Consider the following 132,483-nt stretch of genomic DNA (forward strand, 5'->3'; position numbering starts at 1 on the left):
TCAGATATTGTGTTCTTGGTTGTTTAAAATAATTCAGATTTATCATCATTTTTTATCTGTATCAGCTGTATTTGATTTAGATAATGACTTCCTTCCATAACAAAAGGATAGTTATACAAGGTATGTAGTCACCTGAAAGATTGAAATTTCTTTATAAACCGGTCTGGAAGATCTCCAAATACTGTACCATACTGTACAATATACCGTGTAAGAGTAATGCTGTTTGGTTTTACAGCATTCTGATTTTTTTTTTTAGTTCAGGTAGACCTTGGTAGACCTTCAGTTAATTTAATACTGTATGTGTTAATATACACCACCTTTAAAGACAGCTCCACAGCCAAAACATTGTGTTTCCTTTCTTTTCAGCATGGAATAAACCTTTTACTTGTTCCTTTATAGGGAAAGCTTAGACATAACCTTGCTTTCAATCACATTCCTGTTGCATTTTCATATAATTCAGCAAACAGATGTCATTGTATATATCAGCCTCCTGGTCATGGTAGGCCTTTTGCACTTTTGCAGTCTACTCAAAAGTAGGGCCAATAGTTCAGCCAACTGGGCCAATGGCCTTTGTTCTTTTTCTGCAGTCCTTTCAAAAGATAAATATTCCTCTGCGTCCTCAGTGGTAGCCTTTTGCTGTAAAGAAAGGCTAGCCCAGATGTGACATGGGTTCTCCATTGCTCTCACAGCTAGTCCATCAATTCCTGAAGCAACAGTCTGCAACTCTAGCTCCAAACACTGGCTGGCGCATTTCTGCTCTTCTCTGAGGTGGTTCTCCTACTTTCCTCCTACTACTCCATTGCTTTAAAACATTCTTCTCCATCTCTCTTTCAATTACTTTTACACCCGGGATTTTAACAGCACTGCGTGCATCCTCCACCACGCATGACACGGCCGTGACCCTGAATTGGATGAAGTGGTTAAAAAATGGATGGATAGAAAAAGGCTTCTTAGCTGAAACAGTGTATTTTTTTTTATTTTGCATAGATTTAACCTTTGCCTGTTCTTTTGCAGCTCACACTCAGCTCAGCACCTCATTTTCCATATACAATATATATATATATCCACATTATATAAAGCAATGTACATATAGCCAATACAACCAAAGAGTTTGATAGAATAAAAGCAGATTGACCATGTCAGTCACCAGATTGAAATCCAGTTGAGCATGCACCTTACTTGCTGAAGAAAATGACATCATCAGAATACACCAAGAATAAACAATAACTCAAGTGGCTTTAGCAAGGATCTCATATCGGTATGCCAAGAGTTTGGTGAGCTCAATGGGTCACAGGCTTCATGCAATCCTCAGATGGATTTACAAGCAAATACTTACACTTCAAATACTTACAAATACACAGGTGGATGCTGCACATTGGTGGTGGTAGAGGTGGAGTCCCCATTACCTGTAAAGCGATTTGAATGGACTGTCCAGAAAAGCGCTATATAAGTGTAAGCAATTATTATTATTATTATTATTATTATTATTATTATTATTATTATTACTATTACTATTACTTCTAATCTAAAATGATGGTCATTCATATCAATTATAACTTACACTAAGAATATTTGAGGAGATAAGTATGTTTGATCACTTCCCAATAATATTTTGACACCAAAAGAAAGACAATTAGGGTAGTTTTGTGCTATTATTTTATTGCTTTGTGGAAAATGCTATAAGAGAAGCATCTGTGCATAGAACTGGTCTCGGTGCAAACATGTTTTCTGTATACTTATTTGTTTTGTATTATCATCTTTGCATCTTTAAAATATTGCTGGGATATGATAGAAATTTATGTTATTACATAATAATTATGCTTTTAAATGTGTGGTACAGTATGTACTGTACGTTGTTTCTCTTTGCTTCTGAAGTTATAGTCACAACTTGACCTTCAGAAGATTGGAGACCTACAGTATGGTTTGTATGTGTAAATCAAACATTATCTAGTGGAAAAAGAAATATACAGTAAGCCGATCGTTACAGTGGAAAAAAAACAGTTTGTTGTTTTAACTTAGGTTTGAGGTCATACAAAGCTGTCTTTTTCAAAAAGCTGTTCTTCCTGAGCTTTCAGAAGTGAAACCCAATAAATTAACAACTCAGACAAGGCAAACACTGTTAAAAGACATAGTTCTTAAAATTCCAGCACCTTAGTAGATGGACAAGAGCAATGCTCTGCAGTTTTAAATAGAGTTTGTGTTTCTGATGGGGCTATCTGGTTTTCTAACAATTATCAGAAGGATGCTTATTCCAGGTAATCCTAACCCAGAAGCGCAGAGGACTGCAAAGTGGGGTGACATCCCGGATAGGAATGCCATTATCACACAGACAATATAGGGGCACCAGGCAAACTACACTCCACATCTTTGGAAGGCAAGAGGAAGCCAGAGCACCTTGAGAAAAACCACAGAGAACATCCACTTATTCACTGCAGACAAGGAACCTGAGCCAGCAAGGTGCCTACATTATGCATAAAATATGCTTAAAATCTACACTGCTTATATATGTACTTGCAATATACTGTATGTACTTGCAATTATATTAGTATTTACTATTGTTTTATCTTTTATTGTGAAATTTACAGTTTCCAATATTGTCTTACAAAATGTTTTGCTACTATTACTTTATTTTATTATATTATACATTTATTGCTTTATATATTTATTATATACTCATAACTATATCTATTGTTTCCATTTACATAAGCTTCACGTTTATAAGCACTGCAAGTTGCCTTGAATAATTGCATGCATCTGATAAGCAAATAAATAACATCCCAAATTTTATTTTACCTTTTGTGGTGAGAGGAAAATGATAAAAGCTTTTAGCACTTATGATAAAGCCCTTGTATTAGTATTCGGGATTACTGTTTTCCATTTCCAAAAGTGTTATAGCATGTACATCAGTGTCCCTCTTCAGTTCAAAAAGAAATCAATGAACCATATACATGAAATATAAACTATCAAGTGACCTTGAGAGCTGTATCTATCATAAATTCCAAAATTTGCACACGGGGTAACAGAGGTTTTCAGTGTAGTGTAACGACATATATATTTTTTTACATTCCATTCCAATCCAAGTTTCCTTCCCTGTTTTATAAACTCAGTTTCTGAACACCTAGCTGAAAACCCACACAGAATCAGAGAATGTACTGTCCATGTTAGAATATATCGAGCTTTATACTCACTATTTGTACTGACAAATTTTGACATTTTTGTACAAACTCTTGTCACAAGGAACCTTTGGTAATTAAAAGACAAAATGGCTCATACAACTCCTCTCCCCTCAATTTAATTTACTTTTTCTGAATGTTCAAGTTCATTGTAACAGGATGTACTGAATTTGTAAATTTTTAAAGTGCTTCTGAGAATCTGTGAATTATATACTGTAGGTAAACAACAGAGCCTATGACATTTAAGAAGTCAGTGGAAATTATGATATAGCTGATAAAGAAACACTCAAAAGATGATAATAGGAAAAGCAACAATGTACCTTCAAATCACATTTTCATTGTTGTGTGTTTGAACAAGAACCACATAATCAAAATTTTCTGTTTACTGATTCCATTAATAATGAGTTTGTCATGTACTGCTATACTGTTTGGAGAAGTCAGTTTCAGAATATCCATAGATCCCTGATATTTGCATTGTTTGTATGCATGGAGTTTATAAAGAAAATTCAGGAAAGGACAATGACCAGGTTCAGCCAGCCTCAGCTGTCCTAAACCGCAGGCATTAACTTTTCCCCTCTGCAGCTGCCCCTTGGTCACCCCTCACTCTGCAGGGGGTCCCGGCCTCCTCGTCCTCTGGCCAGGGGCTGACTCTCTGCCAAGAGGGTTAAGCCAAAATTTACTATAGCTGAAACACTCAATGAACATTCTCAATACACTTAATTATTGGTTGTTGTTACTCCTAGTGAAAAAGCCCAGTTTGAGAACTATACACTTTAAGACTTGTAGATGTGTTTAACTGATAGTATTTATGTTACAGACTATACCTGTTCCAACATCAAAATATGTTAAATGTACTAAAATCAGTAGCCCCAGGAATTGTCAGTCAAAATGATGTCTCCAACCTAGCGGTTTGATTATGTCCACACAACAAGCTGATTCTCAGTAGTTCTTCATTAACAAATTATGACTATGAATTTCAGCAGAAGACATCATTGGCATGCTTTGACAACTTTCTCAAACATGGGCTACCTGATAAGCAAAACAATGCTGTTCCAAAATCAAATTTGGTGTTGGCTGCTTCTCCCTGGAGAAAGATAAGAATACAATACCTGTATTCATGCTTCTTTTGAGATCGCTGCCTGTAACAAAATGTATTTTCCTGTGACTTTAAACAGGTGTCGAGAGACTCAGTCTTGTCTGACAACTGCAGAAGCTTGGATATGCCATGTTCACTGAAATTGCTATAAAAAGCTTTATGTACTATCTGTATTCATTTGACTTCATAAAACATCAGTAAAATATTCCATTAAAAATTGTCTTTCACTTTGTTGGCTAACATAATACAGCCCCCAAGTTAAATCTGATGTGCACACTGTACTATTTGTGTATTTAAAAAAGGCAAATTTATTAAACACGATCCTGTGATAGTCTGAGATAAACAGACATCCAGTTATCTGAGTTACATTAATGTAAAATGTGAAAGATAATACCCTTAAAAATAATTATTCACTTTTTGTAGAATATGATAATTGTTTCATGAAGGTCACAGACAGCTCAGCTTGGGCCTGTGATGCTGAGTACTTTCAATGCATTTACAGTTTGTTACAGCGCGGCTAGCTGATACCGACAGCCTAGAAACCCAAATTCAGGGTATTGGTCATCTCCGGGGACAGGTGGGCACAGCCTCAGTAGTCTAGCTCGGGAAACCCTGAAGATAGCCGAGGAGAAGATGAAGGGATATGTCTGTGTGGAAGTCGAACGCAGGCAAACGCAGTCTTCAGGTCTGGGGCTGGCTGGACACCACGTCGCAGTGGGGGAAGGCGGTTGTGGAATCAGAGACACTTATCCGGTGTTGAACAGGACGCTGCCGAAGTCAGGTTTCGGGAGTCTTCGGACAGGGAATGATGCAGGTCTGTACTGAGAGGGCACTGCTGTTTTTCAGAAAGCAGCTCACTGACAGCACCGCATCAGGGGCTTAGCAGGGTGAAGCCTGACATGCTTAACTTTCAACTTTATATTGCGTTCAACAGAGCCAGTTCCAGATCCTCCTGGGCCAGAGGCTGTTGTACTCTATTTTTATACAATTCTGAAATACTGCAGCTTCTATCACTTGGGGATGTGCACGGCTCTGCCTAATTGGTCAAGAAACAACTTGGCATGGGTGTGGCTGCAGGCTCCCATGAGCACCAGTCCCAGACTCTTTCTAAGAACTTTAGAACAGGCTGGGTGTTTTTGTGTGCTCCCTGCTTCTGTTTAGATGGCTCCTCTTATGAGACTTACTACTAAAGTATCTCTATGGGGAAATTAGAAAGTAAAATTTAAATTAAATTATCTTGCCTTTTTCCAACCACAAGTGGACTAAGACCAAGCCAGCCAATTACCTATGCTGAAATATTTAATTTTTTGATTGATGGTATGATTGCCTTACAATATTCTCAAATGTTTTCTATTAATTCTTAAAAGAGGGAACTCCTGTCCCACGGGCTGGGAAAGATTCCCATGAGTTTATACACAGAAGCACTGGAATGCATAAAGGAGGAAATGTTAATCAATTGGAACAATTAGTGCACCCAGTGAAATTCCCAGGAACACCAAAGACATTTATCAGTAGCTTGTTATAGGAGATCCACAAAGAGGAAGCTTTCCTCTAGACCTTCTGCAACAAATACAACAAGAGCCATCATGGAAGAATAAGCTTGACACAGATGATATCCCAAATGTACTGTATGTAGAGCAGAAACACAAAATACTGTACACTTAAGTCTCCAAAGCTGGCTATTCCAATTGGAAGAGAAACCTGATGATCCTAAGTGCTACTGCTGTGTCAACGGACAAAATCCCACATAGCGCAGTGCGCTATGGAAAGCATTAATAAAATCTTTGATGTGAAATACATCTATGAATGGGTTAACACTTTCACAAAATTAACTGTTGTCAGAGATCCGGTAGACTGCCCCGTGTCAGCTTTTAATGAAAAATGTAAACATCAAAACAGCTATTATCATACTGTCTTTGGGAAGCCAATCATTAGGAAATACCAAATAAATGCTTCATTGGAGTCATTAAACATAACAGCAGGATGACTTTCAATGAATTTGTGCGTTGTCTGTTTAATCTTCAGCATCGTGTAGGAATGAATATTCACTGGGAAACAGTGAACAAACTATAAGGCTTCCCTTGCCTTATACATTATAATTTCAATGGGAAATTTGAAACCTTAGAAGAAGATGCCAACTGCTTAAGACTAATTGATGCTCCCATGGGTCTGAAGTCCCAGCTTTTAAAGATAGAAATTCAGCAGATGAAAGGACCTAATCATTAGTAGTTAACCACTATAACATGAAGTTATCCCCTACAGAAAGGCAGTGGGTTTATGGCTTACAATTTAAATCTTTGCATTATTTAATGTTTTGCTATATTAAATTGCAGGCATAATTTGAAATAGTTTAGTTTTTCCCAGTTGCTTATGCACTGTGTCCAAATGCACACAGAGACTGATATGATCTCGACACAAAATTCCCAGAACAATGCACCAGCTCTGCAGAACTGAACACACATTCTACGTTCAACTCAATTTGCAATTCAGGTGGACTCATGTTGCAAGACACGTCACACAATCCTCAATGTATAAGCACAATAGTCATTGTAAGAACACTTGGGCCATTAGTACTAATATGTGAATCACCTGGTAACACTCAAAGTGACAATGAACAGTCTTCACCTAAACAAAAACAATCAGTTAAATATTTTCACTCAGTTCTCCAATATAAAAAGGTCGCAGAAGTGATCATCTTACGATGCGTAGTTCTGGACCCTATGCAGGCGGTATAATCCGGAAGTGGAGAAGGACAACAGGGAGGAGACGACGAGGATCAGGGCAGGTTGACAAACGGGGGCGTGACAACGGTGAACTGGTGCTCGCGGGGCGTGGCCATGGCAAAGTCCAAGGGAGTCCAAGGGGAAATCCGGGGCAAAGTCCAGGGTCCAAATCCAGTAGATCCATCCGTGACGCAAACAAGACACAGAACGGGATCCGGTACAACAAAACGGAACAAAACGGAACGGGATCCGGTACAGGGACTTGAAATAAAAACAAGATCATGAGTCCAGGCGTTTTTGAACCCCGAACTCAGCAGGGTCAGGATGCCGATAGGAGGCCAATGCCCTCAAGCTGGGGATGTAGGGCGACTTGGTGGTAGGCGGGCCTCCAGGCATCCGTCTTCCAGTGCAGAGCCCAGAATAGAGTGAGTGTCTGACTTTTAAGGAGTAGCTGGGTTGGAGGCAGGTGCACATGATCAACTAAAATCAACTAAAATGTGAAACCCTTAAGAGGAGGGATTACGATCGTGACAGGTCAGTACAGAAAACAATGGAGCAACAAAAAGCACGTAGAGCAAGAGGTAGGGAAAGAAATAAAAATGTATGAATCTCCGTACAGTAGTGTGCACTTGTCTTGCACAGAGGTGTAGGGGAGTAGTGTTACAGTATACACTACTGTAAGAGAAATGCACAATATCCTCATCACTGTGGCTATATGATTATATCTTTATTCAGAGAATGTTGGAACTTGAAGCACATGCTGCCCCAAATGAGTTTGTCTATGTCGATGAGGCAGGATTCAATCTGTCTAGAAGGTGACAATGGGGAAGAAAAATCACAGGACAGAGAGCAATGGTGGAGGTCCCAGGCCAAAGGGGTGGAAACGTCACCCTTTGTGCTGCAATCAGTCACTAGGGGATTATCCATCGGCATGCAAGTCTTGGGCCTTACAATTCAACACATCTGCTGGCATCCCTTGATGCGCTGCATGACCGATTGCTCCAACTCAGGGGCCCAGACAACACTTACATGTATTTTGTCATCTGGGACAGTGTAAGCTTCCACCGTGCAGTGGTGAACATTCATTACAGTGATTTTTTTTCCAGATGGTTTTGTTCAATTTATTGCGCTCCTACATGCATTTCCCCTCTTGATCAGAGAATTTACTTTTTTGACACACTGTGTTTTATTGTTGCTTTGTGAGAGTTACACATACAGTATGACAGTCGTGTGTGCCATTCAGACCTGAAAGTTTGGTTTTGAGGGCTGTGTATCTAGTTTTTCAGCCTTTGTGTGTTTTTTCCCTGGGTGTGTTACATTTTGAAGATGTGGTATTTTGTATTGGCGACAGTGTCAATGATTTTGTGATATTGGTGAATAGTTCTGAGAACTACAGTACATGCAAGCAATTGAGAAAAACTGTAACAGGAAATCTTAAGAGAAATGAAGAATATTGTAGGATTGCTGGAGAAAGGCTCCAATGAAAGCGTAATGGAACAATAAAACATAATGGAGTAATTAACATAATAACTCTAAGTTAATTTTAGATTGTTGTAGTTTTCACACACTCTGAATTATCTAACTGAACATTTGTTTTGTGAGCGAGGAACTTTGGAAGCTCTAATTTCTGAAAACTAGAATAACACGTCACTCATTCCCCAACCATGCTGAAAAAAAGAAGAAAGAAAACACAACGTTTCGGCCGTGAAGCACACCTCACACCTGAAGAAGGCTCCATGGCCAAAACGTTGTGTTTTCCTTCTTCTTTGTTTCAGCATGGAATAAACCTACAGTATTACTTGTTCCTTTGCAGCCCACGTATGCTGACGCAGCTACCCACCTGAACTATTTAGTCAACCATGTCTGACAGTGATCAAAACAGCATGAGAGCACACCAACTTTGTAACTAGTTTGTCCAACTCAGGGTCGCAGGGGAGCCAGAGCCTGTCCCGGCAAGCAACGGATGCAAGGCAGGGTACACCCTGGAGGGGACGCCAGGCCACACCATGGTAGACCCAGACACATCCACAATCCCAGGGCCAGTTTTCCCAGAAGCCAGTTAACCTACCAGTATGATATTGGACTGTGGGAGGACACTGGTGCACCTGGAGGAAACCCTTGCAAACACAGAAAGAATATACAAACTCCACACAGATAGCAGCCTAGGAATTTAACCCAGGAGCTCAATACTGTGCACCTGCTGAGAGCACATCACGTAAGTATTCCCCTATTGTCCATTTTAGACAAGGTTGACCTCATACTGCCTGATTTTGTCATCCCAGTGACAATGTTTCCAGTAAGAGGACAAACAGTTATGGTCATGTGACAGCTGTTGTGCACACAGGCGAGCAGACAACTGTATAGGGCAGTCGTTTCCAAAACTGCTCCTGAGACACCCCTATCTCTACTGGATTTAGTTCTAGCTGTGTTCAGTATTATGGGCTAACTGATATAGAACATAACATCTCAAATTTTAATTTTATTAAAAATGGTATTAGGATCTGAAGGGGACACTCACTCCAAGGGTTTTCATATTTTATGCATCTCAGCTCTTCACACCTACGGGCAACACGAGACTGTGATGTACTGTCCCACCTCACTGCTGATGGAATTATTTCAGCATCACCACAAGGGTTCCAGTTTTTTCTCTATTTGACTTTCTCCGCCTCTAAACTCAGGCCGCTCTCATGGTCGTTTGTAATAAATAGAGAATCAGATAAGCTGGATGTCAGTCCTGTTTGGGATAGCTGTGACAACTCTGGGGCAAGCCTTCCTTCATAAACCTAGCACACCAGTACTATTTTTATTTAACCAAAACTGTAGGATTACACATGACCATCATGATGGCTCCTGTCACAGGTTTACTCATGCACCCAGCACCACATTTACTGTAGAGTGTCCTGTGATGAGGTTTTTTTTTAGGTAAATGTGAATAGGGTGTTTTAATAGTAAATTTGTTGCAGCTGTGCCTCTGAGGCTTCCACTACTCCTTCTGAGTGAGAATTCACTTTTTTTCTCTGCTGAGAAAGTTATTTTCAATTGTGAGGAATGTTCTTTTTTGGACTGATTCCAAAAAATCTATTTTATGAAGTTGACTGTCCACTCTTCAAAACTTAATTAGTCTGTTGTCCCCATTTAAATTTGTTTTATTTCTTGTATTTCATTGTTAATTGCTCAACATTGTTTGGAAAGGTATTTTAAAAATTCTTAAATCGAGAATCCAAAACAAGATAAATCCAGTTAGACAGCTCAGCCCGGTTCTTTGTGTCCAATACTAATGACTCTGTGAGTAAAGATGTACAAACCCCAGACGCCTGCACGTAATATTCTGCCTTTATCTGTATCTACATTTTTTTTAGTCAGATAAAATTTTTTTCAAGGATTTTTATCAAGATTGTTTGAACTCCGTATATACCTCCTTTCAATCCTAGAGATTTGAGTGGTTTAACCTACTTCTGTACAGTATGTCATAACGTTTTGACAAATAATAGCCTTAACTCTTCTCATGGTCACACTTTTTTTTTTTGAGATGTGGTGACAGAACACAGCACAATCTGTTATGTACTGCATGTTACCTTAGTAAATTATTGCAAATGCTTACTTGTACATTACTTCCAGAAAATTCAAACTCGACACTTTTCTTCTGGCCTTTATCTTAACGTCAACTCAAAATTCAGTCAGTACATCGAAAACCCTTCATGAAACTAAACCACTTGACCATTCCATACGATGTCATATCTACAGCGGCCCTGAACTGAAATATTAGAATCTTTTACAACAAAATACAAATAAAATATGTCAGAGAGCAAACCATAAAGGCCTTCTATGAACACAAGGAAACTTGACGAGTAAGAACAACAGGGCTATGCATTACTTCTGAAAATCTTAATCCTTCAAGAAACATTGCTCATACTAATTGTATTATTGGCTACATGGTTGTCTTTTCGAGTACTTATGCTGTATTTAATAATGAAGTTGCCTAAATAAATCGCTCTGTTGAACGGGAATTACTTGTGTGAAAAAGGCATTACCTCATTACTGCTATTATTATTATTATTATTATTATTATTATTATTATTATTATTATTATTATTATTATTAATAATAATAATAATAAATATTTTGGGCTTTGGGCTACCCATTATGTCAACATCTTTTTCAGTATGTACCTAGCTCCCTGTTAACTTCCAAGCTTTCTGACGGAACTATATATATAAAAAAAAACAGCTGTATTTAAGAGACGAATAAGCGACATCGAGACAGATCGGGTAAGAAGTGTAACTATTAAGAAGTGTGCTTTTACTGTATATATTATATATTTGTTTAAAATCGGTAAATAAAATGTATTTAGTAGTGCAAGCATGCTATTTTTGTTGAATTGGTCCTCACTGATTTTTTTTAAACTTTACTACAGTACATACAGTATTTATAATGACCATTTATCGTCTGATTTGAATATACATATTTATTTCTGTATACTTCTTGATTGCTTTGTGTAGAATTTTACAGATTATATTGACGTCTAGTTTTATGTTTATTTACAAACGTATGAAATCAATGTTTTCTCTGCCAATACTGTACATACAGTACCTACAGTCACTTGGCAGCTGTGCCTTGCAAACTAAGGCTGTATGGATGGTGCTTGTTTCTCCAGCGTGACTCGGTTCAGCTCGTCAGGATGTAACACTTGCATGAGTTTTTAGACATTGAATTAACTTCAGTATCTAAATATTATCAGGTATTCATTTGTAGTTCCGACTTTTTACATACAACGGTTTCTTACATGTAATGTTCGGCGTTTTAGGAAATCACACGAATTTATGTTACTAACAGCTTTATTTAAAACATTAACCTGTGCTATGCAGGAAGACGTAATTTCGATCATTTCACAGCCCAGATGTTTCCTCTAATTAAGACGTGGTCACTGACTTTACCTCCTAAACAAAAATAATATCGATACAAGACGTGGCCTTAAGTGTACAGTATGTAATCGACACGCGTTAATCTCTAGTACAGCGGGTTTTAAATCTCCTTTACGCATTTCTAAGATAGCATACTCAAAAGGGAGGGACTTACAAGTTTTGCAGACTCCTACAGGTTTAGCTGTTTGTTTGTATCCTTGGGGGGAGATGCAGGTCCCTTCGCATGCATAATAAAACTTCCCTTGTGCTCACAGAAGACGCAATGTGTGGTTCATCTTCAAACCACAGAGCCACCTCCTGCACAGCATTTAAAACACTGTCTAAACTTCAACCATCGACAGCCTGCCTGTAAGTAGAGGATTAAAAATAATTTTATAATGTCCATTATAATTTTCCCTCTGCTTTGTTATTTGTGTACGAATGGGTTAATCGCGTCTAAAATAATTTTTTATCTAGATTAGTGATAATGTCGTTGATAAATTAATGGTCTATCGTTAATGTACTTTAACATGCGATTATTTTGGCAACTGACAGTTAAATTATTCCACCATCACGGATAAAGGATATGAAAGGATCTTATGCGCAAGTAATTTTGGAAAAAAGCAAAGCACGTTGTTGTTCATGGTAAGTTCAGCGATATACATTACTGTATATTGAAGTTAGACTGTCAAAAACTGTTTTTACTCAAAAAGTATTGAACTCTTTTGTTTTAAGTAGTTTCGTACAAATGATTGGTACTGTACATAAAACGAATTGAAGTAAAAACACCTGTGCTACTTCGTGCTGTTGAGCTCTGGTGAAGAGTGGTTTGATTGATCGATTGGATATTCATAGTTAAATAGAGGAAGGTTATGTTGAATTCCGTGGAAGAAAAGACTACAAACTAATGAAATGAGCAATATACAGTGGTAATAAAGAAGTTAATTTCACATTTAACCCAGGAAGTCAATCAAGCAAAAGTTCTCATTTACAGCAACAATGTGATGAGCACCTACTGTATTTATAAAGCAGAACATTGTGAGAGAAGAGCTTTCTTCAGGCATGTAACTGTAACAATAATTACCAGTAGTCTTCAGTAGTTAAAAGTTATACATGAGATCTGAACCCACAGCCTGGGGCAAACACCAGAACACTAACTACTGCTCCCTTAAGACTAATCAAAATCTCTTGTCCATTTATTTTCTGGGCTGTTTTAGACTTGTCAGCCTTCTACAAGGATATGAGTTTCTTATAGAGTTTACCTCTCCTTTCAGCAAAGTGACATACTGTACAGTATAACAACATATAGATGCAAATATTTAAAATTATGTAGCACTGAAAATAGAGCAGAAACCACTGAAAAAGCATGCCATGTTTTTGCTTCCAGCTGCTTATTGCAGTTGCTGTGAAATACATTCACTTTATTGAACACATCTCATATAACTTGTGTTTTTATTGCATTTAGGCATACATATCTGTTCATTTACATGTAGCTACCATTATGTACAGTTTAAATATTGTACCACTTTCACTTTTTTACATATTCTGTTTAGTTTTTCTGATATCATTTAATAAAAACATATTTCAAAAGCTTAAGAGACTGTCCTTCTTCAGTCTCTCATTGCAGTTGATTCACTCCCAGTCCTTTGTAGTGGTTGCTGGCTCCAGTGTGATTTGGAATGGTGCGTGTGATGTGCCAAGTCACTGACATAGCACTGATTTACAGAATAAAAAGAGCATTAAACTGAGCATAAAAGGCGCCCCAGTTCCACTTCAGCCGCTGATATTGTGGAGGCAGGAGGCTGAGACTGGATGTAATGGTGCGAGTTACTGAATTATCACAGCAATGTTCTTCAGGGGTTATTAGTCGATGATCATATTCTGCAGAGGTTAAAATGGAAAGCTGATTCAGCAAGCAAGTTACTTGAGGTTAATCCATACCAAAGAGTAAAAAGAAAGAAGAAAGACTGCAACATTTCAGTTGTGCAGCCTTCTTCAGATACAGTAGGTATCACACTTTCCAAAGTGTGTATCATAGACTTCAAGGGTCCAAGTGGTTGTGTATCACTTTCTATATGTTAAGGGTATATTATTAAGGGTTATTATCGAAGAATCACCAGTTGTATGCCTCAATTTATCAGGTAAAATATTGTAGTCTCTCCCATGTTACCTAGGGAAAACTTTCTCATTAACTTTAACTTTTTAAATTAAAAAACTTTTTAAATTGAAATTAACTTTTGATTTAAAATTAAATTTGTATTAAAATTCTACTATGTACAGTTCCTATTGTATACATTGTATTACAAAAAAGACAATCAGGCATATGTTGTGTTTTTTTATATTTTGTCAAGAACCTTCTATCATGACTATCACTGACTATCCGTCAACATACTGACACATTTCTAAAAACATTATATTAAAATGAACTCCATCCAACTTTGATATCCCCAAAAAGGAGCTGCTTTAAGCTTTGTTAAGTTCAGGTCTTTCCCAGAGGGGGTTTTGACTTTTTCAGCTCCTCCAGGCTGAGTGTCTGCTCAAGTGCAAATGGCTGCTTGTGACCTTCAGTTTCACTCACGTCGTAAATCATCAGCTGGGGACTGTGATGGCTAATAAAATATTACTGTCCTTATGTTGCCTTACCCATTTTTTACCAAAATGTCCTGTGACTGTTCAGCTCTAACAAAGACATCAATACCAGAGGATGGAAATAGTCCTAAAGCAGAAAAAACTCCCATGTTTCAAAGATGGGAAGATGCGTTAAATATCCTGCTGGAGAGAATAGATAATAAGCTCACCCAGTGAGACTAAGCTTCACCCAGCCTTGGTCTTCTTGCATCCTCTTCCTGACAGGGCAACAACCATCCCATTTGCCTTTACCATTTTGATGGATACATAAGTTGAAAGTAGGATGTTCGTACTATGGACTTTTACAGTATAGTCATCACCAGAGTGGAGGTCAATAACCTATTGTCTTGAGTTCTTCAGCCAGTTTCTGACTTTCCACATGAAGGCATCTGTGTGCAGCTTCCTTTAACTCTGGGTGACAATCAGCATGATTTTCTGAAGTTTCTAGAAAACTCCAGAGAGTTTTTACAGCATTCTTTTAATATAACAACAGCCTATAATTTAATGGTATGAATATAGTTGGAGGCAAGTGAGTATACACACAGTATGCTACTGTACATGTATAACAGAAACATGGAACATGTGTCTCCAACAAGTGTTCTCATCCATTTTCCTCCTGTTGCCATGTTACAGGATATCTTCTGAAATAATATTTACCCCTCATTTTAATGCCTTAACTAACTCAGTTATTTTTATTTCTAATATTATAAACTGCTCTGAGTTACCATTGCCATTGGGCTGATAGATTCCCCATACCTGGCTCCTCCTGCCCCTGAGAGTCACAAGACAGAAAACAGCTTGTGCACTTGCAGCTTCACCGCTAGAGTACATCTATGTACAGTAGTATTAACGACATTATTTCAACTCATTTTTCATTATTGTTATATACTAATTTGTAACAGAGTTTAGAAAATAACCGTGACTAATGCATTATGCTTTTGCTCAATAAGAATGAAGGTACTTTAAAAAGATTTTCAAAATGTCATCTTTGTCAATGTACGTAAGTGTTTAAAATATCACAAAGCTCTGTGTGATTACACAAATGATCTACTCTGTACACAATTTCCTGTATGGTGATATTTTCCTTTAGGAGGTGCTCACCATTGTGTGGCCGTGAACACATCATGGCGGCATTCAAAGGAATTTGGACCCAGTCGTTCTGGAGAGCTGTTTCTGGGGAGTTCTTGGCGACACTGATTTTTGTCCTCCTCTGTCTTGGGTCCACGATAAACTGGAGCGCAAAAGAGAAGCAAATACCAGCAGATCTGGTGCTCATCTCCCTGTGTTTCGGACTCAGCATTGCAACCATGGTGCAATGCTTCGGACACATCAGCGGTGCGCACATTAATCCGGCTGTGACTGCTGCCATGGTCTGCACCAAGAAGCTCAGCCTAGCCAAGGCTGTCTTTTATGTGATAGCCCAGTGCCTTGGAGCCATTGTCGGGGCTGGAATCCTCTACCTTGTGACCCCTAGTGATGTTAGAGGCACCCTGGGTGTAACTGCGGTAAGTTTAAACAATTTCGCGGATGAGAGATCTTTATTTTCTTCAGCAGTGGGCTGTACGTGTGGGCCAGTGAAAGTGGGAAACAGTGGCAGGTTAGGAACACCAGGAAGCTCCTAAATGAGAGAAGGCCATTCATTAGAAAGCCAGTAGGTCACTGATCTGAGGATGTCATGCAGTTTCCTGAAAGAAGACAAGTCCATCAGCTTCACAAACACACACGGCTGGGAAGCATGTTCCAGATCCCCAGAAGAATAAAAGTGATGTTAGCTTCCAACTAAGTTTGCGTTTATTTCAGTGAGTAAAAAAGGCAGATGTGGGCTTGTCTGAGAATGATGTCCTGCACAACAAGAAGGGACCAAGGCTGTTTCAGAGACGGAAATCTGCCGTATCTGGTAGTGAGAGTGGGAGCAGGGAAACGTTGGAGTAAAAACATACAGTATTATCTCTTCCCCTTTTGGTATTTCAGTTGGCAAGACCCATTGTTTTAATAAATCTTTTGTCTTATCATTTGTCTATGACAAAGTCAGAACAAACTTAAAAGACTTTAGATATGTGTTTACATGCTCTTGTCTTTCATATGACACAGGGGGACAAAATAAACCAGTAAAAAGATTTTTTCTTTTGATTCAGCTGAAAAAAGCTATAAACTTAACAGTTTGCACTTAACTTATGTTCAGACTGGAAAGGGTTGTATCCTGTTCTCACTAGCTCTGTGTTTTTAACAGGTCAGTCCCAAGATCTCTGTTGGCCATGCACTGGTGGTTGAGCTGTTCATTACCTTTGAGCTGGTTTTCACTGTCTTTGCCACTTGCGATTCCAAACGCAGGGACCTCAAGGGCTCGGCAGCTTTGGCAATAGGCTTCGCCGTCACAATCGGACACCTTTTTGCTGTAAGTTTCAGGAAATTGATTTCAAGAATAGAATCTTTTTGTTTTGTTCTGTTACACTTTCCACTTTGTACTTCCATTCCACTTATTCCGCCCTTGCATCTCTTTTATTCTTGGCCCTACAGAAAGGCAGAAGGAAACGAAGGGAGCAGTTCAATGTGGCGCATATACAAATGGAATCATGGGGACCACATTCCCATGATCAGCAACAGTGGTCTTGGAACAACGTCTTGCAGAGTTGCTCCATGCCCTTCTGTGCTGCAGACCAAAAGTGATATACACCATGCTCAGAATGATGTAGCTCCCTCTGGTGTGTACTGTTGTTATGCCTGGGAACACATTCCCAATGGTGCCATTTGCATATGCACCTAAACTCACTGCCCCATGTTGCACAGTTGTCATGATACAGTTGCTAGATTGCCAAATGTGCTCACCTAGTAGTTTTCTAAGCAGGCCTGTAGGTTATTAGTCTTGTTTTTACATGCCAAGCATCTGTTCAAGATATAGTGAGCAGAAGCACTGCAAAGCTGTTGCTTTTGGCCAGATCCTGTGACAAAACTAACAAGGAGGGAGAATATGTAAACCTAAAACTACATGTGGTGGAAATATCTCTTATAATTTTGTTAAACATTAATTCAAGCCAGATGTAAAATTTAAAGTGAATTAAATGTCGTATTATATATGGAGTGAATAGCTGTTTGTGTAACACCAGAGAAATCTATAGAGGGGTAGTAAAGAAACATAAATTTGTTAAGGTAAACAAAGTAGAACAGGTGTCATTGTCAAAGAGTATAATTTAAGGATCATTACTTATCTCAATAAATTAATTTTTCAGTGGTGTACAAAGATTTTGTCTTTGTTGACTGAAATATGAGACTACTGAAGAGTCATTATTAAATAAGTAGTACTATATGTACAGTGTCTAGAAAGGTTTGCGACCTCCCAATATGAATATGGGAATTAGAGTTTCTTACTTTGACGCCTTTGTACAATCGAAACCAGACTTTTCTTAAACAAGAGTTTATATTTACCCCTTCGGTGTTTTTAAGATAGAATGGTGTATGAACTAGAAAAAGCTGAATAATTAAGAAGCAGTGTCAACAAGTCAACAAGGGCAGTAAATAGTTTCTGAACATATTTGTCAAAAAGTGTTGGCTTGTGTTTTTTTTACCATACAGTTTAATGGAAACGTATATTTCAACAATTACAATAGATTTCAGTGGACCTCAGAAAAACAGGGGTTGATGCTCATCAGTCTGGAAAGGATTACAAAACAATTTCTAAACATTTGGGACTCCTTCCACCCAGTGTCAGACAGTTGGAAAATATTCAAGACCACAGTGACTCTGCCGAGGACCAGTTATCCTGCCAAGATCAAGTCACAAAGAACCCCAGAGTAACACCTAAGGATCTGCAGGACACTATGTCTGTTGCTAATATCAGTGTTCACACCTAAACCATCTGGAAAACACTGAATAGGAATGATTTTAGTGGGAGAATCGTGGCAGGAAGAAACCATTGCTCTCTGAAAAGAACATTGTAGCTTGCCTTAAGTTTGCCAAAGAGCAACTGGATGTTCCACAGGACTGCTGGAAGAATATTCTTTGCAAGTTTAATTTTTGGACACAAAGAGAAATATTTTATACGGTGAAAACCAAACCAAAATCTTTATCTTTTAGGGATGCAAGGAGTCACAGAGCAGCCCAGTGAAGATTTGAGATTAGTTTATTCTGTGAGGAAAACAGCCATTTACAGGGAGCACTAGGAGAAGACACACACAAGGTGCATTTCCCACAGTGTCCCAAATTACAGCAGCGTTTATAGTAGAGTCCAGCTATGGTCACCCTAATTTATTACCATACTGTAAATGATGGTGTATGAGTGACCATTCCACTAATGGCCCAGTGGCTATTCCTGATGATATTGTCCCTGCCTTTCATCTATTCCTAGGATGTTATGTACAACCACAGGCTGTTTGAAAATTCACTCCAGCCAGGTCAGGAGTAATGACCCCAGTCAAGAGTCACATTTCCACAATCTTAACCCCATTGAAATGCTATTGCAAAACCTGAAGTGAGCTGTTCATGCAAGGAACCCTCAAACTTTACAGACTCTAAATAGTTCTGCGAAGAAGAATTGTCCAAAATTCACAAAAGCTGATACGAGAGATTAATGAACAGTTACAGGAAACATATACTGTAGCTGAAGTAAATTCTGCCCAAGGAGGTGCACCTAGTTACTGGCTCTAGGAATTCACATACTCTATTCAGATAATGCTATTTGATGTTGGATCATTTTGTTCATTATTATTCTTCATTCATTGTTCTGTAATAAACGAGCATTGATTAATCAATTTGGTTCTAATGGATATCGTTTTCAGATAAATTATACAGGAGCAAGTATGAACCCCGCCCGCTCGTTTGGGCCTGCTGTTATTACAGGACTGTGGGAAGACCACTGGGTAAGACTTTCCTAAATATATTATTGCAAATCATATGGCCACAGTGTGATCTTGTCTCTGTGTGTAAAGTACAATAGAATTCAGTTTGAAATGTCATGATAAAGCCGATACTAAAATACCAACCTGGTTCCAATATACAGGCACAGCAAAAGGCAGGGAAGCAGACACCACCACGCACACACTCACACCAGGGCCAGCTTTCCCAGAAGCCAGTTAACCCACCAGCACGTCTCTGGACTGTGGGAGGAAACCAGAGCACCTGGTCAAAAACCCACATAAACAAGGGGAGAACATATAAACCACGTGCAGTAAGCACCCCTGGTTCAGAACCCAGCACTGTGAGAAACAATGCTGACCACTGACCACTGCGCCAGCTAGTCAGGCTGTAGTATAGCTCTAATCTGAGTGTGATTGTGGTGTTCCAATAAGCAAAAATGTCAAAGAGCTCTTTTTATGTGACAGATGTTTCATTTTGTCAACTGTCATACTCATGTCTGTAGAAGACACTGTAGTATGGTGGTGTCCATTCCTGGTCCTGAGGGGCTGCAGTCCAGCAGGTATTGTGTGTTTAAGTCAAGGTTGTGTGGAACTGAGCAGTGAAGAGCTGAACTGCAGCTCCTGGACTGGGACTGGAACCCCTGCAGTAGACAATATTTTCTCAGTAAACTAGAAAGCAGTAACTTGTGAAGCTCTTTGAAAATGTGATGCTGAAGAAACCCTCATCCTTGCAGATAAGAAAAAAGAAAAGCTGTTATTATTTCCCTGTTGATCCCTTCCAACACACAGTGGTTTTATCTCTTGAAACTATTTTATCTCAAATACTCCACATCATTCCATATATTGAAATAGCCAAACTCTTTGATTGAGACTTCTCAGAAAAAGTTAACTGTTTGAAGATGGCTTAACAGTTTTCATCATATACTGTAACGTTTAAACTCAATTAACAATTTCACAATCCACACTGTATCAGTTCAGTTAGATCCTTAAGTGTTGCAAAATATTGCTTCTGATAATCATCAATTACATATTACAGAACTGGTTGCAGCAAAACTATATAATGGTGTAGAATGATTGCAGCATGCATAGCACAGGCCTACAAAAATAATGGATAACAACTGGGTTTATTTGAAACTTGAAGTTTAATTTAACGTAAGGTTATTTTTAAGCACCTTCGTAGCTAATGAGTTGCTTCAATAAAAAGATATTACTATAAGATGGTGAAGGTATGGTTTTTAAATAGTGGATTGTATCTCCGTAGTACCAGTTTGGCTGTATTTTCAGCAGGAGAATAACATGCTTTCTCTGCTGTAGGTGTACTGGGTCGGCCCAGTCTTGGGTGGCATCATTGCAGGTGCTCTGTACGAGTACCTGTACTGCCCAGACCCGGATATGAAGAAACGCTTGAAAGAGGCCTTCTCTAAGGGCTCTTACTCCTCTGGGAAATACAAGGAGGTAGAAGATTGCAGGAGCCAGGGGGAAATAGAAGACCTGGCGATTAAACCAGGTACCGTCCATGTCATCGATGTGGACAGGGATGAGAAGAAAGACCCCACCAGTGAGGTGCTGTCCTCTGTATGACTAGCAAGGAGCCCTGGAAAAGGAGACAAATCTCTAAAACTCTGTCAGTACTTTGTTTCCACCCTCAAAGAAACAGATCTCTTGTGAAAAGAAAAAAAAACCTTCCCTGCTATGAAAGGTAACACTGGCAAACTGTGGATGCATTGTATTAGCATTCTTAAGAGCCAACCACTGTGGCAGTTCATTTGCAATTAAAGGTTTTTGAATCACCTCCGGGAGGGTGGCAAATTGCTTTGGTCAATGTTCATTTCACTTCAGTCTCATTTCCAATATGATCTCTTAATACGACAATAAAACATTACTTATTTTAGGTTTGTTACGTTTCCATGTGCGAGATACCTGACTTTAACATTAATCTAAGACAATCGTAGCATATAGCCTTGTAGTGGATCTGTAGCTTTGCTTCAGATTTCAGAAACTCAGGGTTTTCTCCTTTCTTAGTGCTTATCTTGGCATAGTTGTTCTGTGTTGTAATGAGATGTTATATGCTGTACAGTCTATCACTAAATATTTCTTGGCTACCTAGTGGCACAATATTAAGCATTTTGCCGAATCTCCAGATGTAAAGTGCTAGGCAGGTACCTGTCAGCTGTAACACTGTTCAAAATGCAGCTCTTGAGATTAGCACTATTCCATGTTTAGTAACCCACTGAAATTGCTAAATGTAATGCAAACTTTTATCAGATGAATGGAATGAGAAAAAACATTCATAAATTATAATGAAGTTAGTGCTGCCTGTCAACATTAATTGAATCTAAGACCTTTTATAGTGCATAAGCACTTGCACTTTTCAAGCTGCTTTTTACAGAAAGTTTGTGATATTTTGTATTTTTTGTGTATTTTTGTGTATCTGTATACTTTACATTTCAGTTCATAAAACACATGCAGACTCCTTTAATGTCATTTCACAAATGTTTTGCTTAACCTTTGGTTAAATGGATTAATTTCCTAATCTTTTAACTGAATAATTCCTAGTACGCAGGACTGAAATGGGTTCCAGTGGTATTTCTTCATGCGTGCCCAAATACTCCTGTTGTAGTTTCAGAACAGCATCAGAATGTTTTTCATTTATTCAGCCAAGTCAACTAATACTAAAGCAATTGTCCCTCAATTTCTACAACCTATGTCTTAAAAAATCAAATATTGCTTTATTAAACAGTAAAATAGTTTAATATTTATCATTTTCAATAACCATAAGATTACAAGATAGAAAGTTAAATATGTATTATTTAAAGAGAAGATTAATTCTATTACAAAAGAGAACAACCCAGTCAAAGTCTAGATGAGACGATTATTCACAGATTTTGTCATCTGGCTCTTTTTACTATCAATAGATCAGCAGACGGTGATGTCACAGTTAATCACTTCAGTTAATCACTCATTTTAGAGAAAAACAATCTTAGACGAATTTTGAAACTCACCCATTTGACCCTCAACCCATAGGGAGACTTAAAAAAAACTGATTTTTTGCATATTTTCTATGGCTCAAAGTGGGGCTTTTAAGATAGTGGAACCTATTAAAACCTGTTAAAGTGTGTATTTTCATTTTGGTATCATTCTTGGTATCTGTGGATTTTTATAAAAAAGTGATGTAAAACAAACATAAATACTTTCAAAATCTGTAGAACAATGATTGTCCATGTGGTCCCAGTGAGGCAGCCTTATTAATCCCTGCAGGAAATAGTATATTTTTCATACAGACCACACAGCTCTTTCAAGTTAATACAATTTATGGAAAAAATAATGAAATTGTTATTTTCTTTATTCTTTTAGGAATTAAAAGAAGTAATATACACTGTATATTGTTCTCTGTCATGTCAGTGTACATATGTATTGTCATCATTTTATGTCTGTTTTATATCCATTTTATCCTGTCATTGGAACTCCATGTATGGCAGTTGTGACACTAATAAACAGTGATAGAACTCGTGTGTTGTTGTACGTTTGCAATGGTTGCAGCTCATGAAAGCAGACAGCGGTCTGAGGTTCGAGTACAGAACCCATGTGCAGGTCGAGACGAGCAGCCTACTGTAGCAAGCTGTGGGAAACAGGCAAACAGAGTCAGAGTCAGGGTCCAAGGACAGAGCAGGCTTGTAGCCAGGCAGCAGAAGGATTTAGCGACAACATAAACACAGTCCAGGGAAGCACCACAAGGACGTAATGGGGCTCACAGCCATGGAATAACAGTACAAAGCACCCAGGGCAAATCCAGGAGATCCAGAGTTTTTAAACAGAGGTTCAGGGAGGAGGTAAGACTTTAGCTTCTCCCGTATACACACTCTTAAATTCTTGCTTTCTGAGTGACCTTTTGCACATTTTTCTCGCACTCAGCATTCGCTCTTCCCAGAGACAGACCTCACTTCCCAATTCTACATCTCTGAATTTTATCCTTTATCATCCCTGCGCCTCCCACAGGCTCAGGGCTAGGCTCCCAGCCCACCATATCTCAGACTTTCCTAGCACAGCCAGATGATACCTCATTTCAGCTTGTTATCTGTAGCTTTGGTATTGCTATGACACACATACAGTGTAAACACCCAGACCTATTCAGCCAAAGCTGGCCAGTCGCTGTTTTCTTCTGTTGAAGGCATTTAAGAGCATTTGAGCAAATTGCAGGGGTAGAGAACTCTGGTCCTGGAGTTTATTTCTCATTTTCATTCCATCTCAGCTTAATAACTTCATTGAACTGACTACTGCAGGTGGATAAAAAGTCACAACAGCTTTGTTTTCCAAGGTTTAATCAGGTGCTAACAGAAATCCCTCTAGACCTTGCAGGAACTCTGTACATTCCTGTAAGAAACATATAAGATAATGCTATTATCTTAATCATTCAAGCGTCCCATCATGTCTTGAAAGAAGACAGTGTGCCATCTTTAACATCATGGATGGTATGAAACATTTTGCCATTTGCACAAAAACCATGCTGTAAAAAAGTGCCTGCTTGCATTCTCTCATTCATGTTTCACTGTTGTTTCAGAAAAGGTTCACTGAGTTGACTTGAATAGGAGAGAAGGCTGTGTGGATTTGCATTGTCCTGCTGTAAAATGAACACTTCAGTACAATCTGTTAGATAAAGGACCTTTGTTTATGTATCACCGATCAGTTAGGTTATTCTCATCCTGCACTGAAGGCGTTGTATTAAAAAACACCTCCACTGCCCTGCCAACCTACTGTTGTACCCTTGAGCAAAGAACTTAAATCATATTTCTCCAGTGAAATATCCTGCTGTATAAATGGGTATCCTTCAGGTTATCATTATAAATGAGTATTTCTTCTCAAATTAAATATCTAGAATAAAAGGCAGTCTGAACAATTCAACAGCCAGCGTAAGGCTAGCCACACTGTCACCACACATTGTCTTCTGTGATGACTGTCATATTTACTGGTGAATACAGAAATCCACCACTCTCTTTGACATAATCTCAGATTAAACAGATGATGTGTCAGTGTCGTCTGTCAGCTGTCAACACCTCTGAATGGCCTCAAAGCATGCATTTCATTTTCACGCACATGGTAAGGTACAAGTGTTCTGCTGATGCACGGGTTGGTTCACCCTGCAACCATTCTGAAGACGGGTGGGTGTGACGGTCCTGGGCTAGTGTGACCCTGCTGTCCAGGACATGTCACATCCCTCACTGCTGATAACAGCCAGGTGATCTGTTTCATTTAAGTAGGGCACAGTTTTTACTCTTGTGTTAATCAAAACCATCTTTTTGAATGGATCCATAGAGAATTTTAATCAATTTATTTTGGAAAATTTAATTCAATGTAAATACCCAATACTGAGCACCAGGCATTTGATGAAATGTCATGATGTGAGCCGAGTATTCTGTTAGATACATACAAATAAGTTCTGGATCCCAAGATTTAATTTAAACAGATTAGTTTTATTGCACGCACACAATAAAACCGAAGTATTGTTTGAAATACCGGTACAAAACTTCCAGTTTATATAGCCCTTTTCAGGCGCTTCTGACATAGCTCGTTACCATGGTAAACGAGTATACTTTATTTAAAGTTGTATTGTACATTATAAATATATTGCACAAATCCCTAGCATATATTGCACAAAAAACAGTTGTAAAAAGGAAAAAAACAGATGTAAGCAGAGTTTTATATTTAGTCCAAAAACAGGTCAATGTTGCCCCTGCCCAGACACACAGTGGTAGAGTCTTATAGCAGAAGGCAAGAATTACATTCTGTAGCACTCCCTGTCGCACAGGGACTGGGACTGTTGTCCCAAGACACAACAGTACTCGATCATCAACATCACTGTATGATCACTAAATAAAATGTAACTATCTTTATACAGTAAATGTAAAAAATGGGTTACTGATATAAAATCTAGAATGTTGCATTTTAATTTTACATCAGTATACTATCTCAGGAGATAAAACTACATGTATTTAGTTTAGGATGTTGGTAGATATACAGTATGTAGCATTTCATTGCAACCTCAACAAGTTTTTAAAAACTGTTGTATCAGATTTAAACACTGCAGAAAGACTTTTAAAGTTTGTGGCTTGAGATGAATTCTGGGAGATTCTAAAATGTTCTCAGAGGCCCTAAGCTTCTCAGACCATCACAATTCAGAATGTGTGCATGTTTTTCTCTGCATTCATTATCCATCATATCTCTGTTTTCTGTTGTGTTCTTTTGTTTTTTGGCATTTTTATGTCAATTTGCACAGTATATTAAATTTCAAGTTTCACATTTATTATCATGAGTAACTGAGTACAATGAAATTACTTGATATCCGCTTGGTGTATATACTTGTTTTTCACTATTCATGGAGAGTTAAGGACCATAACTCCAACAAATAAGGAGCACCGGGTGTATACAAATGAGATATGCACAACATACCCTAAACATTTCAGAAACTGAACTTTTTACTCCCCACCTTTTGCTGTTTTCAAAGTGATATTCTATGTCAAATACTTTGGAATGTGTGGTGAAAAAAAACAGGATCACATTGTTACTGTCACGATTGTAGTCCCTCCTCCTTAAGGGCGCTCCGGCTCTTTCACTTTGGATTTAATTCTGTGCACCTGACCCCTGTTCCCAGCCCACCTTAAAAGCCAGGCGCTGATGTTCATCCGGGCTTTGCATCTGATTTCATATCGTGCGAGTCCGGGACCTGGAAGCGCCTGGTCCTGTTAAGGTTTTAATCTCTGTTCCTGTTCCCTGTCCGCCGGCTCCGCCCCGGTTTATGTTTTTAATTCCTTGTTGGATTGATCACCTGGCTATGGATTTATTCTTGTGTTTCTGGATTGCCTCTGTGGATTACTTTTGGATCTTTGCCTCGGCCACACCTCTCCCGTGCACCATCGCACTTTGGACACGCCCCCCTGTTTTCATCCCCGTATTCCTGCATGATCTTTTTCCTAGTGTTTCCTCATGATTCTGGATTGTGTCGTCCGCATAGGGTCTGGAAAGAACTGTTCGTTACAGTTACGGAAACAAAGAGGTAAAGAAACTTCCTGACTCCACAATCTGCCCCCTCATTTCTTTTGACTTAACAGTGAATGTTATGAGTAACACTGAATATTAGCATGAACTCCATACATGCAAATACATTTATATTATAAATAAATCGGGTGTTATGAAAGACTCTTGCAGTATACATTTTACTTAATTTGGGGGATTATGCATCTATTCTAAAGCTTTCTAAGAGTACTGTAACTGCTGTTAAAAACTGACAAATCAAGTATCTTGAGCCGTTAGGACACAGTTTGGAGGATGTAAAAATCGCTTCAGTAATGTCTTGCTAAGCAGGTTGTGGCCAAGTATGTAAAGACCAAAATCTTCAAGTACAAGCAATATTTTCAGCTGTACAGGAAGCCAGTGAAGAGAGGCCTGCAGAGAGTCAATGTGCTGCTTTGTTTCTGCTTTTGTGCACTAGTCGGGAGGAGATTTACAGTGTATTAATGAAATCTTCCAAACACATTTTCTTTTGTTCTTGAGAGCTATACATACTGATTTCTAATCCCATGCAGTGAAGTGCTTTTTACAAATGTGTGTGTATAACAGACTTCAGTGCTGATATGGAACATAGAGAATAGTTCACAGAAACTTTATAATATTTATAATTTATTTTTTATATTCTATCTTTACAAAAACATGGGAAATACTTGGTTAGATGCATGAATAATTCATTTAATAAATATGATTTTAATACTAAAACTAGTTTCTTGTTCTACTCGAATGAAGTGAAAAGATAATCGAACCAGAAGGGACATTTTTCTATAGCGGTGTTAGAGCAGCAGGATTTTGGCTAGCACTGTAAATTATGTCAAAAGTATTTGTTAAACCAGAAAACCGTTATTGTTGGTACCTGCATGAAAATGTAACATAAAATAAAATCTGGATGGTTCAGGTGTTGACTTCTTATCAATGTTTACAGTACTGTTGGAATTGATGAAGGGATTGTCTTTTGGGAAGTGATATTGTAGACTTAAATTCAGACATTTCAGTAGTTTTTTTTTTTACTTTCAGAAATCAAAAGTGTATTCCTTTTAAGAATTAGAACTGTTTTTTGGTTTGAATTATCGAAAAGTGAGTTGTCCAAACTGTCTCGCCTTAGCAGTCTGTTTTTTAATGTGAGTTATATACAGGACAATGGCACCACCCACTGGAAATTATTAAATGAAAATGGAAAGCCAAAACCCTTGAATTGTAGAGTTTACACATCAATAAGGTTTTACATTACTTCAGAAAAATGTTAACAGATGAGGACAATTCAGTCCATCTAGCTTGTTTAGTTTCTAGTACCTCATTGATTCAAGGAACTCATCCTTCCTTTTTTCGAAAGAAGCTTTATGAAAGAACCATCAACATTATGGATAATTACTGTAGCTTGCTCCAGAATCCAATAACAAAAAAGGCAGAAGTGTCTCCTTCTTGGCAGTTTTCAATACATATCTCTGCAGGCTCCACATGTTTCTCCAATTGTGTTTACTTCATCAATGTCTTTGAGGATTTTAAATGCTTATATTGACCCTTGAAGTCAGGAAATTCCTTTATTCTGGAGTATATATCATGTTGCTTATCTGGACTGACTCCGAAGCGGCGATGTGTTCGAAATATGCTGGCCAAAACACAATATCCCAAACGTGGCCTTACTAGTGCATATAGATCAAAGGGTCTATAACAAGGGGGGGTCCCTCCATAACCTTTTATATGAGTGGGAGTCTTTAAAGAAGATCTTCATCGCTGTGCATGTCTGGAATGTGTGTTCAAGTACACCCTTTATGACCTGAGGTCTTTATATTCTCCTTAATTCACACTGCATCTGAAGCCTCCATGTCCCATTTACATCACAAGGACCAAAACTACCATACTGTATGTTGCTGTATGTTTGCTTTGTCATAGAGCTACAATTCTGACCTGCTGAGGACTTGACTCTAATCAAGCATGCTGAGCATCAATGAGCTAAAATGGACATCAATGAGCTAAAAAGACTCAACAAGAGGTCAATGATACCTGAAAGGATATACAATATAAATTGTATAAAATTTATATAAAATCAAAGTACAAAACAGAAATAGATTGCTGGCAAGGTGCTGCTTCCTCACAGCTCTAGGGCCCTGTATTGAATTCTGACCTCTCGTTCCGTGTGCCTGGGAGGAGCATTCGTGCTTTCTAGTGGGTTTTCACAAGGTGCTTCCAGTTTTTACCCCCTTACTCCGATGTGCTATCTAGGTTTGATTTGCCCCTTTCTGCATGGACCCAGAATGGACTGACTTCCTGTCCACTAGCCCTGCTTTGCGCCCTATGTTGTCAGGACAGTTTATTTCTACATTCGGGGTCTCTTTTTATAAAAACTATTTCTAAAGTTCAGCATACTCAAATTTGCAAGTGACATCAAAAAAGGGGAAAAAACACATACAATCCTTAATATAATCAGAGAACCAATCAGGTTTCTTTGTCACTTTGTTGCACAATAATACAAATAGCTCTGTTTCCAGAAAGGATCTTAAACTACACATCAATCTACACTATTCCAGTCAAATCTCAGTGTTATTTTCTCAGTGGGCATTTACAGGGACTCTTGTCACAGGGTCTACGTGATAGCTACCAGAGAAATACACTGTATACTGTTAATGCAGTGAATATGATATCAATTAAATTAAGTTCAGGAGTTGGGTTAGATCCTAATGAATGTGATGGAGGGGAGAAATATGTGCAAAGCATTTCACCTGACTGGACTAGCTCAGGGAATGCCAGCAGAGCCACGAGGGTAAGCTATTATGAGGATCGAGCCAGGGAGCTGCTCCAAGGGTGGAGGTGAGGAGGCAGGAGGGGTGCAAGAGAGAAAGGTGAAAGGAAGTCCCAGGTCGAGACTTCAATAAATACTGTAGGTAAGCAGAAGTGCGGCTGGCTTTGCGAAATTGGGATTGAACCTTTCTCCCACACTTCTGTTATTGAACACCATAAGGAAATCACAGCCAAAGGTCATAAATATTGCTATTCTAATAATTTTTTCCCATTGTGCCAGATTTTAAGATCAAACTCTTTAATTATAGGGAAAGAAATATTATCATGTATTTTTTTTTCTCTTAAGGGCCTGGAAATTTATCAAAATCTAAAGTTTAATGTCTAGTACTTTGATAAAGGATCTAACTGCTGGTTTTAAATGGCTGATTGTCTGCGTATAATAGATTGTACAACCTGCATATTTATATAAAATTTTAATGATCAGTTCAGGAGAATGCAATGTCTAGGGGAAAAAATGATGATAAAGGCTTTTCACAAATAAGTGCTTAACACTAATCATAGACTAAATGTCTATTTGAATACGTTTAGTGTTGCTTGCAGCTAACAATGTTTTAGAGATTGGAACATGCATGAATTCATTAATCATACAGAAAAGGCTTTTAAAATGAATAATTGTCTCAGAGCACATTTTACTTTAAGGAAAAGATTACAGATGGGCTTTATGTTATGTTCCTTTTAAAATACACCTTATCACTCTAAAATGAGAAAAACAATCAAAATATGTTAGCTTTAGTCTAAAGAGCTGCAACTGGAAACAGCTTTGCTTTGTGAATGTACAGTAAGTAGCTCTTTGAATCTTTCAGTAATAGAAATGTGTGTTGATGGTTTCATGCAGTGTGCAGGAGGGGTAGTAACAACCTTGAAAACTGTGATTATGCTAGAATCAGACATAGCAGCAACACAGACGTTTGCACAATAGAAAAAAAGAGTCATTATATTGTTATAGAACTTCTTACAGTACTGGGGAAAAAGCCAAAATAAGAGACAAACTGGTCTAATGCTGCTGATTTTTTTTAACAAGAAACACAAAACTAGAAAATTAGAGAGACATATTTTTGTGCTTTATTCCAGAGAAAGAGTGTGCTTTATTTCCAGGTCAAAATTTATAAGACAGTACCAGTATTTGTTCAGGCAAAGTTAGTGGTGAGATGGCTCTTTTCAAACACTTACAAGATGACACAGGTTCCTTGATACTGTTTGTGCATTCTGACATTTTAACTTGGAGGAATCTATAATGCCTGTCCATGTACTTTCCTCAATTTGTTTTCCATTCGTTAAGGATTTACAAACACAGGTTCGGAGTATTTTTTTGCCTAACAGATGTCAGAAGTGTTGGTCAGTACTCTAGTGGCTCATTCGGGGACTACTAGTAGCTGAGTAATCCCTATCTATTGCAGTTTGCAAAAACACATTGCTATTGATAGTGTATTTATTTATCACATAAAACACCTTATACAAATATTTAATCTGTTTATCATTCATACTGACCTTGTTAATTGTATTTTTCAAGGATAACACCCAAACTAAACTTTTTTTAGTTTAAACTTGATTTTTCTCTCTGTGCAATAATTGTGGCATTGTCTCCTAACTTTGGATAGTAATCAAATAGTTCATCTTTAATTAAGGAGTCTTGGAAAAGTATAAATTACTCATTTTAATGTGTGTGAACATCACAGTGCAGTGGACACAGATACAGTAAAATATAATTCTGTACAAGTGAGTAGATTATTCAGAACCACTGGTGTTCTTACACACTGGTCAATGGAAAAAATGTCTCTCATTCCTTGCTTGTAAGCAAATACAGAAAAAAAGTAAATGCATTGTAAATTCTAAAAGATAATGCATGAAGTATGAAAAGCTGAAATTAGGCTAATGAGATTATAGTTATTATTATTGTGGGAATTTTAAATAAAAAGGAATTGCATTTACAATTGACAGCCATATAATTCAGAAGTAGAACAGAGCACAAAGTCACACTTAGTGAAGTAATAAAAAGACATAATGACACATGCAACCTAGCACATTAAACAAAGTTCATACTCTGAAGCAAACAGCAGTTCTCAGGGAGAAAAAGAGCAAAGATTTAAGCATCCAAATTCAGCAGTGTTTAGAATGCAAAAATCTATAATTATTGTATTTTACCTAAAGACACTTGTACTTTTTTTTTCCATAATTCCTAAAGTTTTTTTTTTCTAAAAGCATACACCTTTAACTAAGAAAGAAGTGCAACATTTATTCTTAACCTTGTGTATGTCTATTGTTCTCTTCATTCGTTCAAACTCTATTAACTATAGTTCAGTCTTAGGGTATATGAAATCAATCCACATTAGAAGAATGAATGCTCAGCTCTTTTGTTACTGTAGTTAGGAATTAGGAGACTATTACCTTTCTTTGGTATTTTTGAAAATCTATTCACCAAGTCCAATCCTAGAGGGCAGAAGTTCAGCAGGTTTTATAGTTCTCATTAATCATCAGCAGCACCGGACATTTATATTTGCTCAATTATGGATTGATTGGACCATTTTAACCCTCCTCAAAAACCCTCCTATGGACTGGCTGTAAGTGTTTTTAACCTATAAAACCTGTAGGACTGTTGTTGTGGGGCATGTAGCTTGGGCAGCCCTACCATTCAAGCAAGAATGAAGAGGTGGAATGTGAGTTTGCGGAATGAAAGCATGTACTGTACAATACACTGTACATACAATAGCTAAATGTAATTGTATGAGATGTTATGTCAAGCAGCACAGTATTAATATTTTTCCTTTTTGAAATACGTCTTGGTTAACATTTATATTAATTTATATATCTAAATGTTTTAGTGCTGTAGCTCCATATTTTTACATATGTTGCAAGATGGTGAAAACCAGGCCAAGTGGTTTAGTCAGTAAGTGAAATAATTATTCACAACCCCCAACTTGCAAGGGATTTCTAGCAATATTGTTGAGCGGTTGGTATAATTGGAATTAATTCTTTATTCTCTGGCACACTTGGTTAAACAACAAGACATACAACACATAAGTTACTCTATGTACAGTATTTACAAACAAGGTGTTTTAGAGGCCTAACATTCTGGTTACCCAGAAAACCCCAGACTGCTACTAAGCATTAAACTCTTAATGCCTACAGAGGCCACATAAGAGATGAGCTGCCTTCTAACTAAATGCAATGCAGCCTACAGTTAAGTCTCTCTCTCTCTCTCTCTGCACCCTGGATGCAACAAAATAAATGGGAGCCTATATCCCTTTCCATAAAAATGCATTCTAAAAAGGAAAAAGGTTTCTTGGGTAAAATAAATCTCAGTTTGAAACCAAGTTCCCTAAAAACACAGAATAGCAAGCTCTCTCTAGCAAGATTCAAATACTTATCTCCCGTCAGGTTTGGTTTGGATGATCATAAAGTAGGGGCTCTCATCTGGCACAAGCTTCAAGTCCCAACTCCTCTGGATTATTGTCTCTCCTCTCTCTCCTCTGCTTCTTATTTCTTCTCCTTCCTCTTTTTTCTCTGTGCTCTTAATGTGATCTTATATTGTTTATTTCTGTACTGCTCCTTGACAATCATTAACCCACAACTTACCTAGGTATACTAAGGTATAATATTAATAATTAATAATTGCTTACACTTATATAGCGCTTTTCTGGACACTCCTCTCAAAGCGCTTTACAGGTAATGGGGACTCCCCTCCACCACCACCAATATGCAGCATCCACCTGTTTGTATCCCCCAGACCTCAGCAAACAACATCTCAGCTTTGAAGGTAGAAGTGTTTACAAAGCCAAGTGTCACAAACTTTATCTGAAATCCAAGAGACACTTCTTAGTAACCTTAAGCTGTAAAAATATTATTGATACAGGTGTCTTTGTGGCTTATTGCCTGTAAAATCCTAAAAGATATGTATATGTATCATATGTATAGAACAGATGATTGTACAGAAAATCTTTAATACAAATGGAATTGCAATCCACTGTATCAGTGGTACACATTTGATATAGTGGCAAGTACAGCAGCTTGAACTATAGGAAGAAATGGTGTGGTTGTGAGAGTCCATAAAAAAAGTTTAGCAGGAACAGAACTTAACGTGAGCTTCATGTCTGGGAAGTTACTGATCCTACCTACAGTATGCTGGCATTTCAGTGTCAGATAAGGCTCACCTGAAGACCTGAGTGATTTTCTTTTCAAGTACACTACAGAAAGAATTGCATGGTTCCTGGTCTTTTTCCCCACAGAGACAGAACAATACAGTGTGGCTTCCTTGGTGACTTTAGCATGTGATGTACAAAACAAAAAGATTTAGTAAAAAATTAAATATCACATTCTACATTACGCTGTATTGGTAAATAAGAATAATATAAAATCCAGTGCCCTTTTGAAACAAAGACAACACAATGAATGAAGTATGGTATAAAAAAAGATCAAAACAGAACTGCAAGTATACACCCTCGAGCATTACTTCATGCATGCTATTAACAACAGGAACTGAAGAGAGAAAATGGGAATCTCAGCTCAGAGTTAGAACGTCATGATTGTTCACTTGTGAGCATCAGCTCCGTAGAATGTAGTGTGTGTATAATTGTCATTTTACAAGCGATGCTGTAAGGATTAAAAACCATTACGGCCGTAGGGAATGTGTAGATTTTTCTGCTTATTCTAAAACAAAAAAATAGCTTCAGGCTTGTGTATTATGAGAAGCCTTTTAACTGAACAAGAAAAGAGTTTCTTCTGCATTCCTGTACCAATATATTTCTAGATTGTACTATTATTTCCATTTCACTAGTTTGGTGAAATTCTAGTTACGATGCAAGGAGCTGACAAATATAAAGGGATAGCAACCTTTCTGCAGTACTTTGGTGTAAACTCACCTGGCTGAGAGTGAGTGGATGGCAATACTGGTCGATGCAAACTGGTGAGAGATGCTATTATGGGGTCTTTAAAAAGTCCAATGGCTGAGATGTGTATGAGTCAAAGCAGGACTGTGTGACCGGTACATACGAGCCTCAAGGAGAAAGCCATTGCTGACACTCAAATGCCAAATCCTACATAGAGGCTGATCACAAAATTTGTTGTGTAACTTATTTTATGCTTAGAAATCCTCAGTTTGAACATTCAGGTTTTGAATAATAGTAATAATAGTAATAATAATAATAATTGCTTACACTTATATAGCGCTTTTCTGGACACTCCACTCAAAGCGCTTTACAGGTAATGGGGACTCCCCTCCACCAACACCAATGTGCAGCATCCACCTTGATGATGCGATGGCAGCCATAGTGCGCCAGAACGCTCACCACACATCAGCTATCAGTGAGGAGGAGAGCAGAGTAATGCAGCCAATTCATAGAGGGGGATCATAGGAGGCCATGACTGGTAAGGGCCAATGGGAAATTTGTCCAGGATGCCGGGGTTACACCCCTACTCTTTTCGAGAAACTCCCTGGGATTTTTAATGACCACAGAGAGTCAGGACCTCGGTTTTACGTCTCATCCGAAGGACGGCGCCTGTTTACAGTATAGTTTCCCCGTCACTATGCTGGGGCATTAGGACCCACACAGACCACAGGGTGAGCGCCCCCTGCTGGCCCCACTAACACCTCTTCCAGCAGCAACCTAGCAGAATAGAATATTACATTTCAGAAAAGTATATCTATCATTTTGTAATTTCAGAAAATAGGGCACTATAGAAAGGGTCTGGATGCTTTGGCGAGGTAAAGATAAAATATTCAAATTAAAGTGTAAGGAGTGTGCTACATACCCTCAAATTATTAGATACTACTGTATATTGAAATTTTACAGGATTAAATCAGGGACGTGCTGTATGTGTAAAGGGTATTGTGAGATCACTCAGATCACTAGGGATGTCAACAGCTGAAACTGAAATGGCAGACACAGCTAACGTTTACTTCCTTACTCAGTCAGAACGCATACTAGAGAGAATGTCATTATTGATCCAGCATCTTCACATATTCAAGATAGAATGAGGTAAAAAGATGTGAGAGAAACATTACTGAACTGTGATCATAACATGGGGTACAGACTATGAAGGGAGGCAGAATTTAGACTGGGATAGGACAGACATCAAATCAGTAGAGAATGGTTGTCAACATTGTAATTATATTCATCTTTAAGCACACAATAGTGTCATCCCTAAAATACTTAAATCAAAGACAGGGAAAGCAGTGTCCCAAATGGTTCAATAAATAAATTAAAGAAAAATATAATGTGAAAGAAAGCCCCTTTTAACCTGAAACATTAATAGGAATAGGATCTAATTAAGGAGTGGAATAAACTGCAAACACAAGTACAATAACATATTGGAAGTAAAGAGTGAAAAGAATATTGCAGTGGTGGCCAACATACATAATAAACTAGGTTTTCACTATTACAACAGCAAAACAACAGTAAATGATAAAGTGAAGTGCCTATGAGATAAAAATGGGAAGCTTTTAGAAAACAAAAGGAAAGTGGCTGATCTGTTAACTGAATTTTTTACCAAGAAAGAGATAATTCCACATGCTATGGAAAGGTTTTGTAATAAATAGTATTAGCATAGCAGAGGCAGAAATGATCAAGAAACTAGTAGCACTTAAGACAAACACTTTTCTAGAGCATGCTTCCATACATACGGGGTGGTGTTCCACCATACAGCACAACAATAACTCAAAGTATACAGCGTAGAGCAAACAAAGCCCTCATCAGAAGAAAAAGTTGAACTCGGTATTTAAATCCAATTGAGCATGCATTTCACACACTGAAGAAAAAAAATTGAAGTTGAAACACCCCAAGAAAAAAGCAATAACTCAAAATGGCTTCAGAAAAGTGTCTCAGATGATTACACAAAGGGCTATTCAATTACTCAATGGGCTGCAGGCTTCATGCAGTTATTGCCTCTAAGGGATATTCACCCAAATACATACCTTTACCCTCTGTGTAAATCACTAGGTTGGAAATAAAGTGTGTGTTCTAATATGATGAAATCTGTGCATGGACTTACAGAATTATACAAATATAAAAAATACTTTGTATTTGTCACTCATACAGTATTAGTCTCATTATCACAAATATAAATGGCTGGTTTGTAAAACAAAAATAAGATCTGACCTTGTTGTTCCTATATTTTGAAGGCACTTTAGATAGGATTATTGCACAAGAATGATTGAATGACAAACCTATCTAAGGGAATTAATCAAACAGGAAGATGCTTTCTGTCCCTGTAGCTTTTCTTTAACAGTGAAGTCTTCTGTAAATTATACAAAATTTATACTGAAACAATTACAACATTTCTGTTAATCTAGAACAATGGAAATGATTTCTGATTATATCGAGATGTTCCATAATGTAGTTTCCATTTTCTTTTAACAACAGTATCCCAGGGGAGCTTGGAATTACATTTGGCTTGAATTAATATAAATATGGTTGGGACTCACTGTGTTGACTGTGTGTTTTGAAAATGACACATTTTTTTCTTTTGCTACATATGAAAGATAAGCACGGTACAACAGCACCACCCACTGGACATCCCTAAATCCAAGTGAAGTTGTAATCGAACATTATTTATTTATTCTGTATATTTATTCATCATAGGAACAAGTAATAGGTTTATTCCATGCTGAAAAAAAGAAGAAAGAGAACACAACGTTTCGGCTGTGGAGCCTTCTTCAGGTGTCACCTGAAGAAGGCTCCACGGCCGAAACGTTGTGTTCTCTTTCTTCTTTTTTTCAGCATGGAATAAACCTATTACTTGTTCCTTTGCAGCCTACGCATGCTGACGCAGCTACCCACCTGAACTATTTATTCATCATACTGTATGTATGAGTTTGATCAATTGAACTGTTTTAGATCACACAACAGATCATTATTGGAACTAAAACCGACAGCTGAACTTCAGGATCAGTTCCAGTAATAGGTTCCTAAAAGGTTAATATGGATTTATTTTAATAGACATAAGCCCATATCCATAGACTTAACAGACTTCTTTGAACAAGCAGTGGATCCAAAGAAAGCATATAATAAGTTATATTTAGATTTTCAGGGGGCCTTTGATAAAATTTGTTGTAAAAAAATCAAGGTAAGGTACAGTATGTACTTGGATTGAGAAATGATCAGTAGACAGGAATAGAGGAAAAATAAAAGGGTTTTGGCTCACATTTGCATGGTATAATTTGTGGAGCACCATGCTCTTCCTAATCTGATAAATGATTCTATTTAACAAACTAGTCAAGATTGACACCATACTGTATGTTGTGCAAACGTGTCATAGCCACGGTTCTTCTCACCTCCCAGATTTGATGTAGAGCACAGAGTTGTCAACCATTTTTCATTCAGGTGGGGCATCAGGACATATTTCAGAGAAGGAGTTTCAAGTTATTTTTAAAACAAAAAATAGTTTTTAATTGTAAAACGTTCCTTTACCATTTGCTGTTAAATTAGAATGTAATTTGCTTTTAGATTATGTTAAGGATCACTCAGTACTCAAACAGCATTTTTCATGAAGAATGTTTTAAACTGTAGCTACCAGGCAATCATATTGCATGCTGTCACGTATGCAACATGAAAAGTAAAGTAAGTAAACAGTATTTCATTTTCTGTGGTTTTCCATTTTCTACAACATGTATTTGTGGGTTTCAGCTTTTATTTATTTCATCAAACCACTCAAAATGCACTATAGCAAAGCTTAGGTCAGGGGATTACGAAGACCAATCACCTTTAGAACATTCTGACATTCTTTTTCATTTGTCCATGAACAGACAAGCTACCTCTCTAAAAATGCCTGTCTAGAGGAGTTGCATGGTATTGGAGAATTAAATGATATTTTGACTGCACCAGCAAAACATCTCCCAGACCCTCACTTTCCTGCTGACATTCTGACAGTCTCATGCTTTTCTTTTCACATACTGTTTGCTCTTTTGAAAAGAAGAATTCATCTATTGTTTAGCTGTGACCTGCAAGCCGGCAATGTACAGTAGCTTTGATGATTCCTTAAAGCAGTGTAAATTCATGTCTTTTTTTGGTGTTTTCTTCATTTCTGCCCAGGGTTCCTCTCGGCATTATGTCAGCTTCTTTAAAGAACTCAGTCTTATTATTTTCTTCAATTAGCTTGCCTTACTCTCCTCTGTAGTGTTTAGGTCAAACATGGATGGCGCAACAAAAGTTTTTTTTGTCACTATGCTAATACAGAAAGAAAAGAAGCAGAAAATGAAGAAGATGCATGTCTAAAAGCACTAGCTCATTCTGTTCTTGAGAGCTGCTGTTCATGCTTCTCAGGAAGCATGTAGGTGAATCTTTTAATGTTTCGAAATCAATTCACTGACTTGGCTCATCCCCTGACCTCAACCTAATTGAACTGTTAAGAGACAGGAAAAAGAAACTGCAACTGGCATAAATATTCCCTGGGATGTTTTAGGTTGTATCTGTGTTCACATGAAAATGTGGGGCGACACTTGTACTGTAAGGTTGGTTGACACAATGCCCAAGGTGTGTGATGGGAGGAATTGTATCCAACAAGAAAGATATTTTACATATAATCCTTTCCCCTTAAATCATATTGCTCCCTACTTGTTTATAGTTGTCAACACAGTTGCCATTTTAAAGATTTAAAGACACAGATGGAAATGCTCATTTTAAAGATTGATTTTTGCAACATTTATGACATGTACTGTAAAACATGGAAAGGAAATAGCTCTGTAAAAACAGAACACAGTTGACTTAATCGAAATATATTTATCATCTGGACCCATATTCTTTGAAGTAAATAGAAGATCTAACATTAAAGCATGTTCTTTAAAGACATTATTTTGTGCTTCCTCAGACCAGCAATATGCTTAAGAGATTTACTTTTAAAATGAAAGTGCATGTTTTATCTTTGTACATAATCCGTATATATGCAATATTATTAAATACTAGAGATTGACTTTATTTTAAATATCACATATTTTCCTTTGCAATTTAGAGCAAGGTAATGTTTTCATCTAGTGAATACTTATTATGGTAATGACACCTACTAACACACACAAACTCGAGCACAGCTTCTTTAGTTATTCATGGAATTGTAGAGGCAATAAATTAAACCTTGGCTTGCATATACAATCATTCATTTCAAGCCACTGAATCTCATTAAAAAATAAAAAATCTCCCTCAGCTAAGACAGTGTTCTTTAGTAAATATTTTACCATGCATTCAGATTTCAAAGAGACAGAAATATCAAGTACAATTTATATCAACAGGTTTTAACTAGGGTAGCTGATCAGTGTATTTACTGTAGCTGTCCCAAATATACAAGTGCTCCAATTCTTAAAGCCTTTAATACACACTGTTTACACTTTGTACACACATACACATATTCATGGATGTAAGTGTTGCTAAGGGCTGTATACTTTTGTCCTAATCAAAAACACAAAAAGTGTGTAATTGGATTCTGTTAAACATGCATGAACTATAATTTTATTTAATCCCCAAAGTGTATGTGAATCAGAGTGAGCTCAAATTTATATTATATTTTGTGCAGGATGTGAAATTTTCTATGTTCTCTCATCTTTGCACTTCTGACTTTACAAGTGAGGGGATTATGCTGCTGAGTTTTAACTAAGCATAACTTGATAAAGCAATTAAACTATAGTGTATAATGTGATAAAGTGCCTCCCTGAAATGATTTATTGGTGGTTATGTTAGCTCAAAAGCATCAAATATTTATAATACATCTATTTTCCTGTATCCTGAAATTTATTTTGAATTGATAAAGTAGCATCTACATCCGCTTATCTAAAACAGACGTGGGCGTGCATACAGAGGGAGATGAATGGCAAAGTGCAGAAATCAGGGTTCCTCATTCTATACATAAATCCAAGAAAACATGTTTGATGTCCATAAAAATGCCACAAATGGGTTGTTTCGGCATGTTGATAAGGCAGGCAGATTGGCATAAAAATCCTTAAAGAGGAAAGGCCAGAAATAATAAGTATCTAGTATGATAAAACACTACCAATCTGATTTGGCTGATTCAGGTGCTAAAACTTTCTTACTATCCCAGTTCAGCATTGTATCGGTAATCCATTAGAACATTCTTATGGTATAATGTGATACATTTTCTTTGCTAATAATGTTGGCTACTGTGATAAATGTAGCATCCCTTTGGCCTAAACTAATCCAGTATTCATTTGCACATACTGTACCATTTATTAGTCACTGATTTAATGTTTAGCCTTCAGAGCATAAAGAAATATCAGAATAAAAAATATATATCTAAAAATGTACTTTCTGAACATTACCACTTCACATTTTGTAAGCTGTTTTTTTTAATTTTGTAGTATATTAAAATGTTGTTATACTTTGAGGTGTGTGTTTGATCATAAATTGCACCATAAGATACAATCTGGAGACCTGCATCAAATCTGTTCGGTCTGATTGTGGGTAATGTACAATTTACACTTCCACATCCTTCTACTACATGTAAAAATGAATGGATTTCAATCTCAAAAGATTAATTTCTGAAATAATGTTCATGTGGAATAGTATTAGTTAAACAGTACGAAGGCTAGTGAATCAGTACAGACAGATTGTATTTCAAACAGTTTGACTTCACTTACACTGCTCTCCCCAACATTCCCCAACAACAAGAGAAAAACTGTCAGAAGCTGCATTTCCTTGCAAAAGTGGGGATGTATTATCACCTGGAATTTTTTGATGGTTTTGGTTTTATGTTTACTGTAGAAGGGGGGTGTCATTTCTCTGCCACAGAAGTGTGGCCCCCCAGCCAGGTGATCCAGGGAACTCAGGCACAGCATTGCACGTCCAAGAAAAATAAATGAACATCTATGCTGGTTATTGGCAATAAATGTATTCATATGTGTTATGACCCCAGGTGTCTAGGGGTAGAGGGGTGTAACATTTAGGATGGATGGACTTAAGAAGCGTGACAACAAGTTTGGTGCAAAAGTGATTTATTTTAAAGTGAATAAGTGACTGGTATGTACTGTATACAGGGCACAATAACACAAACTGAAAAGGAACTAGAGCGCTGCCAAAGGAAAAAAAATAAAATGGAGCTGGCTAATAAAGTGAGGGGAAGCTGATCTAACTACAAAACAAAACCCGAAACACTCAGTTTTCAGTGTCTTCTAACAGTATGCATATTAATTACAGAACCTTTGTTATCACTGTAAAAATGTGATTACAACCGCAATAGTGTCTCAGGACTGATGCATCGTGAAATACCATGTGGCACTCTGGAACTGTGCACCACAGGAATAACTGCAAAAATTCACAGCACAATTATCACAGTTGTTAAGGTAACACCTAAGGGTATATCTCCTAAAATACCTTATTTGTGGTAAAGTGTTGTATTTTCTTTTGATAGATTCATGTTATTTTTTTTTTATTAGAGTCTTCAACTTTATTTCAGTTATAACCAACAGTATTTGTTTGTAATTACTACAGTGTGTGTGTCCATATCTTGAATAAAACTGGGGTCGGTTAAATCTGTTTGTGCCTTAGCTTGAAAACTGTGTAAAATAAGAGTTAGAAAAAGCCACAAAATAAACATACTGCAAGTAATGTCCAAAAGCAATTTCCCCAGTTGGTAAGGGAATTCTTTCTGTGGGTGTTCGTGTGCAAGTACACAATTGTGTACACAATTGAAATTGTAATCGATTTTAAATTAGTATGTGTGTGAGAAAAAGCTTCTAGGACATTGATCTGATCATTTCTGTAACATAATTTCTCTACCAAAAGGCAAAGCATAATGTATGCATGCTATAAACACTTTGCAGGTTCAGGAAAATGGCTAATATATGATGCTCGATCTGATGAAGGCATAGGCCCTGGAGGGTCTTTAAAGAGTCCTGCTCCTGTGCTTTTGTTGCAGTGTGTAGCCTGGTCCAGGCTTTCTCCTGATCCTACAATTAGGACTGACTTAATCTACCCAGCTAATTCAACACTCATTTATTTGATTTAATCGATACACTCTTCCACCTGGATTTTAAATTGAATAACATGCTGGGCTCGTGACCTGTAACAAATTAACTGTATACTGAAGCAATGCAAGTAAAATACATTTTGCAGCTACCCCAGTCCTGCTGGTTAACCTCACTGCTGTATTTTTGTGATCAGACCAGCTGGAATCTTGAGAATCAAGCTGGAAGTGTCCTAATTTAGAGAGAAAAATAACCCAAAATGTGAATGGATCAACTTCAAATTATCACACACAATATGATTAAAAATGTGTGTGTGTTTTTTCCTTTAATCCCTTGGTAGCTTACATTAAACTGTGTGCTTTGGTTGGTAATGCATTCTCCTTCTCAGAACATTCTCATCAGTTTCCTGTAGCTATTTATTAAAATTTAAAACTTAATTGCTCCATTTAAATTAATTGGGGGAAAGAAATGCAGTTAGTCTCTTTAAAAATTAATTTTCCACAGCAGCGTCAAAGGGGATGAGAAACGGCAACCACTGCGTCAAGTGGAGGTTCATAAGCAGCCTTTCTTAATCATCTTTGCTTTGATTTTGCACAAATATTTTGAATTCTGTCTTCCAAAATGGACCAGAATGTGAGCAAACAGAATGCGCAGGTAGAGAGATGTGCTAGCACTTCCCATACAGTATCTGCCAAAAGCAAAGTTCTCATTATGATGAGAATTTTCACTGAGGAAATATTAATATTAATCATAGCTTAGACAATATTTTTTAATATTCATTTGTTAACTAGTGTGATGAATATTTAAGGAGACAAATCAAGGGTGATATGCCAAAAGGGTGTTGCAGCCTTTTATCTACTAACGTCGTCTTGCTTTTGCTATCATCAGACCATATTTAACAGCAAAGCTGCTATTTGCTGCTGTACTGTAATTGTTCTGAGTTTCTCCTTTTAGCAGAAAAGCCCAAGTGCAGATGAAATCACTCCAGCACCAAATCGGTATATGTTTTGTATTGTTTTTGTTTGCCAGTTAGATGCTTATATTGTTTTGGAATTATTTCTCTTTTAACTTTTCGCTTCACACATTGCACACCAATTGGAATTATTTTGTATTGTATTTTTTGTATTGTATAGACATTTTATAATTTAGGATTAATTTGCTCCATATTAGTGAAATGCACAAGTTGCTATCTACTCTGTTGTACTAATATAAAATAGAAAAACAAACATGAGTAATAATATGTACTAAACACCTTAAAATATCATTTTTCATTGCTTCATGCAAGCTGCCTTAATTCATGTGTTCCCTTTCTAATTTATAATTATGTGTTTTGGTGGCATTTTAAAGCCATAAAGCCTCAGTGTAAATGTCATTAATACTGAAGGGAACTGTAGGAAACCCCATGTGTTTCCTTAACCGTAGCAGAATGCATTTTTTTTTTCAAAAACTGAAATGATATGCACAGTGTTTACCGGGTTTCTTCAATTGAAATCAATCTTGCATGATAAAGAAAACAATGTCTCACGAGACAGGCAGAAGAATTTTTTCAAGAGCTTTCCTAGTGGACAATTCCATACAAGCAACATGAGTCTCTGAAATATTTGGGGACAGTCTGTCATGCACTTTTTAACATTCCAATAAACGTTTTTGGCATAAGAGCTCTATTGTATTATCCGATTCAGAGATGTATTTTCAAATCCACTATAATGATGCATTAAGCCAAATTCCCAAATCAACATAAAGGCTAAGTACAGTGAATAAGTGTTGCTATCACAAATATAACATTGTATTTATTATGGTATTCTGTTTAGGTTTCTGTCTCAGGTGTAAATAATCAGATGTCAAAAAGAACTTTTAAGTACCAACGTTACTTCAAAGGGAATAATACAAGATATTATACGAATATTTAGCCTGTTTGCCCATCCTTAATTTCAAGCAGCAAAAAACAAAGTATGTATCACAGTGGCCGGAATTCTACTAGAACTCAAAAGCACTTTCACATTCTTCCAACTATTACATATTGAATTTTTGGCTTTTTTCCGGGATCAGTAGCATCTCTGTTCAAGATGGCAGTACGTTCCTGGTGTAAAGCGTCTATTAAAATTTTACATTAAGGCGTGTTCATTTAAATGCTTTTTCACTCATCCTGTTGTGAGTGAACATGTTCTCCAAAGGTTTATACAGTGCTGATATTTTTTTCACTAAGCAAAATCTTGGTTTTCTTTAATCCTTTCATGATCAGAAGGTTGCTTGCTCCTCATCATGGCTGCAGCAACACAGAGTCTGCACTGGAAGCACAGGGCTCAAGGTGGAAACTGTTTTCTGGCTGGGATGCACACACAAATTAGAGACCCCAATTAACACGGGTGTTAAGAGATGGTGGGAGGAATAGCATAGCACCTGGCAAAGACCCGCAGGAGCACAATCCGCACCTGAGTCACACACGGCTGACGCCCCAGTGACACCCAGACCTCAAGACCTGAGAGGCACCACCCTCATCTGTGTCCTGGGTTTGGAATCTTCTATGGTAGAAGTCAACAGAGTAACATTTGTTTTATGTGTTTTTCTTTTAGTCTAACAGCTTGAGCAAAAGAAAGTTAAAATGGTCTATAATACCACACAGGCCTTCAATTTATATAAAAAAATAAAAACTAATGTTAGTTTATTACCTAAACAGAGAATTCATGTCTGACAAACAAAAGCACCACAACATTTTGAATGTGCCTTTTTCATTTCAGCCTTGGAGCTCATAACTGTGAGTCATGGTGACTATGTCCTTTCTGTCCACAAGATGGAGTAAGTAGATGGCGTTAAGATGAAATGTCCTCAAAATGGGCAGTCAGTCATTCCTTTGACAAGAGATCAGCATGATGTTTTCAAACCTGATTTTGATACCCGAGAATAATTGTATTAGAATAATAACAGTTTTCCCAACATACAGTAGTGTGCTACAATTATATTTTCAGATGCTTACGGTAAATCACATATATCTATGAATATTTCTCATTCAATCATTATATTTTTTACATCATCAAGTACCTGATAATGAAATTTCATTAATGTTACTCCAGTTATATTGTCCTGTATACCTGTTAAAAATGAAAGAATTTGCAATTCAGATCACTGTACTGTATGTACTAATGGAATTTAATGTGTTTCTCCAAATGTAGCTTAGTATGACTGTAATCAATAAAATACAGATTTTTTCATTTTATTGTATATATCTTTTCCTATCTGAAAATATTCAACAAAAAAGCTTCATATATTATACATATGTGCCAGCTAAGACAGCTATACCTCAATTTATATTTTTATTGTTCTAATTGTGTTAAATACCAAATTTTCTCAAACTCTCTTAGACATTGGTATTAAAATAGTGACACACTGGTATTTGTTTTTCTCACACTGCTTGTCTGACTTTTCTTAACTTGTATGTTATTTAACTTGTTGTTGATGCTTCTGTTCTGTATTTATGTCTTTGGTGATCCCTTTAATGTATTTGCATTGGAGCGCACCTGCAAACAAGCGTTCCATTGCACAATAGTAGTACAAAAAACAACAATACAAAAGTATAAGAAAAGAAAGACAGAGACAACAGGCAATGTGCAAAACAACAACAGTTGTAAAAAATCATACATCAACAGAATGAAATAAAGGATAGAAAATGATAGGGAGTGAATGTCTTGACATGTGAGGTAGAGGTAGATTTCAATGTGTGTTTGGGTTTTGATTGTTGGGTTCGGATTGTAGGTGAGAGAGGCAGTTTAATAGTTTGATAGTGCGGGGGTAAAATTTGTCTCTGAGTCTGGTAGTCTGGGCCTGAATGCTCTGGTACCGTTTTCCAGATGGTAGAGGGTCAAACAGTCTGTAGCTGCGGTGTGTGGAGATGATACTTAGAGCTTTCCTAAAGCACCGTCTGTCATAAATGTCCTGGATGGATGGGAGAGCAACCCCAGTGATTGACTGGGCAGTTTTCACCACCCGCTGAAGGGCTTTGCGGTCAGCAATACTACAGTTGCCATACCACACTGTGATGCAACACAGGGTCAGGACCCCTGGAAACCTGCTCTTTCTTAGTCAGACACAGTTGGGCATTATCACTCAACATGCTAATAAAAAATAATACAGCAGCTTAGGTTTAATAGATCTTCACATTTAAGGATGGTTTTTGTATTCATTGTATTGGATCTAAGAAAGTGAATCACATTTTTATGATATAAACTCTCCAAATCTCATTCAATATAAAAATGTATTTTATAAGCTGTCCAGGACATACAGTACTTTGTAAATTTAAACTTTGTAAAATTACAATACTTTGTAAAATTAAGCTTTTATGCACTATATTATTATTTAGAACATGGCAAATTAAAACTAAAATTTACACTCAGTCCATTTAATAATAATAATAATATTAATAATAATAATTGCTTACACTTATATAGCGCTTTTCAGGTAATGGGGATCCCCTCCACCACCACCACTGTGCAGCCCCACCTGAATGATGCAATGGCAGCCATAGTGCACCAGAACGCTCACCACACACCAGCTATCAGTGGGGAGGAGAGCAGAGTAATGAAGCCAATTCATAGATGGGGATTATTAGGAGGCCATGATTGGTAAGGGCAAAATGGGAAATTGGCCCTTTACCCCCACTCTTCCCCCCCCCACTCTTTTTGAGAAACGCCCTGGGATTTTTAATGACCACAGAGAGTCAGGACCTCAGTTTTGCGGCTCATCCGAAGGATGGATTTGCTTTACATTTGGATTTTCTTACCTGCATATCTGCATTTAATATTTCCGATTTAATAGAAACATTATTTTAATTATTAGTTATTCAATTTGTTTTTCTAATTGGGTAACATTATTTAGAAGATTAAAAATATGTGCATCCTGAGATAGCAAAGGTATAGAACACCAGTGTAAGAATGTGCAGTATGGTTTTGAAGTTGCACACACGTACACATCGGTCATCTAAAAGAGAAAATTCAAAATTCAGTTTGGTCCAAAGAATTAACAAGCAGTTGCATAATAAAAAAACATTTCCTGAAGAAATAACAGTAGCTACAGTAGGAATATCATAGTTTATTTGATTAAATGGTTTATTTTTTAGTTTTGTAAATTCATTATGAAATGGTTAATTCATTCAACATTTCATTCATTCACACCCATTGATCTCTTGATAGGATGATATTTACCAATAATGCCAGTTCAATTCAATTTAATGGAATACAATTCTCTTCAGCACTTCTAGCACTAGCTGAGGTTTGCAAAAGTAACAGTAATAAGTCTGCCAGTCATGACAGGATCGATTGCTGACAATCAGTTGACATGACAATATGTTTTATAATGTTTACTGATCATATTATATACACTCTGTTAGCCCACTTTTCAATTTGTGCTTTAAGACATCCTTGGTCCCTTGCTCTGTCTCTTTTAAAAGGGGGTGATAAGTGAGATCCTAACTACTATAGATCTATATTTTGACTTGCCTTTCTAAGATCAGTGTCAACATTAATAAAGAGCTAAGCTCTTTTTAGACAACAGCTACAGTTCCCTACACATTTAGTCATACCTTTGATGAAAAAGGAATAAAAACATAAACAGTATCAGAATGAGGTACAGATTGGATAAAATGCCATCATGATGACAATGATTGCACAGAGCAAAACAATAGTTTTCATAATTACCCTAATTCCAGACAACAAAATTGTCACATTTATTCACACCTCTAAGCATTTCTTTAAGTACAATCACCTATCTTTTCTAAGATACAAATCGTATATATCTTATGTCTTATACCACAATATAAGATTTATCACTGGCTCCCTCAATAATGGCAATCATTATTGTGACCTTTATTCTTTGATTAGTCATCTGAATCTCTACAGATCTTTGATTGTGAAAACATTTCCTTTCTTAATAATTCATTACATTTCTCTTACACCTTAAGAAGTAGTACGTTTATCAAAATAATCTTCCCATGTGCAACTACTAACTTAGGGCACAGGGCAGTTCAGTTTGTTGTTGTCCGTGATTGGAATTATCTGCAGCGAAAGCTGCAGCTCTCCATTTTCATATGTGAAGACACTTTTATTGGTATAATTATAGCATTTCTGCTTGGCCTTTGCACTTCCAAACACATTCATGTGGGTTTTTCTCTGGTTAGATTTCGCACTCCTCCCAGATACATGCTGGATAGGTAAACTGTTAAAATTGCCCATGTGCGTAGGTGTATGTGTGCACCCTGCAACGGACATGGGTCCGGAGTATAGGCCAAGGGACCAAGGCTTATGGTTAAAGGTTGCTACAACGCTTAGGAATTATGAGCATTATTCTGGTAATGGATGGATTAACTATGTTTGCCAAATTATGTGACATCTCAAGACATCTTCAGATGTAATAATGTGTTATGTAGACAGTATAATATGTAGGTCATTGTGAAGAGATAAACATATTTCTGTATGATTTAGGACATGTCAGCAGCTATTATATTGGTCAATTTGTTGGCAAGTATTTAAAACAAGGAATGTGATGATCATGTTTGATGATGCGATATAATTAGAGTGGGTTGTTAACTTTTCTTTCCTTCCACCACCTGGGGCCAGATTTGAGTTCCTTCAGTTCCTTCTCCAGTGCATTAACTTTTTTAATCAGGATCTGGATATTGTGGCAGTTACCACAGATGTAGTCTGGTGGTTGGATTTCCTCCAGGATGCTCCACGTGTCACACAAGCTGTGGATCACTGTCTTTTTGTGCTTTTTAGTTCAGTAATGAGAAACAGCTTTGCTGTTCTACAGCTGCTTAAATGCAATCAGCCTTCCTGTCTACAATTATCACCTTTTCAACGCCTCCTGCAACACTGACCTGCAAGCCTATCAATCTCTCTGGCTTGTACACACTAACCTACAACCTCATAGCACATCATTGAGCATGATCACCACATCCCCTGTTTTAAAACTCTTACTATGTAATGTCAGTTGTTTTCTTTGGGCTTTTTTTCACAGAGAAGTAATATCTTTTGTAATATCATGACAAAAAGTGTGTGCAATATTCTAAAGGAGGACTTTACTAGTGCATTGAACAATTTTAACATGGCATCTCATAATTTAAATTTTGCATTTTTTGCTGTAAGTCCTAACATCCTGTTTGCTTTAATACGTGCTTTAATCCTGTTTGTTTTAATGCTTCTGCTGTCTAGAATATGTAAATGATGTAAACATGTACAGTAAGTATTCCCACCCCCCAACCTTCAGCAAATACATAAAAGATCTGCCTGTACTTCAGTACTCGCCTGCATATACAATCACACAGATCAGGTGTTTCAGTGTTCAGAATCATTGTGAACACGAAAGCATCATTTAAAGTATGGCACATGTTTGAAATAGTCATAATGAACTGTCTTGACATGAAAAACACATATTTCCTGGTTGACTGTGCTGTACAACATTTTTTCTGTCAGGATGAACCTTTGTCTCACAGGCTTAAAACAATTTGTCTCACAGGCGTAGCGTTGTCTGAAGTTTTTAGAGGAAACATGTTGTAAGGTTATAAAACTTCACTAGCTTTTCAATGTTGGATTAATCAACCTTTTGACTTTAAAGGCAGAAAGCAGTTGTTGAAGATGTTACAGTCTGCATATATCTGACAATATACTGTAATTGTTAGGCATTATTTTCCTCTTGACAAGTGTTGTCTTGTACAAAGGATAAAAAAGGAACGTCCTTTCCCTGATGGTCTTTAGTGTTATACTCCTCATATACACTTTCTAGTATTAAATTAAGGAACAGTATGAGCTCTGAAACCTTTTAAAACCCTTTAGATGTTGTAAAGTGTAGCATACACATATTATGAAATGTTTAATTATATAAAGTAAATGTTAACATTGAAGATGTCTAAGGATAGGATAAGGTACAGTAAATGTCAGTAAGAAGTAAAGAAAAAAAAACTGAAATGTACTGATTGCATAAGTATTCAGATCCATAAACTCAATATTTGGTGGAAGCACCTTTGACAACAATTACAGCTCAAGCCATTTTTTGGTAAGTCTCTAGCGACTTTAGACAGTGGCTAGATGCAGTTGATGCAATTGCCCGTTCTTCTTGGCAGATTTGCTCAAGTTCACTCAACTTGCTTTGAGATTCCTTATGGACTGCAGTTTTCAAGTCTTCCAGAGATTCGCTTTCTTAACCCACTCCATTGTAACATTAGCTTTTCTTGTACGATTTGTCTCTACCTTGTTCAATCAATATTTCCATCTGCCTTGACAAGCTTTCCAGGCCCAGCTGATGAGAAGCAAAACTATACAGATGCTGCCACCACCATGCCTGACAGCAGGAATGATGCTGACTGAATATTACACCTACAGCAGATGGAACACTTGACAGTAAAATACGCTTTTGTCTTGTCTGTCCACAAACCCTTCTGCCACATGATTGCAGTATCACTAAACCACATGAGAGATTCAAAATGTTCTTTTTTTTAGTTCCATACTGCTGGAAATGAGTTTAGGGTTCCTGTGCTGAGGAGGAATCGGTTAGAGTAAATTCAAAACGCAGTCCAAAATCGTAGCCAAGAAATGAAAGCCAAGAGTCCAAGTAACCAAAAAAGGTATAAAGCAAAGTCCAAACTGTAATCCAACGATTGAAGTCAGTAGGTGAAACACAAACCGTAACCAGGAAAACACCAAAGTCAAAGAGGAATCGCAAACCGGAAGAGTAGCTCACAAGGTAAGACCAATACTGAGCAAGGAGGTAAAGCTAGCCTGGGTTTAAGTATACTAAACAGTGGAGGTGTGGCGGTGAGTGAGGGATCTGATTGGTTAAGTGTTCCTACGTCTTCGCTTGTTGTGTCCGGAAGCCGAGACGGTAACACATATGAGCTCCCTTTGTAGGGTGAATGGGATATTGCTGACCCATGGACTCCTCAGTCAGTGAACTCTTTCAAAGTCGGCATTGGCCCCAGTCTCTAACCAGTTCTCTCCTTGCCCAGGTGCTCAGCTTGGAGAGACATCCTGATCTAGGTGGTGTCTGGATCAACATCCTCACCTTCTCAAAGACCTAGTAAGGGTCTTGATGTTACACCCTTCATATGAACTGTACCTTTATGTAACTTTATCCATGAGTTGGTTTGATAGCCTCTTGGTCCTTATGGTCTTCGTGAGAAATTCACTACCTGACTGAGGGTAATTACAGAGATAGATGTTTTTTCTTCTGAAATAATTACAAGCAATATTATTGCACACAGACAGAGGCCACTCAACTAATTTTGAGCCCCTAAGTTACTTTGCCTAGCAAAGGGTTTGTATACTTACGCAATTATGACTTATCCATTTTTCTTTCATATTAATTAACTACAGTGTTTACTTCTTTCAGTTTTTTTTATTTGAATGAAAGTAGAATGCATTAATACTATATGTTTGTATGTGTATACTGTGATGTCCTAATGAGCTCCAGGCCACCTGCATCAAATTCCACAGCACATTCCACACGTGGAAAGAGCTCGTCAGGGCCAACCGAAACGAGATCAGGACGGGCCATTCCTCAGGGCTCAGACATTGAGTCAATAACCCTAGTGTGTGTTTGTCTATTTCTAGTCTCCCAGCTCCAGATCCTAGACTCTGCCACTGCTAATCATCCATCAACACTTCATTTGCCCTTACTGCGTACCTCTCCTGCCTGCCATTTCCCTGCCTGCTTCATGTGCGCATCTCACCTGCCTGTCGTTTCCCTTCCTGCTTCATCTGCGCACCTCTCCTGCCTGTCGTTTCCCTTCCTGCTTCATCTGCGCACCTCTCCTGCCTGTCGTTTCCCTTCCTGCTTTATCTGCGCACCTCACCTGCCTGCCATTTCTCTGCCTGCTTCATCTGCGCACCTCTCCTGCCTGTCGTTTCCCTTCCTGCTTCATCTGCGCACCTCTCCTGCCTGCCATTTCTCTGCCTGCTTCATCTGCGCACCTCTCCTGCCTGCTTGATCTGCACATCTCAGCCATCCACCATCCCTCCATCTATGTCCCATCATCATCCAATAAACTCCTTAGTTTGTATACAGACTTCTGAATTACCCGGTTTTTCCAATTTGACTTCTTGTTCAATGATCCTTCAACAAAATGTTATGTTGTAATGTATTGCTGTTCATTAATTACACAGTACATACATATATAAAAATGTATCATAACCAAAGTATTGCCATTACTATAGGAATTGCTTAAAGTCAGATTCATGTATTGATGAAATGCATGTGTGAATGAATTATGTGAAAGTGGGGTGTCGTCACATTGAGCTAACTTTTTCCGAGCTCCACTTCTCTGAGCACAACACAGTCCAGTATTGCGTGATCACAAAAAACTGGTCTGTGTGTCTGTATAACTGTGTGTCTGTATGTCATGCTGATGAGCTCTAATAAAGAAGAAACAGCTGTTTGCAGCTGCTTACATTGATTTTATATATGAAAAAAGGCAGAATTAAGAATTGAGACAGTTCAATCTCCAATGCATTGTGATACATACAGCAAGAGTAAATTAAAAATCATGCCCATATATATACTGTATATTCACGGATTTCACATCAACATTGTAGCATATCTGTGAAAAGATGGTACTTTTTAAATATAGAGGTTACACTTTTAAAGTGTGTCCCCGTTGTCCTTCAATGAAGATGAACTAAAAAATGCTTGAACTGTACAACTAAAACTACCTCACAAACAAGCAGTACTATCTTAAGTGAAAAGATACGTAATTAAAGTCACAATAAAATAATTTAATATGAATTGATTCCAAATTATTTTGTGCTGCATAAAGTGTTGCACACAGTACAGCATAGTCACAGGACTGTAGGATTTTTATCTTAATTCTTCTTATTAATGCGCTTTGGGGTGAGATCTATGTTTTATCTCTGTTTATATCTCATTTACAAATGCCAATACAATAAATGATTTCTAGTACTTTTTTTAGAACACAGAAAATGCACACACTGGAGTACGACTGAAATAAAGCCATAAATCATTAGTACCACATTGTCAACAAGAACATTGACCTAGCAGTGTGAGGAAATTGGTTTTTGTTGAGAAAAAGTGTTTTTCCAATCATTTGAAAACCTCTAGAAACATGAATACCAAGTATTATTTACATAGGTTTACACAAAGTATATAAATTCCTGAGACCTTTTTTTTCTGGGGAAAAAAAAACTTTAAGAAAATTAGTAATTATTATTTTGGGAATTAAGAAGAATCTATGTGTTAAACACTTTAACCTGACCAATAATTTATACAATAAACAAGAAAGTCTCATACTTCCTTAATAATTTAGATGTAAGCTAATGTTGATTTATTCAGGAAGGTTGCTGCCACCAGCACTGCCTGCAGTCCCAAAATTTGAATTAAACTAGGACAGTAGCAGGCTAGTCTGTAATAACATTTGTATAATTTTATTATTGCTCTCGGCTCAGTTCATTTCCTCCTCCAGTAGCTGCATGAAATTGTTTGATTCTTGAACCGCCTTGAGTTGAAGCTCAGTGATGCAGGTGGTGCAGAGGAATGTAACATTCTTACACACTGAGCACAGATAAATAATGGTTTATATTATTAAGACTCATAATGTCATTATATTTATGACTTTAATGATATAACTCACTTCCAGAAGTGGTAAAATGAGGATATTGATAACTTTTCTCATCTCACAGTTTGTACAAAAAGGGTGAGAAACAATATAGCAGTTGGGAATTTCTCAGGAGAATTGAAGTAACTTGTATAAATATAACAGTACTCACTGTTGTGTTTGGGTCTGTGCTACTGATCTACTGAAAAACAGAAACAAAACTCAAAGGTGTGATAAATAATTAAAAATCAAATAATAAAAAAAAGATGTTATTAATTTGATTTATAAAGCATAAGGAGACAATGTATCACAACATGGGATGGCTAATGTTACGGTGAAATACTTTTAGAAGAAAAACCTTAATTCAGAGTTACAAATGAAAGTCAGATGTGTATAAGGTACAGATTGCATCTCAAACTCAGTAAACTCTGTTGCTGCAGTTATCTGTAACAGCTTAGCAGTGAGGTTTTCCCTGTATTCTGGAAGTATGTTAAAATACAGCAGATGTTTTTTGTGTGGGGTGTTAAACAGCAGCAGGATGTTCACAGAAGAACAAAAATGTTAGAAGATATTGAAACCTGTTTATTAGGCATGAATATACAGTTTGACTACCACTTTCAGACTGCTCGTGCACTTTCTACAGAATTTCTACAGAATAAAGCAGATCATTTATATTCTATATATTGATAAATGAATAAATAAATGCAGGGCACACACCAAGTACACATGATCAAATTGTAGACACTAATTTGACATATTTCTTAAGATGAAAGGAATGCAGTAACTCATATGAACATACAGTACTGTAGTTTTTTTTGTTCAGTAAATCACTTTGAGATGCCGCTTTTAATGGTGCTATACAAAAATAAAGTTTATTATTATATGTACACAGGTATCTGTGCATCTGTTACAAATTAAATATAATAAAAAAACAGTTAAAGGCAATACGAAGGAGAACATATGTCTTATGCCGACAGTGCATGTGTCCTTTACTGTGAATGAACGGCGTGTTGGGGCCTCACCCACACACAGTTGCAGGATTAGTGAGGTTCTCGTGCAGCTGGAGGGACTCCTTAGTGCAGTTCTGTAAAGAACACAACCACAAGCAGGCTGGACCCAGGGAACCTCAAATGGCACACAGATGGGTAAAAAGTAATGCCACAAAAATATCTAAGTTCTATTTCAGAAGCAGTCACTCTTTGCAGATATTCATGTACAGTATATTACTTTTACTTTGCGCAAGTTATTTTGAACATACTGTAGTGCTCTTGGGTATCAGGCTATGTTATTAACTCCTACAAACATTTGACTTTGGGAGATGCTAAACAGAGGCTACAACATTCATGCACAGTAATATTAAGACCCTTAAAAGTGAGAACTGTGCTTTGTTTTATTCCAGTATATCCCATTTAAGATCATTTATTCACATACAGAAAAAAAAATCAGCAGATCCATAACAAGTCAAGTCAAATCATTTGAAAATTAATCACAAGATGTGTCAGTATGTCAAGATATTTTTGGTTTTGAAGAATGTGAAATTCTTGAACAATGTGCATTTGAGAACTAAATAGGAAAATATGATATTAATGCTTTCAATGAATAAAAATAGCAGTTTTTCTTTAAGTAATGATCAATGTTTACATTGCAAGGCAATTTTGCAAGCCATGGGAATGAATTTTAAAAAGTCAGCAGAACTCTCTGGCATCAAACACTGTGATGAACATGCAGAATAAGTGCCAAAGGCAGTCATACAGTATGTTGTATGGTAAGCAAATAGGTAGCCACATTCTTAAAAGCACTACATCTGCGTTATTGATCTGAATATGTTTGGTAAGTAGCCTACATCTAAGAAGAAAGCACAGAAAGAAATTCAAGAGTTGAGAGTGAAACTCAAATAGATGACTGTTAACTTTGTGTTTCACTAAGTCATCGAGAAAACAGATTAACTAAGAGTAACAGTGCTTTAAAGAAACACATCACACACTTGCTACAATTACCTTGTATAAATATCTTTATTTGCTGATAAATCAGAAATGTCTAATTTGTTGATAAATCAGGTGTATTATTGCCACAAACAATTTTCAATTAATTTATATTGTAAAAGACATACTTTTTATCTGGATAACCCACCTTAGTACTTGTCACAATTGTCTTTGTTAGACTAGTTACAGTAGCTCTCGTGTTAAAAAAGCCTTCCAATGACTTATGAAGAAATTTCAAAAGCAATTAGTTTTTAAAGCTTTTAAAATTTATTGACAGAATTAAACCCCTTGAGGTGAGATGCACCATCATTTTTACAAAGGGGTCTTGTTAGCAGCTCTTAAGGCATCTTAAACAAACTAGCCAAGGTGCCTCTTGATCAATTTGCAATATCTGCAGTGTAATTAATACCTATAATAAATATAAGGTGTATGGTCATAAATACACAATGTATAAAACTTTATTACACAAATGCAACATTGCTTCTCTTTCAGACACGCATACACACAATTTAAAAAAAGTAAAACATTTTTTTTATTTCCTTTATTCTAATGGTTACTGTACCAATGTTTCGTGAATTAAAAATGTTTTTTTTTAAACAAACCAATTTTCACATTTTGTTCTATTTTGTTGCTATAGTTGGCCTCAGACCAAAGTGTGGTCCTCAGATTAGTGTTTTTTTAAACAGGTGATAACCATACTACAAACTAACACATCTTAAAGTGATTAATCAACATATTGCACACCTGAGACCCTAACAGTTTCCAGCAGTAGGAGTGTGTGAATGTATGATTTGTATTCACTAGGCTTTATTTAGTTTCACTACCCTCTGGATATTTGTGAATAGAGCAAAAGTGATTTTTTTTATCAGATGTATTCCTTTTTTAACTATTAAATTCCCTTTACATCTTCTTTAGGAATATATTGAATTTTTTATGATTTCCAGTGTGGCAAAAACTATAAAAATACCTGTATTAAAAGGATTAGCTTTAATATAAACATATTTATATTGCAGGTAAAGGCACGTAAAGCAGTATTCTAGGTTTTAGTCTCTTAGTATTGAAATGAAAAGCATATCATAGGGTATAGTTTATCGAACATCAGGATTAACTTAATAGACTATGGAAGACATTCTACCAATGCTAATGCTAAAGTTGAGCAATTTCTGTTAAATACAACCACTTTGCACTAATTAGTAAACTAAACCACTTTCTTCATTAATATCCACACATGTCCTACCAGATGTTTTATTACTGATTATGACTGCTTGTTTGTACCTTTCGGTCTCTGTACTGTTTACTCTGCGAAATGAACACTGATGGAGCAATGGAAATTGCCTTGTGGATCATCAAGACCTGCTTTCCTTTCAAACGTGAAACAAACCATGAGGTCAGCATCTGCTTAGCTGGTTATACCGATAGCATATACAATCAATTTGATTTTTGACATTTTCTCATTAATCAAGATTTGTCTGAGAATTAAAGAACCATTTAACAATGTAATGAGAGGCAGACATTTTAAAAATGAAATATAGAGAGAATATGTGTGCCAAATATACAAGTTGCATCCCCCTTTATGAAGCTTAATTGCTATTTAACATGTATTCAAAAATGATTATGTTTTACCATCATTACCCCTAGGATGGAGGCTGTACAAACAAGAGCAACATATAAAATTGTACCTCTGAGTATCTGAGCCCTAAGTCTCACGTCCTTGTTACAGACATGCTTGCTGGCTGATAAGTGAATAAAGGAACAGGGACACAATAAGCAACTGACATACTGTACATGCATTTTACAGGAACACAAAACCCCATCAAGCATTAATATGATAACAGTCCAGTGTAAATATTGCAATTGTCATGTTTGGCTCACCTGCGATATTCTGCTCAGGTGGATTTGCGAATGTTATGTTTCCATTACAGACTGTGATGACCCTGGGGGCAGGAGCCCCATAGAGATTGATCTTGGTATAGTAGGGCCTAAGGAAAATGGCCACGAATGCAGATGTAGGGTACAAAAAACTATCTTTATTTATAAAGTGCTGGGAAAATAATAAAAAACCCAAAGCAAAAGCCTTTTTCTCTTTGAGCAGCTTGCTAACCTCTACGGCCATCCCTTGTTATCAATACTGGCAGCTCGGCTGTTTACCATTTTCAAAACACAAACATTAATGTCACACAGACTCCACACAGGATTACTCACTATGCCACACAAATTCCTCTCTTCTTCTCCTCCTCCTCTTTTCATGGCCCCTCTTGTTCTTTCCTTCCAGGGAGCCCAACCTTCTCAGTTTTTAAAACATCGACGGACCAACTGCCTTCCAGGAAATGACCAGGCCTTCCAGCAGGACATCCCCCACAGCTTTCTGGGAATGTAGTTCAGTCCAGAGCTGCCATCTTGCAGCCCCTGCTATCCTCACAAGACCTTCCCTTGGCTCAGGGTTAAAAAACAACAAGTACAAGTTGGAGGAGCGTTGCATTAAATGTGATTGGAAATTTGTCCTAAGCACAATCACCATTGACACTACGCTGTAAATTGTGATTTATAATAATGCCAGCTTGAGGGATAACTGCAGGGATTATTATTGTTGTTTTTACTTACAGTATGTTAATGCTAGGCAGTTTTATGCAAAGGCACTATCAGTTGGCAAAAATAAGTGATTCATATGATTGCTTTATAAAGATATCGTAGCATGAGGTTGCTAAAACATTTTGAAGACACTGCCATATGGAAAACTGAACTTAAATGGCCTAAGCTAGGGCTGCTGGCACAAAATGAATTAAAAAGCCTGCAGATAGGTCTACAATACGCTGCACCTTAAGGATGACCACTCACAGTTCACATTCTTTAGATTTCTGCCACTGCTTGGCTTCACCAGGCTTCCAGAGCAGAACATTGAGCCCCAGGGCCAGTCCCTGAGGCCCCGGTCTGTCTCCCTGCATAACAATTGTAGTGAAGTTCTGAGTTAGTCTCAGAGTCGGGTACATCATAAACATAATCCATATTATGCACAGTAAAACAAAATAATACATATTTCAAGACACAGAATGGAACTGAATGTTCAAAAATAGAAAATAAATTGAAGGATTGCACTGCAGTACACTTGAACAACAGGTGTGCGTTAGAACAAAGTATGAAGAAAAAGTGCCTGCTATCTAATCATTATACAGTACGTCTTTGTACATCCAAAACAGGGACTCCATGGATATAGTCACGTCAATTCTAAGAAAGAGCTGTACCATAGGCTAGGACTGCCTTTGTCAATGCCTTTGAGGATTTCTAATACTTGAATAAGGTCCACCTGTAGTCTTTTAGGTTCAATGCTAAAAAGGCACAGTTCCTTCAGTCTGTCAGTTTGGGACATTCCTTAAGCCCAGGAATATATCTGTATAGTTTTCTCTGGACTGATGTAAGACAAGCAATGTCTTTTTTTTTGTGACGTAGTGACCAAATCAAAGAAAACCAAGGAAGACGTGTTGAATGTTGGAGAGAGTGAGACAAGGTCCGTGGCAGATGAGAGCAGAGGGACAGTGTAAGAATGACAGGAAATAGAGAAGAATGAGAGGTCAGCAGGGAGAAAAAGAAGGATTGTAGAAGAGGTTGGGCGCTCACCCTATGGGCGTAGTGAGGGGCGCTCACCCTATGGTCAGTGTGGGTCCTAATGCCGCAGTGTAGTGACGGGGACACTATACTGTAAAAAGGTCCACCCTGTGGTCATAAAAAATGCCAGTATGTTTCTTGAAAAGAGTAGGGGTGCAACCCTGGTATCCTGGCCAAATTTCCCATTGGCCCTTACCAATCATGGCCTCCTAATAATCCCCATCTCTGAACTGGCTTCATCACTCTGCTCTCCTCCCCACTGAGAGCTGGTGTGGGGGGAGTGGACTGGCGCATCATCCAGGTGGGGCTGCACACTGGTGGTGCTGGAGGGGATCCCCATTACCTGTAAAGCGCTTTGAGCGGAGTGTCCAGAAAAGTACTATATAAGTGTAAACAGCAATGATTATTATTATTATTATTATTATTATTATTATTATTATTATTATTATTATTATTACCCGTACCACAGCGAGGCAAAACCAGTACCTGAAAGACATGGTCAGAAAAAGATGTTTGTGTCAAAAACTGATTAAAGGCCAAAAACAATAGAACTAAGGAAAGTGAAACAGCATGATCATCGTAAGTCAATAAAGAAGAAGAATACAGTCTGATATATACAGCCCCGCCTCTCACTCCTCCTCCCTCCCAGCCTTTGTTCTCCTGCTACTTTACCTTTGCCTACTGCCCTGTCTCTCTCACACCTGAAGAAGGCTCCACGGCCGAAACGTTGTGTTCTCTTTCTTCTTTTTTTTCAGCATGGAATAAACCTATTACCTGTTCCTTTGCAGCCTACGCATGCTGACGCAGCTACCCACCTGAACAACTACTACAGTCTGATATATGTATGTACATATGTACATATGAGGATGAGATGCTTATGGTGTAGCTGAAAGAAGATTTTACTACAAGTAAAGTATTAATATATTAAAATAGTTTTGAACTTGTTTAAATTTGTCAGCCTGGGGACTTTAAAACAAATTACCTAATCTGCATCAATTTAAAGAACAGTATATATGTTTATGTTGCAGTTTCATTATGAAAAATACCTAATACTTGTTATTTGTGGCACAATATCCTCCAACTCAATTCTTAAATCAAAAATCTTTTTTATTTTCTGTAATGGATAAGCATTATATCACACAAGTGATGTAATCTGGCACTCCAGATTGCTATTTTGTGTGATGCTCAACATCTGCTAGCAATTTACAGTATATGATTTGTTTGCCAAAATACTTTATTCCCATTTGTGGCGAGGGATAGGTTACATTCCAAAACAAACAAAAGTAACTCTCTTTTCTGTGTTGTAAAAAAAATGGAATTTTTGACAAAGCTGAAAGGTCTATCAAATTGCTACTGGCCACTTTTTTGTTCAATACAGCATCTGAAATACTGAATCTAAAGTTCCATTATTCTCTGACTTTAATGGAGGAACGAATACAAGCAGCAAGAGTAGGCAGGTAATGGTAACTTGGTTTAAAGCATGTGGAGGTCTAATAATTTAAAGATATACTGTAAGCAGAGGAAGAAATAGAGTACCAAGCCTTTGTATGAAACATTGAGGCAAACAGTGTAACCATAAAACCTTAATCCCTTGTTTGTTTTCTTTTACGACACAATGGCCAATGTTTTGGTAAGTTGCTCAAATTCATGGTCATTTTTAGATTCTGCTTTATGTTAAAATCTGCACTTATAAACATAAAATAAGCATGGAACACTAGAAATACATAAGAATAAACTTGATCAAGATTGGACTCCATGAGTGTGGATAGTGATTTGCTCTTCGCATTTTTACTTGGTTAAGCGTTGCTTACTCCTTTTAAGGAAAATAATGTAAAGCTTTGCCTCATTATAAATAGGTATCTGTGGATTTTTTTTAAATCCAGCTATTTTATAGAATTTCATAATTATGGATCTTGCTAGCAGCCCCAGTCATTAAACACTTGTGCCACAGTATTTCTGATATTAAGTAAATACACTATTCTACATGCATTACCGCTATTGCATGAAAATAACATCTGCCTGCAATGGACTTGCACATACAGTACTGCATGAGCCAGTACTGCATGAACCACACCTTGCGAGGTTAGACTCCGGCTCCCACTGCGACCCTGTACCAGACAAAGCTTTTTATTAAACTGATGGATGGCAAATATCAGCACGTATGGGAAATAAGTCACCTAATAAATTAATAAAAAGTTACTTTTCATCAAATGTTGTATGTGCTATATGCATGCATGCGCATGTGCATGCGCAGTATAGTGTAGTGATGGTAGAATATTACACTGAACACCATCACACTCTCTCTCCCACAACTGTTGAGGGATGGTAGCTGTAGTCTAGACTGACAAGGAAAAAGTCAATCTGAAGTACATTGTGTCTGCAGGTAATGGCCGTGACAGCACCATTACCACCTGATATTATTTAAGCTAAGAAGGCAGGGCCTGGTCAGAGCTATAGTAGGATGAGAGAACAAGGCTCCTGCATAAAGCAGTGTTGCTGGATAAGTAGAAGCTACTTTTCTATTGGGCCCAGACTTTCCAAATGAATGCCTCTATATGATGACAGGGACACTGCTGTAAGAGCTGTCGTCTGCTGATTTTACTGCAGTGAAATATTAAACTCAATACTTACTGTATGTACACCCAAAGGCTAAGCTATTTACAACAGAAGATGAAATTGCCTCATTTTGGCACAAAACCAGAGAACACCATTATATAAAACAATGTTTTTAAGTCAGAATGCTCAAATAATATATCAAACAAATTTACATTATATAAAATATGTAGAATGTCATCCATTCTGGCGTAAACATTCATGGTGCTAAACTGTAGTCTAATTAAAAATATTGAATGTGCAAATAATGTGTTTTAAATTTCTTTTATACACTAATAACAAGCTAAAAAAACATTCAGCAACATGGCTTTCTTACATCTAAATTTCTTCATAGTCTTATGTTTTATAGAATAACATACTTATAACATTGTGATACTCATCTTCCAAAAGTCTTGGTAACCATGTAACCTTGGTTACCATGTGGTACTAGAGTATGCACACAATGATGTACGAATTTTACTACATTAGCATTTTTTTTCAGCATGACGTATTGGCCAGATTTCTGATTTGAGTACAGACTCTCTTTGTGAAATACAACTCATTTCTGAGTGGGTTTGATGCATGAGAGTAATATAAAAATAATAATAGTGTGTGAAGTGACTTAATTGTTTTGTAAAAAGAATGCACGAATGAGGATAATATCTACTTCTGTGACGAAAGGTTTCACGAGTGTAGGTTTCTCTCCAGTTCCTCCAGAGGTGCCATGCTGTTGGACAAGGGGAGAGATTCTTACTCATGCCATGTCTCCACTGAGCTCGCTTATTTTGTTCTTGAGGATATTTGGCATCTTTTTATACTCACATTTAACATGTTCTTACATCAAGCCAGGTGGAGATGCAAAGGAAGCCTCTCCGAAAGAAAAGTGATTGAGGAACTTTCAAACTGGCATTGATTTTAAACAGCATCTTACTTTTAAGCACAACTTTTAAAGTGGGCGGAGCGGTGGCTAAGGATCTGCGCCTGTGACTGGAAGGTTGCCGGTTCAAATCCCACGGAATCCTACTCTGTCGGGCCCCTGAGCAAGGCCCTTAACCCCAACTGCTCCAGGGGCGCCGTACAATGGCAGACCCTGCGCTCTGACCCCAAGCTTCTCTCCCTGTCTGTGTGTCTCATGGAGAGCAAGCTGGGGTATGTGGAAAGACAAATTCCTAATGCAAGAAATTGTATAGGGCTAATAAAGAAACATTATTATTATTATTAAAGTGCTCAGAAGACAACTGACTTCTATAAAAAATTAAAGGTAACGGCCAACTAGACAAAACCCTACCAACTAATTATAGGTCTACAAGCTCTACTTCTATTACATGTAAAGTTACAGAAATTATAATAAAAACTAAACAAAGGGATCACCAGTATGGCAACAGGATTGTAGAAAATAGGCAATACTGTATACATTTAGAAAAGGTATGTCTAGCTCAACTAATTAACCAAGCAGCAGCAGTAATGGATATAATTAGAACACATCATATGATAAATTTAGATTTTTAGAATGCATTTGCAAAATTTTCTAATTACAATTAATTCTCAAATGGCAGGCAGTAGATATTCAAGGTAATGTGTGTAGAAGTTTGGATGTAATTGATTGAAATGAGAGAGTACTGATATAGGGTGAATGCTCAAATTGGAATATTGTAATTGGCTTAGTACCACAGGGGTCTGTATTAGGACCACTGCTCTTCCTACTTTATACAGTGCCTTGCGAAAGTATTCGGCCCCCTTGAACTTTTCAACCTTTTGCCACATTTCAGGCTTCAAACATAAAGATATAATTTTTTTATTTTATGTGAAGAATCACCAACAAGTGGGACACAATTTTGAAGTGGAACGAAATCTATTGGATTTTTGAAACTTTTTTAACTAATAAAAAAATGAAAAGTGGGGCGTGCAAAATTATTCGGCCCCTTTACTTTCAGTGCAGCAAACTCACTCCAGAAGTTCAGCGAGGATCTCTGAATGATCCAATGTTGTCCTAAATGACTGATGGTGATAAATAGAATCTACCTGTGTGTAATCAAGTCTCTGTATAAATGCACCTGCTCTGTGATAGTCTCAAGGTTCTGTTGAAAGCGCAGAGAGCATCATGAAGACCAAGGAACACACCAGGCTGGTCCGTAATACTGTTGTGGAGAAGTTTAAAGCCGGATTTGGATACAAAAAGATTTCCCAAGCTTCAAACATCCCAAGGAGCACTGTGCAAGCGATCATCTTGAAATGGAAGGAGTATCAGACCACTGCAAATCTACCAAGACCTTGCCGTCCCTCTAAACTTTCAGCTCAGACAAGGAGAAGACTGATCAGAGATGCAGCCAAGAGGCCCATGATCACTCTGGATGAACTGCAGAGAACTACAGCTGAGGTGGGAGAGTCTGTCCATAGGACAACAATCAGTCTTACACTGCACAAATCTGGCCTTTATGGAAGAGTGGCAAGAAGAAAGCCATTTCTCAAAGATATCCATAAAAAGTCTCGTCTAAAGTTTGCCACAAGCCACCTGGGAGACACCCCAAACATGTGGAAGAAGGTGCTCTGGTCAGATGAAACCAAAATCGAACTTTTTGGCCACAATGCAAAACGATATGTTTGGCGTAAAAGCAACACAGCTCATCACCCTCAACACACCATCCCCACTGTCAAACATGGTGGTGGCAGCATCATGGTTTGGGCCTGCTTTTCTTCAGCAGGGACAGGGAAGATGGTTAAAATTGAGGGGAAGATGGATGCAGCCAAATACAGGACCATTCTGGATGAAAACCTGTTGGAGTCTGCAAAAGACCTGAAACTGGGACGGAGATTTATCTTCCAACAAGACAATGATCCCAAACATACAGCAAAATCTACAAAGGAATGGTTCACAAATTAACGTATCCAGGTGTTTGAATGGCCAAGTCAAAGTCCAGACCTGAATCCAATCGAGAATCTGTGGAAAGAGCTGAAAACTGCTGTTCACAAACGCTCTCCATCCAACCTCACTGAGCTCGAACTGTTTTGCAAGGAAGAATGGGCAAGAATTTCAGTCTCTCGATGTGCAAAACTGATAGAGACATACCCCAAGCGACTTGCAGCTGTAATCGCAGCAAAAGGTGGCTCTACAAAGTATTAACGCAAGGGGGCCGAATAATTTTGCACGCCCCACTTTTCATTTTTTTATTAGTTAAAAAAGTTTCAAAAATCCAATAGATTTCGTTCCACTTCACAATTGTGTCCCACTTGTTGGTGATTCTTCACATAAAATAAAAAATTTATATCTTTATGTTTGAAGCCTGAAATGTGGCAAAAGGTTGAAAAGTTCAAGGGGGCCGAATACTTTCGCAAGGCACTGTATCATGACATAGATCTGTTATAGTAAGTGAACTAGTCAGGTTAATAGATGACACCAGTATAGGAAGGATAACAAACACTGTAGAATGTTCGCAGATGTTATGAAAAGGTATTTCTGGATTGAAATCATTTGAGAAAAAAGCAACCAGATATATTCCCAAGTTTGTAATACAGTAAATGCCCTGTGCTAACAGGCTAAAAGAACTGAATCTTTTTAGTTTCAACCAGAGAAAACTACAATTTAACAAAATCATCCTAAATGACTTTGGCAGGATCAGCAGTGACACACTAACTGGAGGACAAATGAGAAAACTATGCGGACCTACATTTAAAACTGAGAAAAGGATGCATTTTTTACACAGAGAATGATAGTAAGGAACAAGCTCCTCAGCCATGCTGTCAAATGAGATGAGATTCTGGGATCAATAAGCTACAGTACTAGCATCAAAACAAGCCAAATGGCCTCCTCTTGTGTGTAATCTTACTTCTACAGTTTTGTGTAGAAAATAGTGTCTCTCTTCTCAGAACTGATGTCAGAGAAACTCTAAACCCATTTCCTCAAAGAACAGATTTCATTTGTATTTGTGAAGTACTCTAAGATACTTATTTTCAGCTTAGTATGTTCACCTTTATTTAACTCCTTTAAGCAGTGATCGCTGTTCCCGTTCCTCTTGCAGAGCAAGGTGAACTGAGAAACTGCTGAACAGCTGTGTCTGAGCCGCCCACACCAGAGCCAGGCACGGGGCGACGTGCTCCATGCTTCACGGGAGAAAGGAGGACTCACTAATACACTGCAAGAGAGAGCTGAGTGAGCAGCTAAAAGAACATGAAAGGAGACCAAAACGTAGTACAAACATAAAACCTGTCTCTGCCTCCTTTCTCCTGATGGCAGGCAGTTCCTCCGATTCTGTTCTTTTTTTTAATCAAGAACTTGACTAATTTAAAATAGGTAGAACTAGCTGTGAAAATGTTTGCTCTTCTAAATACTGCTGTTAAAATTGCCAGTATTTCACTGTTACTGCTTGGTGGTTGTTTTTTTTTATTTTTACAATTTAATAATAATAATAATTGCTTACACTTATATAGCGCTTTTCTGGACACTCCACTCAAAGCGCTTTACAGGTAATGGGGATCCCCTCCACCACCACCAATGTGCTGCATCCACCTTTATGATGCGACGGCAGCCATAGTGCGCCAGAACGCTCACCACACATCAGATATCAGTGGGGAGGAGAGCAGGGTAATTAAGCCAATTTATAGAGGGGGATTGTTAGGATGCCATGATTGGTAAGGGCCAATGGGAAATTTGGCCAGGACGCCAGGGTACACCCCTACTTTTTTCAAGAGACACCCTGGGATTTTTAATGACCACAGAGAGTTAGGACCTCGGTTTTACATCTCATCCGAAGGACGGCACCTGTTTACAGTGTAGTGTCCCCGTCACTACACTGGGGCATTAGGGCTCACATGAGCCGCAGGGTGAGCACCCCCTGCTGGCCCCACTAACGCCTCTTCCAGCAGCAGCCTTAGTTTTTCCCAGGAGGTCTCCCATCCAGGTACTGACCAGGCTCACACCTGCTGGGCTTCAGTGGGTCCACATTTAACAAGTGAACCCAAGCAATACATCATGTTGCCTGAGTGAATAAAAAGGATCTGAATTTGGATCTAAAGCATGTGTGATTCAACTCTGGTTATTACATTGGGCACATTATTTATATTTTAACAAATCGATTATTTTAATTAATGATTTTAGAACTGCTTGTTCTCTTATCTTCTCTACAGCCATTATCCAAGCACAAAAAGTCTTCAATATACGGAGGTATTTATTTTGGAAATTGAAGAGGGTATTACAAATGCGCTTGATCATTTATCAGTTCTTAAAGGAGGAAAAAAACATTTCTAATTGTCCTTTAAACAAACTTTTTTTTCAGATCTTAGTAATCTTGGCCTTTCTATTTTTTCTTTCAAATTTAGGACTAAGCTGATATAACCTCTCTCTCTTTTTAACCGCAAACTGGAGATGTATGAGAAAAAGCTTCTAGATGAAGTATGGAGTTTTTAGAAATTACTTAAAAATTGCGTAATTTTGCCTCCTCATGATCAGTCAAATATTGAACCCGACAGCTGCCTCCAAAGCATCCTGTAACTGGTGGTAGTGCTCTGACTGGGATCTACTCTGCACAAAATAATTGAGGTTTTTCACACATTTTGGGAAGCTATTTGCATGGACAGATAACATGTTATTATTGGTACTGTATGTGTGAATATTCCAGCATTCGGAGGGTAAAGGGCTGAGGAGGGATTGTACTATGTACTGTACATGTATTTTAATTTAGAAACTAAGGGAGTGTCACAGTGGTTAGCATGGCTGCCACGCAGTGTTGAGACCCTGGGTTCAACTCCTGGGGTGGAGTTTGCATGTCCTCCCTATATTCATGTGAGTTACCTCTGGGTGCTCTGGTATCCTCCCACCGTCCAAAGACATGCTGGTGGGTTAACTGTCTTCAGGGACAACTGGCCCTGATGTGTGTGTGTGTGTCTGTGTGTGTCTGTGATGGACTGGCGTCCCCTCCAGGGTGTGTCCTGCCTTGTGTTGGTTGCTGCCAAGAGAAGCTCTGGTTCCAATGCAGCCTTGAACTGGATAATGTGGATTAGGGAAAGGAAGGTTGGAAACTTGGATAGAGCTTTAGATGGAAAAGGGATTGAATTTTTCCTTCTTCATATCGATGTCTTCATGTTTATTTTAATTTTTGTACCAGTTTCCTCTTTTTCTGCAATAAAGCCTTTTGTATTTTCTGTATTTTCCAGAATCAAATTTGCCTTGATGTTGCATCATCCAGTATTTTCCTACATCCACCCAATCGCACTGGAATTCTGAGATTTCCAACTAGGAAAGTCTAGGATGTTCCAGCTAGGCCAGCTAAGAAGGCAAATACCTTTAAGAAGCATTCATTTTATATATTTTTCATTTATATAGATATCATTTAGATATGCATATATGAAATTGTATTAATTATAAATGAATGCATATATAAAATTGTATTAATTTTCTATAAATAATATTTTGAATTATAAAGAGCATACTTAGTGTCTGGTTTAGAAAAAAATCTTCTTTAAAGTCATACAGTATGTCTGTTTTTTCCTTGACAATAGAATCTTAAATATGTGTATAAGCAAGTCTTCAGTTCAGTAGCGCCGGATATGCTCTGTAAGACTACAGTAGGTGTCATCATATAGTAAAATGGAGGAGAAAAGACATAAAATCTCAGAGTAATGCATCTGTCGTCTTGAAACTCCCAGCTTCACAGAAGTCAATTATTTCCTGAAGTTAAATTATGCACTGTTTGAAGTTCATTCATGAAGGAAGTGCTTTGAATCATATGGCCTCCTTTACGTAACAATACAACTGCAAAAAATGTATTTCATTTTCATATTCAGAAGTCCTTTGATCACTGGCAATTAAATTTTAAAGATAATAAGGTGCAAACTTTCCTTTTAAAATGAACACGTCTTTGACTTGATACAGTCACCAAATCTCTCAGATACCTTTGTTCTCCTGTTGTATGTTAAAACACTTCTCCTTTATGATGCAGTCAGTCTGAAAAGTGCATATGTCAACACCTGCAGGACCTGACTGCACTGTCAAAGTGCTTCCATTATTTTCTTGTCCTTGCTCATCCATATGAATTACTGTACAAACCAGAACACACACACAAACACCATAAACAGGTGTACAGTATTATAGACTGGTGTACACACAATACACACAAACACTTCTAGGAAAAGAAACAAGAACCAGCTGAATACAATACTGTATGTTCTGTATATAAATCATCTATACCAGAAACTCCAGATTTATTTAAAAACCTGTATTACACTCCTGTTTATCCTTAATACCAAGAACTCTCCTTGTCCTCAAAACACCATCTACTAAGTATACTAGTGTCTTTTTCAAAGTAAAAAATAATGCAACTCTTACCTCTAGTTAATTTTAATAAAGAAAAATGACAAAAATAACATATTCAGAGTAGAAGAACACGTAAGGCTTTGTCTCCTTCGCATTCATTCTTTCAGATGGATTTTGCCCTCTTGTTCCTTTGCTACAGTGATCCAAAGAAGCACTACATAAAATATTTAAAAACATTATAAAATTATACAGGAAAGGAAAAAGAAATGCCAATGAAGTTGACACATTGAGTTTAACAGCCAAGCACTTTATGAATTTTACAGACTTAGCACAAGTGCATACCCTGATAACCATCACACAGTAGAAGAAAGTGCCTGACGATTTTGCTTACGTCAGAAAAAGAGAGAGATTACAAACTCGTGGTATTTGACTATAATTTCAAATATCCCTGAACCAATTCAAATAGCTTAGATCTTGAAATGGTTGTGGATGGATAAGTAGTGAGCATTATCATTACAATGCCAAATCCTTTAGACTCTGATCTGCGTACAATTGTTAAAAGCTTTAATATTTGTGAAAACAAAAGCAAAGTAGTGAATCCTTTGTGTTGCACAGTTTTTGATTGATCATAGTTTAGTTGGATGTTAATATAGCCAATAGCATCATGATTGGTAGAAAAGGTAAAAAAAACTTCTGTTTTGGTTTTGGCACATTTCACAAAAGAAGGTAAAACAAAGCTCTGTCTTAACTGATCCTCTGATTGAGATAAAATAAAGAAAAGAAGTAATGTTCAAACTACTAGGAAAGAAACAAGTTAAATTCTGTATAATTCCCTAATGTAGCTGTGAGCTCTTGTATTGAATGGCGCACGACGCTGTTGAAAGCAGGAAGTGACTCCTATGCCAATCATCACTAAACCGCTGCAATGTTTATTTCAGTGCTAACGGACTGAACCGTGTTAGTGTAGATTGCAGTGAGGAATGCAATATTTAAAAGAGAACAGATTACTAATTAATGTGTTTGAATTTTTTATTGTTTTAGATTAATTCAGGAGGAGATCATACTAGGGAAGGGTATAAATATCTAAAAGTCATTTTTCTGAGAGAGGCTTGGCTAAAGGATACTGTAGGTGTGTAACCTAGGGCTTGCTACCTCTCTTATTGAAAACCGTAAGACAGGATAGCTGAGTATCCTGTTGCTAGCAGTTCTGAAGAATATTACCTCTTAATTCTTTTATTTAGACTCTTCTTATCATTTTTGTACTTTGGTTTGTTTACTATTAGCTGTTTACTACAAATGCCAGCTACCACTCCAGACGCATCTTGCGTGATGGTGTACAACTTACTGTATATCCAAAAGCTCCAGTAATGATGATAAGAAGTCGATGAACATAAGAAAGGGTACAAATCAAAGGAGGCTATTCAGCCCATTTGATTACTGATGATCACTCATATCAATGAGCTAATTAATCCCTTTTTTAATTCATTCATGCACATTGACTTTCCACCGACTAAGATCTTACAACTTGTGAATTTTGTAGCTAATGCACTGTTCATATTTTAAGGTAAATAATATAAAGTACTTAGCTTGAAGTAGACAGCCATGAATCTGAAGTGTTACTCTGTATAATGTTAATTATAAATTTAAGCAAATGGCTACTAAGATTGTAATTATTTCATTTATAATTAGTATTTGTAATTATTATGGATCTGGTGGGATTACAAGTTGAGAGTACACTAAACTGTCTTCCTTTAGAGATATTCTGGAAAACATTGCCAGAATATTCATATGGCTTGTCCCCTGAGCACACTGAATATGTGTGATGAACTTACAGAACTTTACTTGAATTGTCTAGTTGCGAGGCGGTAGGGAGGGCGTGCACTGCAGGATGCAGTGGTTTGAAGAAGGATGGATGTCTAGTTGAAGTCTAGTTGAAGCCACTGCTGCTGAAGAAGGTGCCACCATAAACTGAATATAAAGGTTAACATACTTATTCACACAAGAATATTAAGTGTTTGATTAATTAATACATTTATATAGGGCTTTTCTGGACACTCCACTCAAAGCACTTTACAGGTAATGGGGTCTCCATTCCACCACCACCAGTGTGCAGCCCCACCTGGATGATGCAACGGCAGCCATAGTGCGCCAGAATGCTCACCACACACCAGCTATTAGTGGGGAGGAGAGCAGAGAGTAATGAAGCCAATTCATAGATGGGGATTACTAGGCCATGATTGGTAAGGGCCAATGGGAATTTTGGCCAGGAGGCCGGGTCTACTCTTTTCGAGAAACTCCCTGGGATTTTTAAATACCACAGAGAGTCAGGACCTCAGTTTTACGTCTCATCCAAAGGATGGCACCTGTTTACAGTATAGTGTCCCCATCACTATACTGGGGCATTAGGAGCCATGTGGACCACAGGGTGAGCGCCCCCTGCTGGCCCCACTAATACCTCTTTCAGCAGCAACCTTAGTTTTTCCCAAGAGGTCTCCCATCCAGGTACTGACAAGGCTCACACCTGCTTAGCTTCAGTGGGTTGCCAGTTGTGAGTTGCAGGGTGATATGGCTGCTGGCATAAATTAAATATATACTTAAATATATCTAATGTCTTTGTATTACATACTGTATTCAACAATGATATCTTAATATTTTACTTAGACTTTCCTGAAGATCTAGTGTAATTACATTTCACGTACAAAATACAGTTTATACAAGAAAAAAACAACCATCATATGGGGTTCACCTCACCTGCAGACTGTTCAAATCATGTGACATTATACATTTCCTGCATCATGGTAAAGAGCACTATACTTCATTTTCTTCTTACAAAACAGAGACTGCCGGACCATGGACATCTTTGTTTTGTCTGCTTGTCTCCAGTTAAATCACAAAATGACTCCCATCTTGCATGGATTCATAAATTCTTTCATTTCTTCTTTTCTTGGTCTCATCTAAAAGGTCTGAGTTAGGATCCTACTTCACTTGCAACAGAAGCTATTAATCTTCCCTATAGGGCACAGTATTCCCATTGTATTCTACAAGACTTTGATCAGGATTCTCAACCCTGCTTAACAAAATGCAAACAAAGAAAGAGTGAATTTACTGGAAACAGTGTCAGTTCTCACAAGTAAGTATTCTGTAAACCCCAGCACATGCCAGGAACCTTGCTTGCTATGTATTAATGTTTCTAGAAACAAGGAGGCATTTCCCTGAGTGGATATGGATTATTACTTAAAAAAATCTAATTCTAGAGCTACATTATTTCCCCCTAAGCCCCTAAGAGAGATACTTTATGAATGTTATTAAACTGGCATTGAAAACATGCATAAAAGTGCTGTTGCTTTTATGCAGATATTTTTGCTACAGCGTGGTAAAACTCTTGGATTGACGTTTGTGGACACTTTTAAATACATACAGTATGTACAGTACCTGCCATTCTATAAAATATACTGTTGAATCTCACAACATTCTAAAGTTCACTAAACATACAATTTTATGAAATGTCATTTTATTTATGAAATGTCATTTCATCAGCTCCACTAAAAAAATGTAATTTTAAACTAGATAACTCACTTTTATTTAACCACACTGGTTTTCTGTAAATACTTACACCTACTCTAAGTCATTTAGATTCCTGCATGAAAAGGCAAGGAACCTCTTCTGAGCTTGTTCAACCATGTGTTTCAGTTTAAACTTCTTCTTTGCTGGGGGCTTTGCTCCAAGTCTTGCTTTCAAGAAAGGCCAATAGGTTACACCAGGTTAAGATCAGGTAATTGTTTTGATTATTCACATACCAGGCTCCTTAAAAAAATGTAATCTTACAAATGAAATGCCCACAGAATTTCAAACTGGGTCATTTTGTTTTCTAAAAATTATCTATACATTTATGAATTTTATCAATAAAATGTGATATGTTTAAATTACATGTTGTCAGAAAGCAACACCTTCTCTGTGAGAAATCACACTTCATTCTATATAACCTGAACACCCCAAAATAAGGCAGAGGGGTTCGACAAGGCCTATACTGAACCGCTGGGGCAGACTTGTTCAAATCTACACTTGATCTGCAATTCGGCCCCCATTACAGCAATAGCACAGTGCCCCCTATCTGTCTTGCTGGTGGCAATGGTTTCGGAGAAAATAGAAAAGTCTGCAGCAGACTGTCAAGCACCATGAAGGAAAAAAAATTAACTACGTGATTTTAAAAATAAATTAAAATGCATTTTGCATCCTAAAAAATAGGACCCAGGTTTCCTTTAAACATATTTAGAATTTCATTATTTAAATCAATGTAATGAGATGTTATATAAGTAACGTTACACAAACAAGGCCATTTTATGGACTAGCAGATTAACACCTACTGGCATCTATAATGTTTTTTTTTCAGTATAAAATAGGGACTAACAACAATACTTGTCTGATTCTAGTTTTAGGAACAAAATCGAGCCCGGCGAGTTCAGGTGGCTTTCTAAAACTAAGCAGTTTGACATAACGCCCTGTTAGAATTAAAAAAAAAAAACTTCAAGGATATTTCTTTTTCTGCTCTGTTTTCTTGATTCCAGTCCACCAATCATTTTCACAACTTAATCCAATACCGTTATCTTTCTTCTTATTTTTTAATAATATAATAATTCCCGTCCTAATCGATGGTACATTTACATGTATACAGTATTTAGCCTAAAGCTGAATATACTGTCCTCTTATTTTACTGATGGCCTTGGTTTGTGGAAAGGAAAACGTTTCACCTTTTTATGAATTTCTCTGAAACACTGAAATCACACCTGTCCGAAAGCCCCGTCACCTGGTACTTTATGATGGGTATTACCTATCTGTACTACAAGTGTTTGTGAAATGTATAAAGCATGTCTTGTAAATAATCATTTTCAAGAAATTTGCATATTCATATTTGAATATGCAACACACAACAATGTAGACATTGTATTATAAGGAGGTTATGTATTGTATAGAAATGTTTCACGCAAAATCCAGTGAAAAACGTCACTGATCCCATTGAAGCAGCAGATTCTTGGCGCAAAATTAAAATCAATTTGAAGAATGACTTTCGGGTAGGCAACACACCGTAAATTACGTTATAGTTTCATTATGACACATAAAAAGGTATTCCTATTTCCGTCGCGGTCTCTGCCCTGTTTAGTCGATTTTTTTAAATTAAGTTATTAAAATCTGTGCCTGGTTCAAATATGAATATTGATTCTGAATTGATAATCTGCACGAGGCGAAATTACATCCGATTTGGTCCTAAAAAATATTCTGACGTCTTAATTAAGTCATCGAAATTAATTAAAATACTCTTACATTTAAGAAGGGAATACCCAAAAATAAACTATTGCATTAATCCAGGTATCCGGGCGATCTGAAATACGCGTATTCCTCTTCCAACTCCTACAGTTTTGAACGGCAAGGGGCGACAGAGCGCAGAGAGGAAGAAGGAAAGGGCTAAATGATTATAGTCCTCGACTGTGCACTATGTCCCTAAAGCCTACGTTTGGTGTCCCCATTGTTTGCATTTTGAGTGCAAAGTGCTTAAACGTGCTAGTGTAATTCAAACGTATAATACATAGAATTCTCCAGCCACAATAACGAGAACATATATGTCATCACATGCCTTTTTTTTGTTATCGTAGAAGATATGTAGGAACAGCTACGTACTTCAAAAGGAACATCTACATTTCTTCTCACATATTTAAGTTAGGCGTTACTTTATTAAACGCATTCTACTACGTCCGTCCTTGCTTCTATCCGAATTTCTGAAACACTTATTTTTAATTGGGTCGTTGCATGACGCCATCGTGGGATATTGAATTTCAGTTCTCGTTTTCAATGTATAAAAATTCCTGCTGCAGTTACAGTAATTGCACGACACTCTGCCCTCTGATATCATTTTCCTGCAGTTTTAAACTAAAGCTTGGGAACTCTTTCAATCTTTTGGAATTATGCATGGTTGAACATTTGAAATGAGTTTGTGCATCTCCCCGAGGCGCTGATTCAGACTTGATTGGGGCAAAGCAGACTCCATGTGCTTATTTATACACGTCATTGGGAAGTTACATAGCCAAGGGAAAAAAAATGTTGCTTTCCCTCCAGATTATCACCCATCCATTGATTAAAAGCGAGATGATCTTAATCAACAAGTTGCACGATCTCCTTATGATGACAATGTCAACTCGTACTTGAGAAGCAGGCATGAAAAGATATATATAAAATCAAAAGACACAACCAACAATCTATATAATTATCATCATCTGCTGCTTTTCCCTTTCTGGCAAAGAAACACTCCATCCATTTGCAGAAATCGCCCGCGGAAACGTTACATCAAAACTAATCATAACGATTAAAATCAGCTTTTCTGTGGAAGAGGAGGGCAATAGGCAAGTTGGAGGCAGGAGTGAGACTGTTTTATGCAGAAAATTGCTGGCTCTTTTTAAAAAATTTAGAAAAATTACATCAATTTTTGAGCAGGCCGGCTTGCTGCCTCTGTGATCAGTTAATTTAATTGAAGTTTTATTTTGCAGATTGGTTTAGACTGGGGTAGAGGCATGAGCTAATTGTATCCTGATCTTTGCCTTAAGGGGTTTCGGAGCCCTGAAGCAAGTATTCTCTGTATTTTGTTCTGTCTACCTTAGCCAAGCTATTGCATTTCTCTCTGGTGTAGCGAGGGAAGCAGATCGCTTAAGAAATCGGAGGAAAGGGAGGTGAAAAAGACACTTGATGTTCATCAATGTTTCAGGTAAGGACTGATAGATTTGGTTTGCTTTTATTTGCTGAGGCTGGTATGGCTGGGACTTTCAGGGCGCAGCTGCATTTACGCATGTGCCAGGAGAGAAGCGCCACAGTTCTAACAAAAAAAAAAATATGATTTAACCACTTCCTAGGAAATGATCGGTGCTTGATCAGAGTATGTGCTTTAAAACGCTAAAGATGAAATCGAGAAGCGTGGATTACAACTCTAAAGAAAATACTTCGACCTACGATAAGAAACCATTGCGCCTTCGGTCCGATTAAGCTCCTGGCATATAGCTCTTAGAGGAACTGCTGTTCTTTCTTTTACGGAGTACTCCTAAGCCCCACATTTTTACACAGTGCTTTATGGCTTCCGTAGAGGTTTTACCCGCTCTTCGATTGTTTTATACCAGTTTCAATTCCTAAGTGCCCCAGATCTGCTAATGAAAGACGCCATTGTGGAGTAATTTCGCCGGAGGGGGATTTTTATTTTGTTAAACAGGAGGTACCTTTTCCACACACGTCAATGCTGATCCAATGAATCACTTCTTTGTACTTACCGTCTCTTTGTAATGATACTTTTTTTTCCTCCAAAAATCGAAAACGTATTTTTCTTTGCTTGTGAGGGGGGGATCGGTCTCCCGAGCCAGAGTGACCGAAGCCCTGCACTCAGGGGTTTCCAGGGCTGCACGAGTAGTGGTTCACGAAATAACCGGAGAACACGAGTTTCAAAGTCACGTTCCGAAATTACTTTATATTTGCAGTTTCTGATTGCCGCCTTCCGTTTATTTTCAGTTATGTTCAGAAATGAGGGTCATCTTGGTGGTGTCCCAAAATGCACATTTTAAGGTTACTGGAATGCTGACTATATGGATTATAAATAGGACGCACGCCAGACCCCGTGCGATACAGTTGCTTGGGCACTTAGAATCAAATTTTAAGTTGTTGGGGAAAATCCCCTTTCCCGACTGCTAACAGTGGAATAACCGAGATAAAAACCGCTTTTATTCATTTGTTGAATGTCATTTGTCAATAGAATTGGTACAGTGATCAGTATTTAAAAACAGGCATGTGTGCTTCCAATAGGTGTACCTAAATCAAAGCTGTTCTGAACGATTTGCTGACTAGATGGCACATTAATTTCGCTCTAATTGAAGTATTGTCGTAACTGTGTGATTTTTATCACGGTCGCAAACGGCAACAACGGAAAAACTACATAAGTTTAATTTTAATTTTTCGAGAGAAAACATTTTATTTCACAATAGAAGCTTTGTGTATATACTGTAGATAATACAGAATTTAAGTTTAAACGCCTTTGTTTAGTTTCTGAAATTGCCCTACGTATGTTTTCAATCAGTTGCTGGCAGCTACAGAAATGTTAGTTCATGTGAGAAAGCCTTCTGGGAATAAAATATGTTTGGATTGTTTTTTTGGTAAATGAACAAACTTTCAACAGAAAATACTTCAAAGTGGTATTAGGTTTTAAAAACTGTTTTTACTACATTATGTAAAATAAAGTATCGAGTGTGAATTTATATGGAAGATCACGATACATTGATTAAAATAACTCACACATAAATCTTTTTAGTGCCTGTTTTTTAAGAACTGTGGAACCACATTCATAATTTATATTCGTTTTGAACCCATACACACATATGTATATGACCTGACATCTACTCAATCGATGAGTGTGGTCACGGTTTAAGCAAGACTAATCAATGATTGTTTTTTTATCTAACTTGCATACGTACTGATTTATTACAATCCTCGATTTTAAACTGCCTTTAAAATGACTGCAGCTCACTTCTCAAAGATAATAAATTATAAGGCCTTAAGCGAGAGAAAAAATGTACACTAGAGGTCACTCTTGTGACTTTTGGAAACCTAGTGTTCCTGTCGCTGTTTCAGAGTAGCCAACGTGTGTTAAATTATGACAAATTAAGTATGAATTCGAGTCAGAACGAAACTATACACTGGAGACTGGATAAGCATTCCCACATTAGAAATTTCATATGCATGTCAAAACAATTTCAGCCTTTTTCTTTTGATATTAATGGCATTGAAGTACATTGTGACTTAAAATATTGTAAAAGAGCCCCTGAAGGCCCAGTTTGTGGGTAAAGTTTTCAATGGAAATGATATTTAAATCAAAGTATCTGGAGGGCATCCTTTACGTAAATGTCAACTGTTTTCTTGAACGTGATCGATTGAGCAAAGGTAGAGGGAGTTAAAATATCAGAGAACTGTCTTCAAAATGTATTTTAAAAGAATGAACCCAGTTCACTACTCTAAAATATCCTTTTAAAAAAAGGATAATAGGTGAGATATTATTTAATCTTTGCTGTTATGGAAAAAAGTAAACATTACCATTAAGAAAACCTGTGTGTGAACAAAAAACAAAAAAGTAAAATTGCTTGTTTTCATTTGGTCAGATAATTCTGCTTGTAATATACACTAAACAAAGGTGAGGTTTGGGGATTTTATAAGACTTTAAAATACCATGAGGAGGAATCATGAATAATCTGTCCCCATAATGTATTCAACTGGAATTACACCTGTGCTTTGCAAGAAATTCTGTAACTCATGTTTGGATCATTATAAATATGATGCATCAAAGGTATTGGCTAATGTCTTGATTTTTTTCATGAGAAGTGTGTATATTGCATGTAAACTAGTGACATTTGTGAAAAAATGAAAAAAATGCTACACTAAAGTCCAAAAAGATCTTAATGCATTTGGTTTAATATGTGAAAATGTAGATAAACTTAATTAAAGAAAATGTGTCCAGAAATACATCATAAAACATTTTAAGTAAGTAGCTGCGTGAGCATGCATAGGCTGCAAAAGTACAAGTAAAGGTTTATTCCCTGCTGAAACAGAAGAAAAGAAACAACGTTTTGGCTATAGGTCCTTCTTCGGGTGCCGGCTGAAGGGTGCAGCTGGTATCACACCCGAAGAAGGCTCCACAGCCGAAACATAATACATTTTAGTATGACAAATGACATGCTGCTAAAACTTAAAAAAGTAGGAAGTTAGTATCAGTGATTGTCCTCAATGAACACTGACACAGTCTTGCCCAAACAATGCACAGACCTGATCAGCCTCTGGGCAGACTGCTGTGTGGCATTCTTCCACTCTTCCTATATAGCTGAAACCAGCTGGTGGACATCGGACATTTTTTAGTTATCATCAGTTGATGGCATTAGTAAGCTGGTCCCACAGATGTTCTATTTGGCTCTCGTCAGGAGTACAGCCTGACCATGCTAAGAACTCACCATTGATTTCTGGACATTGTGCCTTTCTAATCCTAGCACTGTGTGGTCTTGCATTTTCATGCTGTAAAATCATTTCCTCCGAACTGGATGGAAGAGCTGTTGGCTCAAGGATTGTTTCAATGTATGGCTGAACATGGATATTGCCTTCAGTTTGCGCCAAAATATTTTTGTGTTAGAGATTCCTCCCCATCCCCCTTACACCACCCCACCAGTGGGCTTTGATCAGTGATATTTCCACACACATTGTCTCAAGTCTGCAGCTTCCTCTTCTGCCACCTCTGCTGTCCTCTGCTTGGCAGAAGTTGAGTGGTTAAGGTTGTGTCACCACTTGCTTTTCAAAACTTCATTCACATTCACAGCATGCAACTCACAGATCCCCAACACCTGAATTTATGTGGCATTTTTGATGACCTGTGGTTGCATTTCTTGTGGTCCTTCGGCTTTGTTATTCCAAGGGATTGATGTTCTTATGTGGTGTGGCTCTCTACTCTCATCCACTCCATGCTTACGGCTCTCTGTTGGTTCCTCAGGCAACCTGTGTCTGGTTCACCCCACATGCTTTATGTTTCTTCTGTGTTAGCTGTGAGTAGATAATGTGACTCAGGATAGACAGTATTTCCTTCTCCATCATAGTAGGTCTTACATTTCTGGTCCTCCTTATTGACTGCCTTTTATTTGTTAATACTAATGCTTTAAGTTCAGCTTAGTAGCAACTTCCATCATTGTTGCCCGTAGACTTCATGTGATCATAAATTAATTTTATTCAACAAGCCCCTTCTCTAAATTTTATGAATCCCCAGTATTAATCCCCTCTAAGATTATTATAGTTGTTCCAATACTCCTCTTGTTCCAGGAATGGAAGGGAGCTCTTCCAGACTCCATTATCTCTGGTTCAGTGCTTGGTCATCCTTTTTTAACAGCATTTACAAGGTCCTTTCCTTGCCATGGCAGAGCATTAAATTCCCATTCTCATACAAAAAAGCCACAGTATGTACTGTTCCTCCTGCTCCTTGGGAGGTGTTGTTGCCACAGAACCATAGTTTTCTCCCAGAACCATAGGTTTCCCTTCTAGGCCAACCTTCCACAGTTAGTCATTATGATATTTCTCCTGCTTAAGCCTAGTTCAGAACGATTACTAGAATGGATGTGATGTGACAGTCTGGGCTTGTGTAATGACCTTCCGGGCCATGTCCTGTCAATTATTGCTCAAGTATAAGACATAAGAAACTTGGCCAAGCTACCAAGACTGGTAGTTGGTATCTAATTGATCCAAGGAAACGCTTCGGATCCATTGACAGAATCCAAGCATTTTCGGCATTCTGCAAAGAAGTACTTCCTCTCCTCAGTTAGATTTTTTTTTTAAATTCTGACCACCTCCATTGGTTTAAATGCATTTGATTTGTTTGTGAATTTCCATTATTTCTTATGAGGAAAATTCCACCCTGTTCTGAAGCGAAGACAAGTTCACCCCAAAAACCACTCTAACCATATAATACCATACAGACATGATAGCAAGCGTAGTGAACAGCACAGGTCTCCTCAAAGTAGCCAACTATAGCTGTAAAAAAATTAATTACATCATATTTACATTTTTCATTCTTCATTATAGATTGCTATCCAAGCAATCGGCTAGAACGATGTAGATGCTATTGTCGACTATTGCGCTAAAGAATCTTTTTCTCTTCCTTAGGGTCCATAATGAACAGCAACTACAAAACAAACAAAAACACTTTGAAAATGAGTGCACAAGCTTTCGCTGCGATCTTCAACAAAGCACTGCTTCCTCACATCGTCCTTAACCACAATGCCTGTCGCCCATGCAGAAACACACAGCTGTCAGTTTGTTGGAAACATCAGTCAGTTTCGAAATTCAAAGTTAAGATTAGTGAACTTACTTATACCGGGGTATGAGTGTAACCTGTACAGGTTGTCTTTGCGATAGAAACCAAGAAAGCTGAAGTGTCCATTGTTGTCCTGATGGATTAACAATTACTGTTGTCTGCTTTTGCATTGAACAGAAAGGATTGCTGAGGAGACTACTGATCTGGTCCTGCTGTGAGGTTTGTTTCCCAGTGGTCTTGGAATTTGTTTCACATGAAACGTGTGCTGTTTTTCCAACACAGACAGCAGTAACTGGGTTGTGACCTGCCCTTGTACTGTGTGGATGATGCCATCCACTCTGCTCCGGTCTACTGCTGTGGACGCTGGGTCCTTGATGTGTTTCTCACTTGTAGCTTTTCTGAGAATCAACAACCTATTTTTTGCGTTTTTCATACTCTTTGTGCTAGGTGTCTATATTTCAGATGGTATGATTCTTTGGTATTTGGAGTGATGTGGTCAAATGGAGTGAATGCATTTGGCAATGTGGTCTTATGTGGATTGTTTGGATGGGCTGCTGTATTTCATTTTGTTTGACCACCTACAGCTATCTTCTCTTAGAGCAACAGCACGCAGAAACTAACTAATGATTTTGGCTGCATACCTCTCTGAATATTGAATAGGCCAGGTTTTCAGTCTCTTGGCACTCACAGCTCCTTCACCAGTGAGTGCATTAACTGCTTGATTTGAGTATCTAATGAAAGTTTGGGAATGCTGGTATTCTAAATCATCTGGTAAGAGGACAGCCTTCATTAGAGGTTTGTCTACCGGCAGAAACAGCTCTGTGAATTGCAATTCTAGTTCTTCCAAAGAGATTAACTCTTACGCTTTTGATTTTTTTTTTGCTACTTTACCAGTGATTCTTATTCTTCCCATTCATATGGAGTACCCATGCCCTTGGGTTTAATCAAGGTAGAATTTTAAATTCATTTATTTTCTTTTGAAAAATAAGAATCTTTGTCATGTTTAATGTCATAATGTCATTATTTGTCTTTGAATGACCCATTAGACAACCATACCGTATCTATTGCAAGTGGATTATGGCAGCCAATTTAGATGGTTTCTCTTGTACTAATTTCTTGTATTTCTATAGGTTTGTACAAGGTGTTCCACTATGTTGATATGTTTGATTTACTTTGAATTGAGGTTGACAGCTGGAGTGCATTATTCAGTTTTGTTAGGATGAGTTTTAGGTAAACTTCAGTTTTTATTTTTACAATGCATCCTTAAACCCAGGGAAATAAATATAAAACCTACTGTACAGAAAATTATTCCATTTTATTCTTTATAAACTACAGTTATATAGCAAATTCACATGTTGAGTTTACACAACATTTATGTCTTCTAGACATGAGAAACAATAAGACATGAAAATAAGAGAGATGTTGAAATAAATTGTAAAATGTGCTGCTTTAAGATCTCCTTTAGAACACTGTGTTCAGTTACCATACAAAAAAGATTCTGCTGCTTTGGAATCAGTTTTAAAAAGAGCAGTGAGGTACAATACATTCCCAGGGTAAAAAAAAAATCAAAAACTGATAGACTAATGGTATGAAGTCGGTTTAGCTTTGAACTGAATGCTTTGAATACATGGGAAACACATTTGGGTATTTAAAACTTCCTTGATGAAGTTAACCCAATGGACCGCTTCACTTTCTTCATTATAATCCAAATCATAGAACAAATGGAAAGTTAGGGAAAGTATGTTTAATACACAAAGCTTTGTGGAGAATATGAAACAAGCTACCCAGCCATGTTGTTGAAGCTGATCACATCACATCTTTCTAGATCCTTAGATCAATTACTGTAGCTACTAAGAACCAAACATACTAGATGGGCCAGATGGCCGCCTCTCATTAGCAAACCTCTAATGTTCTGTCCATAGAAGCTTGAACATTTATGGGCACATCCTTCTTTTGTCTTAAGCAAAAGGTCTACGTGACAATTAGGACACAAATAGATTCTTGCCTAATCATGGACACGATCTTTACTGACCATCAATATCCTCTCAGTTCTGTATTGATGAAAATACTGTGAAATAACAGCTTTGTATCTGTGTTCCTGCTTTTTGTCAAAACCTCTTGGGAGTCAGTATTACTGAGTCATCACCGAACACCGAAATCGGAAGTTCAGGGACAGATGGACAGGCATGGAATGACAGCATAACTGCCTAGTAGCCTGATCTCATCACGTTTCAGAAAAGATGCGAGTTTGGGTCTGGCCAGTACTCAGATAGGAGACCTCCAAGGGAGATCTGGGTGCTGCTGTGCTGTGCTGGTGGCACACATCCCTCTGGACTTGAGCAATGCTCCAATATGATGGTGAGGTGCTGCCCTGTGGCTGAGATGGCAAATGTGTTCCTGAGTATCTGTTAGTACCAGTTATAATATCAGGATTAGTAACTGGTCACGCTTTTGACTTCTGGCAACCTTTCTCTTGAGGTAACGAGGTTGTTATAATGGAGTAGTAGTGGGTCAGATATGAAAAATATGGCAGTATTCCTTTTCTGTTCTATGCAGTTATGCACAATATCAGTGTGTTTAAATGTCTTTTGTCTGTTTTTTTAAAAAATAACACGGCTCATTGAAGGTCATTCTAATGCAGAGATTGTTAGACAACTGCACCTGAATTGTCGTTTGGCAAACAACTTAAAGTCGTGCTTGAAATATTTTCAAGGTTTTTTCAACAACAGATTATTAATAAACAACATATAACTTAGAACTAAAACTGTCTTATATTAAGATTTGTATTTGTTTCACATAAACTCACAGAAGCACATAATCGCATTGGAATCAAAGTTTCAAGAAGCAAGTTAAAAGTTGATCTGTTAGTTGTTTCCCTTGAAAAATTTTACTTTTGCATGGTTTTACCTGAAACTATTTTTTTTGCTTGTCATTCCCACATGAAGCTCCATTTAGAGTTAGTATTGTGTAAGCTGAATCGTAGCACAGTGTGCTGCTGAAAGAAGTTAATGCAGTTTCATCTTTACAGGAGGCAGTTTGAACACATGCACAAGATTACCCTAATTCACTGCAGCAGGGTCTAAAAAAATACTTCAAATGCAAAACTGCTTTAATCATCTTTTACAATCAGCCAGCAACTTTCTATGGATAAAAAACTGATGTATCTTATTAAGCTTTCATGAAACCGTGGAAGCGCTCTGTGTCTGGTAAACGTTACACTTGTGCTTCAGTTTTACGGCCATGCTTACATAAAGTGTGGCCTCCACCTCGCAAGTGAAAAGGTGCTGTGTGAAACTATTGAAAAAAATCTATGCTCACTCTGAATAGATGAGCATCCGTTTAGATCAAATGTCCTGCACTATTATTTTTAGCAAAAAACAGATGCCCAGCACTATTGTAATGTGATCCAATGTTGTAAGTGGTAACATGGTCATTCAGTTACAGTACACTTCAGTAATGTTACTAGTAACACACAGTGTTAGTGCATTTTTTGTTTTATTCCACCATATTAGTGACAGAAAGGTAGTGGTAGTTTATGGTGAATATCATTTACCGTTGCTGCAATAGGAGAACTGAGAGGTATTCAGCATGCTACAAATGCTCTTGGTTTCATTTTAATGCATTTCAGTATACAGTCTGAATTTTAACTTGAATGCATTCAGTGACGCAGGCAGGAAGATGAATTCTTTACACTAACTTTGAAGTATTTACATGTTTTTATGAAAACAGTCTTTAAGGGTTGCGTTAACATTAGTATTTGTCTTGAGGAACACAGTAATATTTTAGATTCGATACAATAGAAAAATAATACAGTACATCATGCTCTGAAGGAGATTAGCAGGATAAGCATAATTTACAGCAGTATTTATAAATACCTGTGACTTCAGAATCATGCTTGCTCTCTCAGGTCAGCACTGATAATGTGCTGTGTTCTTCAGCCTGCTTCAAGTTGATCAAGTGTATATTCACATTTTTGTCCATTGTGGGCTTTGAATGACTAAATTATCTATTTTAAATGCATCAAATGATGCATCTTCTATATTTAACTTGTATTACAGTCTCCAAGTTGAGAAAATATTGTGAGAACCTTGGAAAAGCTGTGTCAGTCTAGGTGGAAAACCCATATATTGATCTTTAAAAGCATGTTATCACTTATGTCTACAACCAATCCACAGATACAGTATCAGGAGAATGAGGCTTCTTCTGAAGCAGGTGCAATGGTATTTTATCAAATAAGTGTGAGACAGGTAAAACCCATTATGCTGATTAACACTTGTCATCATCATCGGGCTGATCGATGGGGGTTTACTGTGATGATCACAGGCTAGCAGCTTATTTGGCCATTGTTCTACAGCTCTTACTTTGCACAAGTTTGCAGAAGCTGTCTTGTTGCATTCTTCTCAGAGAGCCTGGACAAGTGTGTGCTTGTCCACTGGTCTCCGAGCCCTAGATGTCATCCCAGCCCATACTCCATGAGGCTTATGTATGACAAGTAGGGCATCAATGGCAGAACTGTCATCTCCTCATTTTGAAGTTTCTCTTTCCTAGATTTAAAAATCTCTCTAGTCTTGGAAATATTTCTGACATATTTCGGAAATATTTTAATGACAAAAAGCTGTTGTTGGCACACAGCTAAAGAAAAATAAGATGCAGAGCTTTGCAGCATTCTTCCATTTTCTTTCAAGGTGTTGCTGAGCCTTCAGAACAGCTTAAGCAATCACACCTTTTGTGTTAATTTCCCCAGGATGCTCATGTTCTGGCGATAAGCAATCTAGCGAGGATAGTCAATTTTGACATAGTACATGTTTCTTGTATAAGTGGTTTCAGAACTTATATCTATCTCTTGAGATTAGTCAGGGAACAAATTACCTGCATTCACAAAGCACAATCCTACACACTTTGCCATGTGTGCTATGTAGATCTTTTGAAGAGCAGGCATTTTATTTTCCTTCAATCGCTGCAGGGCTTCTGGCTTGCAAATGATTATAAAATTAAATTTAAAACTATACATTTATTCTGCCTTCTCTTATCACTACTTGCACAAACTGCATACAAATCAGGCAAGGATCAGACATTACTGCAAAGGTCTCTACTCAAAAGGACAACTAATTGCTAATTGAGTATCTAGGTGTGAAACTGGTATTGCAAACGAAAAATGCAAAATGAAGGCCAGCAGTTTTTTTTATTTCATTAAAATTGTCAGAGAGATTTTGGTTATATTTTATGTATGTAATCTTCTTGGAGGATGTGCCTCAAAGCTCATTTAAGGAAACAAAGGCCTCTGTTTTAATCCGTTTGCATACTTGTACTGTATATGTGCATTTCTTTCCTTTTTACATGTAAATTCAGTATTAAAGCTCTGGATCATACATTTAGAATAATGATATCTTCATAATGTGCAAGAGATATTTGCATTTATTCTTTTTTTTATTTCTACCTTTCAAAACATTCCTGTATACTAGTCCTGGATTTGGGAAATTCCTCTTAAAGATTGAAAGTTTGCGTTTTACATAATTTCATTTTAAAATAATCTATGACTGCGCGTCCTAACACAAAAATCTGCGGAACATGGAACTCTTCTTAATACGACAAATCTATTCTTCAACAAACCTCATCTAAAAGCGTTGCGTTTAGTTAAATATGCACATGCATCTTTGTGGTTGATTTTCGTCATTTATCTTAAGATTTGCTCTGGCTTAAAATATGATCCTCAAAGTCAACTACAGGAATGGCTGTTTTCTCCTTAAGCAAGGTGCTTCACCTTTTATTGCTGCAGTCCGACATGCTTTATAAATGAGTGTTACCCACCAAAATCAGGATCGCACTTGTCAGGGGCATATGCTCTCTCTGCTTAATGCTATAGAAACCTCTGGCCCAGTGAGCCACAAAGCTCAGTACTGATACTTCTGTTTTTACTCACCGCTTTTTTTCTCTTTTGATGGTGCCCTGAATACAATAATAGAACAATAGTTTTGTGAGAGATGTATAGCACCAAAAGCAAATGAGATGGAATTTCTCCATTGCGGGGTGCTGGGAGGTTGTGCAGTGTCGGTTTAAGATATAAAAACATAACGCCATGCTTAAACACAGTTCTTCAGAAAAGAGGGTTACTTTGTGAAAACACAGCCTAAATCAAATCCTGATGTTTTCCACATCTGTAAAAGAAACACCAGATGCAAAGTGTTGAGAGAAATCATTAACAAAATTCCTGGCTGCAATATTCTCTTGCTGGCTAGAAACTTTCTACATAAGTATTTAAGGAAAGCGCATTCTTAGATTAATGCATTTTTGTGTTCTTATAAATATATCCCATCTGTGCTTTTGTTAGCCATTATTGGATATATACGGTCAGTAATATCGAGGACAGTTTATGCTTACTTTGTATCTGAAAATAAAGCGAAACACAAATAAAAGAGTGAAAACAAAGCTCATTGATTATAGTTGTATAGTTATTTCTAATGACAATCTGTGAGTAAAATTCAAAAGGTTACCAATAATGGAAGGATGAACACTTCCTTCTGTTTTAGTATAACATTAATACACAAAAAGCAGCTCGGCCTCTTGCTTGAGTGTATAGGGATGGTTGTTAAGAAGAAATCAACTGAGAAGCTCCAGTTTTTGGCAGCTTGTCATCCTGGCTTGCCAGCTGAGTTAATGGTGCAAAATACAGAGCTTATTATTGTGGCTTGAGGAAATTAGCCTCAACATCTGGGAACTTCCTCAGAACACCAAAGATAAGCTGCACTGCAATGTGTACCAGATGCAACTCCAATTTACTTCCAATGTCAAAACGTACTCAATGCAATTAATGATTCTTGGTGTCTCAAAGCTCTGTTGAAGAGGTTAATGCATCTGTGAACTCCACATGCAATGCAGATACATGAGACTAGACATGCATTTTAAAATTAGTTCGTTTTTCCAGTCATATTATATCAATATTTATACAGTTTTGAGCATGTGCAAATAATATGCAAAGCACATAAATAAATAACAGGAAATAGTAAACTTGATTTAGGAAAGTTAAGTCTTTCCTAACCAAACTGTTAGAGCTCTTTGAACAAGCAAAGCAACAACAGTCAACCAGGGCATATGATTTACATTTTAAGAGGGCGTCTGATAAAGTTACTCCTAAACAATTAATTGTCAAATTGCAGGCAGTAGGTATTCAATTAGTGGAATACAGCATGGATCTGTACTAGGTACACTGCTCTTTTTAATTTTTATCAATAAACAAGATTCCAGTACAGTGATTGAACTAGTCAAGTTTGAAGATGATACCAAATTAGGAGGATTAGCAAAGACTGTAGAAGAAGCAAATTGAATTAAAAAACATCTGGGTCAGATCAGAAGTAAGTTAAAATTCAAAGACGGATAAAATTGAGGACAGGTTAAACACCTGGCAGATGATATTAACTGCACACAAGTGCAGGAATTTTCATGAGAATAATAAAAGCAAATGAAAAATAATTTAAATAATTTATAAATACCAACCACAAATTAAAATTGTTTTTAAAACCAAGAACAGGAGGCCCTTCTTTACCCAAAGGGTTGTGGGAGTCTGGAACAAGCTACCTAGCCAATACCCTGGCTTCTTTCAATGAGATTCTTGAATCTTAATTTAACTACTTTCTTATAATTACCAAATGGGCTTTTTGGGCCAGGTGGCCTCATTTGTTTCTTTTCTTTTCATCATTTGTAATATTTATTTAATGATATAAAGCATTTTATGAAACTTAAATTGCTATTTGACGTTTGGGGTATTGTTCCCTACAGACTTTAATGGTACTATTTCTATATCATAAATTTAATGTCAATCTTGGTATGTAACTCCCGATACAACAGTTTTACTCCCGAAAATAATAAATGTATTGTATATGGAGTTTTTTGTGTTTAGTCAAGAAAGTGTATGATATTTTAAAATATTAAGGGATGTTCTTTGAATGTTTTGCAATCATTGGTTTAACTCTGCTTGCAATATAACTAATGTCACTGTGAGAGAATACGCAGACATTCTACTTTTAAATGCAAAACACACATTTTATGTCTGATATTAAAGAACGACACAATTTCAAAACTTGAACTTTAACTTTATTGCCATATGTAACCAGTACTGGTACAATGGAATTCTTACTTACAGAAAGTCTCTCGATTGTAAAACAAGTGTAAAAATGCTAAAAAAAAGTGCAAACAGTGCATCAAGACAATGTACAAACAAACAATAGACAATGTGCAAGTAAACATGTAGACAGTTTGAATGCAAACAATACAGACGTGTAAACAATGACTGGAGATGTGTAATAGATAAGAAATCATAAAGAGGTAGATGGTGATGGTGTAGGTGTGGTCCAAGGTGGGTGGCTTAATGTGTTCGCCAGTCTCACTGCTTGTGGATAGAAGCTATTGAAGAATCTAGCGGTAAGTGTCCGTATGCTCTTATATCTCTTGCCTGAGGGCAGTGGGGTGAAGAGCTCATGCCCAGGGTGGTGACTGTCCTCTGTGATGGCCAGAATTCTACCACGGCAGCAGTCCTCATAGAGCTGTTTAATCTCGGTGAGACCACAGCCGATGATCTTCTGGGCCATATTGACCATTCTCTGCAGTGCCTTTCTTTCTCGCGAAGAGGTGTTGCCATACCACACGGTGATCCCGTTGGTGAGGACGCTCTCGATGGTGGAGCGGTAGAAGTTCACCAACACATGTATTGGCATCCCCGATCGCTTGAGGCACCTCAAGAAATAAAGGCACTGCTGAGCCTTCTTCATGATAGAGTCAGTGTTCACAGTCCAGGTTAGATCTTTAGAGATGTGAATTCCCAAAAACCTAAAGCTGGTCTTCTGTTCCATCAATACTGAGTGGGCTGTGAGTGTATGGCCTGTGTCTCCGAAAGTCCACTATTAGCTCTTTCGTTTTCTTTATGTTCCAGTCCAGGTTATTGCTATGACACCACCTAAGCAGCTGTACAACTTCATCCCTGTAAGTGGACTCGTCATCATCAATGATCAGTCCTATTATAGTGGTGTCATCTGCAAACTTAATGATGCGGTTGTTGCTGTGTCTTGCTGTGCAGTCGTGAGTAAATAGGGAGTACAACCTTGGACTCAGACAGCAGCCTTGTGGGGTTCCAGTGCTCAGGGTGAGTGGTGTTGATGTTTTATTGCCTATCTGCACCACCTGTGGTCTCTCGATAAGAAAGTCTAGCAGCCAGTTGCAGACAGAGTTGCACAGACCTAATCCCCTGAGCTTTGTCACCAGTTGACTGGGTATGATGGAATTGAATGCTGAACTGTAGTCCACAAACAGCATTTTCACATACGAGTTCTTAGTGTCCAGGTGTTCCAAGGCTGTATGCAGAGCCAGGGAGACAGCATCATCCACTGATCTGTTGTTCTGGTAGGCGAACTGCAAGGGGTCCAGGGACTCTGTGATGGAGGAGTTGATGTGTGACAACACCAGCTTCTCCAGGCATTTCATCGCCAGAGATGTTAATGCTACTGGGCAGTAATCATTCAGGCATGTCACTTTTGTCTTTTTGGGGGTTGGAACAATAGTGTTTTTTTTAAAGCAGGTGGGGACCATGGACTGTGACAGGGAGGAGTTAAAGATGTCCGTAAACACTGTGGTCAGCTGGGCTGCACATGTCCTCAGGATGCGAGGTGGTATCCCATCAGGCCCTGCAGCCTTATGGATTTTCACCCTGCTCAGAGTCTTATGCACGTCCTGCTCTGAGAGTTTCAGAACAAACTCACCCTGCACACTTGATAATTTCATTATCATTTAACTGTCAGTTTCACTGTCAACCGTCATTATTGTTGGCATTTTACAACAACATGCCTGGTTTTCTCTGTGCAATTAAGACCACTCAAGTTAGTCAGTTGAGTGCTGAATGTCCATCAAGCATCTCAGTTCCGGTTTTGCATTAAGAACACGCTGACCTGGATGAACAAACACCAGAGAATACCAGAAAGGCAGATCTGTTCTACTGTGCATCTTTCAAAGATGTTTACCATAATACCAAGAGTGAGAGAGGTGGACTATAAAGCCGGTTCAGAACAGTTAATCCTCTTTATGCAGAATATCTGTGCAATACCAGACCCTCTACAACATCTCTGCCTGTGTGTTATTACCAGTCTCTCCAGATCTCCCCTGCCTCACTTGGCCATTCTGTGCTGGTTCATCAGCACTCTTCAGATGGTCAGTCTTTTGTCAAAGTTTATTTATGTTGGGATGCCTTCTCTTCATAAACACGCAGAACTAAAAATCACTGAGCTATGGCCAGGTTAAAACTTGCCCAAAACACAGGTGTTTTTACTTTTGTGCGCACTTAATGACGTGTGACACAATGATGTATGAAAGGTCACTTGCAAACAACCTCATGCCTATGAGATCCTCATCTCCCTGTGTTCCTGAGAATGACATTGATTGGGCGTACATACCAGTATCTGAGCACAATCCACTAATTCAGAAATGTTATTCCAGTTTTTAAAAATTAGTATTTTCCTATGCACACATAATACTGTAGATAATCGAAGTGAGTTATACACATTAGGTGTGACTACAAAATACTTTGTTCTTAATAAACACACCTTCCAAAGAAGAACCCCAAGAAAGAGTCTGTGGCAATTAGGTTCTAATCTACAGTTTAAACAGAGTCTGTATTTTTTAAATGAATCCCTCATTACATTTTATGCCAAAGGTTTAACTCATACTGTTTGTGTTATGAGCTTCTCGCCTTCTCTTCAGGCTATACATGAATGTTACACATAAAAATGTGTCACAAGATATTCACCTCCATAAGCATACTGAATCTGGGTGGATGTTATTTTAAGTTAATCTTTTAAAAATTTCAATTTTAAATGCAATATCCTTTAAGATGAAAGTCATTAGGCTCAGAGTCCTATAGACCGGGAGTCTGGGAGGCATTTGTGTGCAATGATAAAGATAGCCAGTGGAGGAATGTATTGTTCAATTGAGGTCACACATACCCAAGGGACATATTCTGCGCTTTGTTGGTTGAAGGCAGAACACTTAGATTTATGATACTAAAATGAAATTCATATGATGCCATATAAATCTTTTGATGAGTTTCTAATATATTTTTAAGAAAATATGATTTGGTAAAATGTGCGCAGACCACTTATATTGCACACAACCATTTTGGTAAACTGTGTTGTTTACTCTTATTTGCAAGTCAACAGTACAGCACCAGAAGTGAATATATCCTACAGCCGTAAGCATACAGTATGTCTGTATTTGGTCAGAAGACTGAGGAGCTGTCAATAGTTTTAAATATTATTTATGAGGACGTACTGTATTCTTTTTCTGTGAACTCACAATAAATATAGTTTATATGAGATATTAACTGATATACTGATAAACCCATATTTATTTAAAGATAAAGATATTATTGAAAAAAACATGAATATTCCAACAAGGTACTGTATCATGTTTATTATAAATCTTTACATGTAGTATTATCATACGATTACAGTTCCTACTAAAATGAAAGTATGGCCACAAATACCAGTATACAGTAAATAAAATGGATTTTCTAGAGTATTTTGAACAATACATAAAATATGTTAATAATCTGTATAATTTACTTTTGTAAGAGTTAGGCAGATGCTATTTGTACATTTCAGCCAAGCATTCCATTTTTAGATGCGTCATTTACAAGTATTCTGGAAAAGTGCTCTTTAGGTGTGTTTTTTTTATAATATTGCAGAGCTCACACTGTGGTGGACAATTGCAGCCAGTTTCAGACAGGCTGCTTGAGTGCACTCTAATGAAGTCTAGTATGCGTCTGCTGTGACTTCAGTCGTTATTTAAATTGACCACACCTCAGCCTGACAAACAACAAAAACATGTTCACATTAAATAGTAATACTGTACGCCATTGTTAAACATTGCAGAGGTATTGTGCTCAACTTTTAATATTGTGATCTTCTGTGAACACCATTTACTAGACACATTCTTTGGAGAATGGTCAAAAATATTCTGTAAACCATTCAGTTTCAAGGCAGACTTATATGAGACATAATCAAATGACATTGGCAGGGGGCTGCACAGTGTTGGAGTGGACAGCATTGCTGTCTCGCAGCACTGGAGCCCTGGGTTCAATTCCAGGGCCTGGGCTGTTATCTGCGTGGCATTTGTCTGTTCTTGTCGTGTTTGTGGGGGGTTCCTGCCACAGTCCAAAGACCTACTGGTATGTTAAGTGAGTTCTGGGAAAACTGGAATAGTTTTCAGGAAACTAAAAGTATGAATGATACCATATACCACAGTATGAACATGTGTGTATCTGTTTGTGTGCCCTGTGATGGACTGGCATCCCATCCAGGGTGTATCCTGCCCTGTGCCGGAACCCTGCTGGGATAGTTCCGGCTCCCCCATGACTGACTTCAGTGGTGGAAAAAGTGATCCACCCCCTATTTGTAAAGCACTCGCAAGAGCCTTTGGATTTAAAAGACTTTTATAAATCCAAGGAATTATTTTTTATTTGAGGCTGCTTGACAAATTTAAATAAAAGAGAACAGCATTTTTATCTAGATCTCCACTGTCCTTGAAATTAAGCTCCACAGAAATACCCTTCTCCACCAAACACAGTGAGCAGTAGCTCTGTATTGACTCACTGCAAGATGTTGAAAACACTTTTTGGTTAAGCATGTGTCTTATAGGGTATAGATTAAGTAATCCGTCTATTTTCTGACCTCTTCATTCAGTTCAGTCGCAGGGGAGCTGGAGACTCTTCCGGGGAGCGATGGGAGCAAGGCAGGGTACACCCTGGATGGGACGCCAGTCCTTCACCTGACACGCACACACTCGCACTAGGGCCAGTGTTCCCAGAAGCCAGTATGTCTTTGGACTGCATGAGGAAATCCACACAAACGCAGAGAAAACACACAATCTCCACCCAGTTAGAGCCCCAGGGACTGAGCCCAGGGCCCCAGTACTGTGAAGCAACAATGCTGGCCACTGTGCCTTTTTGCTGCCTGCTGTATTACTGATAACGCAATCAATGTCTACATTTTTTTTATTTTGTAATGGGGAAGTTGTGCTTCAAAGGTTTCATATTTACCAGCTCTTCATAATGTTTCCTGTTGACCTATCTGTAGGAGTTTTCTAGCTGAACTGGTGACCAGATGATTTTGCTTTTTTATGGAGCATGATTTTCACTGCTAACTGCAGAACTGTACAGTCCTGTAGGTATTAATTGGGGAAAAAATATTTCCCTAGACCTGAAAGCATTTCTGGGAAATCTGAACAAACAATACTGGAAATGCAATGCATAACTTTGTCTTACTTTAGACCTACAATCACTGGAGCCTGTCCCTAAAGTGGTATTGATTTATAACCACAGGAAAAAAAAATATTTTGCCAGCTACACAATTTGACAGCTACTTTAAGTAAGAAGTTTATAGATGATTTATATTTGACCAAGCCGAAAATGAAAACTGGATCTAATGATCAGTTGCCGGTGTGGTGGTGTGGATCATATCCTGTACAGCTGGTCTCTCGTTGCAATGCCAGTACATCCGAATGTTGTGCGGTCACAGTTAATGTTGAACTTGGGCACATCTCCAGGGCAATAGTGCTTCTGATACTTGCAAAAGACTTGTTAACATGGCACGTAGCTCAAGAGCATTTAGCATTTGGGGAATCATATGACGTGTACTACGTCCTTATAATGACTGGATGTCTTTGTCAAGTATTCATGAAGGCGAGTATCTAACAAAAGTCGGAGAGCTTTAGGACTTTTGCGACTTTCACTGTATTTCCTATTAAATTCAAGAGAGTGCTACTTTTTCAGCAGGTGCGTCGTGTGGCGTCACGTTGAATTTAGCTAAAACATGAAACTGCGTTACATAATTATTTATTTATCAAGAGGTTAGTATTAAAATATGAAATACAGGTTAAGTACTAGGGTACAGGGCAGTAATGGCTCGTTTAATAAACATTCGACCTTTTTTGATTACTTAGAGAGGTACTTTGTAAAACTTTGTAGTACTTGCAGGAAAACAAAGAAGTAATATCTCGAACAAGATCTCATTGTTAACCTTATATTTTACATTTTCACGCAGCGTTTTGCCAAGATCGTGGAATAAAGGTTATTGTAAACTGCGTAGATTAGATGAAATCACATAGGCTTAAGGTTGTTCTGTTAGACCCCTGCCAGGCTAATTTAAGCCAATTGAAGTTAATGTGTCAATTTCGAATAATGAAAGATGTTTTTTTTTCTGTACGCATAATTTTAAGGCAACTATTTAATACATTAACATTAACATTTAACATTAAATTATTAATAAATGAGACTGGGTGCATTTTAAACGAGCCTATCAATGCATTTGTCATTAAAGCTTATGTGAAATGTTCATTGTTCACTCCCAACCCCCCAAACTTTCTAGTGACATTACGGGATGCAATATTGTTACTGAAGCCCACCTCTGAAGTCAGTTTTTGGAAAAAAAAAACACTTCTTTTGGGAGCGAGCGGTCCCTGCACCTTTAAGAGGCTGTCTGCCTGTAGCTGAAGGTCACTAAATACAAAGGCTCTTAGCGCTGCGGTCCAATATAGCGCATGCGCCCTGCCCGAGGACTGACAGAGAGACTGCAATATGGCGAGAATGCCTGGCAGCGGAGATTGCTATACCGACACAGAGGGGGCTGAAAATGAGCAGATGTGCTACCTGGAGAGGAGCGACGAGGAGGAGGATGAGATTCAAGAAATACAGATAACGGGGGAGGAGGAGGATGAGTATGACCAGGATATCAGCCTGGAGTGGGAGGCGGGGAGCGAGAGTTGCTCCGCGGTTGAAAGGGAAACGGTCCTTATGCGGAGTACGGACCAGGGCAGCGAGCTGGACTCGGAGGCAGATCCCTTTCACATCGCCGTGCTGGACTCGGACCTGGAGGGGGACTTGCAGCGCTCGGACCGGTCCAGGCTGAGCGAGAACACTCGCTTAGCCACCAGGTATGCGGTCAGGATATTCCGGGAATACCTGAGCGAGAAATCCCAAAGTCCCGACTTTGAGACCATGGACAAGGAGGCGCTGTGCAAGGTGCTCAGGTCTTTCTATGCAGAGGCGCGCTCAAAAAGTGGGCAGCTGTACAGCAAGTCCTCTCTCATCAGCATTAGGAGCTCGCTGAACAGGTACCTGAATGAGCCGCCTTACTGTCGCACTTTAGATCTGACCAAGGACCCGGAGCTGCGCAGTGCCAACCTGACGCTGGCAGCTGTGATCAGAAAGTTGGAGGAACAAGGTGCAGGTCCCGTCGTGCAGAAACAAGCCATCACCCGGGCCGACCTGAGAAAACTGTACACTTCCAGCGTGTTCAACACAAACACGCCTTTCGGCTTGCTCAACAAAGTCTGGTTCGAGACCTGCATGTATTTCTGCACAAGGGGGAGGGAGAACCAGCGAGAGCTGGAGGAGGACTCCTTCGGGCTGGCGATCGACGAAGATGGGAGAAAGTTTATCTACTTCAAGGCGCTGGGGCCGTACCACAAGTCCCGGTCCGCTTCCTGGAGCAAAAAAAGGACAGACACCGACGAGGACAACCTGCCCCGCATGTATGAAACGGGCACGGAGTTCTGCCCGTACGCCAGTTTTGTGAAATACATCTCCAAAAGGAATCCGCTGTGTAAGGCGTTTTTTCAGAGACCCAGGGATCACTGCAGCGAGGGCGACATGACCTGGTACGAAAACAAAGCGATCGGTAAAAACTTGCTGGGCACCCGAATGCAGATGCTGTCCAGGGCTGCCAAGCTGTCCAAGACCTACACCAACCACTGCATCGGGGCCGTCTCTGTCGCAACTCTGAACAGCATAGCGGGCATCGGGTCAAAGTTAGCGCCTCGCCACATCGCTCCGGAAACGGTCCACGTCGCCCAGCATCACTTCCAACTGGTTGTGCCCTTTATGCATCAGGTCGAAGACTGCATCGAAAGTAAACCCCCGAACTCCAGCAAACGACCGCGGCCGATCTACCCCGCGGAAGGGACTGGACGGTCTTCCCCTAAAAAGCTGTGCGTGCGGTCAGCGGAGCTCGGCGACTCCCCGGTCCTGATCGCCGTGAGCGCAGACCCGCCGCCCATCGCTGCGCCCGAGTTGAACGGGCAGGTAGCCGCCCCCTCGCCAGCGATTGTACTGCCCGCGCAGGTAACAGCGATTCAGTCTCTTTCGTGGTACGGCGTAACGAAAGCACAAAAAAAACACCGAAGCACAGAAACGGCAACAAAAAAAAGTTTGGCAAGTTTTGTTACACTTTTACATTGACAGAACTCGTCTTTGGAGCTTGTGGACTTTACTTTTAAACTAAAGTAAGTTCTGGTTGCATTTATCTTACGTGCATATTAAGTCCAGTCCTTCTCAACAATGTAAAATATATATTTCTTTAAATTAACGATTCCCATTTTTAAGTTATTGCAATGGTTTTTATATACAGTATATAATGACATTACAGAAGAAGTTGTATAGACTTTTTTACATAAAGCGATGCTTCTGATTTCACTGGAAACAAGGTCCATTTTATTCTGCCTCCTGAGTTTGCATTCTGTACTTTGCAGTCTCGTAAAACGTGCAGTTACTGGGAATATTCAATGACGGTAACTTTTTGACAAGTTCCGGCAGGTTGATAAAGTGGTTAACAACACATTGAGGCAGTGATCTGTTTAAAGCGTTTATTGATTGACGCCATGTACTTAATTCTGTTCGCTTTTCCGTCGTTCTGGATCTGTGTATAATTACTGTGCAGCACCAAATATTGTTATTGCAGTATTATGTGGGTGTGTTGTAAATTAAGAGAGAGCAGGCACGTTTTGCAATGGATCAATCCAGCTGTGAGCTATAGCAATTGGAGGATGAATATTTTAACTGCACTACACCACTTCCGGGGTATATTAACAGGTCCAGAGGTGAAAATAACTTACTGTTTAAGTAAAATATATGTTTTATTTTTGGGATATAATCACTTATCAAAACTTGCTGCTGTGTTTGCAAGTTGTTTCACTCTGGAGTCCTGCACACCAGACCCAGGCCACCTGACTGGGCAGAAAGGGAGCATAATACCACTGCAGTAGCTCAAACCATATCTGGGCATGACTTTTCATGCATCTGCTTGTACTTCAGTGTCTTCAGTCAGAGGCCTTGGTTTGCTCAGTGTCACAGTTTTTGAACTTGTGTGGGAGGTTGGGCTCATGACCCGACTGATGCTGTAGAAGCTTGCTTGACACTGGGAGTCCTTGCTTTGCTTCAGGCTGTGTTGGCATAGCCGAGCTGCCGAAGAGCGGGTGCGCATGTGTATATATACAGGCATTAGACTAGGATTTTTAGACAATAGTTGTAAAATATATTGGTTACTTTCTTTGTACATTATATATATTTACTGGGAGGCAATAAAGGTGCAAAAAAACGTACTGAAGCCAATATAATTTGTTGTGTTTTAACGCGTGTGCACGTGTGTATATTTACATTCTAAACGGAACCATACTGTATCACTCCTATACTGTTTTAGCTGGTTCACATTGTTAAAATGTATCACAGCGTATTGGTTTGGGAAGTTAATCATCCCAATTCTGGTTTCACTGCTGGTAGACTTTAAACTGACTGCTTGATTAATAAACATCCCATGGCACTCTTCGAAAGACTAGGGGTGATATAAGGTCTGTTCGACCTGAATACTCCCATCATTCATATGGTAAGTTAAAGCTGATTTCTCCCATCACTCCCTGACTTGTCACAGGGCTGCTGGTGTTCAGTGGCTGCACAGCGTGTCACCCAGACAGAGCTCGATGGCCTAGTTGCCTCCTCTCATTTTTACAATTCTTACAAGTAAAGCAGTGTAAAGGTTTCTCCTGGTTATAATCATGATTAGTGTTACAATACAGACCTGTATTTTTGAACATGTAGACAATACTTTTAAAATGCACCATTTGGTCCCTAATTTGTGTCTTCCCCACAGCGATTAGGAAACTTTACACGCAAAAACAGTGTTACAGTAAATGTAACTACTGTCTTAAAAGCACACTACAGTAGTTCCTAAAACAGTCTTTCAGAGACACTGTTGGCTTCAGAGTATAACCCTTAATGGTTACTGTTTGCCCAGCTGTTTTTGAGAGGCTGACCCGTTGTGGATAGTGTCTGGGTGGGATGATGCACGTTCCAGTTGATGATAGTCCTCACTGTGTTGGAAGGGATAAATTAGCCTTCTCCCAATCTGTACTTCTCTGCCGCTTTTTACTTGATGTGTTTCAAAAGCTCTTAGGATGCTGTTGCATCTCTGCATTTATTTTGAAAGAGAGAGAGTGTGTTCCGGGGGGTGTTGAATTGTCACTTTGGGGAATACAGCAGCACTCCTTGATATGAGCATCCTGACTGTATAACTTGATCGGACATTAGGAAATGTAACTGTTATTATATTTCATAATTGTTAAATACTGAGCAATAGCTCAGTTGTTGGCTGGTATATAATTGATCTAAAGATCTTGCCTAACTGTTTCTTAAAAGATGTCAGGGTATCGGCTACAGTATAATGACCTTGTTTCAGACTCCTACAACTCTTTGTGTACTAAAGTGCCTCATGTTCTTAGTTTTGAATGCACTTCAGTTTCATTTTTTGTTCTCTGGTTTGTGTTTCACTGTTGATTCTAAAAACGTCCACTGGGTTAAATTTGTCAGTGCCTTTGGGGATTTTGAATGCTTGAATCAGGCTGCCTTGTAATTGTGTCTGTTCAAGACCGAGTCACAGTGGTTTGAGTCAGTCAGAGTAGGACATTCCTTTTAAACCAGGGAATGTATCTGGCTTGTCTTCTCTGGATTGATGCCAGAGAAGCAATATCTTTTGTGTTGCATGGTGACCAAAATTGTACACACTCTTTTTCATTAGGAGTTACTAGGACATTAAGATTCCTTAATTTAAATTCCATTCCATTAAAAAAAACGTTTGTCTATATACCTTAACATGGTTTATCTGTAGTGATCAGTAGCCCTTTAAGTAGTATATGAAATAAACTATCATAGGTCTACTAAAGTATGGGAAAGATTCAGGGAACTGTTTGCTTACTGATGTTTGTGAAACTCATTGTTCATTTTTGTTCTTTTACATTTTACAGATTTGAGAAAAGCTTTTGACATATTTAGGTTAGTGGAATGTAGAAGATGAATGTAGCACACATATAAGAGTTCTGTGGTAGCTGCTCAGGGTGGAAGCATACTGTAAAGAGCATCTGCCGTGATAAATGTGGGCCCTGTGCGTCAGCGTTGTTCAAGTGCTGAGTTGGAATTTAGCATTCAACCACATATACACAAAAAGTTGTTAAATGTAACTGCTGTCGTTAAAGCACACTATAGTATGGGATGTTGGCGAACAGTATCCTGCTAGACGTGCATCATGGTGTGCTTTTATGCTAATTCTTGCTGTTCCTCTAATGAGAAAGCTTAGTCTAAACTTTTAAGTCATACGGTAAGTCTTTCTGAAATGGTAGAAGACTGTAGCGATTGGAAGGAATTATAATTTTTCCTAGTGGGTCCCTGTACAGGAAGTAAGGACTTTTTTTTCTGCTCAATTTTGGAACTGCTCGTAATTGAAGACGTCCTGCCTGGAACAGATAAGCCATTTAAATTAGTGACAAAAACTGGGCTCCTGCGTCAACCGAGATGACATCTTATGAACCGCTGCATCAATTGGACTGAAATGTGAAACAGTTATGGGTCGTAATTATTTTTGAGAAACACAGCTAATTAGCTTGCAGCGAATGTTTGATATCACGGCGTATTCACATAGCGCTCTTCTTGCCGAAGGAGAGCCCGGCACTTCGCATCTGAGGAGGAGACGCACTGAAGTGCAGCCCCACTGCAGATCAGGTAGAGAAGGGAGGGAAGAAGGGATGCCAAGGACCAGGTAAAGGTTTACTCCATGGTGAAAGCACCTGAAGAAGGCTCCACAGCTGAAACGTTGTATCTCTTTTCTTTTTCCTTCAGCATGGAATAAACCTTTACCTGTTCCTTTGCAGCCTACATCTTGAGAAAAACTGATGCCCCATTCGAATTAGGGGGGCACTTTACACACGCAGAGCTCCCTAAGGCTGGCCTCACCACTCGCTGCTCTTGTTCCAAATCTGGACTTTAAACGTGATGTCATTGTAGTGACCATGCAGTTCCACTACGGCATCATAGGATTTGTTTGTACGGCATGATGATCCCCAGCACAAATTGCTTGGTCAGTTAACTCCACACTTCCTTGTGTGAGAATACAATTTAACTATCGCAGTAGAGAGGTTCCTGTGAAAGTGGGGACGCCATCTTTGGAACTGCTGCATCAACTATGTTCAGTCTTTGCAGGTTTCATCAGCCCTCAAAATTGCTTTAGACTCACACCCCCATACAGCAATTCCTTACAGCATATAGCACTTCACTGCTTTTATGCCCAAAACCATGACCTTGTTTTAGGCCTTCCTTTCAAGTTATAATAGTAACCTGATTGCCTTTTTGTTATATTTTTAACATACTGTATGGACCAAACTGCTGGTGAAAAATTGTTTAAATCGGAACTGCAGTGCAATTTTTGTGTTTCTGGGTTAGAAAGAATCGGCATCGATGAGTGCAATGAAAGTAAAATAAATATACATTGTAATGTGTGAAACCTCCAGTTTACATCGCAAAATACGCAGGATTTCCAGGTATGCATCACGCCATCTATTGAGATTCAGAACACGGCAAGCAAACTTACCTATGACATCGTAATCAGGCAGGCTTGTGAATACATCTCTTTTAATCCAATAGAAATATTGCTCTCGATTTTGAGATGCTTTGGCCAACAAATGCTATTTACTTATTTCTGCACACAGATCACATTGGAACATTTCTGTGGTGAAGTGTCTGCTGCACAGCCTGTACTTTCTTGCTCATACATCACAGTACATCAGTCATTACAGTGACCAGCAAGCGGAAAGGGCTGGATCATGTCACAATTCACGCAATCTCTTGCCTTTATAAAACTATATAGTACTTTACTTAGTTTGCAATTTTGTGCTAAAGTAAATGACGGTATCACATAATTCACTTTGTTATTGATATTTAATAACCGGTCTGAGAAATTGGGACCGTGGCTCCCATTTAATACTACAAACAGCCCTCAAAACAGGCTGACACCTTGAAACTCTAAGGCCTTTAATTAAACTGTATGATTACGGTTACATTTAAAGACAAAGTATTAATTTCCTCGTCATAATCTCATAAAGACTTTAGCGTTGTTAATGTAGAATCATGTGATGCTTATGGTCAACATTTAATGGAGTAAATGGAATGCAAAATGTCCATGAATTTCATATGCTCTTAGTTTTAGTGTTCTAGATGAGTGTCTTCAAAACCTGACTGTGAGTGTATGGCCTCTCCTGTTTTCTTCCTGTTTAGTTTTCATGGTTTTTTTACTCTGTTTCCCTTGCAAAGGTACCTATTTCGCGCCTCTTGTTGCAGCTCTCTAAAGATGAGATCTCTGAAAATGGATGAATGAATGAGTTTTATAACAACTATTCTATTGGATATGTGGTTTGAATGTCTTCGATTGTGTCTCATTATCCACTTAAATGCAAAATGTGTTTTAAAGTATTTTAAATAAACATATATATATGTATAGTATAACATTCTAACTTAACACTCAACTGTTAGACAACAGAGTTTATTTATAAAACTGAAGATGGGCATACTTGGCTGCAGAAGAGACAAATGGATTTGTACTGTATGATCCACAAAGTTGTGGATTACAACCTGTTCCACTCGTCCTCTGGATCATGTTTCATTGCTGAATCTGAAGAGGTCCATTGGGGTTGACATTGCCTGTGCCTTTGAGGATTTTGAAAACTAGGATCAGATCATCTTTCTGTCTTTTCTGTTGAGGGATAAAAAGATTGAGTTATTTTACTATGCCAGCATAGGACATTATTTTGACATCAACAATGTACTGTATCTGGTCACTCCATTTCCAGAGCAGCTGTATTTTTTGTAATGAAGTGATGACAGTTGCACACGATGTTCTGAATGAGGTCTTAGTGCATCATTGCTTGATTTAAAATCTGCTCCATGAACTACGTTGTTTGCCTTTTTTTGGTTTCCTTCATTATCAAACAGATGCAAATGATTTGCTACCACCAAAAGACACCCATCTTTTTCTTAAGCAGCTTCATGAAGCTAAGTGTCTCCTATCTTGTATTTATTATTTACAGTAAAACCTCAGTATCCATGAGGGTTTACTGTAGTACCTTGAGGTTTCTGGGAATGGTGAATTAAAAAAATATAGGGGCTTAATATCTTTTGGGCAAAATAGGGTAATGTTCTGTGGATCGTAAAACAGTACCTTAGTAATATTTTTATAACTTAATGTATTTTAAAAAAATAATGCTAGTAATTATTGGTAATAACTATTTTTAATGCGCTGAAAACTTTAAAAAAGTTATTGCACACTAATATATTAGATCACTGTTAATATAGGTTGCCCTGTGTTTGTTTTTTTTTCATTCTTAGCAGAGCACATTCATTATTTTCTACATCTTGGTTTTTATTACTATTATAAATGCAGGACTTCTGTACTGTAATACAGTTTATTACAGCACAGTAATAACAGACAAGACTTGGCCAGCTCCCTTTCCTGCTCTTGGAGTTTGTCTAATATTTTTTCCTTTTAATTTCTTTGTCTGTCCTTTTCCATGAGACACACGAGAACTGACTCTGTGATATTTTAGGGGACCAAACGGGTTTTAATTAACGTTTCTTTTTATTTCAGAACACAACATTCACATACATACAGTACATTTCTCTGATAACAGGACTGCACTAACACTTTCCTCTTTCCACAACTACAGCATTACCCATGATGCATTGCTAACTCTGTTCACCAGGCTGGGCCTCGGTTGCAGAGACCGATGCAGGTCAGGCAAAGTAGATCTACAAGATGAAGATGCACAAATGCACCAAAGCCTGTGAAGAGGTGACTTTGATCTGCAAGTCTGGGGAAAAGTAGTCACCTAAGGTTTTTTGTGAATATGTGAAGTCACAAATGTAGAACTCGCAAATATCAAGGTTTTACTGTACGTTCTTGCTACAAGCATGCAGTTGTCTCCATTAATCATCTGCCAGTTGTTGGCCTAGTCTTGAATTGTGTTTTGTGTTTTGAATCTTTAGGAATTTTATTGAGTGCTTCTTTGGTGTTTGATAACCGTCCTTATTTGGTATAAGTTGCAAACCTAGTGATTCATTTGCTACTACTAGAATCTAAATCATCGATGCAAGTTTTCAATGGTATAACCTGTGGTCTAATTTCAGATCCCTTTAGTACAATGCTAATCACATCATTCCATGTATCACTTCTCAACACTGTTTTCATGTTATTAATCAGCTCTCAAGTCAAACACACATGCTGAGGGATAGTTGAGTACCTACAGTATCTACTGTAGTCGCTGATTTAATTGTTTATGAGGACCTTTATCAAAGGTCTTTTAAAAATCTGAATCTACTGTATCATATCGCCTATATGAATTGTTGTTCAGAGAAGTCTCACAAGTTAACATCCTCCTTATTTAAATCCATATTTTTCTATTCTATCACCCTTCCACTGGGGCTCCACATTAACAGGTCAGTGTGCATTACCCCTCGTGTGAGTTTCAGAAGTGCTCTGTTAATAGCCTGAGAACAACCTTTCGAGTTGTTTAAGAAAAAGAAAATCAGACCCAGGAGCTTTCAGCCTGAAACATTGTCAATTTCAAAATGTCCTTTATCTTAAGATTGGATGAGCTGATCAGTCAAATGGGACTTTTTATGTAGTGAAGCTGCTATTCGTCTTTATTCAGACATACTTTTCCTCTTGATGGTTGCGTTTTTAAGCGAATTGTCGCAATGGCGATTGTTGTAGATCCTTTGCCCACTGAATGTCCACTTTAACTCTGAGTAACTTAAAACTGTGCTTTGGGCTCCACTGTTGTTCCTTTCAGTAGATGAATACTCTTGTTAAGAATGCATAAGTGCTACATTGAGGTGGGGTAATACAATCTAAAAATCTCACTATGCGTGTATATTTTCACTATAAAAATGTGAAAATCTTTGTAATATGATGTTTTTCATCGTTGTTTCAAATGCGTCCCAAACACAAATCCTATTTCTAGGAGTATGTATACAGTTTCAGACTCGGACTTCCCTGTCTGCAGACTGTCCAGACCTGCATCATGACTGGAGGTCTGGATCTCCTTCAGCATCCGGCCAAGCAGGTTGACAACCTGACCTGAAACATCCATGAAAAGCAGGAGTGTTTTGCTTTATTATTAGAGAGCATTGGGTATACTGCCACTGGATTTCTTTCTATTTCTGGAATTAGCAAAAATGTTTAATTCAGCCTACACGGAGCCCACATATCGTACATGTTATCCATGGTTAATATTCCAGGTGTAGATATTACTAAAAGGAGATGTACTTTCAGATTGTTTCCTGAATGTTAAAACGTAAAATAAATATACAATATTGTAGCATGTTAAACAGAAATGTCAGGTAACACTCAAGTTTTGAATTGTCACCAGTACTCTAAGCATTTATAAGCTACACATCAAGAATTAGCATACATTACAAGGTTATTATCTCGGAGATACAGGCTGTCATGATCATCAAGATTACTTTTGCCGTTTGCTTATCAATATACTGATTTGCAATTACTGTTATTTTCTCTTTAAGCTATTTTTAATGAGTCTCTTCTCCTTTGATTTAAACTGCTCCTTTCCTTATTTAGTGAAAACTGAAACACCGGAGTCGTTTATCCCAAAGCACAGTCTTAACCCAGGATTGAGAGAGATCATTCAGGCAGCAAAGGACATGGCTTTGGGTGGTGTGCTTACCTGTCTATGATTGGGCACCATGTTTGCAGAAGGAACTAGGTGTTCGGTCCTCATGGCGTAGGTGGTGGAGAAAGCAACAGTGTCCAATTCAGAATTTGTTGGGGCGGATCCTGATTTGTCCAGATTAGGAATATTTTGGATAGGTGTTTTTCATATACTGTACAGTGCTGTGAGGCCCACTGCTCTTGCCACTGTTATACAGCCCAGTTGGCTGGAGGAAAAGATTTGCCTCAGAGTTAGTGTGCAAAAAGCACAGTTGAGTAATGAGTTCTTTCTGATCTTGACGTCACTCCGTACTTGGAGAGGCAGGTGAGGCCAACTGGAGTAGGAAGAGCTGTTGATTACATTTACCCTAGCAAAGGAGGCAGAGGCACTGTTGCTTGTGGTGAATGTCGGGGACAGGTAAGATGGGGGTGTGGGGGGCGAAGACAGACAGGGGGTCATGTGCTGCTGTCGAGTGCTGTGTCACACTTCTGCACCAGCCTCAGTCACAGTATTGAGCTGCTGACTGTCGCTGTCAAGATGGGTGCCCAGGGCGTGGCTCCCTGTTACATGCTGGCTAGTCTACAGAAGAAGTTATGTTTGTGTGTGTGGGAGAGGCCCAGGATACAGTACTGAGTTCTGTGGCTTGAAATTCACTTTCATATTTGCAAGCTGGAAAGAGATGCCGCTAGTTATCGAGATGTTTAGTCTGAGTCTCCAGCTCTGGCGGTAAGGGCTCATTGCAGTGAGGAACATGGTTAGGATTTGATCCAGGATTTTAAAGTTTTTCGATTGTGGTCACTAGAAAAATGTTATCTGTGTTTTCTTGAAGCTGTTGTGGGGTGGAGAAGATTGAAGTTGAAATCGTGCTAGGAGAAATCGGTGAGACACCAATCTTGAGAGGATATCTATTAAGGGTGAGATATGTTCTCATAGGGTAGGAACCCTGTGTTTGCTAGGAATTTTGGAAGACTTTCAGAATTACTCCTAGATGCCATTCCGTGTTGTAGGCTGTGAATAAGTATACAAGAGCTGCTCACATCTTTGCACTTTAAAATCTAATTTGATATGCCCAGTGACAGCTGGGTAGAAGCCAGGCTGTTACTCCTGCATCTGGTGATTGATGATGGGGTACAGGCGTAATAAAGGAGTTTCCAACAAGTAGGAGCTCTGTAGCTGTCCGGGTGTTCTTGGAGTTTCTTAGGCTTTTTGATGGAAACAACTTTTGCTCTTTGCCTAATTTTGATAATTTTGAAACTGTTTGGAGGGAAAAAATGTTAGAAACAACAGATTGCAGCTTCACTGAGGTAAAGAAAAAATTCCCAGTAAATGATGTCTGGGCATAGAGACTCCCCGGTCCAAGGACTTGTGTAAATGTTTTTTGAAAAGTTCTTGTCATGGTTTGTTAATTTTTCTTTTATTGGTTAAGTGTGATCCTCTCATACTTAAATGTGTGCTGTTTATGCTCTGAGTGGTTTGATTCCATATACTGTATCATGTCTCAGATTGCAGGTACCTTGCTAGAGTGCTGGGGCAGTATCATGAATTTGCTACATTATGGGCGGTCGGTCTTGTATGTGGGGAAAAGCGGCAGAAACGCGCTGCCCTGGATGGTGGAGCTGTGTAAGCTGTCGTTGCAGCGTCAAAGCCCTGGTCAGGATTGGTATCTGTGTTTCATGTTTCTGGAGGAGATGCGTTTCCGGCGGCTGTAGAACAGTAGAAAAGCTCCTGCTGAGGATGCTCGGTTTATCAAAGCTGCTCCACCTTGGGTTTATGGGAATTGTGTTGCGGGGAATGTCTGGAAGTTTGCTCACATTATCAGTGGTTGCAGCATGAGTAACTGCATTGTTAGCTGTAAATGGAGATGGATTGTTGAAAAGAACTAGCTGTGAGTTTAAGTGACACGGGTTTGGGTATTCGTGGTGCTGTCCTGCGACCAGTCCAGGAATGTGGAGGTTCTTGTCTGTTGAGTGAGTGTCCCAGATTGGAAGGTGCACTTGGGCCACTTGCTGTGTTAAATTGTGCTGCACTCGAGTCTGGCCTTTTTTGTTAACATTGAAGCAGATTGCTTAGACCAATAAAGTAGGTAAAGAGTTTTAGTTAAGTCTCTGACATTTTAGTGCATGTTTTGTCAATTTGAGATGGATTTTTTTATGGGTTTGGCTCTCATTGATCCCCTGGTGAATCATTTGGATTTTGTTTGTTTGTTTTTATGAATACATTTAAAAATGGGCTCATTTTTCTTTCTGTTATAGGATAACAGACCCAATATGTCCAGGCCCATGATAACTAGGTCACCTGCATCTCCTTTGAGCAACCAGGGTATTCCAACTCCTGCGCAACTTACTAAGTCCAACGCACCTGTACACATCGATGTGGGAGGCCATATGTACACTAGCAGCCTGGCAACACTGACAAAGTACCCAGAGTCAAGGTAAGTGTGACCAGAGGTCAATGACAGTGTTTTGTCTTGGACTGTCAGTACTGACTGTTGACCATTTACCTTATGTTTCAGGGTGGTTAGTGTGTTGAACCAGTGTCTCTGCAGTGTAGTCCCAGTTCTCAAGAAAAATACATTAAATGACAATCACAGCAGAAATACATTATGATGGATGAGTCATAAAAATGCTATGCAGTACTCACTGGTTCATAACTTTATAGCTCACCATAATGTGTGATGTGTGTCTTAACATGTCAAGACTATGGCCATTTGCTATCCTGCTATTTTTGTCTTTCTTTTACTTACTTCACATTTGAATTCCACAGAAGTCCTTTTGATGTTATGTCACGACTCAGCCTCATTTTTCTCAAAGATGCTTTACTGTTTCATCATTTACATATACAGAGAAGGAAATTGACCATTTCTTTGGTGTATCACCATATTAATGGCCATTAATTATTTTGTTAACATAAAAGTATCTAAGGCCTGTTATTTACCCGATAGACAATGAAATTAGAAACTTTAAATCAAACGATTGAGTGTTCATTACATAGTATGAGAGCTCACTTTATTTTAACTTTAGTTTCTGGTGTATTCTGGCCAGGTAAGTTTTATTAAGCTAGATCATTATCTAAAGCATTACTGGAAACAATTATTAGGCAGGGGTGCTGTATTCTGAATCTTAGCCCTGTGGATTTCATGTGAAATTAAATACATTGGGCCAAAGTGTAAACATGGGATCTCCTTGCTTTCGTCTGCACACGTTGCCACTGTAGTTTCCGATGTCTTCTAGAGTGTACAGTATGTGTCCTGATGAAGACAACAGTGCTTCATTTTTAATAAACTGTTTTTTTTTATTCATTTAGTTTTAAAAAGCTATTTTAATTAGGAGGGACTGATTACGTTGGACTGCGGTGAAGATGCATTAGGGCCCTCATTTGGCCTAATAGTTTGCATGACTGCATTGCAGCATTTGGATTCACAAAAATAATTGCAGCTTGAGGTTGAAGATGTGTGAAGCATAATTCTGTTGCACATGAAGGTTAAGATATGGAACATTCATAATATAGTCTTTGCAAATCATTCAAAAGACAAAGGTCCATATTTTTCTTTGGGTGAACTAAATCAAATTTTCCACACCATAGTAAAACCAGTACTGTAAATAGGCAATTTGTCCAAAGTGGAGCTCAGACCACAAGCTGCACTGGGTAATGAAGATATGAAGGAAAAATCTAGAATATACTTGTGACATGAAGAGATGTGACAAGCTGTGAAATGTTCTTCTAAGGTAAATCAGAAAGCTCTCCATTCCTGTGAATAAATATTTTGAGGTCATGTATTAATGACAGGAGTTAATTGCTGATTCTAATTATCTTACATGACAGGACTTGCAGGGAAAACACGTTACATGCGCAATTTAGAACTGGGTTTCATTTGAAACAGTGCTTAAACATTTTTGGCCTTTTCTTGCTTACAAAATTAAGTTGCATTGAAACCACCATTAATTACATTTTGAGGAGACAGCCGCTGCAGTCTACTCAATCTAATGCAGAGCCACATGAATTCTGCTTTTCATTCATTTTGAAAATGAGATGATAACTTTAACATCAGTATGACACTGTGAGAAGAGTGGACCAGGGAATGCTGGGGTCTTCACACAAGACTTGGCCATGGATGTTCCCTGTAGACATTTTCATTATTTTTGTCCCTTTTCACTAATGTTGGTTGATGTACTGTCTTCAAAACATTGGTCACCTCTCTTTGGCCCATGATGCAGTATACCATACTTCCTTTTGGTATGAAAAGAATTCTGTGGCTTTTAAAATTTGCAATGCATGTGAAGCATTTTGTATCATGTTCTAGTCCAACCAGCGTAGGTATTTAACAAAGTACTTGTTTATATACATTTTACTTTTTGTGTTTCTAATACATAATAAATAGAATGTCATCATCTTACTAAAACAGATATTGTAAAAAAGGAATGTACGAATAGCAGTACTCATTTAATTTACTTTTTATGTGACTGAATCTACAATGTAAAATATAATATAAGCATTTTTCTGTTGTCTACCTTGGCTATTCCTACTGCCAAGTATTATGTGCCACTATAATAAAGTACAGCATGGTTGCTTTCCCAGCATAATCTAGTTATTCCAGTTCCACAGGTCTCCTGTAAGTGCGTGGCTGTGGGATTTCAATCTCTTCCATCACTGAATGTGATTTCTAACAAAACGTTCTGTGCCACACTGAGCAAGCAAGTATGTTGATGTCATATCCATTCTTTCTACTTGAATTTAGATGTGTTGGTTCATGTCTAGGGATGGCATGGAGGTTCAGTGGTTGGCATTGCTGCCTCACTGCACTGGGGTCCTGGGTTCAGTTATCGTGGTGCTGTCTGCGTAGGGTTCCTATGTTCTTCCCAGGTTTGTGTGGGTTCCTACAGGTGCCCCAGTTTGCTTCTACATTCCAAAGACATGATGGTGGGCTAATTGGCTTCTGGGAAAATTAGCGCTGGTGTGAGTGTCTGTCTGTGTGTCCTGTGATGGACTGGCGTCCCATACAGGCTGTACCCTGCCTGGTGCCCGTGGCTTGCTGGGATCAACTCGGGATCCCCCGCAACCCTGAACTGGGTGAAGTGGTTAGAAAATGGATGGATGATTCATTTCCACTGTTCTTAAATTTTGTCCAAAATCAAAAGGATTGTTTTTTCTAGTGTCCAAACACTGAAAGGTCCTTTGTAAAAACAGACTTTGGGGGGAAAAAGTCTGTTAATACCTAAGCAAGATTTTACGTTTGTATCAACAATATAAATGTTTAGGCTTTTTAGTACAGATTTTAAACTTTAAAAAAGGACATTGTGTATTTGAAACAGAAAGATTGTATTTTATGGGTTTTTTTCATTTGCGTATTGGTGAATATTGAGGAGGCAAATTTGAAATTTGAAATAGACATCGTTCTGGAAAGCGTGTTACATCTCGTGCCTCTGCGTGATCGTAATCTACCACAAAAGGCTGTCTCCCTTTGTTTGAAGTCAAATTATTGTCACATCTGTCTGTCTCCAAACTTCTCCGCTGTGAAACCAGCCAAGTATGAAGATGGCGCCCCTGCTGGCATCACAGCTGTCTTGTGTGTCTTACAGAAGGGAGCCAGAGCCATCAGCTCTCCGACACCTCTTCCTTTGCAGTAGTTAGTGTTGAGCGCGTCTCTGATGAGCATCTGTCCAGCTGTGAAAGGGGTCTGACAGCCCCTTACTCCCAGCGTCTGCCCGCTCCAGTGTGGTTTGAATCCGATGGCACTTGCAGCCGTGCTGGCCCAGTATGCGATGTCCACGTGTCCTTCAAAGTTTTTATTTTCTCAAGCTGGCAAACATTGCAGGGTTTTGAAAGACAGCAAAGAAATGTGCATTTTATTATATCTGTATGTTTTAAATTATTCATGAATAATTATTTCCATTTTATTTGAAGTTTTTTTTAATATAAACCTTTATATATGTGGTGAATGCACTTAGCACAGTCAATATCTTCATCTTACAATATGCACAAATCTCTATTTTGGCCAGGGATTATAAATATGCATGATATACAGTAGAAAAAAATTAGAATTGATTATACATGAATACTTTTTATTTTACCTTTTCATATAAACATATAAAGACATGACAAACCGTTAAAGTCATTTTTATAGTCTCAGATTTGACTTTATAGTTACATTTTGTGCTATTACTGTTTATGCAAGAATCTGGATAAGTTTAGTCTGCTCAGAATATTAATAACAATAAAGGAAATTCGTGTTTTCTAAGTAATGATCTCCAACTGCTTTTTGTGGAGGTGACTTAAGTTCTGAATATTCTTAAATAAACCCTTTTAGTTAATATTGCTTTTTTTAGTTATAGAATCCACAATCTCTATCCACAGAAGTGGCCATATTTTATCAGCTTTATAGATGTATCAAGCTTATGGTCTACGTACTATAGAGCTTTTATGCTCCCTATTTTGAAGCCGACGGGGGAAAAAAAGCAAGCACACATCATTTATGTGCATTGACAGCTGCCTTAACAACAGTTAAGCTATGAAGCGGCCAGTACTATCTGGCAAAACCCACCTAATGCCCATCGATTGCTCTAGTAGTCATTATCAGATGGTATTGACCACTCTGCTTAGCCTTTTTTTTAATTAAACATCTCATCTATATATTTAAGTTAGTATACTAGAGCGTCAAATTGGTTTTAACTAGGTGAGATTTATAGCGATGTTCAATAACACATGGAAGTGGATTACCGATGCCGAACCTATTTTTGTTTGCACACATTCTTTATAGGAGACTGAGAGGATGCAGTGCAGCAATCCACAAAAACCATGAGGCTTATTGTTTTATAACAATGAATGTGCAAAACTCCATCCCCCCAAAAAATTGCGTCATGTGACCCTTTCTTTGGGACACTTATGCTTGTTTTGATTCATCTTGCATTTTTTTTCTGTGATTGTGACATTGTTTTTAAAACACAATTTTTAAATGTTTTAATGTTTTCAGTGTTTCAAAGTAATAGGAGTTACTACTGAGTTTTCTATGATGCTGTTTAAAATACATTGGTTCGCTTTTTATTCCACGGTGTGTTTTGCAGACACCTGCTTGGTAGTTTTGACATTTAACACACTTCAGATGTGAAATCCTACACAGATCTGAACACCCAGGGTTCACAGTAATGCATGTGGCTCCTGCTCAGTGTGTACAACATGCTCTTTGGTCTGCTTTCACTCCTGGCTCTGCCTCTGATGATTAAGATCTAGAATAACCTGGATCACCATCCAGCTGCACTGACTGAGCACCACCAGGTGAGCTGAAAGACACCCCTGGTGACAGTGCTTGCTGTGCACCAGGGACCCCTGTGGCTGCCAACGGTAGGAATTAACACTGAGAACAGTGTCAATGCTCTTTGTGCTCTTTGGTTTCATGCTGTAAAATTAAGAAGATGGCTTGACCATACAGATTGGCATGCAGATTTGTGATGGTCAGCAGATCCAAGTTTGATTCAGCTGTTCCAAGTTGCTTGGTGTAAAGAGGGACAGTTTTTCTAAACTTACGTCAAAGCACCCAATGTGTGTATTGACACAAGGACATGCACTTCTAGATTTCAGTAAACAGTTCCTGATCATTTTATTGCAACAAAACTACCAGATTGGTTAGAGAACACTATAACAAACATTAGGAAATACATGTTCTTCTGCATGAAAAATGTATATGTTAATGGAGTTTAAATTTATCAGTACCTGTTTTGCAATTGAAAAACATTTTCAATACATTAGTCATGATTTTGGTATACAAGAACAGTGGCCTTGTTACATGCAGTATTGGCACATTTACAAAACAGTTTTGGCACATTTATTTTCAGATTTGCTTTATCCAAATAAGATCAACAACCTTACCTTAGGATAAGTGGTTGGCAAACAGAAGATAACATCAAGGTCATGGTTAATAATGATCTTTTTGGTTAATAAAATGCAGTTGTTTGTTCAAACTCAGCTTCCACATCAGATTTCCATAACAACGGAGTAATGAGCAAAAAAGACCTTTTGTCATATGGTGTTAAAATATTAAGGTTACTCAAAACATGAAGTTAATTTTGTTAGTAGTACAGCACTGACGATTCTTTGGGCTGAAGTGTTTAGTCACTTGCATTGGTTGGTGCCAGTCTGACTTCTTGTCTCTACATTGACCAAGTTTGTGCCTGTTCACTGGTTTTTGAGCCCTAAATGTCACATATCATTCCAGCGTACTCCTCAAAGGCTTTGTGGAGTTCTGACAAGTAGGACATCTATGGTGTTACATCCCTGTCTCTTAAGAAAGCTGTTTTAACAGAAGTATTGGGAGAGTGTGTTTTGGCCAGTGGGAGTCTTGTCTCATCAGGATGAGCCTTCAGGAAGGACAGGAAGTGAATTCTGTGGATTTGATCAATTAAACCCTGCACAGATCGACAGTTCAGATTGACATCAATCATTCAAGTCGAGTTCTGTAGTGACTAGACGCTCATACTCAGGCCATCACACACTTGGCTCAATTGGTAATCTGTGAATCTACAAGATTGCAAAACCTTCAATCCAAATTCTTTATACTTTATTTAAAAAAAATACATGAATAGCAGTGGGTTTCTTTTGATGCTCAGTATATTTCCAAAGAAAAACAGTGGAATAATCAAATCAACTAGGACCTCTCTCCATCTTTTCTGTCTTTTCCCATATATGATTTATAGCCACACATCATGCTGTTCTGGTCCTTTGTTTCCTTTATTGTACAGCTTTTTCCTCCCCTTTGCTTCTGTTTGCCATTTTAAATTTGCTGTTGCAGTTTTACGTGGGTCCTGATTCTATGAGTACTGACACATCCAGCTGTGACACACTTTGCTCTGCGAGAACACAGACAGAATCAGTTAGGATTACGGTAAACTAGACATCACTGGCATTGGTAGCCTTTGGTTTGGAAAGACCAGAGCTGATGTTGATGTGTGAGCACGCAATAATGGGCTGCACTTAGTAGTTGCAAAGGACTATTTGAGGCTTAATTTAGGCTCCTGGGAGGCAGCTGTTCTTATGAAGAGTTTGTATGTCCCACCGCCTTATTAGTGTCTTATGCAAATGTTGAAAAATTTAAGATGTTCACCAAAGCAAGCACTTGTACTTGTCTGGCTTTTTTCCCAGGTGCCACATGCTTTTTATTATTAAAAATAAGCACCTGTGTTCTGTCAATTATATGAAATATTTGAGCATTCTGTGAAAGGAGGGTTTCCTTTCTAACACTTGCAGGGTGGGCAGTATAGTTTGCAGGTAAATGCAATGAAAAAGGTTGCAATGGAAATGTATTGCATCTTCTAGAAAGCTGATATTCAGTGGTGATGAATGTGAAATTATCAAAATATTTTTTCCCCGTAAAAAAATGTTGGCTAATTATTTTGAATGGTGCCTTTAAAACAAATTTGAATTAAAACTTCATCTTAACCCTTTCTGAAGGACCGCTTTACACACTGTTCATGGTATTCCATGATTCCACTGATCAAAAAAAGACTGCTACCAACACAGTATGATTTGGAAGTGATATTAACTTATTTTTTGTTATATTTGTATCCTGTTAAGACTTATTCTGCTATTTTGTTGAGTCCAACAGAATATTAACACCTAATGAGGCTTGCACGCGGGTTTCAAGGGCTGCACACAATCAGAGATGGTTTTACATGACCTTTTGTGGTCAGTTGTACTCGTGGTATGGAGGAACCCTTCTTAAACAGGCTCTCAACAGGGCGCAGCTGATAGAAATATGCGTTGGCACTTACTACACAAAATATTCACATGTGACTCCAAGGTGTACAAGCTCAGGTCTTATCCTAGTAGTTTCCAGCTGTTGACCTATTTTACCTTTTTGGAGGTTTCATCTCGCAAAGACCACTCAAGCCATTTTCCAGGACTGAAAAGGTTTTCTGTGCTGCGAGTGCCATACAGTATTACAGGAAGAATGCAGTGGACTCCCACGTGTTTCTATTAAAGCAATTCTGGCAATAATACCTTGTGGTTCCTGTCCTGCAGCACTTCATAAAATTTCTGTAAAGTCAAATTCCACTACTGACGGAATACCTTATCAGTTCTAGCACAGAATATAGCGTTACATCTTGGAAAGAAGCACTGTGTGCCACAAAATAGATATTTGTTTCATTCAACTTAAAAATTTCAAAGTTAATGAAACCTTCTCAGTATCATCATTTGAATAAGAACTTTTTAGTTATAAGAGAACATTTCCATTTGTTTAATTTTTAGGGTGATCTCAGTTTTTCATCAAGTCTAAATTTGTACAGTATTGCTTTATCTGGTTATTGTGAAGATTCTAGCAACTCTGATCCTGGAGAGCTGAGTCAGGAGGGCCTTTTGGTGACTTTTGTCATCATCATCAGCATCGAAACCCAGTTTCTAAAATGTTTTTCCCTCTGAAGCAGGTTAGAGATGAGATAGCAGGTCGTTACCTGGCTTAACTGAACCTACCTAAAGCTACCTTGCTAGATCAATCAAACTGCAGTTCTTCCAGGTTTTTGTAAATAGAAAATTTAAGACTGGCCCTAACACCTTCTGGCCTTTGGCCCTCCAGGACCAGAGATAGTGACCATACATTTCTTTATTTCATTGGTTATTCATTTTCAACACCATGTAAACTAACTGTAATGGAATTAAAAAAAATAGGAAGGCATTTGCATGGAGAGATAGAAAACATCCCATCTCGGATTTAATGTGTCTAAATGTTGTACGATTTACCTAGTAGAGGAAAGTTCCTAAAGAAAGTATAGACTTTGCTGAAAACAAAAAACAGTTTTTACAATTATTTTATTATCCTTTTGTTGGGCTTTTTAACAGTTACACAATTTTGTAAATGTTTTTCATACATTGTTCATCTTAAATATTACAAGCTGCAACTGGCAGTTCTTTATTGCTGTTCAGTTTATTTTCTCTCTGCCATAAATTGCTAAGTATCTGTCATTAGGAAGTGCCTTGTCTTTTCCCCTGCCTCTTATTAATCTCATTAATGCAGCATCACCAGATGAGTAGATCTCACTGTCTAAAAGCACATTTATTGGAATCCAAAGGACATTGACCTGTATTCAAGCAACAATCTTAAATGATACTAAGTATTTGGATTCAGATGACTGTAAGAAAAAAATATTTTTTAATCAAACTGCTAGTAGAAACTGCTAATGAAGAAATTTCAAATGTACAGTATCTGAACATATGTTCAGACACATTTTAGTGTTGTTTATTTTAGGATATAATTAATTAGCCAATCCCCAGTCAGGTCTTTTGCCTTCACTGTGCTAAAGTGGAAAGAAGAACTCAACATCTTTCAGTTCAGGGTGGTGTGCTGTTGCTTCCTGATGTTGTAGTTTTTAATTTATTTTCAATATATGTAAAATTCAAAGCATACATTATACACAAACATTCAAAATCCCTTTATTGCCTCATTTATATACTTCTGTACTTTTAATGTGGTGTATTGATTGTCTGTGTCTGTCTGTGTGTGTCCTGTGATGGACTGGTGTCCTGCCCAGGGTGTCTCCACCTTGTACCTGTTGCTTGCTGGGATAGACTCCAGCTCACCTGTGATCTTGTACTGGGTAAAGCAGTTAGAGAACAGATGGATTAGTTAATGGATTATATTTTGTTTACAGTGTACACTCTGCATTATCCCTTCTTTAAAAAAGTTCCTTATTTGATGTGATATATATGTATACTGTATAAATTACTCCACCTCTACTCACTATGTTTCTTTCTCTTTACAGAATTGGACGACTTTTTGATGGCACAGAGCCCATCGTCCTGGACAGCCTCAAACAGCACTACTTCATTGATAGAGATGGACACATGTTCAGATACATTTTAAATTTCCTCAGGACCTCCAAGCTTCTCATTCCTGATGACTTTAAAGTAGGTGGATGACATTCTACTAGTTCATTAATTGTGTTTAAGTGTATGATGATTTTTTTCAATATTTACAATAAATGCCTTTAGGAAATTGACTTGTGTACCTTAATCCATCACTTGTTTAAATCATTATTGGTTTTGTGTTTTTTACTTGACTGTGTTTAAGGACATTACAATTAAAATTACTGTTAATACTAAGGTATCCTAAATTGATTAATGTATAAATAATGGTTTTAATTAGTGTTTTCTAAAACCCTCCTTACACATTTACTGCCATTGGTCTCAACACGCATCAAGTTGCAGTTCATTATAAAAGGCATTTGAATCTAGTTCATACATTTAACATTCCTCTGTTGGAATATTACTGGATAGGTATACTTTTAAATTCTACTTTTCAAAGTGGGGTCTTGACATCTGCGAATTGGTGAATTCACCATTCAATCTAGTTGACAAGGTCTTTGGTAAAAGAACAGCAGAGCGGGATGAAACTAACCCAAAGGTTGTTAACCTCAACGTAAGTGGTGCAACAGGCCACAATCATGCGATGAGTCCAGCTAGCCACTATTGTATGTCTTCATATCATACAATATATACTATATACTAAAGAACACTTTGTTACAGTATAGGGGTGGATGTGGTTCTATGTGAATTTAACTAATCATGGTGGTTCTCTACCCCGAAACCCTCACAAATGTCGAGACCCTACTGTATTTGTCCTGTGTGTCATCTTTCAGTCAGTGCACAAAACTTTTTTAAGACAACAAAATGTTAGTTTTAAAAACTGCCTGCCTCATGCAAAATTTTGAAGAAGCTTGGATTCAAATGTTACAAATAAATTTAAAAAGAGTAAAAAGAGGGAAGAGGGTTATATAAAACTGGATTTCTGTCTTTCGTCACAGTCACAGCTCACTTTTTAGTTTATTACATGTAATTATGTGTCATTTGCTGATTTGGATGGTCTTGTGTGTAACAAGAGCAATCTAGATTAACAATGTCAAATTAGTGTGTGCCTGATTTTCTGTCAACAGTCACAGGGTTTTGTGCTGTTTATCCCTCGGCCAGACCATGATGAATACGTTTATTTTAGTTCAGTGAAGGTCGCAGTACATCGAGCTTGCTTTATTGCAAAGCCCTGTAGCCCCGTTTGTAACGTGTGCTGAGGGCTACAGCGCCGAAGCAGCAGTGACGGAGCAGCTGGCCCCAGTCCTGGAGCTGCTGTGTGCCGGTGGTTTCTCACGCTCTCCTCTGGCTGCTCCCCCAGGACTACAGCCTGTTGTACGAGGAGGCGCGGTATTTCCAGCTACAGCCCATGCTGGGCGAGCTGGAGCGCTGGCGGCAGGACCGGGAGCTGGGGCGCTTCTCTCGGCCCTGCGAGTGCCTGGTGGTGCGCGTGGCGCCTGACCTGGGAGAGAGGATCGCGCTGAGCGGGGACAAGGCCCTCATCGAGGAGGTCTTCCCCGAGATCGGCGACGTCATGTGCAACTCGGTGAACGCGGGCTGGAACCACGACTCCACGCATGTTATACGCTTCCCGCTGAACGGCTACTGTCACCTCAACTCTGTTCAGGTGAGACTGCAGGCTCGCACCCTCTGTGCCTGCATGCCTGGGACGGGACATCCAGCTCGTGTTGTGTCTGCTCTTTCTACAGCTCATAAAAGATGACAGACTTCTGATGTCTTCTTTTAAATCTGGTTGATTGTTGGAAAATATGAAAATTTGTTTGGCCTCTCCGTGTTCTTTCTTTTCTGCGTTTATGAACTTTTCAACTCGTCAATAAAGCGAAACTGATCCAGTGTTAGAGAAAGTCCTGGTTCACATTTTTTAAGAGAGCTTAGATTTGGTCGCCCTGACAAGTACTGGTCTCCAAAGAGCATGCCAGGACAGACTGTCTGGAGGGAGGGTATAATCCTGTTTGGTTATTAAAACAAATTGCCACTGGCTCCCGTAGCTGTGTTAATGGAGAAAAGATGAGAATTGCGAGCAGTGCAAGACCTTTGTAGTTTGGCATCCAGTCCAGCCTGAAGCTGGGAGAGCTTCTGAGTATCCTGAGCTGCCAAGTGGCATAGAAAAAAACAGTACTCCCGGAGGGCACTTTAATGGAATTTGATCTTGCAGCCTTCTGGAGATAATGTCTATGAAGCTGAAGAATCAGGGGGTCATGTGCTTACAATGAGAAGATGCAGTTGTAGGGTTTTAATAGGGAGAGGAAATGAAAATAAGTTGTTGAATCGTAAAAGGAACGGTAGTTATCATTGTCTCTTGTAATTGCTTTCATTGTATGTTGCATTTAAATGAATATTTTTGGTCTAAAAAACAAGTTTTAAGTTTGCTGCATTTGGCAAGTATGTTTCAGTAATGTGCATGGTTCTAAAAACAAATTCAAAATTTTATAATGTTCAGGAAAATGATGAGCAACCATTCTGTTTTTTCCTTTTCAGAAGCCGTAATGTAAATTTTATTTTCATCGTGTACACCTCACCCTTTCCAAACTGAATGTTTTTAGGGAGAAAATCGGTCATATTGAATGCATTTATGGTTACTCTTTTTCTATGTTATTGTTCTAATAATCGCCTGCTGTGTTTCAGGTTCTGGAGCGGCTGCAGCAGAGAGGTTTTGAGATTGTGGGCTCTTGCGGTGGGGGTGTGGACTCCTCGCAGTTTAGTGAATACGTCCTTAGGAGGGAAATCAAGAGGGCGCAGCGCGGACCCTCAGTCATCCGGATAAAACAGGAGCCACTGGACTAAAGACGGAAACATTAAAAACTCGGATTCACTGAGCACAAGACATTTCTGAAGCAGCCAGTAATGAACAGAAAGCGGACTCCTGTGTATCATTTTTTAATTGCAGACTTTGAATCCCATCAACCAACAGCAAGGAACATTACACAGGCATTTCTTAACTAGAGACTTGTGAAGATCAATTAATGAAATTCTGCATCTTCTTTAGTTTTGTGATTAAAAGACTCATCAAGTCCTGCCCTGATATTATATGATTTCTCTTTTTTAAAAAGTTTGTTTTAAAACTTTGAAATGAGTGAAATTTCCATTTTAGACTGCCAAGATACATTAAACAAGAAAAAGCATTAAAGTAAGACATTAATTCAGTCAGTATGATTACAATAAAAATTATTCTTTCACTTTTGACGACATTACATTGGTATACATTGTGTTTCGTAGTCGGCAAAATTAAGTATTTTATACAGAAAACAGATTAAGGTCTTGGCCCTTTTCATTTTAATTATGTCTGTTTTTTAAAAGCAATCTCCAAAGGACTTTCTATTTTTAAGTTAGATTGAAATAGAATTTGAAGTATAAAAATGCTCATTTTTCTTAGTTAAAAATAGTACATTTAAAAATTGATTTTTTTTTCTGCAGGACTATATCATACACCTATAGCAGATGAACCTATGGAAGTCCTTACCACTGTTAGGAAGTTTCCGTGTTTTATTTAATAAACATTTTGTGCTCTTATAACTGTTGATTAGTTAACAGAACGCATCACTCTCTGCCTGGGAAATCTAACCCAGCCTAAACTAAATAGACCTGAAAATTAAGAATAGAAACCTATACTAACCTGCCATGAAGTGACAGGATTACAAGTAATGTGTATGTACATGTATAATTTGTATTTACCTTGCAGTTGTGTGGTTTTGGATTTAAATTTGTCACTGTTCTGTCAAACCATCTGACAGTTTACCAACTATTAGCAGAATGAACATATCTGTAGAGGAACAAAGGATGCAGTGAATTAATAAAGAAATGTCAGTAAAGAACAGCCGACTGCTAGCTATTGGGTATAATTTTGATTTTCTTAATTTCAACATTATTATATATATCACCGCTAACCCTGGGTACTGACTGAACTACAGTAATTTAAATTGTACATTATACTGTAGTTGGATATAATTTGCCCCACACTCAAGTCTTAATGAAATAAGTATCCTTAAAGAAAATGAAAATAAAGAATGTAATACAAAACTAAATAAATATTTATCAAACCATAGACAATCTGTAAATCAAATTGCAGTAACGTCTCTTGGATTCTGGTTGTCTCCACTATGCTTAATGTACAGTATGCACATACATAACGCACAAGATCTTGTCATTTCAAATGTCTAGCATACAGTAAATAGGCCCAGTCTCACTAAACATTGTCATGGACACAGTTTTAAGAGAAATGTGCAGCTTTTTGTTTTGTTTTTACACAGTGCTTACAGTACCCTTTTCAAATGGATGTTGATTAATGCACATTCTAATGACTCAGGCTGTATGCACTGTTTTCATTTTTTGTGAACACATTTTCTTTTTCTTGCAATTACTTGCGTGTGTCTGCAAAGCAAGCAGCCGTTCAGCTGCTACCTGTGTCTTGAGTGGTGGCAGGCTGAGAGGAAGGACTGGGCACTTCAGAGTGAGTGGAGTTCACTTGGGGTACTGTGCACACACTTTGAAAGAACGTGTATCTTGTGGGAATGGTGAAGAAGACTGACCTAAGAAGCCACACAGCGTATCTTTCCAAACCGAGCCGTCTCGTGTGGTGCTTTGATGTCTCTCGTTTGTTCCAGTGGAACTGCACCGCTGTTAGTTTAAGTTATGTGTAAAAGTGAAGCTGTGTTTTCTTTCTCAAGATGTTTCACAAGCTTTGCACATCTGAGAACAGCTCAATGAGCATAGATTGATTTGGAAAGCAAGGTGTGGATTTCCACTGCTTTTAATTTACAGCACAAATTGAATTGGGCTAGCATTGCACAACATTTTAAGGGGCCTAGCTGAAATAAAAACAAAACTCAGAACTTTAATATTAAAAAAGCTAATTATCTATTCATCACAATCTCATTATTTCCAAGTACAGCTATCATTTTAAATAAGATTTTAGAAAAAATCTAATTTGTTTACTTAGACTGTTTTAAGAATTACTATTTCATCACAATGTGTTTACATCTACAATTAGAGCTATCTTTCCGAGAATACTCTTAGCTGCTTACATTTTTAAATCACTTGATCATGTTTTTTTTCTGTTTCTAGTTTGATATTTAAAAATGTGTCTTTTAAATATGACCACAGTCCATATTTAAAAATCACATTTTTCACTTCAGTTTTTTTTTCTCATAAGTGCATATTGTCAGTGGTTCCACACAGTCCATTGTGAACAACCAAGCCTATTGTTTTTAAGAGAATGGACAGTTAAATCCAGAGTACTTGGTGTAAAATATAAAAATACATTTTTAACCGGTTTCAGTGATTAAACCTTTCTCCAGATAGATTACATAAATTGATTTACATTTTGTTCCAATACAGTGCCAAAAAAAGTTTGTGAAACCCTTAGGATTTTCACATAATTAAAACCCAAAATTGTATTAGATCATAATCTAAGTCAATCTAATAATAGATAGAGTTAACCTGATGAAGCAAATGACAAATGATGATGCCCTTTCAACATTTCTTTATCCTCAAATGATGCAACAATCAGTATCCATGTGTGACAAAGCATATGAACCTTCGGATGCAGTAGTTGGTTTCTCCCCTTGAGCAGCAACGACTGCAATTAAATTAAAAAACATAATAAATTCTGTACACATGGATCAGACTCTCACATCAGTTTTGAGGAATTTTCACCTGCTCCTTTAAAAGAACTTCTTTTACTCTGTGACATGAGGTCTGTCTTGCACGGACAATTGGCTTCAGGTTCTGGCGCAACATTTCAATGGGGTTTAGGTTGGGAGTTTCTTCTTCTGCAGTCAGTCTGCTGTAGATCTGCTTGTATGTCGAGGATCATAAGATTATGGCATATTAACACATCACTGTCCTTTCAGTAGCAGAGCCCAAGATGTACAGTAATCAGCCTTCTTTTCCTCTGGTGGGTTTTTTTAGGGACTTGTGTCAGGGTTTAGTACTCAGACTGGCTTTTGTTTTCAGATAGGTACTTCATTGATCCCGTGAGGGAAATTTCACCAACTTTTCTGCAGCTTGTGGTCTTCTGACCACCCCCTTAGAATATAGGAACTGTACTGTTGATGTATCCTTGCTCTCTCTGACTGCAGAGCTGCAACTCACCAGAAGTATGAATGAGAAATTGCTGGGACCAACATTATGGATGCTGTGCATTCTGTGGTAATGCCAGATTTAGAAAGGCATAACCATTGCCTACGATTGCAATTTCATGACGTTCACAGTCTAGCCTGAATCACAAGTTTAACAGGAAAATTAGGAAAAAACTGGTTCTGAATGTTAGAGTTACAAAAAATGGGAGGTCTTACTAGCTACAGGCTACAAGATTAGGTACAGGGGAGACCCATTATTGATTATCAGTTTTCAAAGTACAGGACAAAAATAAATTCTGAAGTGATAAATAACATCAAGGAAGGCAAAACAGTCTGGGAATTTGTTGACTAGATCCAAACCATATTTTAACTACGTAAAAAAACATGCTTGTGAATAACTGGTTTAGTGTTTCAAACAACTGATGCCAAAGTTCTCTCTCTCTCTCCATTTTGCCTGAACATAGACATACGGCATACCTAACTTTTTTGGAGTAACTGCCAGGTAATGACCTAGATTTAAAGTTATCTCTGAACAAACTTTTTATTTGTTGAATTGAAGAGACCAAGATTTTAACATTGGACAGCAGTATGGAGTAGTGGTTAGGGCTCTGAACTCATACCTGGAAGATTCTGGGTTCAAATAATGGATGGGATGATAACTCTTGTAAGATTAACCTGGCCCACATCACACCATCAAACTAGCACGGCAGCACCTATTCTTTCTCCGCAGACTAAAGAAGTTAGGCATGCCGTCACATATTCAGGCCAGCTCCTACAGGTGCAGTATCGAGAGCATCCTTACTGTTGACATCACTGCCTGGTATGGGAACTGCTCCACCCGGGATTGCAAAGTACTGCAGAGGGTGGTGAAGTCAGCGCAGCTCATTACCAGCTGTGAGCTACCAAACATCCAGGATATCTACTCAGCTACTTTGATTGATTGATTGATCGATTGAGCAAGATACTTCACTTGAATTGCTTCAGTATGATGCCTTATGTCCAGATGTACGTTTTCTTGGATAAAAGTGTCAAATGATTAAATTAGTGGTAGGAGTACAATATATAGCTTTCTTAGTATTTAGAGTGTTTTTGCTAATTAATTCGGATCACCCTGAAGTCTGTCTAATCAGACGAATCAAGAAATTTGTTAAAAGGGCTTAAAAGTTTAGGCAAAAGTAAATCTGCTTCCCCCCCACCATTTGATTTTTTTAATTTTAAATTTTCTTTAGTATTTTTGTTACAGCTTATAAGCATTTATAATATCACAACAGCTCTTTGTGCTAAAATGATACAGTCCTCTTCCTAACAATGCACAGGAACTGGCCTATTATTCAAGAAGGTTTTAAAGATTTCTGTTTTTTTCTGGTTGACATTAATTTCATACGAAACATTTTAACTATAAGAAATCAACCTCTTTAAATTATGCAAACTAATTGTTTTGGATGTTAAAAAATTGAATTTTATCTTTCAGAGAATAGGAAAAAAATTCTGCATATTGTTTAAATATGTATAATAAAATGCACATGCATTAATATCATAATTGCAGTTGAAATACTTCATATTTTTATTAATTAAATACCCCCCTCTCTATTAGAATGCAAGAGGTTATTTTCTGCCATGCATATTTGCTGTTATACATGATAATAACTCATCACACCCTCATTGTGAAGCATGTTACCTTATCTGTGACATCACTGTTCTTTGGCTTCTGGCTATGCAAATTACTGTTGAAATCATGCTAATTCTTAAAGTCATAGCAATGTAAGAGAGATGTAACATTGAGTTTCAGAACTCATGTTGGTTTATTCTTGGCACACTTCAGTTGAGGAAATACTGCTATTAGCATACTTTTTTGTTGGCAACACCTTGCATTTGTATTGTTTATGTAATCTAATTGAGAATCAGTTTGATGTTGTTAATCTTCTTAAACCTTTTAACCAGGTCACAAGTAAGACATCTTCACTTTCACACTAGTATGTGAATGAATCCTTATTAGCATGGAGTGAACATTGTATCATATGTATTACACACATATCAGGAGTATGCGGGGTTCTGATAATTAATGTCCCTAATTGAATCCAAATTTTGGGGAGACCACCCAGATGGACTTGTTCTTGAAATAATTCTTGTACAGCAGAAAAATAAGTGGGGAGGTTTGAGTAGTATGCTCTGGATAGGAGTGTCAAATAGCTACAGAACTCCACTTGTTGTGCTTGATGTAAACCTGCCTCACAGTGCTACAATTATCAAGTTCTGGGCCTTCACTTGTCCTTCCTGCTGTAATAACATTCCAAAAGGATGACTCATATTATTTTTCTGCTCAAATAGCAACATATTTCTTGGATAATATGAATGTGACGGTTATACCCTATTGCACATATACTATGTGGTATACCCTGAAATGATGTCATCAAGGGCTCAGAGACCAGGGAACAAGCACATGTTTTACTTAGCTCCACTAGAGCTAACACAGCATGTGCAACCTCATGCAAAACAAGTGTCAAAGATGTCCAATTTGTGTTGCTTCTAGTGGTGCTTATTCTGACTTTTAAACCCCCTGCTGATGGCATTTCTGCTCCCTAAAATATCAGTTCACCTGCTACACAATATTTTGTAAATTTCCTGACAAGGGCTTTGTAATTTCTTGAAGTTACGAGGGATATGTTTATGTTGATATCAGTATAATTTTCCAATGTTTATGAAAAAAAATACATCCACTTTTTACAAAAAAACAGCACACATTGAAAAAAATTAAACATCCATATCAACAAAGTTTTACAACTACAGTAGGTCAAAACCTGGTCATTTTTGGAAAGTTACCAAAGTTAGAGCTGTGCAATACTTAGTGAACACAGTTTGTATTTTGGAAGAAATGTCATGAGGCAGAATGCAGTTCAGCATGAAGACTCTGTGCTGTGCTGTGTCTGTGTTGTACTGTAAGTAGCACTGCTTTCGACCTGAAACAGGCAGTTTAGTACGATGAAGACAGAGCCACTGTTTTCAAGCTTCATCCTCTGCTCGATGAATTAAAGCGCCTCTCCCTTCTCTAGCCTGGAGAATGAGTCCCTACAGGGGACTTCACTCGTGATGAGAATGCAATGCATTTCCTCACCCTGACTGTGCAGCTCCTCATCCTCAGCAGGGAGAGTACGTTGCCCCCCAAAGAGAGGGAAATTGGAACTTTATGTTTCCCACAGCGGATCTTATAATTGAAGTAAGAATGATATTTTTATGCTTGAATTACAAGGAAATTGTAAGGAACCATAAAATGTATATCTGGGAATATTCATGCCTCAACACTCTGTTTGCTATCTTTATTGCAGTATTAAATCATGTTTTTTTTTATCTATAACTCCCATTACCACAGTAAAATTTGCACATAATTTTCAATTTTTACTTGTGGTCTGTGCTTATTAGAACTAGTAATGTGTACAATACTTTTGTATTCATTGAAATCATTGATAAATATTAATGTTTAATAGAGAAAACTGCTTTCAGTCTTCTGTCACTGAACTATAGGAGACTCAACTAAACACTTTGATCTCATGCAAACTAAGGCATCAAGAAACAAGATTCTAATGCATTCTCTATTAATTTGATCTGATCAATAATTAATAGAAGCGAAACACTCCACATAATAGTTTCATCTCTGAATTCTTGATTAGATGTGCCATGGATTATTGTAATTTGAAATGTGGTGATAAAGTTGTTAACATTTTCGTGTTACTAAATCTGCCTGCTGTACCATTGCATCTAAAAAAAATCTAAAAAATGGTAATATTCACCAGAATTATATCTAGAATAAATGGCTAGGATAAGATAGCTTTATTGGCCATATACAACTTCTTGTATTAGGAATTTGTCTTTTCATATACCCCAGCTTGCTCTCCATGAGACATACAGACAGGGAGAGAAGCTTGGAGCCAGAGAGCAGGCTCAGCCATTTATATGGTGCCCCTGGAGCAGTTGGGGTTAAGGGCCTTGCTCAGAGGCCCAACGGAGTAGGATTCCTCTGCCGGCTGCAGGATACGAACCAGCAACCCTCCAGCCACAGGCGCAGATCCTGAGCCACAGAGCCACTGCTCCAGCCCATAAATGTATTCAATTTCCCTGTGCCAGCCGGGAATCAAACCCAAGCTGCAAGAATGGGAATCTTGAATGATACCACTACACCACTGGTGACGGATCGATTAAAGAAACTTTTTTTGGATTTGCCATGCGTAATGTATAATGTAATATGAAGAGAGTTTGTCCAAAAAATGTAATCTAAAAATATCAATAAAAAAGTAAGCAAACAACTTAGTTTGAAAAGTATCACTATACCCAGTTTCAGCATATGTTCAGTGTGACATCCTGCACAATCAATCATATTCTGCAAGTGTGCAGATAATTTCTGTGTTACATTTGACAAATTGTGTCAGGTAAAACTGAATGAAGTCAATGCCTGTGTATGTTCAACACTGTGTAATATTACAGCTCTCCCAACAGGTAAAACTCTCAAAGATTGGGGATCTTGGGGTCAAGTAGCCAACCACACCAGTGATATAATTTCCTTTTCTTACCATATAGATATTTGTGCTCAATAGCAATTCAAAGATTAAAAGGAAAAAAGTCTGAATGGAAACCTCATGGATTCCTTACTACAGTAAGAAACATGAATAAATATTGAATATTATTATAGATTTAATTTTTATTTCACAAATGTTTTATAAATTTAAAAACATTTGTGTATTTTATAGAACAAAATTATGCAAAGCACAGAAACTGCTTCAAATAATGAAGGCAATAAGCAGTAAATCTGCCGGTCCTTTGAAACAATATGGTTTATTGCTTCCACATACTATTACTGAACTTCACTGCATGGGAAATTCCCTGGTTACCTGTGCTGCAGGGAGAGACCTGGAACATCTCCACTTCCTTTCCTTTTCTGATGGCTTTGGACAACAGGGGTGAGGGAGCTTTCTGGGAGAAGATTTCCAATCTCTCTTGGGGAAAAGCAACATCAAAGCCAAACCTTTTTCTTTAGAAAATTGACTTCCACTCTCCTATGGTAGAGCTTTTGGATAAAAAGTGGACTTAATTACCTTTTAAAGTCTCCTTTAAAAACTGTACATTGTACTCTTAATATGTAAGGTTTAAACTTTTCTTTAAAATCCTGATTTTTCACCTGCTCGTTAAAGCCCCCCACATTCATTTGCAATAGGTGTTGTCAGTAGTGGCCACACCTGTTTAGAAAGGATTTCATCAGATGTCTGAAATCCATAGAGAGCTTTGTTGAGTTTGAAAGAAAAAAGGTCACTTTCTCCCCTTTGTTTTTAGTATTTTGTATTCAGACAGAGTTGAAAAGGAATTAAAAGTGTCCTAGACCAAGGATACTGTCTGTTGGATAAAGATGAATTGGTTATGGGCCATGAAACTCCATGTTGAACAGAGTTACAGAAAAGGAAGGAAAGGACTAGAGATTCTACTAATTTGCAATCCCCTTTAGTGTCTCAATGATTGCCTTTAACATGAATTACAAAATAATCAAAGTGGAGAATTCTCCCTGAAGTTACTTTTTCTCAGCTTTGTTCCCATCTTTTCTCTCTGACTGAGCCCATTAGAAGATGATTTCACATAATTATTGACAATATAATGTATGTGAACATTTTCCCTCGAAGTATTTTATTTTTCTCTTCCTTACATTCCCTTTCATCTGTAATCATTAATATCCCATGTTCCGCACATGTGCCGTGTACATGACTTCTGAACTGATTGTTCTGGTGCCATGTATCTTCAGCTCAGGAGGCTTTTCACATGCTTTCTTACTTGCTTTGAGCATTTTTTAATTTCAGTTTTGCAGACAGTGCTCCATAACTATATACTGTGCAGTATTCAGTATGACATTAATTCAGTATTTTACAAAAGTACTCCAGCTCAACTGAATACATTCACACCTAGAATCTCTTTCATAATTGTTCTCATGGTCCAAAGCCTCTATTAACAGAATGGTCATTCTACTGAAACCTTTTATCTAGACCCACCAATCATCCTATACCACCATACCACCTACCACATAATGTACACAACCTGTTTCTCCACAGTTCGAGTGGGAAAAATGCAAGTAATAGTTGTCATCCAATAACTTTTTGCTTTGGCAGAAATGTGAGGATTGCCCTGAGGGTATCATGATTCTCCAGCAATCTCATTTCTTACCTTTCTTGCAGAAAATTGTCCTTCCATTTACACTGGGGAAATGGGAAAAAGACTTGGCAGGGAGCAGATCTTAATATTGAGAAGCAGAGGTTCGTGATCATGATTACATCTCAGTTTGAGAGCCCAAAATCATTCTTAGATTGGCATCGGACATTTCACCAGTAGTTCACAATCAACCTTTTTTAATTCTTCCATTTCCCAGATTGTTACCTTTCACACTTATTAATCTGTTCCATTCTTTACTCACTGTTCTCTTTTTCAGAAATTTCCAGCCATTCTCATCTTTTCTTCCTAATCATTACCCACTCCACCTCTCTATCACTTATTCCTTCTTTCTTCTTCTCTACTCACCACACTGTGTGTTTTATTCTTTCTTTTTACTTTCTACCAAGGAAATGCCATCTACTACAGTTCCTTTGTGGAATTTTTATTATTTGTGGAATGGACGTTGCTGAATTCTGTTCCAGTTACCCTTGCAAAGAGTGTTTAGATCAGGAAATTAAAAAGAGAAGGAAAAATGGAATATGCATTATACTGTATATTGAACATTGCAAGAAACACATCATCATGGAATATTAATTATATACTGGGCATTGAAAGAAATTAATGCATATTATTGCATATTTATTTTTTTTGATTGATTGACTATGACTGACCGTAAATCACTTGAGTGGCTTGGATGCACAAACACTAAACTGCGGCTGATTAGGCACAAGGGATGAGATGATCTAATCTGTTGAATTTCAAGTGTGGTCAAACAAAACACATACTGGAACCAAAATGCCCTATTTATTACGAGTGCAATGTCCATTGTGTTCTTTCAACAACTGATTCATTTTATTTCCTTTGTGAAAATATCAAAGTCTGTACAAAATACTGTATGTACTATAAAGCTGGCAAGACTAAGGTTCGAGCCAGTGCAGCGTGGCACGAACTAGGGTGGGAGCGGCGAGGGTACAAGCCCTAGAACCCGAATCCGTTACAATAACAAAAGGACAGACAATGGAATATGGCTATTTCGAAGTCACAAATGTGAGATATAAAGTCGGAATTCTAAGTTGCTAAGTCGCAATTCTGAGATACTAAGTCGCAATTCTGACTTGCTAAGTCGCAATTCTGAGATACTAAGTCAGAATTCTGAGTTGCTAAATTGGAATTCTGAGATACTAAGTCGCAATTCTGAAATACCATAGCGCATTTATTTTTTACTCCCTGGCGGAAACGGGCTTCCATAGTTTTTGCTATACACTTTACAATCTAAGGCAAAATGGATTCACCTTTTTGCATACACCGAGTATAAAAATAATCCAGAGTGTAAGAGATGTTTATATTGCATTAATGTTATTTAATAGTCGTTTGGAAGAAGTTTTCTAATCTCACACTTCTGCTGCCCTGTGTATAATTACCTGCTGGCTGCCCACAGTGCAGCATAACTTTACTAGCTCCCCTCCCTCTACCCCAACTTCACCTTCGCAACTGCCTCCCTCGTTCATTCCCTGTGAGGGGGGGTTGTGACATCACTGATCTTCAGCCTGCGTAGTCAGTTAACACCAGATTATTAAATACACTAGCCCTTTGTGTATTATATTTGTCAACTTGTTACTTTGCCTTTCGAATTTGATCAAACTACTGAGTCGTATTATAGTTAAATGATGATGGAATAGAACTCGAGAGAATCTTTATGGAAATTTTGATTGTTCTACTATTGAAGATAGTGTTAAAACCAATGTGTGGATCCATTTAATTCTCAATCAATTAGATTTAGGGAAGTATTATCTTACATATTACAGAGATAAACATTACATTTTAGTGGAAGGCCTCAATTTAATTTGATTCTTTCTTAGTCAATTGTTAGTGAAAAACACAAACTATATATCAAAATATTTATATTTTATGTGAAATTTGTTTGATTTTTAAATATTAGTTATGGCATATTTTATAACTTAAATTATTTATGCAAGAAAAAAAATAAGAGGTAGACATTCATTACTGCCTTTATTAGTAATTCTAGAACTTAAGGTATGCAATAATGAATAACAATAAATGTTTACAAAACATTATTTATTCCAAATTCTATCGAATCCAAAGCAAAATTATTTTAATTTTGATTAGCACCACAGAGTAGATGTGCTTATCATTGTAAACTATGATCATTTTCACTGAGTAAAACATATTCAGACATATTCCTATCAACATAAGTAAAGATTACAGGCCTTCATAATAATGATATATCAGAAAGAACTAATATAAATAAAATATTGCGAATACAGAAAAGATAATCAGTTTAGGTGAATTTAATACAAATGTTTTTTGCAACAAAAGAGCTGTGGAGGCGATAAATTGAAAAGGTGATAATTGTTTCAGTTACAGATTTTTAAGAGTTACTGAACTACATGAAAAATGTCTGATTAAAATGAAGTTTATCTAAATAATGCTAATAATTGCAAATGTGCTTGAAATGATGGCTTTTTTTATCAGTTTTGTCTGGAAATATTGGTGAGATATTCATTTTCCT

At 37.9% G+C, this 132,483-nt stretch overlaps 2 protein-coding genes and 1 long non-coding RNA gene across 6 annotated transcripts; 2 read left to right on the plus strand and 1 right to left on the minus strand.

Annotated features, from left to right (window-relative positions):
- The first annotated feature begins 12,088 nt into the window (after positions 1–12,088).
- On the plus strand, positions 12,089–22,881 carry aqp4 (aquaporin 4). Of its 2 annotated transcripts, XM_006634039.3 has the most exons (5): positions 12,097–12,262; positions 15,612–16,026; positions 16,752–16,916; positions 19,294–19,374; positions 20,686–22,881. In XM_006634039.3, exons 1-5 carry the CDS (start codon positions 12,138–12,140, stop codon positions 20,950–20,952), a joined length of 1,053 nt encoding a protein of 350 aa, XP_006634102.3. In that variant the 5' UTR covers positions 12,097–12,137; the 3' UTR covers positions 20,953–22,881. The 2 variants fall into 2 exon arrangements, with proteins under 2 accessions (XP_015209330.2, XP_006634102.3); XM_015353844.2 differs by lacking the exons at positions 19,294–19,374; positions 20,686–22,881 and adding an exon at positions 17,039–17,759 and having other exon boundaries at positions 12,089–12,262.
- Positions 22,882–54,332: 31,451 nt separating this feature from the next.
- LOC138239458 (uncharacterized) lies at positions 54,333–76,569 on the minus strand. 2 transcript variants are annotated; one of them, XR_011189962.1, is made up of 4 exons: positions 76,442–76,569; positions 58,535–58,635; positions 57,902–58,133; positions 54,333–54,801 (listed from the first exon to the last, which is right to left on the minus strand). It is a non-coding gene; the product is annotated as an uncharacterized lncRNA (long non-coding RNA). The 2 variants fall into 2 exon arrangements; XR_011189961.1 differs by having other exon boundaries at positions 57,902–58,635.
- On the plus strand, positions 75,522–121,512 carry kctd1 (potassium channel tetramerization domain containing 1). Of its 2 annotated transcripts, none has more exons than XM_015353847.2 (5): positions 75,522–75,888; positions 108,102–108,280; positions 117,594–117,738; positions 118,997–119,302; positions 120,322–121,512. In XM_015353847.2, the coding sequence occupies exons 1-5, from the start codon at positions 75,880–75,882 to the stop codon at positions 120,478–120,480; spliced, it is 798 nt and encodes a 265-aa protein (XP_015209333.1). In that variant the 5' UTR covers positions 75,522–75,879; the 3' UTR covers positions 120,481–121,512. The 2 variants fall into 2 exon arrangements, with proteins under 2 accessions (XP_015209333.1, XP_015209331.1); XM_015353845.2 differs by lacking the exon at positions 75,522–75,888 and adding an exon at positions 95,523–97,153.
- The last annotated feature ends 10,971 nt before the right edge of the window (positions 121,513–132,483 follow it).

The sequence above is a fragment of the Lepisosteus oculatus genome, chromosome 6 (genome assembly GCF_040954835.1).
Source record: "Lepisosteus oculatus isolate fLepOcu1 chromosome 6, fLepOcu1.hap2, whole genome shotgun sequence".
In the NCBI taxonomy this organism is placed as follows: domain Eukaryota; kingdom Metazoa; phylum Chordata; class Actinopteri; order Semionotiformes; family Lepisosteidae; genus Lepisosteus; species Lepisosteus oculatus.

Coding starts and splice junctions, on each gene's coding strand:
- kctd1 (XM_015353845.2), top strand. CDS start 95,609: ATGGCGAGAATGCCTGGCAGCGGAGATTGCTATACCGACACAGAGGGG. Junction 108,281..117,593: donor ACAAAGTACCCAGAGTCAAG/GTAAGTGTGACC, acceptor TTCTCTTTACAG/AATTGGACGACTTTTTGATG. Junction 119,303..120,321: donor GTCACCTCAACTCTGTTCAG/GTGAGACTGCAG, acceptor GCTGTGTTTCAG/GTTCTGGAGCGGCTGCAGCA.
- aqp4 (XM_006634039.3), top strand. CDS start 12,138: ATGCATAATAAAACTTCCCTTGTGCTCACAGAAGACGCAATGTGTGGT. Junction 16,027..16,751: donor GCACCCTGGGTGTAACTGCG/GTAAGTTTAAAC, acceptor TGTTTTTAACAG/GTCAGTCCCAAGATCTCTGT. Junction 19,375..20,685: donor GACTGTGGGAAGACCACTGG/GTAAGACTTTCC, acceptor TCTCTGCTGTAG/GTGTACTGGGTCGGCCCAGT.